The 109,883-nt window shown below is 47.3% G+C and overlaps 7 protein-coding genes and 1 pseudogene across 8 annotated transcripts; 3 read left to right on the plus strand and 5 right to left on the minus strand.

The window, feature by feature from the left end:
- Positions 1-40,167: 40,167 nt before the first annotated feature.
- Positions 40,168-41,767, minus strand: LOC125554495 (annotated as a pseudogene).
- A 2,854-nt stretch (positions 41,768-44,621) lies between these two features.
- On the minus strand, positions 44,622-46,368 carry LOC125554496 (bidirectional sugar transporter SWEET6b-like). The gene is made up of 4 exons (XM_048718037.1): positions 46,223-46,368; positions 45,960-46,122; positions 45,286-45,405; positions 44,622-45,214 (listed from the first exon to the last, which is right to left on the minus strand). Exons 1-4 carry the CDS (start codon positions 46,366-46,368, stop codon positions 44,975-44,977), a joined length of 669 nt encoding a protein of 222 aa, XP_048573994.1. The 3' UTR covers positions 44,622-44,974.
- A 14,546-nt stretch (positions 46,369-60,914) lies between these two features.
- Positions 60,915-63,696, plus strand: LOC125550198 (protein PHOTOSYSTEM I ASSEMBLY 2, chloroplastic). 2 transcript variants are annotated; one of them, XM_048713139.1, is made up of 3 exons: positions 60,915-61,185; positions 62,965-63,235; positions 63,326-63,696. In XM_048713139.1, exons 1-3 carry the CDS (start codon positions 61,063-61,065, stop codon positions 63,382-63,384), a joined length of 453 nt encoding a protein of 150 aa, XP_048569096.1. In that variant the 5' UTR covers positions 60,915-61,062; the 3' UTR covers positions 63,385-63,696. The 2 variants fall into 2 exon arrangements, with proteins under 2 accessions (XP_048569096.1, XP_048569097.1); XM_048713140.1 differs by having other exon boundaries at positions 60,917-61,185; positions 62,974-63,235.
- Positions 63,697-64,466: 770 nt separating this feature from the next.
- On the plus strand, positions 64,467-65,866 carry LOC125553374 (pollen-specific leucine-rich repeat extensin-like protein 1). Its single transcript, XM_048717165.1, has 2 exons — positions 64,467-64,668; positions 64,752-65,866. Exons 1-2 carry the CDS (start codon positions 64,572-64,574, stop codon positions 65,615-65,617), a joined length of 963 nt encoding a protein of 320 aa, XP_048573122.1. The 5' UTR covers positions 64,467-64,571; the 3' UTR covers positions 65,618-65,866.
- A 3,582-nt stretch (positions 65,867-69,448) lies between these two features.
- On the plus strand, positions 69,449-70,556 carry LOC125550200. Its single transcript, XM_048713142.1, has 2 exons — positions 69,449-69,644; positions 69,739-70,556. The coding sequence occupies exons 1-2, from the start codon at positions 69,527-69,529 to the stop codon at positions 70,341-70,343; spliced, it is 723 nt and encodes a 240-aa protein (XP_048569099.1). The 5' UTR covers positions 69,449-69,526; the 3' UTR covers positions 70,344-70,556.
- LOC125550199 (5-methyltetrahydropteroyltriglutamate--homocysteine methyltransferase 1) lies at positions 70,453-76,242 on the minus strand. The gene is made up of 14 exons (XM_048713141.1): positions 76,110-76,242; positions 74,536-74,889; positions 74,349-74,436; positions 73,760-73,887; positions 73,485-73,676; positions 73,180-73,382; positions 72,668-72,831; positions 72,471-72,551; positions 72,220-72,386; positions 71,977-72,082; positions 71,544-71,794; positions 71,368-71,440; positions 71,151-71,279; positions 70,453-71,060 (listed from the first exon to the last, which is right to left on the minus strand). Exons 2-14 carry the CDS (start codon positions 74,883-74,885, stop codon positions 70,692-70,694), a joined length of 2,301 nt encoding a protein of 766 aa, XP_048569098.1. The 5' UTR covers positions 74,886-74,889; positions 76,110-76,242; the 3' UTR covers positions 70,453-70,691.
- Positions 76,243-80,637: 4,395 nt separating this feature from the next.
- LOC125550201 (protein FAR1-RELATED SEQUENCE 5-like) lies at positions 80,638-87,608 on the minus strand. The gene is made up of 3 exons (XM_048713143.1): positions 84,806-87,608; positions 81,729-81,855; positions 80,638-81,547 (listed from the first exon to the last, which is right to left on the minus strand). Exons 1-3 carry the CDS (start codon positions 87,389-87,391, stop codon positions 81,030-81,032), a joined length of 3,231 nt encoding a protein of 1,076 aa, XP_048569100.1. The 5' UTR covers positions 87,392-87,608; the 3' UTR covers positions 80,638-81,029.
- Positions 87,609-106,340: 18,732 nt separating this feature from the next.
- LOC125550202 (two pore potassium channel b-like) lies at positions 106,341-107,738 on the minus strand. The gene has a single exon (XM_048713144.1). It carries the CDS (start codon positions 107,609-107,611, stop codon positions 106,511-106,513), a length of 1,101 nt encoding a protein of 366 aa, XP_048569101.1. The 5' UTR covers positions 107,612-107,738; the 3' UTR covers positions 106,341-106,510.
- Positions 107,739-109,883: the final 2,145 nt, after the last annotated feature.

The following is a 109,883-nucleotide window of genomic DNA, read 5'->3' on the forward strand; positions in this document are numbered from 1 at the left end:
TCCAAGTCAAACGGGCCCTTACAGAATTACTTCTCTTACAGATAGTTGTCAAAGAAAACCTTGCGTGGTTTGTCCCGCTCCTGTTGCACCGTCATCCACCCCAGCTCAGCTGCTCCATCGATAGAAGGGTCCAGCATAGTAGGGATCCGGCCTCCAGACTGTCTTTCGCCACCTCAGATCTTCTTCCCCGCCGCTGGCAGCCATGAAAACTGCATTACCATCATCAACCGAGCAGATGACCTCAAGGACTACACGGGTCTGCAAGAGAGGTCGCACTCTTTCGTGTCTGCTTACGTTATGCATCGCTTAATATTACATGCTACTTTATCATCCTGTTCGCCGATTAGACTCTGAGTCAGCTCCAAACTAATGGTCAAACTTGAGTTTTTAAATGGTTGTGGGGTACATATCGGGGCCGCTATCAATAGTATCTATCTACTATCTGGTTAATCTCCGGTGTCTGCTATGAGTTTCATGTTGGGTGGGAAACAAACAGTAAAGAAGCCATTATCTGTATTTTTTAACTGAAGCCATTATCTGCCTGCTATTGTTGGTTTTGGGTCTATCCACAGGTTGCTACCATCACTCTGGATTTCTGCATGCACTCCTTACATAATCTCACTATGTTTTATTCCTATGCATGACAGTTATTGTAAACAATGGAACTGAACATGTAGAGCAAAAGAGACGAGCCTTGCGTGGCAATAAAATTTCATGCAGACGTCGCTCCATGGTAGGCGCAAAGGCAGCCCCCCTCCACGCATTTCGGATTGTAATCGAGAGGAAGATATCTGTTCTGGGGGGATTCAAAAGGAGAAGACAACTCCTATTTACCCCTGAGGTCTTCGCTCTAACTTGGCATGCTGATGTTGGTTATATCATGCATATGGTGTCTTGCATTGCTTACTTTATACATCAAATATGTCATCTGCTTAGTTTAGACATCCTTTGTGCAAATGCCATCTGTTTAGTTTATTCATCGTTTATGTGAATTATGCAACGCCATCTTGTTTAGCCAGGCATCATATATGTGAATTTTGCAATGCCATCCTGCTTAGCCAGTCATCTTATCTGTAAATTATATCAGGCCATCCTTTTTTTCCGTTACATATTACATTTGTCAACAATGTTATTACATTCAACTGCTCTTCGTGTGCATCAGCCATTTGACATGGTGATGGCAAATTCTGGAGTGAAAACAAGGTCTTCAGAGCAGACTATGCTATCTGACGAAGTGCATATCTCGCTGGTTACGGATAGCTCCTCAGAGGAGGATTCAGAGACAGATGACCAGTCCTATCCCCCCCCCCCCGAGGTGTATGCTCTAACTTGGCAGGGTTATGTTGCTCATAACGTGCGTATGGTGTCTCGCATTGCTATGTCATTTGATTAGTTTAGACATGCTTTGTGTGAATGCCACATGTTCAGTGTCTAATTACCATATATGTGAATTATGCATTGCCATCTTGTTGCAAGACATTATATATGTGAATTATACAATGCTATCTTGTTGCAAAGGCATTATATATGTGAATTATCCAATGCCATGTTGTTTAGCCAATCATCATGTATGTGAATTATATCATGCTATCATTTTTTTGTATTACGTGTTCCATTTGTTGACAACGTTTGTATATTCAACTACTCTTCCTGTGCATCAGCCATTTGAAGCGGTGATGGAAGTATCTGGAGTGAAAACAAGGTATTCAGAGTAGACGATGCTACCTACTGAAGCAGACATCTTGCTGGTTACAGAGAGCTCCTTAGAGGAGGATTCAGAAACTGATGACCAGTCCTATTTTCCCCCTGAGGTCTATGCTCAAACTTGGCAGGGTTATATTACCCATGTCATGCATGTTGTCTTGCGTTGCTTAGTTTTTACATCATATATGGATTGCCATCTGCTTACTTGCTTACTATATAAATCATATATTTGAATTATATCATGCTATCATGTTTACATAGTACATACAAATCATCTATCTGAATTATGGCATGGCAACCCATTTAATAAAGACATCATATAGTTATATCATCTCATCCTGTTTAGTGTTTACAGTCATCATATTTTGAATTATGGCACTCTATCCGTGAATGTATGTGAATTATGGCATGCCAACCTATTTAATAAACACATCATCCTGTTTACATAGTCTCATATTTTGAACTATGTCTTTCCATCTTTTTTAGTTAGCCATCATAATGTGAAATTATGTCATGCTATCCTGTTTAGTTAGCCATCATATATGTGAAACTGTGTCATGCTATCCTGTTTGGTTAGACAACATAAATATGAATTATTTTATGCCCTCTTTTATTCCCCACTATCCATTGCACCTGTCTATCATACAATGTCTATACTTTCAATTACTTTTCTTGTTTATCAGCCATTTGAATTGGAGAGCATGATGGCAGTATCTAAGGGAGTAACAACACGGTCTTCAGAAAAGATAGTGCTACCAGTTGATGCAGATAGAACCACGGTTGTACTTGCCCAAGGACCAGATCTACCACACATAACCCAGACTCTCGCAGATTGTACCCCTACCCAGTTGGACAGAGAACCAGCTACACCCCTTCTGACCCCAACCCCAACAGATAGTAACCCAGTTCCAGTTGACACAGCACCGTCTCCACCACAGAGCACCCAAACACGAGCAGTTAGTAAGGGAACTGCAGTGCCCAAAGCACGAGGACCACCACTCCGAATCCCAACTCAACGCTTAAAGGAGAAGAAGATTTGTTCTCAGGTCAGGTTCTGTAGCTATGGTTCAAACTCCTTTGCTCTTGCATGACTGTATTTACTCATACCAACTATTTTCAAATTTGAAGGATGGAATTGAAACTCCAATGGCGCAACAGGTATGTTTTAAACCTGTTTCTTTAACTGGTTTGCTGTTGTAACCTGCTCTATGTTGATTTCAGTTTCAATTGAATAAACAGTTATGTTCTCATGTCATGCACATTACAAGTGTTGTTATTGCTCTATAGTTACCCACACTTATATTCTGTCTATTCTACTTTGTCTTGAACAAATATTATTTGAACTGTGTCTCTATCTTGATTTGGCAACAAAAACTAGAATGATATAGACCATAAAGTGACCATGGTACATAGATATATGTTTGTTTCATGTTGTTATCCTGTCCACTTTACTACTGAACTCATTTACCAAAATGAGTTTCATATACAACATGGTAAACATGTGATGTGCCTGCTTGTTTCTCTTTTAGAATGCGGACAAAATATTGGAGAATAGTACCGCGTTATCCAATGGTAAAGGAAGTAATGCAGATAAGGTTCAAGATAGTGAGACATCCCTGTTGGTATCCAAGAAAGCTGATAAAAACTATCTTGATGACAGTGAGGGAACCCAAAAGTCCTATCTTGACGTAGTGTTCGAGTTACTGGCCACTACTGCTGGCACAAGCTCTTCGAACTCGCTGCCTGAATCAGTTCGTCTTCTTGAGTCTCAACTTCAAGTTGAAAGACATCGATCAGATGTGCTGTGACAGGAAGCTGAAGGACTGAGGAAGTCCCTGCAGAATTCAGATGCATATTTTCTGGTGCAACAGCAAGCGCTGGAGGATTTAAGCGCCAAACAAGAGAAAGTTAATAAGCTTGCTAAGCATCTTGCGAGCATTATGGGTACCCAGGATATTGTTTCTTGAGATCTTCTGAAGTGGTTTCAGTTCTGGATTTGTTTTGCTGTGGCGTTTATTTGCGCTGGTCACCAACTTTGACAACCAGTGTATATGATATGTTGCTTTGTTCCCTATATTTGCACTGGTGGCGAACTTTGATGCCCAGTGGATGTAATATGTGTAATAGCCGTGATAGCCTAGCGTTAGTTGCTTTCTTATTTATTTCCTTGTTGTCTTGTTTATTTGTTTGCTTGTAGTCATTGCAGTTCTTTTTCCGCGGTTAGCTAGTGGCTGCAGTAACCTATTTTTTTAAACTAGGCCACAATAACCATGGGCTAATATTTACTGTAGTGACACTGGGCCTCCTACTGGCTGTAGAAACAGTGGGCCTTCTACGGGCCGTAGAAACAATGGGCCTTTTACGGGCCGTAGAAACAATGGGCCTTCTGCGGGCCGTATTATCAATGGGCCTTATACGGGCCGTATGATCGATTGGCCAAACATGGGCCAAACAGACCACATTATGGCCATAAATGGGCTAGAGTTGGAATCGTCCGTTAATGGGCTGACCATAACGGGCCATCGTTAATAGGCCGTATTTGATGACGCTATGAAAACGGCCCAACGTATTAACGGACCACAAACGGGCCGGCTGTAACCACGGGCTGAATTTGGCCCACAAGCAGAAAATGATAGTAACGGGCCGTAAGTAAACGAATACTGGAAATGAGCCCAAGAATAAATGGGCTCTGAGAAGGCCGAAAGATAACATGGACTGGAAACGGCCCAATGGAATAACGGGTCGTTAATGGGTATAAAGTGATACATTGTTCATTACGGGTCAGTTTCACCACGGGCCGTTAATGGGTGTAAAGTGATACACTGTTCATTATGGGTCAGTTTCACCACGGGCCGTTAGTAGGCCAAGAGTTACATAGGGCCTCATATGGGCCGAAAGACGTCATGGGCCATACATGGGCCAGAAGTGATAATGGGCTAGAATCATATTGGATGGCCCAGATGACACTACTGGGCCTAATTCGAATAGGCCGTAACGGGCCTTGGGTTAGCGGGCTGTAAATAGGCTATATGCGAACAGGCCGTTAACAGGCTTTCCATGGGCCAGCCCGCCACCTTTTGACCAAGTCAAACAGGCCGGCCTTTTCACAGGAATGGGCCTCTGTTGGGCTGTGCCACGTGTCGACGTATCATAGGCGCCTATCTGACCCACTGACGAGCTGACATATGTTTCGTCGGGCCAATAAGAATTTTACACGTGGAAATTTCCCATTGGTCGTGGCTGTTAACGGGTTATCGAATCCAAAACCCGACCCGATAGCTTAACGGCGTTTCGTTACGGTGGATGCCACGTGTCGGTCACCCTTGACGAAAGCACTTCTGTGACGCGCGATTTATCGTCATGGAAGTGGACACTTCCATGATGATAATTTTGGCAATGTCATGGAACACTTCTACGACAGCACAGGTATGACTATCTTGATTATGTCATAAATTTGTCATGGATTTACATGCATGACAGAAAACGCGACCTACTGTGACAAACACATATCATCACGGAAGTGTATTTTTTTGTAGTGAAATTAAATGTTATTAAATATGCTAGTAAAACTCTAGACAGTGCCCAGAGAAATTATGCTACCACTGAAAAGGAATTTTTAGCAGTTGTATTTGCTTGTGATAAGTTCAGACCTTATATTGTTGATTCTAAAGTAACTGTTCACACCGATGATGCTGCTATTAAATATCTTATGGAAAAGAAAGATGCTAAACCTAGACTTATTAGATGGGTTCTTTTGCTACAAGAATTTGATTTGCATATTATTGATAGAAAGGGAGCTGAGAACCCCGTTGCAGACAACTTGTCTAGGTTAGAGAATGTTCTTGATGACCCACTTCCTATTGATGATAGCTTTCCTAATGAGCAATTAAATGTCATAAATGCTTCTCGTACTGCTCCATGGTATGTTGATTATGCTAATTACATTGTTGCAAAATTTATACCCCCCTAGTTTCACATACCAGCAAAAGAAAAAGTTTTCTATGATTTAAGACATTACCTCTCGGATGACCCACATCTTTATAAAGAAGGAGTAGATGGTGTTATTAGACGTTGTGTACCTGAGCATGAACAGGAACAGATCCTACGCAAGTGTCACTCCGGGGCTTATGGAGGACACACCACGCTGGAGACAGAACTGCACATAAGGTATTGCAATCCGGTTTTTATTGGCCTACTCTCTTCAAAGATGCTCGTAAGTTTGTCTTGTCTTGTGATGAATGTCAAAGAATTGGTAATACTAGTAGACGTCAAGAAATGCCTATGAATTATTCACTTGATATTGAACCATTTGATGTTTGGGGCTTTGATTATATGGGACCGTTTCCTTCCTCTAATGGGTATACACATTTTAGTTGCTGTTGATTACGTTACTAAGTGGGTAGAAGCTATTCCAACTAATAGTGTTGATCATAACACCTCTATTAAGATGCTTAAAGAATTTATTTTTCCGAGGTTTGGAGTCCCTAGATACTTAATGACTGATGGTGGTTCACATTTTATTCATGGTGCTTTTCGTAAAATGCTTGCTAAGTATGATGTTAATCATAGAATTGCATCTCCATATCACCCACAGTCTAGTGGTCAAGTAGAATTGAGCAATAGAGAGCTTAAATTAATTTTGCAAAAGACTGTTAATAGATCCAGAAAGAATTGGTCCAAGAAACTTGATGATGCATTATGGGCCTATAGAACGGCATATAAAAATCCTATGGGAATGTCTCCGTATAAAATGGTTTATGGAAAAGCATGTCACTTACCTCTTGAACTAGAACATAAGGCATATTGGGCCATTAAAGAGCTCAATTATGATTTCAAACTTGCCGGTGAGAAGAGGTTATTTGACATTAGTTCACTTGATGAATGGAGAACCCAAGCCTATGAGAATGCCAATCTGTTTAAAGAAAAAGTTAAGAGATGGCATGACAAAAGGATACAAAAGCGTGAGTTTAATGTAGGTGATTATGTTTTGTTATACAAATCTTAGTTAAGATTTTTTGCAGGAAAACTTCTCTCTAAATGGGAAGGTCCTTACATTATCGAGGAGGTCTATTGTTCTGGTGCCATAAAAATCAACAACTTCGAAGGTACAAATCTGAAGGTGGTGAACGGTCAAAGAATCAAACATTATATCTCAGGTAATCCCATAAGTGTTGAAATCAATGTTATTAAAACCGTAACCCCGGAGGAATACATAAGGGACACTTTCCAGAACATTTTAGACTCCGAAAAGGAATAGGTACGTGGTACGGTAAGTAAACCGACTCCAAAATAGTTCTAATGGCAATTTTTCTCCGTTTTGGAATATTTAAGAAAATAGGAAAATAAGAAGCAGTCCGGGAAGGACACGAGGCATCCACGAGGGTGGAGGGCGCGCCCTACCCCCCTGGGCGCGCCCTACCCCCCTGGGCGCGCCCCCTGCCTCGTGAGCATCTCGTGTGCTCTCCGGACTCCATTTTCTTGCACGACACTTCTTTTGGTCGGTAAAAATTTATTATATAATCTCCCGAAGGTTTTGACTCCCGTATCACGCAAATTTCCTATGTTCTTGTTTCGATCTGTTTTCCGTCAGAGTCGTGAAGGCCAGGCATCATGTCGTCCCCCTCCTCCAACAATCAGGGCGATGATGCTTGGCTAACGAAGATAGAGCTGAAGAGAGAAGAACCCGGGGGGACTAACAAGGATGATGGGATCAAGAAGGCCATGGAGGATCAAGCTCCGGCAGCAGAAGAAGAAGACACCCTTCCACCTCATCACAATCTTCTTACCCCAACTGAGATTGAAGCTTTCAAGATGATTAAGTTAGCTCGTATACAAAACAAGTATCTCACACGTGAAAATATTTTGTTGAAGGAGCATATCATCGCACTCAAAGGCATTATCCGCAATTTGGAGGATCTCCTACGCTCGATGTGCGACTATCCATCATCACCACCATCTTCCTAACTAGCAAAGGAGGACTGAGTATTGGGTATGGGCACTCTCCTTGGCAACTGCCAAGCTTGGGGGAGGTGCCCCGGTATTGTATCACCATCACACTTCTATTGATACTCCATTTTGCATCATGCTTTTATATCGATATTTATTGCATTATGGGCTGTTATTACACGTTATGTCACAATACTTATGTCTATTCTCTCTTATTTTACAAGGTTTACATAAGGAGGGAGAATGCCGGCAGTTGGAATTCTGGGCTGGAAAAGGAGCAAATATTAGAGACCTATTCTGCACAACTCCAAAAGTCCTGAAACTCCACGAAAGTCATTTTTGGAAATAATAAAAAATATTGAGCGGAAGAAGTTCACCAGAGGGGGGCCCACCTGGCCACGAGGGTGGGGGGTGCGCCCTACCCCCCAGGGCGCGCCCCCTACCTCGTGGGCCCCCTGCTGGCTCTTCGATGGCCATTCTCGGTGTCAAAACCGGCGGATCTCGGGTAGGGGGTCCCGAACTGTGCGTCTAGGCGGATGGTAACAGGAGACAAGGGACACGATATTTTTACCTAGGTTCGGCCCCTCTCGATGGAGGTAAAACCCTACTCCTGCATGATTAATATTGATGATATGGGTAGTACAAGAGTAGATCTACCACGAGATCAAGGAGGCTAAACCCTAGAAGCTAGCCTATGGTATGATTGTTGGATGTCCTACGGACTAAAACCCTCCGGTTTATATAGACACTAGAGAGGGCTAGGGTTACACAGAGTCGGTTACAATGGTAGGAGATCTACATATCCGTATCGCCAAGCTTTCCTTCCACACCAAGGAAAGTCCCTTCCGGACACGGGACGAAGTCTTCAATCTTGTATCTTCATAGTCCAGGAGTTCAGCCGAAGGTATAGTCCGGCTATCCAGACACCCCCTAATCCAGGACTCCCTCAGTAGCCCCCGAACCAGGCTTCAATGACGACGAGTCCGGCGCGCAAATTGTATTCGGCATTGCAAGGCGGGTTCTCCTCCAAATTCCGTGTACCTGTTGGATAATGTCCGGTTTCTTGTGAATGTAGCGCTCCTTGGCTTCTACGCCCAATAATGGCCGTCTTCCACGTGTCAAACGAATACGAAAAGTCTGTGCGTTTTTACATTCGCACCCCTAGCCGCATAAATGAGCCGCCTATTTAAAGGGGCGAGGATTTAGATCCAAACCACACCTTCTCCCCTCCGCGAGTATTCATCAAAGCGCATCCGACAAAGGTCTATTCCACCATGGCCAGCCATCGCAACTCCTCCTCTCGCCCTTCCAGTCCTAAGCCTGGAGATTGGGAGAGATGCTCCATCCCGCACAGCGAGCTAGTGGCGCTCCAGACCAAGGGATTTCTCCCCCGGCCTATATGGTCCCAGTTAGAGCCGGACTTGCCACCTATAATGGCGGAGAGCAAGCGGAGAGCGCCCCCAATCCCTCCAAAGGAGAGTGGGTATGCCTTGTCCCCTATTTAATAAGAGGGCTCGGATTTCCAATTCATCCGTTTCTCCAGGGGCTCCTGGAGTTCAATGGTCTCCAGCTGCACAACCTCACGCCTGCCTCCATATTGCATATCGCGGGCTTCGTAGCCCTTTGCGAGCTGTTTTTGGGTGTTGAGGCTCATTTCGCGTTGTGGAAGAGGCTATTCTGCCTAGTGCCCCATTCTCAGGAGGGGTCAATATATCAAGTGGGCGGAGCCGAAGTGTGGCGCATCGCCGGGACCGGATATTTATCCGGAACCCCAAAGAAGGCGTCCGAGAATTGGCCTTCGGAATGGTTTTATATAGAGGACGTCCCGTTGCCGGATCCTGTTCGGATTGGCCTCCCTGAGTTCGACAATGCTCCCCTGAAGAAGCGCCTAAGCTGGCGTCCACGGAGCCCTCAGAGGGAAAGTGACAAGGACGTCCTTTACCTGATGGGCCGGATAAGATTATTAGCTCATTCCGGAGTAACCATGATCAAAGTCATGGCCGTATGCATCATGCGGGGGGTGCAGCCGCTTCAATATAGAGGCCACCCTATGTGGGACTTCAACGGGGAGGACGACGCCACCCGTCACGGCCGTAAGGGGCCGGACTCGGCTATCGCTCTAATAAAGATCTTGTCCGCTTTGTACAAGGGAGAAGAGGAGGAATTTCTCCGCGACAACCCTCAGGGTGGATTTACAATGTATAATCCTCCAAGCTGGGTAAGTGGACACTTTTACTTGCCCATCCGTTTTGTATTCCCATTATCAAATATATAGTCTAACGACTTCAACGCAGGAACTGCGCTAGGCTGTTAAAGAAATAAACAGCCCCCCTCCACAACCCGAGGATCCGGGACGGTCCCTCGACCCGGCCTCCCAAGAGGATCAGGACTTATCTGTGGAGCTAATTGATGGGGTGTTTCATCAATTGAGCAAGGACAACGCCTTGGTGGCCATTACAGCCGATTACCCAGGGCTACTCCCAGCCTCCCAGGTAACTGAGACCGAAATCCCAGCACTTCGAAAAGGGACCCGTCCTCGCGTGTTTTCGATTACCGTATAACAACCGCGTTTTTCAGAGGAGATCCTTGAGGCGGGAGGCCGAGCCTGCGGCGACCAGCCAACGAGGGGCCGCAAGGCCCCAGGGGCTGAAAAGAAGTGCGGTCCGGACTGAGACACCGGCGCAAAGGTATAACGCGCCATCTCCTCCCCTGGTGTTATTCCTTCAAGGCATATTAACACTCGTGCTCTCTTCAGGATAAAGAGACCTCGCCGGACTATATCCGGAGAGGCTGCCAATCGCGCCTCCACCAGCCAGGCTCCAAAGCCTAGTCCGGAGGCGGAGGCGAACACGAGGCGCGCACCGGACGCTCCTCCAACAGAGGATGCGGACAGGCTATCTGCCACCAATTCCGAGGTGGAGAGTGCCATGAACCACAGGCGTCGCCGGGCAGTTCTTCGCGACGCTTGTTTCTCCCCAGAGGCATTGGATGCCTTCAATTCGGGAGACGCGTACCTCCGTGCCACTCAAAATGGTCTATCCAGAGCCACGGAGCAGTATGTGAAAGACATACGGGTGAGAAAATTTGATGGTTATATATATCAGTAGCCCCCGAGACTTGAAACAGTTAGAATAACTAATTTAAGGATCATGTAATATGCAGGTTCTTTCAGAGAAGAATACCCAACTGTCCCAGGAGCTAGAAGAGTGCAAAGCCCAACTTGAGGCCGCACTAGCCGCGATAGGGGAGCCCAAGGAGACCCCCTCTGGTAATATATGCTTCAAAAAGATAAGTATTGTGTGAAGTGCGGCGTGTGTGCAAATCTGACAAATGAAATTGCAGATGGCGCCGGATTAGATCTGGAAAAGCAACAACTCCTACGCCAGCTAAAGGCTGGTGAGAGCGTGCTGACAAAGGTGAGGCGGGAGAAGAATGATCTCCAGGATGCCAACACCAAGCTGGGCGTTGAACTGAAAGATATTCGTACCTAGCTGTCGGACTCCGCTAAGGAGAATCAACGGCTTCGACGCGGCATATTTAGTAAGTGCTTAAGCGAACCTTTGAAAAAAAGAAGTTCGGCGAGGAAGTCGACTAACAGAGTGATGTCTGTAGGTGTGCTAACAGGTCGTCCTGCAGAGGAGATGCCCGGTTCCACGGGTGACCTTCTTCCCGAGCTCTCGCAACTGCACGAGCGAGTTCGGCAGGTGATGCAAGGCGTTGCCCAGGCCTTGTGGCCATCCATCTCCATGCCCGAATGCCTTGGAGAGCTTGCAGAGAAGCTGAAGGGAGCGCGGCGGCGCTTCCGATTGTGGAAGATATCGGCCTGCCACCAAGGCGCTAGGGAGGCCTGGGCCATGGTGAAGACGCGGTACACGAAGGCTGACCCAAACCACATGGCCGAGGTCGGACCTGTGGGGCCCGACGGGAAGGAGATCCCTGTAAGCTTAGTATATGGCCAAGTAGAATTGGCCGCAAAGTATTCCCGGCAGGACTGTAAACTAGACAGCCTGTTAGATGCTGCGAAAAGAGATGCAGGAAAAATCATCTGGGGGCGCATAAATAAATAAGTGAAAAGATCATCTTTAGTTCACCGACCGAATATTCCCTTAAGAACGCTAGCTTTCGGGTTCACCCAGTCTGAGGAACACATCCGGCTGACCCGGCAGTAACAATCGCAGAGGTGATCCCTTTACCACCTAGCTGAACAATCGAGAACGTAGGGGTAAGCACAGGAGCCAGGCAACCCAGCTTGGCCAAAACTTAAGTCATATCGATGCATATAATGGTGAATAAAGGTACATGCGGAAGTGTGACACATGTGTTGGGCATGAAGCCCGTATAAGTAAGCTTCTGTTTAAAGAAGCCCCCGGGTTTAATGAGCGCGGATAGCGCGTCACTTATTGAGCCTTTAAAGGCTATAAGAGAAAGAAAGGGGAGAAGGAGAGAAATGTAAGACAGAAAATATAAAAAATGGACAGAGGAAGGAGACGAACACAGAGTCCGGCGCTAGGCATAGAATCTTCGGAGACGGGCTGCATTCCATGGGTTCGGCTCGAGTCGGTTATCCGATGCATCTCGCAGGCGGTACGCTCCACCAGTGAGGACTTGGTCAATTATGAAGGGACCTTCCCACTTGGGCTTGAGTTTGTCCTTTTTCTTGTCCGGCAGACGTAGAACTAATTCGCCAACGTTGTAATTTTTGGCCCGTACTTCTCTGCTTTGATATCTTCGAGCCTGTTGTTGATAGAATGCGGAACGGGCTTTTGCCACGTCACGCTCCTCCTCCAAGGCATCCAAACTGTCCTGCCGATCGAGCTCGGCTTCTCTTTCTTCGTACATGCACACTCGAGGTGAGTCATGAATTATGTCGCAGGGCAAAACTGCCTCTGCGTCGTACACCACGAAGAATGGTGTGTATCCGGTGGTGCGATTCGGCGTGGTCCGCAGCCCCAGAGTACGGAGTCGAGCTCCTCTACCCAGTGCGTATTAGAATCCTTAAGGGACCACACTAATCTGGGTTTGATGCCGCTCATGATAAGATCATTTGCATGTTCGGCCTGGCCGTTAGTTTGTGGGTGATAGACGGAAGCATAATCGAGCTTGATGCCCATGTTTTTGCACCAGAGTTTTACCTCATCGACCATAAAGTTCATGCCGTTATCAGTGATGATGCTGTGGGAGATGCCATAATGGTGTACGACCCCGGATATAAAGTCTATCACCGGTCCGGATTCGGCCGTCTTAACCGGCTTGGCTTCTATCCATTTGGTGAACTTATCCACCATGACCAGTAAGTATTTTTTTTCTTGTGGGTTCCGCCTTTAAGGGGTCCAACCATGTCAAGCCCCCAGACCGCGAAGGGCCAAGTGATGGGGATAGTTTGGAGGGCGGTGGGTGGCATATGGCTTTGGTTTGCAAAAAGCTGGCAACCGATGCATCGTTGGACTAAGTCCTGAGCGTCTGCCCGGGCCGTCGGCCAATAAAAGCCTATACGGAAAGCCTTGCTTACGAGGGACCGAGCTGCAGCGTGATGACCACCGAGTCCGACATGAATTTCGGCCAGCAGGTTCCTCCCTTCCTCTTCGGAGATGCACCTTTGAAGGACTCCAGTAGTGCTTTTCTTATAAAGCTCTCCCTCATGGACTTTATAGGCTTTAGATCGTCGCACTATGCAGCATGCCTCGTTTTGGTCCTCTGGGAGTTCCTGCCTAGTAAGGTAGGCTAGGAATGGTTCTGTCCACGGGGCGATGACAGCCATTATTACATGGGCTGAAGGTGTAATTTCATTGGCAGAGCCTCCAATTATGTCAGATTGTTCGGTGTCGGGCACTGCGGTTGGGTCCGGGCTGTTATTGCCAGGTTCCCCTTCCCATACTACGGATGGCTTGAACAGCCTTTCCAAGAAGATGTTGGGGGGGACTACGTCGCGTTTTGCGCCGATGCGTGCCAGGACATCTGCCGCCTGATTATTTTCCCGGGCTATATGGTGAAATTCAAGCCCTTCGAACCGAGCTGACATTTTTAAGACGGTGTTGCGGTAAGCTGCCATTTTTGGATCCTTGGCATCGAAGTCTCCATTTATTTGGGATATCGCGAGGTTTGAATCCCCGCGCACCTCTAGGTGTTGAATGCCCAAGGATACTGCCATCCGGAGACCATGTAAAAGGGCCTCATATTCGGCTGCATTGATGGAGTCTGTGTACATAATCTGGAGTACATATTGAGCTGTGTCTCCTGTGGGGGACGTCAAAACGATGCCAGCCCCTAGACCGGCCAACATTTTGGAGCCGTCGAAATGCATGGTCCAGTTTGAATATGTGCCGTACTCTTTAGGGAGTTCAGCCTCCGTCCATTATGTGACGAAGTCGGCCAAAACTTGCGACTTGATAGCTCGCCGTGGCTTATAAGTTATGTCGAACGGGAGGAGCTCAATGGCCCATTTTGCAATCCGGCCCGTTGCATCGCGGTTGTTTATAATATCGTTAAGTGGTACTTCCGAGGCTACTGTTATTGAACACTCTTGAAAGTAGTGTCGCAGCTTCCGGGATGCCATGAATACCGCGTACGCAATCTTTTGATAATGCGGGTACCGTGATTTGCACGGAGTGAGGACAGTGGACACATAATAGACCGGCTTTTGAAGGGGGAATTTGTGTCCGTCCGTTTCTCGTTCGACGACGAGCACTGCGCTTACAACCTGGTGGGTTGCTGCAATGTACAATAGCATTAGTTCGCCAATGTTTGGCGCGGCCCGGACTGGGTTTGTTGCCAATATGGCTTTTATTTCGTCGAGTCCGGCCGTGGCGGCATCCGTCCACTCGAAGTGTTCGGTGCGCCGAAGGAGGCGGTAGAGGGGTAGTGCCTTTTCTCCCAAGCGGGAGATAAAGCGGCTTAGAGCCGCCACGCATCCGGTTAATTTTTGTATTTGTTTGAGGTCCTTTGGGATATCCAATTGTGACAGAGCTCGGATCTTGGCTGGATTTGCTTCAATTCCTCTACCGGATACAATGAAGCCCAAGAGCTTTCCGGCTGGAACGCCGAAAACGCATGTTTCCGGGTTGAGCTTGATGTCGTATGTTCGGAGGTTATCAAATGTGAGCCTCAAGTCGTCTACTAGAGATTCGACATGTCTTGTTTTTACGACCACATCATCTACGTATGCCTCCACTGTTTTTCCGATCTGGTTTGCCAGACATGTCTGAATCATGCGCTGATATGTTGCGCCGGTGTTTTGGAGCACGAAGGGCATTGTGTTGAAGCAGAATGGGCCGTATGGTGTGATGAATGCCGTTGCAGCTTGGTCTGACTCTGCCATCTTGATTTGATGGTAGCCGGAATATGCGTCGAGGAAACACAATGATACGTCTCCAACGTATCTATAATTTTTTATTGCTCCATGCTACTTTATCTACTGTTTTGGACTATATTGGGCTTTATTTTCCACTTTTATATTATTTTTGGGACTAACCTATTAACCGGAGGCCCAGCCCAGAATTGCTGTTTTTTGCCTATTTCAGTATTTCGAGGAAACAGAATATCAAACGGAGTCCAAACGGAATGAAACCTTCGGGAACGTGATCTTCTCACCGAACGTGATCCAGGAGACTTGGACCCTACTCCAAGAAGTTTCCGGGGAGGTCACGAGGGTGGAGGGCGCCCCCCCCCCCCTGGGCGCGCCCCCCTGCCTTGTGGGCCCCTCGGAGCTCCACCGACGTGCTCCTTCCTCCTATATATACCTACGTACCCCCATTAGACCAGAGACGGAGCCAAAAACCTAATTCCACTGCCGCAACTTCCTGTATCCACGAGATCCCATCTTGGGGCCTGTTCCGGAGCTCCGTCGGAGAGGGCATCCATCACGGAGGGCTTCTACATCAACACCATAGCCCTTCCGATGAAGTGTGAGTAGTTTACTTCAGACCTTCGGGTCCATAGCTAGTAGCTAGATGGCTTCTTCTCTCTTTTTGGATCTCAATACAATGTTCTCCCCCTCTCTCGTGGAGATCTATTCGATGTAATCTTCTTTTTGCGGTGTGTTTGTTGAGATCGATGAATTGTGGGTTTATGATCCAACTTATCTATGAATAATATTTGAATCTTCTCTGAATTCTTTTATGTATGATTGAGTTATCTTTGCAAGTCTCTTCGAATTATCCGTTTGGTTTGGCCAACTAGATTGGTAGTTCTTGCAATGGGAGAAGTGCTTAGCTTTGGGTTCAATCTTGCGGTGTCCTTACTCAGTGACAGAAAGAGCAGCAAGGCACGTATTGTATCGTTGCCATCGAGGATAACAAGATGGGGTATTTATCATATTGCATGAATTTATTCCTCTACATCATGTCATCTTGCTTAAGGCGTTACTCTATTTTTAACTTAATACTCTAGATGCATGCTGGATAGCGGTCGATGAGTGGAGTAATAGTAGTAGATGCAGGCAGGAGTCGGTCTACTTGTCACGGACGTGATGCCTATATACATGATCATACCTAGATAACCTCATAACTATGCTAAATTCTATCAATTGCTCAACAGTAATTTGTTCACCCACCGTAGAATATCTATGCTCTTGAGAGAAGCCACTAGTGAAACCTATGGCCCCCGGGTCTATTCTCATCATATCAATCTCCATTACTTTATTTTACTTGTTTTGCTTTTACTTTTCACTTTGCATCTTTATACCAAAAATACCAAAAATATTATCTCTATCAGATCTCACTCTCGTAAGTGACCGTGAAGGGATTGACAACCCCTAGGCGTTGGTTGCGAGTTGCTACCGTTTTGTGCAGGTACGAGGGACTTGCGCGTGACCTCCTACTGGATTGATACCTTGGTTCTCAAAAACTAAGGGAAATACTTACGCTACTGTGCTGCATCACCCCCTCCTCTTTGGGGAAAACCAACGCTAGCTCGAGACGTAGCACACAACGAGTCGTGTCCTGCGGTAGCGTCGATGATTTGATCGATGCGGGGGAGGGGGAAGGGATCCTTTGGGCAAGCCTTGTTAAGGTCTTTAAAATCAACGCATAGGCGCCAGGATTTGTCCTTCTTTGGTACCATCACCAGGTTTGCTAGCCAGTCCGGATGTTTTATATCTGTGATGAATCCGGCCTCCAATAGCTTGGCTAGCTCCTCTCCCATGGCCTGTCTCTTAGGTTCGGAAAAACGCCGAAGAGCTTGTTTGACAGGTTTGAATCCTTTTAGGATATTTAAGCTGTGTTCGGCCAGCCTGCGTGGGATTCCTGGCATGTCTGAAGGGTGCCAGGCGAAAATGTCCCAGTTCTCATGTAGGAACTCTTGCTGTGCGGCGTCTACATCAGGGTTTAATTGTGCCCCGATGGAAGCTGTTTTATTGGGGTCCGTTGGATGGACCTGGAATTTGACTATTTCGTCCGCTGGTTTAAAGGAGGTGGACTTGGATCTTTTGTCGAGTATCACATCGTCCCTGTTCACCGTGGAGCGGAGCGCAGTCAGTTCCTCAGCCGCTAGGGCTTCGGATAGTGCCTCAAGGGCCAGTGCGGCTGTCTTATTTTCGGCGTGGAGTGCTATGTCCCGATCACTAGCGAGAGTGATAATTTCGTTCGGCCCGGGCATCTTGAGCTTCATGTACCCGTAATGGGGTATTGCTTGGAAGATTGTAAACGCTTCCCACCCTAGCAGAGCGTGGTATCCGCTACTGAATGGGGCCACATGGAATGTGACCTCTTCGGACCTGTAATTATCCGGCGTGCCGAACACCACATCTAGTGTGATTTTTCCTGTATAGCGCGCTTCCCGACTGGGGATTATTCCTCTAAAGGTTGTGCTGCTTTGCTCAATGCGGTTCCAGTCTATTTCCATTTTTTGAAGGGTTTCCGCATAAATGAGGTTCAATCCGCTGCCTCCATCCATGAGTACCTTGGTGAGGCGAAAGTCGTCCACTATTGGACTGAGGACCAATGCGGCTGGTGCTCGGGCTGTTCGGAATTTAGGTTCATCAGTGGCATTAAAAGTAATAGCCGTGTCACCCCATGGGTTTATTGTTGCTACTTGGTAGACTTCGGCAAGGCTGCAGAGTGTTCTTTTTCGCATATTATTTGATGCGAAAGTCTCGAAGACTGTTAATACCGTACTGGTGTCCCTGGGGTGGCTTTCTGTGGCCTCCGGAATTAGGAGATCTTCGCCAATTTTGGCCACCTGCCCGAGTATCCAACATGCTCTAAGGCTGTGAGTTGCTGTGGCACCCTCTGTACTGTGAATTTTACAGGGTCCATTAAGCCATCCTTCCAGTATGGTTCCATGCCCTATAGAGGGTTTTTGCTTTTTGGTGTTTAACCCGGGTGTCTGGCGATGATGCACCCTTTTATTTCGGACTGGGTTTGTATTCAGGGTCGGATCGTCCCAAAATTTTATTTCGGTTTTCCAGGCGCTTTCCATCGCACAGTACTTTCGTACTATGGATGCCAAGTCAGCGAAGCGTGTAATATCACGGCGACTTATGGCGTTGAGGATTCCCTTGTCCGTGCAATTATTGCAGAAGATTGAGATTGCGTCTTCCTCGCGGCAGTCCTTTATCCTGTTCATAACTAGGAGGAATCTGGCCCAGTAACGATGTACTGTTTCTTCGGGCTTTTGCCTAATTTGGGATAGATCGCTTATGTTCGGGTGGGTGGGTGGAATTAAATCTGAAACCTCACCCAATCTGAGACTCAGAGGCCAAGGAGTTTCCGAACTCGAAAGTTTGGATTCTTGGATGTTGTCCAATGAATCCAGCCCGTCGCCCGATTCTAAGTTCAGGTCTTGAGTGATATCCTCCCCTCCGCGGGTATCCGGCTTGGAGGGATCGGGAATCCGGACGTAGCTAGTCCTTAAGATAGATGAAGGGTCGCCGCACTGTCCCTCTACCACGGCAACGTGATGGGTGACTTGGGGAGAGTTAATCTCTCTCAGATCGGGTTTAGGCCCAATCTGGTCGTAATCCGTAGCGACTCCCAGGGCGGCGATGCGATCCAAGAGCTCGTTTATGGAAGAGAGCTCCATCGGATCTAACTGCTTGGCGAGCTGCGAGCTGACATGAAGATTGCTTTTGATGACCCGAGAGGTCATCATCGGCGCAGCAGCCGAACAGGCGGTCATAAGAAAACCACCTAGCCGGAGAGTTTGGCCGACAGCCAAAGCTCCCTTAGCAACAGTGCCGTCTTTAAAGACGGGATGAGGCATCCTTCCTGATGGCGACGGCACAGAGGAACTCTCAATGAAAGCACCAATGTCGGTGTCAAAACCGGCGGATCTCGGGTAGGGGGTCCCGAACTGTGCGTCTAGGCGGATGGTAACAGGAGACAAGGGACACGATGTTTTTACCCAGGTTCGGGCCCTCTCGATGGAGGTAAAACCCTACTCCTGCTTGATTAATATTGATGATATGGGTAGTACAAGAGTAGATCTACCACGAGATCAAGGAGGCTAAACCCTAGAAGCTAGCCTATGGTATGATTGTTGGATGTCCTACGGACTAAAACCCTCCGGTCTATATAGACACCGGAGAGGGCCAGGGTTACACAGAGTCGGTTACAATGGTAGGAGATCTACATATCCGTATCGCCAAGCTTGCCTTCCACGCCAAGGAAAGTCCCTTCCGGACACGGGACGAAGTCTTCAATCTTGTATCTTCATAGTCCAGGAGTTCGGCCGAAGGTATAGTCTGGCTATCCGGACACCCACTAATCCAGGACTCCCTCAGCCATCTTCTGCTATATGAGGTCTTTCGTCGAGGAAAAAAATCATAAGCAATCTTTTGGGACGAAACTCCGCCGCCACGAGGCGGAACCTTGGTGGAACCAATCTAGGGCTTCGGCACAGCTATTCTGCCGGGGACACTTCCCTCCGGGAGGGGGAAATCATCGCCATCGTCATCACCAACGCTCCTCTCATCGGGAGAGGGCAATCTCCATCAACATCTTCACCAGCACCATCTCAATTCAAAACCCTAGTTCATCTCTTGTATCCAATTCTTGTCTCCAAGTCCGGGATTGGTACTAGTAGGTTGCTAGTAGTGTTGATTACTCCTTGTAGTTGATGCTAGTTGGATTATTTGGTGGAAGATCATATGTTCAGATCCTTTATGCTTATTAATACCCCTCTGATTATGAACATGAATATGCTTTGTGAGTAGTTACGTATGTTCCTGAGGACATGGGAGAAGTCTTGCTATTAGTAGTCATGTGAATTTGGTATTCGTTCGATATTTTGATGAGATGTATGTTGTCTAGCCTCTAGTGGTGTTATGTGAACGTCGACTACATAACACTTCACCATTATTTGGGCCTAGAGGAAGGCATTGGGAAGTAATAAGTAGATGATGGGTTGCTAGAATGACAGAAGCTTAAACCCTAGTTTATGCATTGCTTCGTAAGTGGCTGATTTGGATCCATATGTTTCATGCTATGGTTAGGTTTACCTTAATACTTTTGTTGTAGTTGCGGATGCTTGCAATAGAGGTTAATCATAAGTGGGATGCTTGTTCAAGTAAGAACAGCACCCAAGCACCGGTCCACCCACATATCAAATTATCAAAGTACCGAACGTGAATCATACGAACGTGATGAAAACTAGCTTGACGATATTCCCATGTATCCTCGGGAGCGCTTTTCCTTATATAAGAGTTTGTCCAGGCTTGTCCTTTGCTACAACAAGGATTGGGCCACCTTGCTGCACTTTATTTACTTTTTTTACTTGTTTCTCGTTACAAATTATCTTATAACAAAACTATCTGTTACCACTTATTTCAGTACTTGCAGAAAATACCTTGCTGAAAACCGCTTATCATTTCCTTCTGCTCCTCGTTGGGTTCGACACTCTTACTTATCAAAAGGACTATGATAGATCCCCTATACTTGTGGGTCATCATCTATCTTTACCATTTTTCTTAGCTCGATCCTTTTGGTAATATCTTGATCTAGTAGAATAAAGTTTTAGTATGATCTAGTTTTGAGTTTTGCTTTATGATTCCTCTATGTAATCGAGTCTGTGAGCTATATATAATAAAGATTAGTGTTTAGTCAAGGACTTTATTATCTTGCTATGATCTTGAGGCAATAAAAGAAAAAGAAAAGGTAAAAAGAAATAAAGATATCATATTGATCTTGTGTAGAGTAATGACTTCACATATAAAGAGTATGATGAATAAAAGTTGTTGAAAGTTGACAAGCATAGTTTTGGTCATCGTTGCAATTAATAGGAAGTAATAAAGAAAGAGGGGTTCTCACATATAAATATACTATCTTGGACATCTTTTATGATGTGAGCACTCATTAAAGTATGACATGCTAAAGAGTTGATGTTGGACAAGGAAGACAACGTAATGGGTTATGTTTCCTTATATCTGAAATAAAGTATATTGTCATGGATTATCCAACATGTTGAGCTTGCCTTTCTCCCTCGTGCTAGCCAATTCTTTGCACTAAGTAGAGATACTACTTGTGTTTCCAAACATCCCTTATACCAGTTTTGCCATGAGAGTCCACCATACCTACCTATGGATTGAGTAAGATCCTTCAAGTAAGTTGTCATTGTTGCATGCAATAAAAATTGCTCTCTAAATATGTATGACTTATTAGTGTGGAGAAAATAAGCTTTATACGATCTTGTGATGTGAAAGTAATAAAAGCGACGGACTGCATAATAAAGGTCCATATCACAAGTGGCAATATAAAGTGACGTTCTTTCGCATTAAGATTTTGTGCATTCAACCATAAAAGCACATGACAACCTCTGCTTCCCTCTGCGAAGGGCCTATCTTTTATTCTTGTATTATACCTTATACAAGAGTCATGGTGATCTTCACCTTTATTTTTTACATTTTATCTTTTGGCAAGCACATTGTGTTGGAAAGATCTACACATATATATCCAATTGGATGCAAGTTATCATGAACTATTATTGTTGACATCACCCTTGAGGTAAAAAGTTGGGAGGCAACACTCTAAGCCCCTATCTTTCTCTGTGTCCGATTAAAACTCCATACCCATAAGTATTGCGTGAGTGTCAGCAATTATGAAAGACTAAATGATAGTTGAGTATGTGGACTTGCTGAAAAGCTCTTACATAGACTCTTTCCGATGTTATGATAAATTGCAATTGCTTCAATGACTGAGATTATAGTTTGTTAGTTTTTAATGAAGTTTCTGATTCATACTTTACATTGTGAATAGATTGTTACTTTACCATAAGAAATCATATGACAATATATACATATGTTGTTGTTATAAGAATGATCATGATGCCCTCATGTCCGTATTTTATTTTATCGACACCTCTATCTCTAAACATGTGGACATATTTATCGTTATCGGCTTCCGCTTGAGGACAAGCGAGGTCTAAGCTTGTGGGAGTTGATACGTCCATTTTGCATCATGCTTTTATATCGATATTTATTGCATTATGGGCCGTGATTACACATTATGGCACAATACTTATGCCTTTTCTCTCTTATTTTACAAGGTTTACATGAAGAGGGAGAATGCCGGCAGCGGGAGTTCTGGGCTGGAAAAGGAGCAAATATTAGAGACCTATTCTGCACAACTCCAAAAGTCCTGAAACTCCAGGGAAGTCATTTTTGGAATTATAAACAATATTGAGCGAAGAAAGTACCAAAGGAGGGGCCACCCACCATCCACGAGGGTGGGGGGCGCGCCCTACCCCCTGGGCGCGCCCCCTGCCTCGTGGGCCCCCTGGCAGTCCTCCGATGGCCATCTTCTGTTATATGAAGTCTTTTACCCTGGAAAAAATCATAAGCAAGCTTGCGGGACGAAACACCACTGCCACGAGGCGGAACCTTGGCGAAACCAATCTAGGGCTCCGGTGGAGCTGTTCTGCCGGGGAAACTTCCCTCCGAGAGGGGGAAAGCATCACCATCGTCATCACCAATGATCCTCTCATCGGGAGGGGGTCAATCTCCATCAACATCTTCACCAGCACCATCTCCTCTCAAACCCTAGTTCATCTCTTGTATCCAATCTTTGTCTCATAGCCTCAGATTGGTACCTGTAGGTTGCTAGTAGTGTTGATTACTCCTTGTAGTTGATGCTAGTAGGTTTATTTGGTGGAAGATCATATGTTCAGATCCTTTATGCATATTAATATACCTCTGATTATGAACATGAATATGATTTGTGAGTAGTTACGTTTGTTCCTGAGGACATGGGAGAAGTCTTGCTATTAGTAGTCATGTGAATTTGGTATTCGTTCAATATTTTGATGAGATGTATGTTGTCTTTCCTCTAGTGGTGTTATGTGAACATTGGCTACATGACACTTCACCATTGTTTGGGCCTAGAGGAAGGCATTGGGAAGTAATAAGTAGATGATGGGTTGCTAGAGTGACAGAAGCTTAAACCCTAGTTTATGTGTTGCTTCGTAAGGGGCTGATTTGGATCCATATGTTTCATGCTATGGTTAGGTTTACCTTAATAATTCTTTTGTAGTTGAGGATTCTTGCAAGAGTAGTTAATCATAAGTGGGATGCTTGTCCAAGGAAGGACAGCACCCAAGCACCGGTCCACCCACATATCAAATTATCAAAGTACCGAACGCGAATCGTATGAGCGTGATGAAAACTAGCTTGACGATAATTCCCATGTGTCCTCGGGAGCGTTTTCCTTCATATAAGAGTTTGTCCAGGCTTGTACTTTGCTACAAAAAGGATTATGCCACCTTGCTGCACTTTATTTACACTTGTTACTGTTGGGGAACGTAGTAATTTCAAAATTTTCCTACTCACACGCAAGATCATGGTGATGCACAGCAACGAGAGGGGAGAGTGTTGTCTACGTACCCACGCAGACCGACTGCGGAAGCGATCACACAACATAGAGGAAGTAGTCGTACGTCTTCTTCGCGATCCGACCGATCCAAGCACCGTTACTCCGGCACCTCCGAGTTCTTAGCACACGTACAGCTCGATGACGATCCCCGGGCTCCGATCCAGCAAAGCGTCAGGGAAGAGTTCTGTCAACATGACGGCATGGTGACGATCTTGATGTTCTACCGTCGCAGGGCTTCGCCTAAGCACCGCTACAATATGATCGAGGTGGAATATGGTGGCAGGGGGCACCGCACATGGCTAAGGAACGATCTCAAGGATCAACTTGTGTGTCTAGAGGTGCCCCCTGCCTCCGTATATAAAGGAGCCAAGGGGGAGGGGTGCGGCCAGCCCTATGGAGGCGCAGGAGGAGTCCTACTCCTACCGGGAGTAGGACTCCCCCCCCCCAATCCTATTCCAAATAGGACTCCCAAGGGGGAAAGAGAGAGAGAGAGAGAGAGAGAGAGAGAGAGAGAGAGAGAGGTGGCCGGCCACCTCTCCTAGTCCTAATAGGACTAGGGGAGGGGGGGAGGCGTGCAGCCCATTATGGGCAGCCCCTTTCACCTTTCCACTAAAGCCCAATAAGGCCCATATGACTCCCGGGGGGTTCCGGTAACCTCCCGGTAATCCGGTAAAATCCTGATTTCACCCGGAACATTTCCGATGTCCAAACATAGGCTTCCAATATATCAATCTTTATGTCTCGAGCATTTCGAGACTCCTCGTCATGTCCGTGATCACATCCGGGACTCCGACCAACCTTTGGTACATCAAAATGCATAAACTCATAATAACTGTCATCGTAACGTTAAGCGTGCGGACCCTACGGTTCGAGAACAATGTAGACATGACCGAGACACGTCTCCGGTCAATAACCAATAGCGGGACCTGGATGCCCATATTGGCTCCTACATATTCTACGAAGATCTTTATCGGTCAGACCGCATAACAACATACGTTGTTCCCTTTGTCATCGGTATGTTACTTGCCCGAGATTCGATCGTCGGTATCCAATACCTAGTTCAATCTCGTTACCGGTAAGTCTCTTTACTCGTTCCGTAATACATCATCTCACAACTAACATATTAGTTGCAGTGCTTGCAAGGCTTATGTGATGTGCATTACCGAGATGGCCCAGAGATACCTCTCCGACAATTGGAGTGACAAATCCTAATCTCGAAATACGCCAACCCAACGTGTACCTTTGGAGACACCTGTAATGCTCCTTTATAATCACCCAGTTACGTTGTGACGTTTGGTAGCACCCAAAGTGTTCCTCCGGCAAACGGGAGTTGCATAATCTCATAGTCATAGGAACATGTATAAGTCATGAAGAAAAGCAATAGCAACATACTAAACGATCGGGTGCTAAGCTAATGGAATGGGTCATGTCAATCAGATCATTCAACTAATGATGTGACCTCGTTAATCAAATAACAACTCATTGTTCATGGTTAGGAAACATAACCATCTTTGATTAACGAGCTAGTCAAGTAGAGGCATACTAGTGACACTTTGTTTGTCTATGTATTCACACATGTATTATGTTTCCGGTTAATACAATTCTAGCATGAATAATAAACATTTATCATGATATAAGGAAATAAATAATAACTTTATTATTGCCTCTAGGGCATATTTCCTTCAGTTACTTGTTATCCGTTACCAATTATCTTATCACAAAACTATCTGTTACCGATAATTTCAATGCTTGCAGAGAATACCTTACTGAAAACCGCTTGTCATTTCCTTCTGCTCCTCGTTGGGTTCGACACTCTTACTTATCAAAAGGACTACGATAGATCCCCTACACTTGTTGGTCATCATGGCGCGACCATCGTTGTGCCCCTACTGTGCAGCTTCACGTGGTCGAAGAACTGATCGAGATGCTTCCGCAATTACCGATTGAGCCAGCTCAAGTGGAAGCGACTGCTAGTGAAGCAGATTGTTGTGTCCTGTCTCGAGAAGTTGTAGAAGGGGCAGAATCACCGACAACGATGCATCTGCATGGTTGGGTGCAACAGCGGGAAGTTCTCATGCTTGTGGACTCAGGATCTTCGCACAGTTTTGTTAGCTCGTCTTTGGCTCAACACCTCCAGGGAGTGCAGCCAGCCAAGCATGCCATTTCGGTGCGTGTGGCCAATGGTGGGGTTCTTCATTGCAATCAAGAAATACTAGCATGCACCTGGCGTTCTCAGGGAGTCGATTTCGTGACAGATCTCAAGGTTTTGCCTCTGGGTTGTTATGATGTGATCTTGGGTATCGACTGGCTGGCGTGCCATAGTCCAATGGAAGTGCATTGGCTACAGAAGACTATGGACTTCGAGTACAAGGGCAACCAAGTGCATCTCAGCGGTGTGAGGGCGAATATCACTCATTGTGATTTGATCTCTCGGGAGGAATTGCATAGTTTGCTCAATCAAGAGGCAGTAGCTCGTGTTGTGCAACTCTGCTCAACCACGGAAGATATGGGACAACCACCCATTCCAGCAGCCATTGGCGAACTTATTGAGCAGTATGGGGTGTTGTTTGAGGAACCACGATGATTCCCACCACAACGGGCCTTTGATCATGCCATTCCTTTGGTGCCTGGGGCACGACCTGTCAACCTGCGCCCATACCGATACAGCCCGGCGCAGAAGGATGAGATAGAGCGGCAAGTGGCTGACATGCTAGCCCAAGGCATTATTCAGACAAGTGTGAGTCCTTTTGCCTCTCTGGTCGTGTTAGTTCATAAAAAAGATCTCACTTGGCGCTTCTGTGTGGATTATCGACACCTCAACGCGATCACAGTTAAGAACTGTTATCCTCTTCCGGTTATTGATGAGTTGCTTGATGAGATAGAAGGAGCTCGGGTGTTCACCAGTTTGGACTTGCGGGCAAGTTACCACCAAATTCGGATGCGACCTGAGGACGAGCAAAAAACGGCGTTCAAAACACACAGCGGACACTTCGAGTTCAGAGTCTTGCCGTATGGTGTTACCGATGGTCCACCAACCTTTCAAGGGGGCATGAACATGGTCCTGGCACCTTTACTTCATCATGGAGTGCTCGTTTTCATCGACGATATCCTCGTTCACAGTGAAGACTTGGACTCACACATTCGGTTGCTCCGTCAAGTTTTTCAGTTGTTGCAAGAGCACCAGTTGAAGGTCAAGTATAGCAAGTGCACATTTGCCAGCTCAAAACTACTTTATCTGGGCCATGAAATCAGCGGTGATGGGGTAGGCACAGACGAGAAGAACATTGTAGTAGTGCAAAAGTGGCTGGTACCTACCAATGTAAAGGAAGTGAGGGGTTTTCTCGGTTTGGCTGATTACTATCGCAAGTTCGCCCGTGGTTTCTCTATCACCTCCCGGCCGCTCACGTTTTTCGCTGGACTGAATTGGAAAATGGCGCACTCTAGGCCTTGCAATAGGCGTTGGTTACTGTGCCAATGACGGCCCTGCTGAATTTCTCTAAAACATTTGAGCTAGAAACAGATGCTTCAGATTTGGGCATTGGGGCGGTCTTGATGCAAGAGAAGCATCCACTCGGTTTCCTGAGTCGTGCGCTGGGGCCGCGCAACCGCATGCTCTCAACCTATGAGAAGGAAGGGCTGGCGATTCTTTTGGCTGTCGATCACTGGCGCCCGTATCTCCAACATGATGAATTCATCATTCATACAAATCAACGAAGCCTTATTCATTTGGAAGATCAACGGCTGTCTACTACATGGCAGCAGAAGATCATGGTCAAGCTGTTGGGGTTGCGGTATCGCATCGTCTACAAACGAGGTTTGGACAACCGAGCAACTGATGCTCTCTCTCGCCTTCCTGGCCCTCCACAGGGAGACCTCGCGACCATCACGACGGCAGTGCCGGCTTGGCTGGAAGCAGTCCAACTTGGTTATCAAGACGACCCGTCCGCACAGCGCCTATTGGCCTGACTGGCGACAACCCAGGACACCCAGGATGGGTATCAGCTGTGTGACGGCATCATCAGGCAACATGGCCGAGTGTGGCTGGGTGACAATGTGCCCCTGCAAAAGCAAGTGCTGGAGGCCCTGCATGCTGGAGCAATTTGGGGCCATTCGGGATTTAATGCAACTTACCGACGTGTCCAGCGGCTGTTCACCTCGCCGGGACACAAACACCGTGTCAAAATGTTTGTAGAGGCATGCCAGACCTGCAAACAGGCCAAGCCGGAACGGGTCCACTATCCGGGCCTTCTCGAGCCTCTTCCAGTACCAATCCAAGCTTGGCAAATGATCACGATGGATTTTGTCGAAGGCCTTCCGCGTTCCTCGGGATTTGCTACCTCTTGAGCTTGCGTTGGTTTTCCCCGAAGAGGAGAGGATGATGCAGGAGAGTAGCGTAAGTATTTCTCTGTTTTTGAGAACCAAGGTATCAATCCAGTAGGAGGCCACGCTCAAGTCCCTCGTACCTGCACAAATCGATAGCAACTCGCAACCAACGCGATTAGGGGTTGTCAATCCCTTCACGGCCTCTTACGAGAGTGAGATCTAATAGAGATAATATTTTTGGTATTTTTGATATAAAGATGCAAAGTGAAAAGTAAAAGGCAAAGTAAAAACAAAGCAAGATTAAAGTGATGGAGATTGATATGATGAGAATAGACCCGGGGGCCATAGGTTTCAATAGTGGCTTCTCTCAAGAGCATAAGTTTTCTACGGTGGGTGAACAAATTACTGTTGAGCAATTGACAGAATTGAGCATAGTTATGAAAATATCTAGGCATGATCATGTATATAGGCATCACGTCCGTGACAAGTAGATCGAAACGATTCTGCATCTACTACTATTACTCCACTCATCGACCGCTATCCAGCATGCATCTAGAGTATTAAGTTAAAAACAGAGTAACGCTTTAAGCAAGATGACATGATGTAGAGAGATAAATTCATGCAATATGAAATAACCCCATCTTGTTATCCTCGATGGCAACGATACAATACGTGCCTTGCTGCCCCTTCTGTCACTGGGAAAGGACACCGCAAGATCGAACCCAAAGCTAAACACTTCTCCCATGGCAAGAACTACCAATCTAGTTGGTCAAACCAAACGGATAATTCGAAGAGACTTGCAAAGATAACCAATCATACATAAAAGAATTCAGAGAAGATTCAAATATTATTCATAGATAGACTTGATCATAAACCCACAATTCATCGGTCTCAACAAACACACCGCAAAAGAAGAAGATTACATCAAATAGATCTCCACAAGAGAGGGGGAGAACATTGTATTGAGATCCAAAAAGAGAGAAGAAGCCATCTAGCTAATAACTATGGACCCGAAGGTCTGAAGTAAACTACTCACACTTCATCGGAGAGGCTATGATGATGTAGAAGCCCTCCGTGATGACGGCCCTCTCCGGCGGAGCTCCGGAATAGGCCCCAAGATGGGATCTCGTGGATACAGAAAGTTGCGGCGGTGGAATTAGGTTTTTGGCTCCTGTTCTGATCGTTTGGGGGTACGTGGATATATATAGGAGGAAGGAGTACGTCGGTGGAGCTTCGGTGGGCCCACGAGGGTGGGGGCGCGCCTGGGGGTGTAGGGCGTGCCCCCCTACCTCGTGCCCTCCTCGGAGCTTCCTTGGCGTAGGGTCCAAGTCTCCTGGATCTTATTCGGGAAGAAAAACACGTTCCAAAAAGGATTTTTCTGTTTGGACTCCGTTTGATATTCTGTTTCTTCGAAACACTGAAATAGGCAAAAAAAACAGCAATTCTGGGCTGGGCCTCCGGCTAATAGGTTAGTCCCAAAAATAATATAAAAGTGGAAAATAAAGCCCAATATAGTCCAAAACAGTAGATAATATAGCATGGAGCAATCATAAATTATAGATACGTTGGAGACGTATCAGGCATCGCCAAGCTTAATTCCTGCTCGTCCTCGAGTAGGTAAATGATAAAAAGAGAATTTTTGATGCGGAGTGCTACTTGGCATAATTTCAATGCAAAATTTCTTAATTGTGGTATGAATATTCAGATTCAAAAGATTCAAGACAAAAGTTCATATTGACATAAAGAATAATAACACCTCAAGCATACTAATAAAGCAATTATGTCTTCTTAAAATAACATGGCCAAAGGAAGTTATCCCTACAAAATCATATAGTCTGGCTATGCTCCATCTTCACCACACAAAGTATTTAAATCATGCACAACCCCGATGACAAGCCAAGCAATTGTTTCATACTTTAACATTTTCAAAACTTTTTCAACCTTCACGTAATACATGAGCATGAGCCATGGATATAGCACTATATGTGGAATAGAACGGTGGTTGTGGAGAAGACAAAAAGAGGGGAAGATAGTCTCACATCAACTAGGCGTATCAACGGTCTATGGAGATGCCCATTAATAGATATCAATGTGAGTGAGTAGGGATTGCCATGCAGCGGATGCACTAGAGCTATAAGTATGGTAAAGCTCAACAAAAGAAACTAAGTGGGTGTGCATCCAACTCGCTTGCTCACGAAGACCTAGGGCATTTTGAGGAAGCCCATCATTGGAATATACAAGCCAAGTTCTATAATGAAAAATTCCCACTAGCATATGAAAGTGACAACATAGGAGACTCTCTATCATGAAGATCTTGGTGCTGCTTTGAAGCACAAGTGTGGTAAAAGGATAGTAACATTGTCCCTTCTCTCTTTTTCTCTCATTTTTTTTGGGCCTCTTTTTTTATTTTTTTATTTTTCGTCCGGAGTCTCATCCCGACTTGTGGGGGAATCATGGTCTCCATCATTCTTTCCTCACTTGGGACAATTCTCTAAAAATGATGATCATCACACTTTTATTTTTCTTACAACTCAACAATTACAACTCGATACTTAGAACAATATATGACTCTATATGAATGCCTCCGGCGGGGTACCGGGATATGCAATGAATCAAGAGTGACATGTATGAAAGAATTATGAATGGTGGCTTTGCCACAAATACGATGTCAACTACATGATCATGCTAGCAATATGACAATGATGAAGCGTGTCGTAATAAATGGAACGGTGGAAAGTTGCATGGCAATGTATCTCGGAATGGCTATGGAAATGCCATGATAGGTAGGTATGGTGGCCGTTTTGAGTAAGATATATGGTGGGTGTATGATACCGGCGAAAAGTGTGCGGTATTAGAAGGCTAGCAATGGTGGAAGGATGGGAAAAAGTGCATATAATCCATGGACTCAACATTAGTCATAAAGAACTCATATACTTATTGCAAAAATTTAGAAGTTATCAAAGCAAAGTATTACGCGCATGCTCCTAGGGGGATATATTGGTAGGAAAAGACCATCGCTCGTCCCCGACCGCCACTCATAAGGAAGACTATCAATAAATACTTCATGCGCCGACTTCGTTACATAACGGTTCACCATATGTGCATGCTACGGGAATCACAAACTTCAATGCAAGTATTCTTTAAATTCACAACTACTTCCACTAGCATGACTCTAATATTATCATCTCCATATCTCAAAACAATTATCATGCTTCAATCTTTTCTTAGTATTCAACACACTCAAAAGAAGATTCCACAAATCATGAATACCAAGCATATTAATATTAAGCAATTTACCATGCTATTACGACTCTCAAAGTAATTTAAGTGAAGCATGAGAGATCAATAGTTTCTTTAAAACAAACCACCACCGTGCTCTAAAAAATCTAAGTGAAGCACATAGAGCAAAATTATAACACTCAAAAGATATAAGTGAAGCACATAGAGCAAAACTACATAGCTCAAAAGATATAAGTGAAGCACAAAGAGTATTCTAACAAATTTTAATTCATAGATGGCTTTCTCAAAGGTGTGTACAGCAAGGATGATTGTGGCACACTAAAAAATAAAGACATAAATAATACAAGACGCTCCAAGCAAAACACATATCATGTTGGTGAATAAAAAATATAGCTCCAAGTAAATTACCGATGGAAGTGGACGAAAGAGGGGATGCCTTCCGGGGCATCCCCAAGCTTTGACTTTTTGGTGTCCTTGGATTATCTTGGGGGTGCTATGGGAATCCCCAAGCTTAGGCTCTTGCCACTCCTTGTTCCATAATCCATCAAAAGAATTCACCCAAAACTTGAAAACTTCACAACACAAAACTCAATAGAAATATCGTGAGCTCCGTTAGAGAAAGAAAACATAAAACCACTTCAAGGTACTGTAATGGACTCATTCTTTATTTATTTTGGTGTTAAACCTACTGTATTCCAACTTCTCTATGGATTATAAACTATTTTACTAACCATAGATTCATCAAAATAAGCAAACAACACACAAAAAACAGAATCTGTCAAAAACAAAACAGTCTGTAGTAATCTGTAACTAACGCAAACTTCTTGAACTCCAAAAATTCTACCAAAATTAGACGACCTAGACAATTTGTTTATTGATCAGCATCAATTGGAATCAGCATTTTATCACGTCCTGATGATTTTTCATAATTCGGGCACTGAACACAAAGTTTCTGGAAATTACAGCAAGATCAAATAACTATCATCCAAGAAGATCCAATAGGTCTAGCTTGGCACAAACACTAATCAAAACACAAAACCACATCCAAACAGAATGTAGATGGGTTATTTATTCCCTAACAGAATAAAAACACAAAAAACTAAAAATAAAATTGGGTTGCCTCCCAACAAGCGCTATCGTTTAACGCCCCTAGCTAGGCATAAAAGCGAGGATAGATCTAGGTATTGTCATCTTTGGAAGGCAATCCATAAGTGGCTCTCATGATGGTTTCATATGGCAATTTTATTTTATTTCTTGGAAATTGTTCCATGCCCTTTTTTAATGGAAATTGGAATCTAATATTCCCTTCCTTCATATCAATAATCGCACCAACCGTTCTAAGGAAAGGTCTACCAAGAATAATAGGGCAAGAAGGATTGCAATCTATATCAAGAACAATGAAATCTACGGGCACATAATTCCTATTTGCAACAATAAGAACATCATTAATCCTTCCCATAGGTTTCTTAATAATAGAATCCGCGAGATGCAAGTTTAAAGAGCAATTTTCAACGTCGCGGAAATCTAGCAAATCACATAAAGTCTTGGGGATAGTGGAGACACTAGCACCCAAATCACACAAAGCATAAAACTCATGATCTTTAATTTTAATTTTAATGGTTGGCTCCCACTCATCATAGAGTTTTCTAGGGATAGAAACTTTCAACTCAAGTTTTTCTTCATATGATTGAATCAAGGCATCAACAATATGTTCGGTGAAGGCTTTCTTTTGACTATAAGCATGTGGAGAATTTAGCACGGATTGCAACAAGGAAATAAAATCATTCAAAGAGCAACTTTCATAATTAAATTCCTTGAAATCCAATATAGTGGGTTTAGCAACATCTAAATTTTTATTTCTTTCAATCCCACTTTCATCAATTTCATCATAAAGATCTAAATACTCCGAATTTTTGGAACGCCTTCTAGGTAAAGGAAGATCATATTCAGTTTCATCAAGATTCATATTGCAAAACAAAGATTTGATAGGGGACACATCAATAACTTTTAGATCTTCATCTTGATTTTCTTAGGTATTGGAAGAACACGCTTTAATAAAGGCATCTTTTGAAGCACGCATCCTAGCGGTTCTTTCCTTGCACTCATCAATGAAAATTCTCATAGATTTGAGAGACTCATTGATATCATGCTTAGGAGGAATAGATCTAAGCTATAAATAATCAACCTCAAGAGAAATTCTATCAACGTTCCTAGCCAAATCATCAACTTTAAGCAATTTCTCTTCAAGCAAAGCATTAAAATTCTTTGTGAATTCATAAACTCTTTAACACTATTCTCAAATTCAGAGGGCATCTTATTATAATTTCCATAAGAGTTGTTGTAGGAATTTCCATAATTATTAGAAGGATTACTAGGATATGGCCTAGGATTAAAATTCCCTCTATATGCATTGTTACCAAAATTATTCCTACCAACAAAATTCACATCCATAGATTTATTGTTATTCTCAATCAAAGTAGACAAAGGCATATCATTAGGATCAGAAGAAACACTCTTAGTAGCAAATAATTTCATAAGTTCATCCATCTTTCCACTCAAAACATTGATTTCTTCTATCGCATGCACTTTTTTAGTAGAAGATCTTTCAGTATGCCATTGAGAATAACTAACCATAATATTATCTAGGAGTTTAGTGGCATCTCCTAAAGTGATTTCCATAAAAGTGCCTCCCGCGGCCGAATCTAAAAGATTTCTAGAAGCAAAATTCAATCCGGCATAAATTTTTTGTATAATCATCCACAAATTTAAACCATGAGTAGGGCAATTACGTATCATTAATTTCATTCTCTCCCAAGCTTGTGCAACATGTTCGTGATCAAGTTGCTTAAAATTCATAATATCGTTTCTAAGAGAGATGATCTTAGCGGGAGGAAAATACTTAAAGATAAAAGCATCTTTGCACTTTTTCCAAGAATCAATACTATTTTTAGGCAAAGACGAAAACCAAGCTTTAGCACGATCTCTAAGCGAAAAAGGAAATAGCTTCAATTTAACGACATCATTATCGACATCTTTTTTCTTTTGCATATCACATAAATCAACGAAGCTATTCAGATGAGTAGCGGCATCTTCACTACGAAGGCTGGCGAATTGATCTTTCATAACAAGATTCAACAAAGCAGTATTGATTTCACAAGATTCAGTATTGGCAAGAGGAGCAATCGGAGTGCTAAGGAAATCGTTATTGTTGGTATTGGTGAAGTCACACAATTTGGTAGTATCTTGAGCCATCGCAACAAACAAGCAATCCAACACACGAGCAAACAAAAGGCAAGCGAGAAAAAGGCAAACGGAGAAGGAGAAGGAGAAGGAGAAGGAGAAAGAGAGGGCGAATAAAACGGCAAGGGTGAAGTGGGGGAGAGGAAAACGAGAGGCAAATGGCAACTAATGTAATGCGGGAGATAGGGATTGTCATGGGTACTTGGTATGTTGACTTTTTGCGTAGACACCCCGGCAACGGCGCCAGAAATTCTTCTTGCTACCTCTTGAGCTTGCGTTGGTTTTCCCCGAAGAGGAGAGGATGATGCAGCAGAGTAGCGTAAGTATTTCCCTCAGTTTTTGAGAACCAAGGTATCAATCCAGTAGGAGGCCACGCTCAAGTCCCTCGTACCTGCACAAATCGATAGCAACTCGCAACCAACGCGATTAGGGGTTGTCAATCCCTTCACGGTCTCTTACGAGAGTGAGATCTAATAGAGATAATATTTTTGGTATTTTTGATATAAATATGCAAAGTGAAAAGTAAAAGGCAAAGTAAAAACAAAGCAAGATTAAAGTGATGGAGATTGATATGATGAGAATAGACCCGTGGGCCATAGGTTTCACTAGTGGCTTCTCTCAAGAGCATAAGTTTTCTACGGTGGGTGAACAAATTACTGTTGAGCAATTGACAGAATTGAGCATAGTTATGAGAATATCTAGGCATGATCATGTATATAGGCATCACGTCCGTGACAAGTAGATCAAAACGATTCTGCATCTACTACTATTACTCCACTCATCGACCGCTATCCAGCATGCATCTAGAGTATTAAGTTAAAAACAGAGTAACGCTTTAAGCAAGATGACATGATGTAGAGAGATAAATTCATGCAATATGAAATAAACCCCATCTTGTTATCCTCGATGGCAATGATACAATACGTGCCTTGCTGTCCCTTCTGTCACTGGGAAAGGACACCGCAAGATCGAACCCAAAGCTAAACACTTCTCCCATGGCAAGAACTACCAATCTAGTTAGCCAAACCAAACGGATAATTCGAAGAGACTTGCAAAGATAATCAATCATACATAAAAGAATTCAGAGAAGATTCAAATATTATTCATAGATAGACTTGATCATAAACCCACAATTCATCGGTCTCAACAAACACACCGCAAAAGAAGAAGATTACATCAAATAGATCTCCACAAGAGAGAGACAGAACATTGTATTGAGATCCAAAAAGAGAGAAGAAGCCATCTAGCTAATAACTATGGAACCGAAGGTCTGAAGTAAACTACTCACACTTCATCGGAGAGGCTATGATGATGTAGAAGCCCTCTGTGATGACGGCCCTCTCCGACGGAGCTTCGGAACAGGCCCCAAGATGGGATCTCATGGATACAGAAAGTTGTGGCGGTGGAATTAGGTTTTTGGCTCCTGTTCTGATCGTTTGGGGGTACGTGGATATATATAGGAGGAAGGAGTACGTCGGTAGAGCTTCGGTGGTCCCACGAGGGTGGGGGCGCGCCTGGGGGTGTAGGGCGCGCCCCCCTACCTCGTGCCCTCCTTGGAGCTTCCTTGGCGTAGGGTCCAAGTCTCCTGGATCTTATTCGGGAAGAAAAACACGTTCCAAAAAGGATTTTTCTGTTTGGACTCCGTTTGGTATTCTGTTTCTTCGAAACACTGAAATAGGCAAAAAAACAGCAATTCTGGGCTGGGCCTCCGGTTAATAGGTTAGTCCCAAAAATAATATAAAAGTGGAAAATAAAGCCCAATATAGTCCAAAACAGTAGATAATATAGCATGGAGCAATCAAAAATTATAGATACGTTGGAGACGTATCAGGATTCAACTTAACTTTGGTGGTAGTCGACAAGTTCTCCCGGTATGCACACTTCGTTGCTTTGTCTCACCCCTTCACAACTTTTCAAGTGGCTCAGGCTTTTGTGTCAAACATTTACAAGCTGCATGGGTTGCCCGAGTCGATCGTCTCGGATCGCGACCCGGTCCTCACCAGCACCCTGTGGAAGGAGCTTTTCCGTCTCACTCACACCAAGCTTCGCATGAGTACAGCGAGACACCCGCAGACAGATGGGCAAACGGAGCGGGTTAACCAATGCCTTGAAACCTTCCTTCGCTACTTCGTCAACGCTTGCCCTACCAAGTGGTAGGCATGGCTAGCCCTCGCTGAGTTTTGGTACAACACATCACCACACTCGGCGGTGGGGGCGACTCCGTTTGAAGTTCTCTACGGACACGCTCCCCGTTTCTTCAGCATTGTCGACCCGGTGGCGTGCGCGTCACCGGACCTTGAGGAGTGGCTACAAGTCAGGGCTCAAATGGAGGCGCTGATCCGCCAACATCTTCTGCGGGCACGACAACAAATGAAGGAGTCTGCTGACGAGCGTCGCTCCGACCGCGTCTTCGCCGTCAATGACTGGGTGTTCCTGAAGCTACAACCGTATGTGCAGCGTTTAGTGACCACCCGCACCAACCAGAAGTTGGCCTTCAAGTACTTTGGGCCTTATAAGATACTACAGCGCGTGGGAGCCATGGCTTACAAGCTTCAGCTGCCGGACTCCAGCACCGTGCATCTGGTATTCCATGTCTCCCAACTTCGTCAAGCTCTACCACTTACTAAGCATGCCCTCGAGCAACTTCCAGCAGCAGCGGCGGCAAGCCCAGTCCCGGAGGACATCCTGGAGCACCGAGTCGTTCGGCGCGGAGGCACCAGCGCATCACAGGTCCATGTGCGTTGGACAGACCAACCACTGGAGCTGGCAACATGGGAAAACGTCACTGAGCTCCAACACCACTTCCCGGATGCACCAGCTTGGGGATAAGCTGTGTCTCGAGGGGGAGGGGATGTTACAGTCCCTGCCACCCTTGCCCCACCTGCAGCTACCACTACGGGCCAGGCTGTTTCTTCAGCGGACGGACGGGAACGACCAAGACGTGAAGCAAAGCCCAACAGCAAGTTTCCGGCCCACACTTGGGTGACAGCGCGTAGGGTTAAGTAGGACACAAGCCCTCTTCTCTCCCGATGGAGAAAGTAAGAGCAACTCCAATGGGGCGACCCATTTCATCCGCCGCCGTCCGTTTGGGTCGGCGCGGACAGAAAAGGCGGCCCAACGCGCCGACCCAAACGGACGCGCGTCCATTTTTCGTTCGCAGGCGCCCCATTCTCGGCCCATTTTTTAGCCTGATTTGCGTCGGCGCGGACACGCGACGGACGCGTGCGCGCTCGCCTACTCCTGTCCCCGGGCCCGCTCGTGTGTGGCACATTGGCCTTCCCTCCCCCCGGCCAACAAGCAATCCTCGCCCCCGCCTCCTCCGTCACCGACGCCGCCGCCCATTTTGCCGGCGACTCTTCCAGCTGCCGCCGCCTCCACATCCGCCCAGCAACGCCGCCCCTGCCCCCAGTCGCCCGCCACCGCCGTTTTGCCGCCGGGGAGCAAACTGGTTCCCGCCGCCACTTCCCCCACCGCCCAGCCACCGCGACCAAGAAGACGCCTCGCCGCCCCCGCCTCATACGACCGGCACGCTCGTCGGACGCCGTTACACTCGTCGGACTCCAGCAGGGCAGCTAGCTGGTCTGTGGGCGCCGCGTCTCCCCTCGCCGGCCGTCTCCTTCGACGCCCGCAAGCTGTTCGACAGTTTGCCAAGGTACGAAAATGGACTCCGCCGACGAGTTCTTTTTCCACAATTTTATTTGCGACTCCGACGATTAGTCGTCCGACGACGAGGAGGAGATATTGGCTGCCGTGTTGGTCCATCACCACCTCAACAACCAGCGGCCGTTGTTCCGTGGCTCCATTCTGGGCCACCTTCCGGCGTTGAATCGTAACCGGGAGAGCGGGCATTTTCTTCTCTGGAAGGACTACTTTGATACAACAAACCCGTTGTTCAAACATCACAAATTCCGCCGCCGGTTCCGTATGAGTAGGCATGTTTTCAACCGTATTAGAGAGGGAGTGGTCGGCTATGATGACTACTTCGAGTGCAAACAGGATGCCGTCGGCAAGATTGGTTTCTCCTCTTATCAGAAATGCACTGCCGCCATCCGAATGCTTGCATACGGAGTGCCCGGTGATCTCATTGACGAGTACGTCCGTATGAGCGAGTCTACATGCCTAGAGTTCTTGTATAAGTCCTGCAAGGCTGTGATTGCTGTGTTTGGCCCTGAGTACTTGAGAGAGCCGACAGCTGAAGATACAGCCCGTTTGTTGGCGATGAATGCTAGCAGGGGCTTCCCGGGGATGCTTGGCAACATAGACTGCATGCACTGGGAGTGGAAGAACTACCCTTCTGCTTGGCAAGGACAGTATAAGGGACATGTCAGGGCTTGCACTGTCATACTAGAGGCCGTGGCGTCTCAAGATCTCTGGATCTGGCACTCTTTCTTTGGCATGGCTGGATCACACAATGATATCAACGTGCTTCGGCGCTCGCCGATGCTTGCTAGGCTTGCCGAAGGCAACAGCCCACCGGTGAACTTTACTGTCAACGGCCACAACTACGACAAAGGGTACTATTTGGGTGATGGTATCTATCCTCAGTGGACCACTATTGTAAAGACAATACCCAACCCTGTCGGAGAGAAAAGGAAAAGATTTGCCCAAGAGCAAGAGAGTGCTAGAAAGGATGTCGAGCGTGCCTTTGGTGTTTTGCAATCTCGATGGGGCATCGTTCGGTATCCTGCTAATACTTGGAGCACGCAAAAACTATGGGAGGTGATGACTGCTTGTGTGATCATGCACAATATGATCGTAGAAGACGAGCGCCCGGAACGTCTGTACGATCAAGACTTTCAGTTTCAGGGTGAGAATGTTGTGCCTGAGCATGGAGTAGCGGCAACATTTGAGCAGTTCACTCAGTTTCATGAAGACATACGTGATTGGGAACTCACGTGCAACTGCAAAATGATTTGGTTGAGCATATGTGGACTCATGTTGGCAACCAATAGATGTATCTTTTTGTATTCGTTTGCAAAACTATGTGAAACATTTTTATTTTTATTTGGCCTGTAAACTATACTATTTATTTGGGTGGACTATTTTGTTTGTTAAATTTTCATTTCACAATATGTTGAATGCAATGCAAAATTGGGCGGCCAGCCTGCCACGCCTGCACATATGGATCGGCGCGTTGGGCGCGCTGCCGACCCATATAAAAAACAGGGCGGACGCCGGGCGGGCGGCCGACCCAAACGGATAAAAAGCGAATGAAATCGCCGTCCCTTTGGGTCGGCCCGTTGGAGTTACTCTAATAGGCTGGCGGCGGCACTCTTCTCTCCCGATCCCCTTTCTTTCTCCTTAGAACCCCAGACCGATCGAGACTTGTATCCACAAATTCCTCTGTGTGCTGTTAAGATTCGAGTGGGAGCATAACACTACCGGAGGACATAGCTGGTATGCACCGGGACGGAGGGCGCTGCCCAGTTGTCTGATTCGGCGTCAGTTCAGGGCGTGGCCGAGGCGGCCGGCGGCGAGGTCTAGCACAAGCCGCACATGTGCGTCTGCCACAATTTCCGCCGTGTTCAGCGCAGCGGCAAGCCAGTAGGATAGCCCAGCGACGCCTGCAGCCTACTGTTGCCCGCACGGCCGTGGAGAGGATGAGATGAAAAAGTAGGTAAGAATTTTCTGTCATGAGAATTGGACTAGAATAGGTCGTGGTGGAGCGTACCTGCGGCTGACGTGTCGGCCCGGGCGGTAAGGTAACACCGCACACACAACGTGTAGAAATGCAAAACTGTACGCCACCACCAGTCACGGGCAGGGCCCAGTTAACAGAGAACACATGCCTGCTTGACCTTTCTACCATCACTCGGCAACCTGTGCGAGCTAGCCCACACATCAGAGACACGAGCTGGTAGATGTCCTCAGCGTGCGTCTATCTAGCCGGGCATAACAATATTGAAGGAGATGCTAAATGTCAGCTTTGGTGCAAAGATCAACAGAATTGAACAAAGGGAATGCATATTATTATTTTCTTAATCAAGTGAAGAAACCAAAAATAATGGCTACCACTGCTACAATGGTCTCTACGGAATTCTCTCCCCAAATTCAATGCCGGTGCACACATTCAGTTTCGATCAAACAAGATGGGAAATGGTAAAAGGAGAAGGAAAAATTGCGGAAGCAAAGGTACCACCTGGATCTCATACCAGAGGTGGGAGCAGGCAGACCAACGCTATACACCACCAGTTCGCGTCTCTTGCCGATGCCGACGATGGCTAGTTGTCCTGGCCACGCAGGGCCGGCGGGGACGACAGCTTCGTCGGCGGCGTTCGCAGGCCATCGGAGAGGTCTGGCTGGCGTCATGGTCGCCGGAGGCGCCGCAGCTCTCGGGCTTGCGGTATTCCCGCGGCCGAACATTTCCTTGGGCAGCAGGACCTTGGAGACGGCGAAGATCGCCACGGGATTTTGGTCGAACACCGTGCAGGTGATGGACGCCTGCACGACGCCGGTGTCGATCGCGACGGAGCCGTTGAAGCGCGTGATATTGAGCGTGGAGCTGCCGGCCTCATTGCGCTCGGTGGCGAGCGTGGGCTGGACGGGGTTCACGATGAACTGAGGGACCCGAGCGGGTGGTAGGAGTGCAGCACCATGGCCTTGCAGTCGGAGGGGAGGGACTGGAGGCGGTCGGTGGCGGGGAGGGCCGCGAGCGCGTCGTCGGTGGGGACGAAGATGGTGATGCCGGCGCCCCGCTCTTCGGCCTCGAAGTCGTCCGCCACGCCGGAGGCCTCGAGCATGGAGGCGGCCACGTTGAACCCGCGCGCGTCGGTGATGTTGACCACGGGGGACGGGCGGCTCTCGGAGCCGGACGCGGTGATGTCGAAGCCGGAGGGCACGATGAGGCAGCCCACGGCGAGCACACTGGTGTTGTACGGCTCCCTGGTGACGGCGCCGAGCTCGGTGGCGTTCGACCCGGGAGTCGACAGCGCGGGGGAACGGACGAAGATGGCGGAGCCTGCGGCCATGAGGTTGCCGACGCCGAGGTCGAAGGGCGCGCGGCTGGTGGTCTGGAAGAGCGTGGTCACGAGCCTCCCCGACGCGGGGACGCGGGCGAGGTCGGAATGGGAGAGGTACTCGAGGAGGACGTGGTAGCCACGAGCACGGCCGTCGCATCGACTCCGGCGGCGTCTTTTGGTTCTTGAAGCCCTGCACCTGCGCTGCGCTTTCCTGGTGGAGTAGCAGCAAAATAATTCAGAGGCTTTAATTTAAAGCTAATGCACTTCATGTTTCAGTTTGAAATAACCCCCAGGTCCTGCTGGAGCTCTGTCAGGCAAATAAAACAGAAAACATTTTTATATTCGATTGCTCATCTGTTTATTTTTCTTTTTTTGAGAATATTGATTGCTCATCTAACCGCTGTAGTTGGCTTAGGGCACTGCTAACTGATCCCTACTCCCTTACGGATTGTGATTGTTGGTGATCGGTAATGATTGTTGATAGTATTTGCTTTGATATTGTAGTGCGAAGATGAACACGGCCGAGTCCCTCGCATCGTTGGAGTCCTGGGCCGTCATTGGCCTTGATGAGCTCAACTATGACTTGCTTTGGGATCATTCGGCCACCCAAGACATGGAGGAGGAGGCCGAAGAGGTGGTGGCCGAGGAGAAGGAGGTTGTGGAGGTGACCGAAGCAAGCACCAAGGTCCCAAGGTGCCGCACCCAAAACTACAACCAAAAGGAGGGCATTACGCTTTGCGACGCTTGGTGGGCCATCTCCATGGGTGCAACGATCGGAAGGGATCAAACCAAGACCATGTTTTGGGAGAGGATTACCAACCACTACAACAACTCCGTGGATGTGCGATCAACCCGTACCCAAGGTTCTCTTGGGCATCGTTGGGCACCATTCATTACCAATGCAACCGATTGCGTCGACCAAGTGAATCATGCTCCACCGAGTGGTGTGCAAGTGGCGGAGTATGGCCCCTACATAGAAGAGCTATTCAAGCATCGGAACACCAAGTTCGGCCACAAGCCCGTCACTTTGCATCATTGCTACAAAGAGCTATGCAAGAACGAGAAGTGGATCCAAATAATTGCGGAGGCCACTCCAAAGAGGTAAAGGTTGAGCATATCCATTGAGGAGGACGACGAAGTTGACGAAGTGTCAACAATAGACCGGAAGAAAACAAAGTTTGCAAAAGAAAGAAAGAAGAGAAATGCATTCGGTGGCACTTAAATTTTAGAGGATCGGTTAGAAATACCATTAATCAAGGACGTGTCTAGCGGGCGGCTGTGTGCCCACTAGCACTCCCGGGCGGACGAACTTTTTAGGAAATTTTCTATCCCCTTCTCTCGGATTAGAAAACACCATAGCGTGTTGTTTCTTTGTGGTGTCTGTAGCCTTCTTTCTCACCAGACGCCACTTTCCCCACCGCACAGCCGCCCGCGACCAAGAAACTGCCTCACCGCCCCTGCCACATCCGACCGGCACGCTCGTCGGATGCCGTCACATTCGTCGGACGCCGGCAGGGCAGCTAGCTGGTCTGTGGGCGCCACGACTCCCCTCGCCGGCCGTCTCCTTCGTTGATGCCCGCAAGCTGTTCGACAATTTGCCAAGGTATGAAATGGACTCCGCCGACGAGTTCTTTTTTCAAAATTTCCTTTGCGACTCCGACGATTCGTCGCCCGACGACGAGGAGGAGATATTGGCTGTCGTGTTGGTCCATCACCACCTCAACAGCCAGCGGCCGTTGTTCCGTGGCTCCATTCCGGACCACCTTCCGGCGTTGAATCGCAACCGAGAGAGCGGGCATTTCCTTCTCTGGAAGGACTACTTTGATACAACAAACCCGTTGTTCAAACATTACAAATTCCGCCGCCGGTTCCGTATGAGTAGGCATGTTTTCAACCGTATTAGAGAGGGAGTAGTCGGCTATAATGACTACTTCGAGTGCAAAGAGGATACCGTCGGCAAGATTGGTTTCTCCTCTTATCATAAATGCACTGCCGCCATCCGAATGCTTGCATACGGAGTGCCCGGTGATCTCATTAACAGGTACGTCCGTATGAGCGAGTCTACATGCCTACAGTCCCTGTATAAGTTCTGCAAGGCTGTTATTGCTGTGTTTGGCCCTGAGTACTTGAGAGAGCCGACAGCTGAAGATACAACCCATTTGTTGGCGATGAATGCTAGCAGGGGCGTCCCGGGGATGCTTGGCAGCATAGACTGCATGCACTGGGAGTGGAAGAACTGCCCTTCTGCTTGGCAAGGGCAGTATAAGGGACATGTCAAGGCTTGCACTGTCATAATAGAGGTCGTGGCGTCTCAAGATCTCTGGATCTGACACTCTTTCTTTGGCATGGCTGGATCACATAATGATATCAACGTGCTTCAGCGCTCGCCGGTGTTTGCTAGGCTTGCCGAAGGCAACAGCCCACCGGTGAACTTTACTGTCAGCGGCCACAACTATGATAAAGGGTACTATCTGGGTGACGGTATCTATCCTCAGTGGACCACTATTGTCAAGACAATATTCAACCCTGTCGGAGAGAAAAGGAAATGATTTGCCCAAGAGCAAGAGAGTGCTAGAAAGGATGTCAAGCGTGCCTTTGGTGTTTTGCAATCTTGATGGGGCATCGTTCGGTATCCTGCTAATACTTGGAGCACGCAGAAACTATGGGAGGTGATAACTGCTTGTGTGATCATGCACAATATGATCGTAGAAGACGAGCGCCCGGAACGTCTGTACGATAAAGGCTTTCAGTTTCAGGGTCAGAATGTTGTGCCTGAGCATGGAGTAGCGGCAACATTTGAGCAGTTCACTCAATTTCATGAAGACATGCGTGATTGTGAAACTCACGTGCAACTGCAAAATGATTTGGTTGAGCATATGTGGGCGCATGTTGGCAACCAATAGATGTATCTTCTTTTATTCGTTTGCAAAAGTATGTGAAACATTTTTATTTGTATTTGGCTGTAAAACTATACTATTTATTTGGGCTGCCAGACTAAACATCTTCATTTGATAAAATATGTTGAATGCAAATCAATGTATAATTAGGCGGCCAGCCGGCCACGCCAGCACATATGGATCGGCGCGTTGGGCGCACTGCCGACCCAAATGCAGTGGCGGAGCTAGCCCATCCATGGAGCCTGGGCAAAATACAAAGGGATGTGCTTCATGAGCATTTGGCTACAAAAACTAGTGATTAATTATCAAGCTCTTACTATAAGCTAATGGAAGTATTTGGGCAGAGCCCGGGCAGCTGCCCAGGGTTGCCAGGACGTGGCTCCGCCACTGCTCAAGTGCAAAACTGGGCGGACGCCAGGCGGGCGGCTGACCCAAACGAACAAAAAGCCGACAAATGCGTCGTCGTTTGGGTCGGCCCATTGGAATTGCTCTAATGTTCGATCAAATAGACGGATCAAACAGACAGATTATTACCATACCATGGTTACATTACAAATATTGTGCGATGCACAGCAAATATTTTTGAAAGCCACGTCTCCCCTTACAAACCAAACAGGCATGCTATGCTGAGCATATCGAGTACACAGTCTTTTTTTTAAGATAGGGGTTTACCCCCCGCCCCATTTTAATTGACGAGGCAAACAGAACACACACACAGCCAGATCCGGGCAACAGCCCTTACAAACTTAAAAACCCATCCTGCTCAAGAAGCAGCACACACCAGATTCAGAAGTTCAACCACTCAACTACTAGCAAGTCTTGTCCTTTTTTCATTACATTGCCCCTACTGAAATAGCAAAACAAACTACTACTCAACAGATTCAGCAAGGGGGAGATTCAGTCCCAGGCGATGCGAAGTAGCTCCCCACGACGTGTGTCCAGCGCGAGGGTGAATTGCTTTCGGAGCGTCCTTGTCCTTTGAGTGGCGTCGCAGAGAAACGGAAAAGTGCTGTTTCCAAATAGTGCCTCGACCATGGTAAATGAACCTCACTAAAACCCACACTATTATCTGCATTGCTCCAAAAAAGATACCAAAGTAGCCCGGCACCTGCAGAAAAGAGAATTCAGACTTGGTTTCACACCCAATCACAAAATGAGAATGTAGTGAGTAAAACATACTATGAAGTATAGGTTGTCAGCCAAGTGACCATACGCCGTCCAGGAGACGCCGTTGAGGAACAAAGCCACGGCCACCAGCAGAGACATGTTCCCTATGTTGTTCTCCCGCCACACGGAGATCTGATTGGGGCAGTACGTTAGAAAACTGTGACACATAAGCTATCAAAACGGACTACAAAGATTAGGATCGGGAATAACTACCACTTCGCGGAGCGGCCCAAAGTACATAACGATGCTGATGACATCCCCAATGATGCCAAAGACAAGCTGTGGATCCGGTGCAACTGAAAAAACAGGAGGAGCTACTATGGCAGAAGCTCCAGCGATCGCCGCCAGGCAAATAGCAATACTCATTCGGCCCCGGGGTTCGGAGAAGCAAAAGAACAATCCAAGGTACAGAAGCTGAAACACGCAAAGTACAGATTAATTCGGTGTACATCAGGAAATCTACTGGTTTTTTTAGGAACTGAAATCTACGGTTGATTTGTTTGCCGTGTTTGTTGCTACTTAATACTACAGATTATAGCCTTTGCATAGACCATTTGACCCTATTGCGCGTGTGACAGTTGATAAAAGTGGCATGAAGGTGGCAATTAAATATGTTTCAAAAATAAACAGGACATATGTGTTTTGCCGATGGACAGGATAAAACAAAGGAAGATGGTGTGATTCACCTCAAATACAATGCCAACAGCGTTGAGAATCACAAATGGGGGTGTGGGAGGATCGGCTAGCCCGTACATCATCCAAACGACACAGCTAGCAAGTGTAACCACAAACATATCCACCTTGGACTGCCCCACTTGCCGCGCCACCCATATGCCCCAAACAGTTGGACTGCATGCCATGAAACAGAATCAGAATCAGACGACTTAAGTAGAAATCGAGAGGGCAAAAATTACTTTAAAAAAAGCCATAAGCCTAGTCGGGATCTTCCCCTTGTGAAAAGTAGAGAACTGCTGTAAAAACATAGCCAAGAATCAGAAAAGCATTCTTGGCACGATCCTGCTGAGGAGGAGGGGACGGCTGCGGGGCAGGAGCATCGCCTGCGAAGCCAATCGATTCAAAGGACAGATCAGCCATAGCACAGTGGATGCCTACCACTACAAAGTAAAAACTTTTGCTACGTTCTACGATGACGAAATACTTAAAGTAGACCCTAAATCGCTTTGTATAACTCAAGCTACAGAGCGATAAGCAGCTAGCTAGGCGGTGCGCGCGCGCAGGTCGCTCGCCATGGGAGATGGCGACCGCGCGCCGTACCGGCAGATGCAGAGCGTAAGCAAACCCACCCAAATCAATACCGTGCTATCGGGCGCAGTTCAGTTCAACTTGCGCAACCAAACCACAAGAAATCTATCCGTATAATAAACGACGAGGACCAGAGACCAGTCACCGCCGTAACGAAGCTATGCCACGCGGGGCGACGGGAACCCGCGCGCGGCGGACGAAGAAACTACGCTGTGTGCGGTGGTTCCTCGCCACGAGGAACGGCGGCAACCCGCCGACGCCGAAGAACAAGCAAAGACGTACGGGCGCGCGCCGCCTGGTTGCTCGCCACGGGAACGGCGAGAACCCGGCACCGCGGGCCGTACAGGCAGATCTAGCATAACAGCAAGGAATCCGCCCCAAACCGGAGCACTAGCGACCCGAGAAGCCATGGAAAACTAGTAAACACGCAAGCGAGCGAGCACATAATCGGCACCTAGAGAGAGAGGGAGGCAGGGAAGGAGGCGGCGTGCGGTGCGTACCTTCGCAGGTGGCGGAGGAGAGGTGGGCGACGCCGGGAAGGAAGCCGCCGCAGGAGCCGTAGGTCTTGAGGAGATGGGTGACGTCGAGGCCCGCCGTGACGAGCTGCGGCGACGCGGCAGAGGCATGGGACGCCGAGGTCGACAACGAGGAGGACGGGCTCGCAGCACTGCGCGGTGGCCATGCCGGGCGCGCAGAAGAGCGCGACCTGCGCCGCGAGCAGCGTGGGCTCGCACGGCGCCCCCGGCTGCGGCCCGACGGCGGCGACGACCACCGGGAGCAGCAGCAGGCGGGGGGATCTCCCCATCGGCGGGGAGGGGCCGAGTGGTCTCTCTCTCCTTCTCTAGGGTTTCTGGCCCGGTGGTGGTGGAGTGGTGCGGTGGACTGGTGGAATGGAAGACGGAGGGGAGTAGGTGGGTGGCGAGTTATATAGCGGGGGGGAGCCGTGTACACTCATCCATGCGCGACGAGCTCGCCGCTCGCTCGATCCTGGCTGTCGGTTCGGGTGGGGAGTGGCCAGCTGTCCGCGCGGACGGCCCAGATGCGGCCGCGGGGGGTGTGAGGGCGGCACGTGAGCTGGCTGGGTGGGTGGGGTCCGGGTGGGGTGGCCTCTCTCGTGGGCTGCTCCTCTGGCGCGCGACGTAACCGCCTCACCTCGGGGGTAGAGAAAGTTTTTTTTCTGTTTTCGTTCGATTTTGAAATTCAAAATGAAATGCAGTGCAGTGCATCGTCGTCGGGCGAGGCGGAGGCTGGGGAGAGAAAATATATGCGCGCCAATTTTCGTGCTTCGTGCTGATCTGATCAGACGGCTCTGGGAGCTTGTGGAGGGTTCTGGAAGGCGCCAGAAGTCACCAGACCGGCGTCGGGTTCCCGCGGGGAGCGATTTCGGCGTTGGATTCCCGCGAAAACTACATGGCGTGCTGCCACAGCGAGGCCCGTGTACCGGAAGCAGCCCATGGACTGACCTTCTTTTTCACGCAGAGCGGCCCATGTAGCCCTTGTAAACATTCGCCACGACTTCGGCTGGCCCAGTCCGGGTTCTTTCTTTGCTTTTTCTGCTTCGTTTTTTTTCTGCAGGTTTCTCTATTTTCTGTTGTTTTGTTTCGCTTTGCTTTTCGTTTTTTGAGTTTCTCATTTGTTTTGCTTTGCTTTGTTTTTTTCCTGGAAAAGTCTTCGTGTTTCCAAAAACAATGTTTGGAACTCCAAAAGGGGTCCATCGTTTATTATAAAACCGTTCATCGTATGTTATAAAATGTTCGATACGTGTTTTTAAAATGGTCGTTGTGTATTACAAAAATGCTCATTGTGTATTATAAATATGTTCAGTATACATTTACGAAAATTCAGCGTATGTTACACCAATTTTCACCATATATGAAAAAAAATCAGTATATGAAAAATGTTCAGCGTATATTGGAAAAATGTTCATGTGCTAAAAAATGTCTGCGGATTTCAAAACTTATGTAGTGGAACATCAATTTGACCAAGCCATGTATTTAGGTTGAGCAGCAAGTGCAGGCGTAGAGCAATTTCCCATCAAATCAACTTCATAGCACCATGAGCTCCCCTTTAGTTCATATTCCACAACAACTACAAATTATTAGTGGCATCAACAAAAGTCCAATCACAAAACCTGATATTGAGAACAAAGGAAGCCAGTAATAAGAAAATATGTAGGGAGAGGACGACATTGAAGATGCAGTTTATGATGTTCAATTGCCTGAACCTGATTTTTCAGCATTGGATTCCCACGAAAAACTATGTACCGTGTCGCCCGGTCTCTCTCAATAAAACAACGTAGTGTATTACTAAAAAGACGTAGTACAATACATTTGTTCTCTTCATCAATCAGTCAACAAAAATAAAAGCGTATGTTGTCCTTGTTTTTTTTGGGGGGGGGGGGGGGGGGGGTTTGTATATTGTTCTCAAAAAATAAAAGTGTGTGCTCATTTCTTTCCTATTTTTAAACACAATATTGTTCGATTTTAAGTTCCTACAATCTTCATGCCAGTCAATTCGGCCATAGCTTGCCAACAATGATTTCTTCTTCTTTCTCTTATTCGATTTAATTGTAGAATTGATACACGAACTTCTCTCCTATGTTCACTTTAGTCGACCATCTCACAGACGCAACAAATAATTCCAAATTTTTCAAAATGTTAAAATATGATGATTATTATTACTGATCCCATGGTCTCACTTAAGGGCAGATTCTATTCAAGTCTCCCCAACATATCATCTTCGGTTGCTTCCATGAGGTCACCAATGCTTCCAGACATGCTATGATCATTCGTCAAGATGGAGCTATGAGTACGACAACAACCTTGATGACGCAACTTTGACTTTGGTTCATGAACAAGAACAAGACCTCGATGGCTCCATTTTAGATCATGACATGGAACTCATGGGAGCAGAAGCCCCTGATCAATACACAATTTTAATTTCACAACATGTTTTGAGCAGCCACATTGAGAAAAATAGCACCACGACATGTTCCAAACAAGAGTTGTCAAAGAATGTGATGTTTGAATCATCATTGGTGGTGGGATTTGCAACAATCTAATTAGAATGGAGTTGATGGAGAATCTTGCTGTCGACACCGGGCCTCATCCCCACCCGGACTATATCCATCATCCTTCAGAAATCAACTAGACCAACCCACAACCTCGTCTTCATCTCTAGCGTGAACATGCTCCACCCCTTCCATTTCTATCCGTCCTCTTTTCTTTCCTATTTTTAAACACAATATTGTTTGATTTTAAGTTCATTTTGAGCGGTTCCGTCACGTATCGGTAACCAATCCATCGTTCATGCATGCATTCAGATTCGTGCCGCTATGAATATTCTATTCTCACTTTTTTGCTATACTGGAGATATACTTCGTCAAATAAGGCTAGTAGCCCCACCTTTGTTAGTGACAGCCAACTCTCTCCCTTCTCTCACACATAAATCCACCCTTTTATTTCACCTTAGCTAAATTAAACCGTCCATATCATTTAAACTAAAAGTTCATTTTTGAAATAATTCATATATTTGAATTCCTAACGCTAAGAACTTTAGAACTAGACCAATCTTGCATACATTTCAAACACGTTCAAATTTCAATGTTTCACATTTCATATATGAAACAAACCCATTTCACTAGAAAATTATGAAAAACTCATATTTCAATAGAAATATGTGAACCAACCTATTTCACAGAAACCTTTCTTACCCAAATATGAAACTGAAATGGGTTTAGAGAAAGTGGTGCTCCCTTTCGGGTGGGGAGTGGCCAGCTGCGCGCGCGGACGGCCCAGATGCGGCCGCGGGGGTGCGACCGCGGCACGTGAGGGCAGGCGGGTGGGTGGCCTCTCTCGTGCTCCTCTGGCGCTCGTAACCGCCTCTCCTCGGGATTAGAGAAAGGCGAAGAGAAAGTTTTTTTTTGTTTTTGAAATTATTTGAAATGAAATCGTGCTGCTATGGTGTTGTGTCGTCGAGCGAGGCGGGGGCTGGGGAAAATATCGCCGCGCTTCAATTTTCGTGTTGATTTGATCCGATGGCTCCGTATGCCCCGTGGAAGCACATAGAACGTTTTGGAAGGCGCCAGAAGGTACCAAGACGACGCGAGGATTACCCCACAGCGAGTGATTTCGACATTGCATTCCCGCGAAAACTACGTGCCGCGTCGGACGCGGCTCGATCTCTCCTCCGGCCCGTGTCTAACATTCTTTTTGCATGAGCGAGCCAGGCTCATGTGCTGGTAGCCCGAATGGCAACTAGGCCTGTTAGAGCATCTACATCCGGACACCTCAAATCTGTCTCATACGTCCGGACGGGCCGCTCGGTCACTGTTCAGTCACGTTTTGGAATACGATTTCACTTAAAGGGGCCGGGCCAAGCTGTCGGTGGCACTTACCCCTCTGCCGTGTCCATGACACGCGGGGCCCACCTAGCCTCTCTCTCTCTCCTCCTGTCTTCTTCTTATACCTCCAACAACGATGCAGTGGAGGCGCCGGCCACCGGCCTAGCCGTCGCCGCGCCGCTCCAGGGGGCCGGCTGGCGAGCGAGGAGGCCTACCCGCCCCTCACCGCGCCCAGGGGTGGCCGAGGGGGAGCCCGAGATGGCCCATGGCCCTGGCGCCGATGGGGCTGTGGCGGACAAAGCTTTCGAAGAGGAGGGCAGCGCCAGCAGGACTCCTCCGCCGGAACTGAGAACGGCGGAGGCTCGCGGTATCCAGGGTAGGGTATCGGAAACAGAAGTGTGGGAGGGGAGGGTTGCGGGGCTGGAATCGCCGAGGGGGCCGAGCGGCGGTTATCGGCCATTGGAGAGGGAACGAGGGGCTCCGAGGCTTGGGGAAGGGGTCTGGGAGGGCGGTGGCTTGCGGGAGAGATTGAGGGCGCGCTCAAATAGCCACTGGGAAGGCTCTGGAGCGAGCTAGGTGGTGGCCGAAACTCCAAGAGCCACGGCGACGTGTCGGTGCGCTGGCGAGGGCGCAAGCGAGGACAGGGGCTAGGGGACGGGAGCTGGAGGTAACTCAGCGACGTTGGCGAGCTTGTGGCACGCCGTGGCGAGCTTGGCGGCCGGGGAGGGGCCTCCCGAGGGGTCCAGTGGCCAGAGCACCGCGTCTGCATGCAACACCCGCGCTCTACGCGTGGTCACCGCCGGAATGTGGCGTTGCAACGCGCTCTGGTCGTCCAAACCGTATCTGGGAGGTAGGGTAAAGGTCACAGAAGTGAGGCATGAGATTTCATAGAGATAAGGAAGCAAGCACTGCACTGATTTGAGACGACATTGGTTATAGGTGCTGAGCTTTTGCTTGGTGTGATCACACACTAAGACGATTATCTATGCAAAATATCAGATCAAATGGAACGGTTTAACTAGCACTTTCTGTACAAAGTGCCAATCTGGCTAGAAAATAGAAATGGAAGATGCACTCGCGTGAATGATGTGATCGGGCTGAAATTTGGTAGAGGATTTTCATTTGGGCATACGAAGGCACTGTAAAAATTTCATACCATTTGGACGCACAAAAATAGTACTTCCTTCACAGTGGTCCTCCCTGGACAAAATTTTAGGAAAATCATTGAGGCAAATTTGCTACATGAAATGGGACCAGATTTGGTAGACGGATGTTATATTGGTGGAAGCATGTCCTAGTAAACTTCCAGAAATTATGTAGCAATATAAAATATAGTTGCTTCGCAATCTAAAAATATGACCAGAATCAAAGATTGGATGATGTGCTCACATGGATCATTGGATGAAGCTCAAATTTTTAGGAGAGTGAAGATGTGAGTATACTGATAATATGGAAAAATTTCAACTCATTTTGATATGTCTGGCTAGTACTTTCTTCACAAAGCTCCCCTCTGGTCAAAAACTCTGTAAAATTGCTGAGGAAGATTGACTAGACAAATGAAGGTGAATTTTGTCATATGGAAATGATTTGGGTACGAAAGAGTGCTCGAAAAGTTTGAGATCAATTAAGAAGATATAAATGACATTTCCTTCACAAAGTGACATTCATGATTGAATAGGAAAATGAATATTCCTGAATTATTTCTGAACTAGGCAAGGAAGAGTTTGGACATATCTTTGATCGATATGACCCAAAGGATTTATGAGAATTTTGTGGGAATTAATGGCAAGGCAGAAATATAGGTTGCTTCACATCCTAGGGGAAACATGGTTATTCCTTTAATAGAAAAATGGATATTCCCAATAAATCAAAATTGGGGTTTGGCTAAGATGTAAATGACATGGTCTTGGGAAGAATTTGAGAATGACAAGCCATTTGAGACAGGAAGAAGAGATGATCTTCCTATGCTTCAGGACCACACAGCCACGGAAAAGGAAATCCAAAAGAAAAAAGGAAGGGCGAAAAATCGGAGTGTTACATCCAGTCAGATTTGGAGAGCGGTTGTGGAGGGGTGTGATGTAATTAAGCAGGGCTTAATACACCGTATCCTCAACTCACGTCTGGTGTGATAACCTGATCCTAAGGGGTGTTATGATGCGGCCCTTCAGGGGATCCGGCTTGCCTGCTCCCTTTCCGTGCTCCCATCCGTACTCCCACCTCATCCAACGGGTGTCTTTTTTTCTTTTTTCTTTCTAATCTAATCATCTCCCCCCCCCTGATTTTAAGGGGTGGGGCCGGGCCTTATGCGGGAGCACGTATGGGCACACGGGAGGGGAGCAGGCAAGTCTCGTCCCCCTTCAGGTGCCAATCAGCTTACCCACTGGTTTTAGTTTCTAAATCTATAATACCTAAATAGTCGATCCCCACTATCTTATTTCTCTTAACATGCAAGCTATCCACCTCATCAACCTGCCACATCAGCAATTATTCTTGCTTTTAATCATTTTTTAGACAACCTTTTAACCAGTATATGTTAACGTTTACACATGTGGTCGCGGCGTCCCTCTACTTCCGTACTTAAATGACCCACCGAAGCCCAATGGTCTTGTGATTCACAAACAGAACAAAGAATCCCGATGGTCTCACTAAAAAGCCCAACAGTCTCTCTCTCTCTCTCTCTCTCTCTCTCTCTCTCTATATATATATATATATATATATATATATATAAAGGACCATCGGGGCGGCTATATAGAAAAAAGCGATCTCTCTGCGTAGCACGACCGCCGGTCTTCGGCGCATCTGCCGATTGTAGTTCCGTTCCCGGTGCAGACCACTCTGGTGCCCTGTACTCCTGTAGTGTCGTCGACATGGCGGCGGTGGTGCTGTTTTCCCTCTCTCTCTCTGTTCCATTCAGCGGGAATCACTGTGGCACCCTGTAGCATCGTTCAGTTGGCGGCTTTCGTCCTCCTTTCTCTATTCAGGCGAAGCAACTCCAACGTTGGTTGGGAACTGGTGGATCCCGTGTCGGCTTCCTTTCGGACTAGGAGAAAAACAGCTGGGTGGAGACAGCGGACAGGTATTTCAACACATGATGGTCATGCCTCTGCTACTCATCCTTCTACCTTCAGATTTTCCATTTTTTCTTAACCCACCAGCTAATTTGATTACAGTCATATTCGTATAGTTGGATTTGATAGTGATTAAGGTATGCTGATTTGATTTGGTTACGTTAGCAGGGAGCCATGCCCCATGGGTGGGATTGAGTAACGGCATGCTGATAAACGTAGATCAATCCGTCCGCGGTGGATTTGATAGTTGTAGCACGCCCGCGGTATGAGTAGCAGCGAGCTCCAGTGCTGATGGATATCTGAAGCGCCATCGCAAGCAACCAGAAGGTGCCCCTTTTCTTATGGCGGTCAGCTACCCTCAGTTATTTGTTGCACCTCCTCTGCACTCAATTATCCCTACTTACAACATTGATGTGATTTACTTTCAAATTTTGGTGCCTATTATGCTATTGTTATTACGTAATTTTTGGGGAGAATTGATTTCAGTTTTAGATGTTGCTGAGTACTACTATTGGCAGCTCTATTTTTTGTCCTTCAATACTTTTGCTGGGGTATTTTTGGATCAGGTTCTGGTTGTTCATGACTTTTTCAATCAGGCTCTGTTTGCATGTATAGTTTTGTAACATTTTCATTTCGGTTTCCATGTTATTACAAGTATATGATATATATTCTTACGCCCTGTATACTTCTATGTAGATCTCCTTTTGTTCGGTACAACCTGAATCAACAACTGAGGAAAGAATTCTACATAAAGGATCGAGAAACATTGATTTGTCATTCATTGGTATGTTTGCATTTACTACTGTTAAATTTATTTTTGTAGGATCACCAAAGTCTTTATCTTTACCACATATTTGTTCTTCCCTTATAGGAATCAGGAATAAATGGTTGTTATGCTGAGATGATTTTTGCTGATAGTTTGAGAAAGAGACACACTTCTTGCTGACGTTTGTTTCCGTCTAGCAGCTCTCTTAGTAAGAGGAACGATGAGAGGGACGACAAGAATAATTTCCATACAAGATTTTAGTGTGCGTGCTCATATGAAAAACAAATCGTGCTTTTCCCATACATGTTGACTACTTTATTGCTCTAACATTAGAACACTTCTTTGTGTTACTAGGATGCGTTAAATTAATCGTAGTTTCTGTTTTGTGTGCAGCCACATTTTGATCTATGTACAGTATGACCATTTGTTGATACCACTTCTTTTCCGACGAAGGACTGTTTATCCATATATTTAATACAAAATGTAATGGATTGTGATATCTAATTATCTATGGCAGTTTACTTTTTGTATTGTCATGTGGTAAAATGTTTTACTACTAACCATGATTTTAAGAAATATCAATATTTGTGCTTCAAGTTTTGCCTAAACATAGGTTTCCTCAAGAATGTTTTGTTATTTGAACATATATTTGAAGAAATATTATTTTATGATATTGCTATTTTTTAGCATATATTTCCGCAGCAACGCGCAGGGTGTCGTCTAGTTCATCATAACACATCGACTAGATGGGATCCTGAGCGGCTCACTAAAGTCTTCCTGCATATTGATGTCCTGGCCATTCTTAGCATTCCTCTTTGCACGAGGGAGGTGAAGATAGTTGGGTGTGGAGCTTTGAAAAAGCGGCTGCTTCACGGTCGGGTCGGCATACAAGATGATGATTGCAACGAAAATGATGAGACGCGAAGCTTGGTTAGATGTTCATGTGGATCTTCAAGCATCCATGGATATTCATCATCATGGAAATTGTTATGAAACAAACCAATTCCAGGTAAAATACGCATGTTCCTGTGGAGATTAGCTAAGCATTCGATACCAACCGAGAACATTAGGGCGCACAAAAAAATGTAAACGACTAGAGCCTGCGCCGGGTGTGGAGCTGCGGATTCCTAGAGACATGTGTTGCTTGAATACACAATGACAAGGTGTGTATGGGATCTTGTGGATGGTGAACTGGCATAGCACCTTTGCAAAACTATGGAACCAAGCGCCAAAATAGTGGTTATTCTCGATGATGGGACACGCTATCACATGATGCGTTTGTCAAGCTATCGGTGACGTTGTGGGCAGTATGATCACATGTTCACAGTCCTGCAGCTACTCATGAATTCATAAAAGAGGTTCATATCGGAGCTTGATATAACTACGTAGAAAGCTGTCTAAGCACCAACTAAAGCAAAGGGCGATTGTAGCAAGACCCAGGGCACCGCTGCAGGGCTTTACAAAAATACATGTCGATGCTAGCATAGCAAGCTCGGGACCAAGAGGACCGGGCGCAACAGTTTGTCATGATGATGCATGTTTATACCTCGGTATATCTTCCCTAGTTGTTCAAGGGGTCACTGATGTTGTCACTCTTGAAGAAAATGGCATGCCAGGAAGAAACATTGTCTCTAGCTAAGGATGTGCTGCTCCAAAATTTCATAATTGCATCAGACTAAAAACAAATTGTGAGGGATATTAATAGCGGTATAACCAGTAGTTATGGTTGCATCATTCGTGAGATCAACTAAAGGGCAACGTTGTTCAACTGTAACTTCATTTATGAAGGTCGTGCATCAAATATTGATGCAGATAGGTTTACCTAAAATTTCAAGTTCTCTTAATCATGGCAGCATATGCGGTTGATTGATCTCCATGATCCAATCTGTGTCCCACTTCGTGTGGAATATGATTCATAAAATTTAGCTTTACCCTAAAAATAGAGAGAATTCCTTATTTGGCCCTTTCTTCAAATATGGTTCCCTATTTGGCCTAGAAAACAAAATCTTCCTTATTTGGACCTTGGCTTAAATTTTGTTCCCTATTTGACACTTTCATACATTTTTCCATCCAGTAGTGTTAACTGGCACGTGCAAAGACAATTTTGCCCTTGACAATAGTTTGTCAACAAAAATGGAAAGAGAGGTAGCGCCGCTCCTGTGTTGCTGGAGGCAGCCATGGGCTCGTGTACGCTGCTGCCATGAGCTCGTGTACACCAGCGGTGCTGGGTTCTACGTCACAGCGCTCGGGCTCCGCGATGTTTGTGAAGGCTTTGGAGTTTTAGCAGTTAGTATAGGGACGGCATACTGGACAGAGAGCAATTAAAATCCTGCATGGACACGTAATGTATACAGAATCGAATACAGCTAGGAGATCCCTGTGATCTGATTGCACACGTGTTTTCGTGCATGTCTCATGCACATTGTTCTTTTTTTTCTGACCCGAAAGAGAAATAAAAACGTCACTTCGAACAGTTCGACTTACAAGTTACATCGACCAGTACAGCCACCAGATCTTCGCCATGCTCATGCTCGTCGGCACGCTCAGGCAGTACATCGCCACGGCCAGAGCCGCCCACGAGTTGCCGTGACGATGTAACGATGATTTAATCGTGTACACATGGGTAGTAACTATTCTTTTTTCTACAACGAGTACTATTTTTTATATATATAGTACTATTTTTTAATTATTGAACTACAACAAAATATATCACTTTTTTTGGGCGAACAAAAAATATCACATTACCTCTGCGTTTGCATGTAAATAGTCAGGTCACATTCTACACAAGGGGTAAAACGGTCTTTCTAGGTCAAACTTAACACCGTTACTTGTCAAAACTAACGGAAATGGCACATAGGGAACAAAATAAAGTTTGAGTGTCAAAAAAGAAAAAAGGATGTTTTTTAGGCCAAAAAAGGAATCAAAATTTAAGAAAGGACCAACTAAGGAATTCTCTCCTAAAAATATGCTGTCTCACACAAAGTGACATTTTATTTGAGTCCGCATAAAGTGACATAGCTGTGTCTGGTGTTGCTTCGTTTCAACTTCACATTATCATTGCAGGAAACACCATTTACATTTTAAGCTCTTGTTTTTTTACTTTATTTAGTTATTTAGTAGACATATTTAAATCCTTTTTACTAGCATTTTTAGTTTATCGTTTACCCAAGACAGTAATAGTATTCGTAGAAGCTCACACAATACTTCACACAACTATGGAACCAAGCAAGCGCCTTGTGTGGAGCTGCGGATCCCTTGAAGACCAGGTAGCACAGTTAAAAATTAGCCCAATAATGGTATAGCCGATCAGGCTAGGAATGACTTTAAGGATTATTAAACTCATAAGCAACGAAAATTAATTAGGGTTATCGAACCGGAATGCGGAATCGGTTCACATATCGGTGTTCTCGGTTGACGACAACCCAAAACCCAGAAAAATTGGAATCGGTGAAAAATAATAGTTAATGAAGAACCCATAAGAAGTTATGTAGTCCCATGACATTATCAAGATATCATAGTGTAATACTCGACAGTAGATCAAAGTAAAGGTTGGACAGGTGCAATGATCTGCACAAGACAAGTACTTCAACTTGTCCGAGAAATGGTATTAAGGAGAAAATATGGTCGGAACCATGATTGCAAAGGACCAAACATAGATACAGGACGAACTTATAACAAGGGGATTATTATCATTTACAAGAAGCTTCGATGAAAAGTTCCACATCGGGTCCATGGGCACGAACGCAAAGGCTCAAGGTCGACTCCCACTTCTTCAATGCATAACCTTTCATTTTACTTCTCGCATTTGATGAGGCTGTAGTGTAGAAATTTTATCTGGGGAAACAACAAAAGAGTATGACTCGCGAAAACTTTCGGGTTCATACCATTTGGGGAAGGCATAGGTTCAACCCATCGGGGCATCTTAGGAGTATATACCACAAATTTCAAGAATAATAACACAAGCTCAATAGTAGAGCATGCTTGAGAAAGCAGAGGATACAATTTACCAAAGGCATTATGTATCCGAGGAAAAGCTCACAGGCTTATTGAATATGAAGGACGCTGTCGGATAAAATGCAACAAAGGATCTGGTGGTCCACAAGGGATCTGATGTGAGCATCGGTACTCAACTAGAGGAAGAAGAATGCAAGGATATCAGATTATAGAAACATCTGACTAACTCATAGCTCAAATACAAAGGAATTATGATTTTCAAAGCGAAGGATCAGAAGCAGACGCTCCGATCAAGGATGGATAAGTTCAATATACTTAGGGGCAAAATCAACAAAAATTTGATTGGTCGAGATCCAGCTCATGTTTAAGACAATGTATGAGACGAAAGGATGAACTCTAGGATCTGATGGAGGATTGCGAGCATTCGCAACATATTGAATCAATGTACCCAAAATGATAGTGACAAAGGCTGCCAATAAGATTACTATACTTATGGGATTAACCATAATGCAAGCAAGCAAGAATTTCAAGAGCAATAGGCTGCTCGGGATTTTCGGAAGATCGAATGATATTTTGAAGTCTTTGGCGAAACACATGAACAACGGGAAATGAGCGGATACTTGATAAGTGCGAGAATTATCCGTAGGGGTATTCAGGTGACAAAGAACAGCAAGGCAGTAAGCTCAAAGGATTCTCGGAGTACCTTGTAATAACAAGATCGACTGGGAATGATTGTATGAGTGGCCAGTGTAAGTAGTTATCCATAAGGATTTATCAGTGGTCGGGAATAGCAAGAGTGGTGGGCACAAAGTCTCGAGAGAATATCGAAGAGTATCTTCGGAATCATCTGGTGAAGTAGGCCATCATCTGGAATGAAGGGGCTCTCCGGGAGAAAGTATTTACGAGAACCTAGAGTTGGAGTTAGCAAAACCATTTAACCCGAGTAGAAGAGAGATTAGAGTCCCAGAGTATAGACGAGAAATAAAAGATCCTAGTATCACCCAATGGCGACGTGGGCCCGTGGGCCACACAGCCATGTTAGTAAAAGTTTTGTAAAGTCTAGACTCGACTTCGGCCAAGGAGTGTGGAAAGGGGATTCCTACAGGCAGTCGGCTCTGATACCAACTTGTGCTAGCCTTCTTAAGGCAAACTTGTTTAACTTATGTCTGTACTCAGATTTTGTTGCTTCCGCTGACTCGTCTATGATCGAGCTCTTGTATTCGAGCCCTCGAGGCCCCTGGCTTGTAATATGATGCTTGTATGACTTATTTTATTTGTAGAGTTGTGTTGTGATATCTTCCCGTGAGTCCTTGATCTTGATCGTACACATTTGCGTGCATGATTAGTGTACGGTCAAATCGGGGGCGTCACAGTGCATATGGGCTCTTGTGGGTGGTGAAGTGGAAGAGCACCTTTGCAAAAGTATGGAACCAAGCGCCAAACATTGGCAATTCTCGATGATGTGACACGCTATCACATCAGGCGTTTGTCAAGCTATCGGTGGCGTTGTGGGCAAGGAGAACAATGATACATGAGGAGGTCTATCATGGTCCTGCGGCTACTCATGAATACATAAAGAGGTTCATATCAGAGCTCGGTATAACTGCATAGAAAGTTGTGAAAGCACCAACTAAAGCAAGGGCGGTAGTAGCAAGACCAAGGGCACCGCTGTAGAGTTTTGCAAAAATACATGTCGATGCTAACATATCAAGGTCGGGACTGAGAGGGTCGACCGCAGCAGTTTGCCGTGATGATGCAGGTTTATATCTCGGTAGCTCTTCCCTAGTTGTTCAAGGGGTCACTAATGTTGTCACGCTTGAAGCAATGGCATGCCAGGAAGAAGCATCGTCTCTGGCTAAGGATGTGTTGCTCCAAAATTTCATAATTGCATCGGTCTAAAAACTAATTGTGAGGGATATTGATAGAGGTATAACCAATAGTTATGGCACGGCACATGGTTAATAGGGTCATGCACGGCACGTGGCGCCTAGGGCCGTGCCTGTGTCCGGAGGCTTGGCACACGCCGGCATGGCACGACTCATTTTTTTATAAGCCAATAGACCGAATAATATGTGGGTTGATGGCTAAATGTGCCGATAGGCCGGCCCATTTAATTGTAGTGCCGTGACTGGGCCAGGGAGGCCAGCACACGTGCCGGCCCGGGTAGTTAGTGTGCCTAGCCGGGTCGGGCCGGGCCGGGCGGTGCCAGTCCGGCCCATTTGGTCAGGTTTGTGTCCGGGCGACGAAACCGAAGCTCGGCTTTGGAAATCTGGGGAAGCCGACGAACAATCCGAGGAGCTCCGCCTCCTCTTCTTCTCCCCCACCCCCCGCTGGCGACGGCGACGGAGGCGAGGCGAGGGTGAAAATTTCCCACCAACCGGAGCGCGTGCCTGCCGATGGAGGTCTCAGCCAGGCTCCGCCCGCCGCCCTCGACGACAGCGCCTCTCCACCGCGGCGGAGGGCCCCTGCGACGGCTGCTCCCTTCGGCCCGGCCCGCGTCCCGCGCGGTCTCCGCCAAGGTGCGGCGCCCTCTCCATACCCTCGGTGCTTCCCTCCTCCCCTATCTTGTGGGTTGCGGGGGACGTTAAGCGTGTAGGCCCCAAGCTCCCCTCCCGGTTGCTGCTTCGGGAGGCAGCTGCTTGTGGAGGTGGCTGGAATTCTGACGATTTGGTGCATTCTGTTGAGCTTCTGCTCCCTAATTTTTCACTGATTTCTTAGTGGAAAGGAGGGTGAGGAAGGTAGGCAGGGCTTGTATGTTCCATAGGTTTAGCACTTAGCTAGTAGGAGTATACTCTAAGGAAGGGGGCGATTCTGAATTTGTAGCCTGTGATAATGAGGCCAAGTTACAGAAGTGAGCACGACTGCACGAGTAAGCTTTTACAGTGACCATGGTCGAATTCGAATAGGCTAGGAGTTAGTGCATTCCATCATATGCGCTGCACTTTCCGGAATGGTTAAAATGCCAAGAAAGAACTGCTGCCTTACGTGCTGGCCCTGGTTGCCAAGAAAAATTGGTGCCTATGCAGTTTGCGCCCCTACGAAATGATCTTTGTATGTGTGTGGACAGGATAGAACGAGAATCAATCGAAGCTGTTTTGATACCAAGTTATGAGCATGAGCTATGTGTCTGGTGCTTATTCAAATAACTATGTTTGTTTGTCAATTGGTCGAGCGTTGTCAAATCATATTGACGAAAGCAGGAGCAAGCGTCTGTTCCCTTTAATGATAGAATCTTATGCACATATGCAACACTATGAAATATCAGGGCTATTCTGGTCAGAGTGATAAGTAGGTTGTAGCATTGAAAACAGGACAATGTGGGTGAGTTAGTAACAGAGATAGATCTGGAATTATACAGGTGAAAATGGAATCACGTCTGCTTTTGGGTGTGAGGCAAAAACTAGAATGCCTTGTGAGCATGGCCCATTTCCACCTAGCCAATTTCCTGTTTACGGAAGTTTCTCTTATAGACAAACAAGTGTATCCAGGATGTAAGTATCATTCAGTGGCAACCAACATTAGTTGTTGGTGCGTAAGTATATATAGGATGCAACCTTCTCTTTAAAGGATCTAATATATTATCCGCGGTTTGGAAGTCAATGTGTTGTTATTATGCCAGACTAATCTGTACCCATTTTGTCGTCCTGTACGGTACCGAATACTGCTTAACTTCTTGTCTTCTCCCTACCCAGACCTTGTTACCTGTAATAGTGAGCATTGAAAACACTGGGAGAGCAACAACAACAGCATCCTTTTCTAGATAATTCCACCCAGCTCTGTTGGTTAAATATTCATAGTGAGTGTCCTCCATTCCAGCATCAGTCTATTAACAATCTACTTACTGGAGCCAGGAAGTTGGATTAATAGCTCTCAGCCTCTTACTTCCATATGGGGGTTGATTTTCCTCTTACTTCATTCGTCTCGGTCCTGTTGCATGATGTGGCCTGACTAGCTAAGTGTGTTGATTTCCCACTTACTTCATTCGTCTCTGTTCTGTTGCATGATATGACCTGACTAGCTAAGTGACATCCATTTGATAGTAGCAGTTCATTTGATAGTTGCATTCCTCTTACTTCACTCGTCTTGGTTCTGTTGCATGACGTGGCCTCACTAGCTAAGTGTGTTGATTTTCCTCTACTTCATTCGTATCTGTTCTGTTTTGTGATGTGGCCTGACTAGCTAGTGTGTTGATTTTCCTCTTCATTTGTCCCTGTTCTGTTGTGTGATGCGGCCTGACTAGCTAAGTGACATCCATTTGATAGTAGCAGTTCATGTTAAGATATTTACAAATTTTGTAGCCAATGCAGATCAGGGCAAGTGCAATTAATGACCTGCAAAGAAGCAAGAGTAGCCTGGAAGCACTGTTCTGCTACGACAAAGCTGTTCCAGAGGAGAATATTGGGAAACCAGCTGGTCTAGATTTGGAAAAGAAGGAGGTTGGGAAGAACCCCCCATGCGTGCGCTGCGAAACTAAAGGTGCTGTGCTGTGCGCAACCTGCGCTGGTTCAGGCTTGTACGTCGACTCTATAATGGAGAGCCAAGGAATCATCGTAAAAGTCAGATGCCTAGGTAAACAAGCTTGACATCCATCTCTGATTTCTGCAGTGACCTGTGTGCCGCTATATGGATGATACATGGTTTGTTGCGCGATTGCTGTAGGCTGTGGAGGAACTGGAAGCATTATGTGCTCCACGTGCGGAGGTCGCGGGCACACCTGAATTGTTTGTTGATGTTTTTCACAAACAAGACAATGAAATTCAAGTGTGGAGTAGCATCCTCTTGGTGTGCGTCCATCATCGGCTGGGAACCATCATCTCAGCAGTAATCTGTATGCATTTTTACTGACGATTCATAGTTGAACGATGGTCGGGGTTTCTGACAAGCAAAGATATTCAGAGCATACTGCGAACAATTTCACTGTACTAAAGTTTGATGCTGAGTCGGGTATTGTACCTTGAGTCTACTTGTGGTAGAGTCGTGCGACATTGTTTTGCTTTTGTATCAAAAATTGTTTCAGTTGTGACACTTCACTGATCCCAACTGTTTGACATGCGTGCTCGTTGATGCATATGCTGTCTCTTTTTTTTTTGCTGAATCAGATAAAGCGCTTTATGCAACAGTGAAACAAGAGCAGCAGACACACATCACCTACTTGCTAAGCTGTAGCATCAAGCAAAAACTTTGTGCAAATATGGGTACATTGCCATTGTCTAGGATGAATGATCGCAATTCGACGAGATTCACAAATTAGAATCAACCTCAAGAACCCGACCAAATTGACAAGCTAGAATCTCAAGAACCCAAAGATCACCTGAATAACAGAGAAACCACTCATATGCAAGCAGACATTTGAAAAATCCGCGAATTCGCCGATTCAAAGACAGGCATATCAAAATTTGAAAAGTTCGAATAGCGGATCGAATCGCGCGCATGGTCCTAAATAATACCTACCCTATTATACACTCATGACTCATCAATCAATCAAGAAAGAAAAAGAGCAAAACCCCACCCAATATACTTCCCTTGAGGCTTGGGCCAACCTCTGCTGCAAATCCACATGGACATGGATTTTCTTCCCCCCACACCCCGGCCGAAAACCAAGCAAGGAATAATACTTCACTTTGCTGGGGGTTTGCGTCGCCGTCGCCGACGCCGGGAGAAACACCAGTCGATGGAGAAAAACATCACTTGTCCGCCAAGCCAAGCCATGTCCGATCCTTCTTCCAAGAATCTATTCTTCCCCTCCTCCTCTTCCTCTCATGGCTCCTGACTATATATGCATCTCCACGGCAAAAGGCGACCGGCATCACTCTCCACCACCACCACCACCACCATCACCGCAAGCATCCGTTCGTTCATCGGGTTTGTTGTTTGGGAGGTCGAGAAGGAGGTGCCGGCAGCAGCCATGGACCGGGCCATCAACCGCACCTACGAGGAGTACACCCCCGTCGTCGAGTGGAGCCACTCCGCCGACGCCAGCTTCGTCAAGATCATCGTCCCAGGCATGCATGCAACTCACATCGTATGGTTAGTCGAGCAAACAATGGCGGGTGTGTGATGGGTGATGGGTTCTTGGCTGCTGCAGGGTTCAAGAGGGAGGAGATCAGGGTGCTGGTGGACAACCACGGCCACCTGCGCACGCGCGGCGAGCGGCCGGTGGAGGGCGGCAGGTGGAGCCGCTTCCAGAAGGACCTGCAGCTCCCCTCCGACTGCAACGTCGACGGCATCCGCGCCAAGTTCGAGAACGAGGCGCTCACCATCACGCTCCCCAAGAAGCACCCTTCGCCCCCGCAGCAGCAGGCCGCGCCGGTGCCCCCGGTGATGCCGATGCCGGCGCCCGCGCCGGCGACCCCCAAGCCCGAGCCCAGGAGGCCCTACGCGGCGCCGTCCCAGAAGCCGCCGCCGGCGCTCCCCGAGCCCGCCAGGCCGGCCGCCACGGCGCCGCCCCCCGTCGTCCCTTCCCAGAATCCCTTCGCTGACCGCAGGCCCTCGCTGGCCCGGAAGCCAGCGGACATTCCCGCGCCGGTAAGGCCCGCGCCACCCGTGCCGGAGCCGGAGTCCCCGAAGAGGCACAACGGAGCCGCTGCCACCGCGAGGCCCGAGCTGCCCGCCTTCCCGAAGCCGACGGGGGAGTGGGTGAGGGAGGAGGCCAAGAAGCCGCAAGAGGAGGCCATGGCGGCCGAGGAGGAGGAGAAGCGGAGGATGGAGAGGGAGGCGAGAGGGAAGATGGAGGAGGACAGGAAGATGGCGGAGGCGGACAAGGAGACGGAGAGGATGATGGACATGGCGCGGCGGAGGAGGGCCGCGCCCGCCAACCGCGGGCTGCTGCTGAACGTGGCCGTGGCGGCGCTGGTGCTCGTCGGGATCACGGTGTACGTGTGGCGCAACCTCAGCGCCGCTGCCTCCGGCGGCGGGGATGCCGGAGCGGGGAGCTACGGCGACGAGATGTGAACTGTGATCGATCGGGCAGCAGGTGCCAGGTGGTGCGAAGTATCTGAAGCGTGAGAGTGAGTGAAAGTTCATACGTGTGGGAAGGTGGTCGCGAATGGAGGCTCTGAAGAAAAATGGAAGTATATATTCCCGCGAAAAAAATGCAAGTATATATGTGTGTGTATCGTGGTTTGTTACAGATTACAGAGACATGGTTGGTTGATCAAACTTGATGAAATAAAATGTTATGCACAAGCCTTTAACTTTCTAGTATAAGTTCTTGATCGCGTCGAGGTTAATTTGTTCTACAAGCATGTATGTGTATGACTTGATAACTCTTTGCGCATGCAGACTGCAAATTTAAACTTTCAGAATAACAAATATATGTGGTATCAAAGTATATTGAATGATGGTTCTAATGGTATTAATTCGGTAATGCAAATGTCAACAATCTTTTGCATAAACTTGACCATACTTTACAAAGTTTGGCTCGATGCAAAGCTAATATGCAAAGTAAATAAAAATGAAGAGAGTACGTTCAATAACACTAGCGTGTATGGGAGAACATTTGCGTACTTGATTAGCTTTTACTGAGAAAGTAGGTGCACATTAGACTTAACATTGAAAATGCTTGTGTAAGTTTGCATCTGTAGAGCAAAAACTAGCAACAAGTAGTGAAGAAAAAAGTGACGTGCATGAAAAAAGAAATCCAGGCGACTAACAAATAGGCAATCCTGTTATTTTCACAAACCTTTGATGATAATCATAATCCCCATCAATTAGAATGGGATTCACACTAATGTAAAAAGGGAGGAATTCGCATCGCCAAGAAACCTACATGTGCGGGAAGGGGGCCAGGGTCTCGCCGTTGCTCTCGTTGATTCCATGCCTGACTGTGGTGAGTGGTGGTTCAATTCGGCAGATTTGGGACAGAAGTTAGAGGAGCAAGGCGAGCATTTCAGCTCTTTGGGACAGAGGTTCCTCCATTCTTTCTTATGTTCATGTGCTTTCCTCCATCATTTTCTACATGTTGCTGCTTTCTTCTCCATAACTAACAATGGAAAGCTCATTTGGGGTTCAGATCGAGTATTCTAGGATGAAAGGCCTGGACATGACCATGTCGGTGAGTAAGGGTGCCTAGTGGAAGGAGGGTACTTTGCAGTCACCCGACCATATCACCTATTCTCTTCGTTCCTAAACATAAGTATTTTTAGAGATTTCAATAAGGGACTATATACGGAGCAAAATGAGTGAATCTATGCTCTAAAATATGTCTATATACATCCGTATGTAGTCCCTTAGCGGAATATCTTAAAAGAGTTATATTTACGAACGGAGGGAGGCAGTAGATGAGTGCCTAGGGACAGCAGGGTCCCGTGCCCAGGGACAGAGCCAGGAATCTTACAAGGGGGGGGGGGGGGCAATGAAAGAGAAAAAATGTTGAGGGAGGCTGAACATACAAATTTAGAGCACTTTGAACTAGCAATATATGATTGTTTTCAGGAACAAGTTTGCCATGGCCCTAGCTCGCCCCTCACTGGCTATGCCCCTGCCTGTGCCTCGTTAGCCCGAGTAGGCACTCGAAGGGGATAAGGATTGGTTGTGGGAGATTGATGAGTGCAATGTGTATCAAGTTTTACTTATTGTTTTTGCACCATAGAGCTAGGATTTTCTGAATTTTATCGCGATTGCTTGCCCGCTTTGTCTAAGGACCTCCAGAATTAGGAAATTTGGGGCATTATTTGGGAAAAAATATTTTGGTGGAAAATATGTTGGGATGTCATGGAACCTTCCATAAGGGAAACAACTGAGAAGAAACCTCCCCTTGTTCGGAGGTTCCAAAAGAGAAGATGACCGCCCCAAACCAGTCAACAACTCTACCACCGAAGCTGGCAGAGTTGACATCCTACCACACGATTTGGAGCCGCCGCTTTGGCATACAAACCTAAGAAACAAAAGTTGGCCCCGAGGACATGCACCACACGAGCCAACGAATCTACCATGCACGCAATCAAACCCGACATCAACAACACCGAGGCGCTCTCTGGACTGTCGCTCCGACTCCACATCGGCCCCAAGGCCACGCACATGCCTAGCCAAGATGAAACTACATGATGATACAAGCCACCGATGTCAGATAAAACCGAACCTCCAAGGTGACGCCGCCATGGGGGGGGCGATGGAAATGTTGTCGCCTCCGACCAAAGGTGAAACTCGGGTTTCCACCCGGAAAGCTCAAGATCCAAATGCTGAGGGAGGTGAAGGGGTTCCTTGACGAGGCATCCAAAGAGGGTAACGACAGCCTAGGACGTTGTTGTCGCCTGCATCGACCAGGATTAGTGCTTGGCTTTCACTTGGGACTTGGAATTCACCAAACCCTATGCCATTGCATCATCATGTCAGGCCATCCATCCTAGGCACGATAGGAATGTGTCACATGCAACTCACCACTGCCAATATCCACCGCCATGGCCAGCAGACCACCACAACACCACATTATGCCATGGTTGTCCCCAACCACCCCCAAGCGTGATCGTTGCCGCATTGCCATGTTGATCCACAACATCATGTCGCTGCTACGGACCAACACCCAAAGCCGGCGGAGAAAAAAAGTCAGCGGGATCATCCCGGGGTTGCTTCCCCGGCATCTTTGATCCTAGTGTACTGGAGCACTACCAGCCATCGAGCCACTGTTGGCTGGTCAACACAGGAGCAACCACTCCAAAACAGCACATCAATGCACCCTATGTCGTAGGACCGCCGCCACCATGGATAATCTACACTTGTGGACTTGACGGAAGGACACTCAGGGCATGTTTGGGACTGCTCCGCACCGTCAAAATCATCTTCATGCCACCAAATCCTCTTCGAAGCAGTTTCATACATGAGTTGCAGCTCCACCAAAAAGGACTTTATCATGTTTGGCTTCCAGCAAGCTTCAACTTCAAAAAATGGGAAATTTGATGAAAAAGATCTATTTGATTGGATGACGTGGGGAGAAACGAAGGGGTATTCACGTACTGGTGTCGGTGGTGGGTAATTTTCCCCAACTCCAGCTTCTAGAGTTTTCGAAGCACCCCCTGAAGAGCTTCACAAAAAACAGGAAGTTGTACCCCATATTATAGTTTCTTCCGAGTGGTATCTCATGGAGCTACCCGTTTGACTTGTGTTTCCTATAGCGGAGTTGTATTTTAGGTAGCGGAGTAGTCCGAAACATGCCCTCATTCTTTATATTGACAAGATTAGAGTAGTTTGTAACAGTGTTTAATCAATGTGTGGGTGTGCTTATCGGTGCGGACCGGCCGAGAATGATTGTGAGAATTTGGTTTAATCTAGAATATATATAACTACATTTCTTCGTAAATAAAGATGTCCATGGATGAAGGTGAAAATGAAACATGCATGCTTTTGGGTTCGTTTGTATTTTCTTTATCGAAAACATCACTTGTCTCAGGAAAGTGAGTAAAGTTTTTTTTTTTGCGGGGTGAAAAGTGAGTGAAGTTGCTACTGAAATGTGTGAATGTTGTGACGTAATAAATTGTTTCTCTCAACTATCTTATAATCTCTTTAATCTTCAATGTGTGCATGACTCTGAAACTTCTTACAGCACCTTCTTTTATCTACGCTATCAATAAATTTATCAACTCTGCTGCGTGGTAACAACCTGGCTGACTGGTGCGCTTCTATTAACAAATTTACCTGCATCCTTGCTCTCCCTGCATCGAATGAGTGCATATGCGTTGCACCTTGCGACCAAAGCAAAACATCCGAGAGCAGCGCAAGCAAAGGAAGGAGTTGCCTAGCGACAACCATCACGGCCGCATAGTTATATCGTGTCATCTTCCATATAATGCACCCCTAACCAATCCTTGTCGCTGAAAGATCCGAGAGCAGTAGCGTCCCTGTACGTCTATCATCAACAGTTTGGCCATGCAGGCCGCCGCCGCCTCGGCGCCGGCGCCGCGCCACCGCGTGTACACGGCCGTCGAGCCCCGGTGCGAGTGGGCGCGCGCGGCCGACGCCGACACCCTCGTCGTCGACGTCTCAGGTGCGCGTCTCACCGCGTCTTCCTTCACTGCTGCTGCGTTGTGGGCCCGTGACTTGCGTGTCTTCTGAAGATGTCTGTCTTGCCTTGGTCGCAGGGTTCATGAAGGAGGAGCTCAAGGTGCTCTACAACACCAGCCGGAAGCTCAAGGTGGCCGGCGAGCGCCCCGTCGGCGACGGCCGCGGCGCGCGATGGGCGAAGTTTCTCAAGTCGTTCCCGGTGCCTAGGAGCGTCCGTGCCGGCGGCATCAGGGCCGTGATGGACAAGGACCAGGCCGTGCTCTACGTCATCCTGCCCAAGGGATCACCACTATCACCACCCCCAGGTCCGCCACCGCCGCCACCACCGTCGTCCATGGCCACGCAGAAGGAGCAGCAGCCTGGAGGCGCTCTGCCCCCGCCTCACGGAGAGCGGAAAGGCGATGGCTCGTCGGGCAGCAGCAGCAATGGCAGCTTCTGGAGCGCACAAGAGGGCGCAGAGAAGAACAAGGCTGAAGAGAAGAATAATATGGTGCCTAAGGAGACCAGGATTCAGATACAGGAGGAGGAGGAGATTGCCACACCAGATGCACCAAGAACCGATGGTGGTGATGATGACAAGAGGTGGTGGGAGAAGCTCACACCTCTGCATGCTGTTGGCTTCATTGTTATCGTCCTTGCGGTGGTAGGGGTTGGTGCACTGTACGCAACGCTGCTACTCTGAATCATGTGTAAAAGACTACAATTTCTGTACCCTGCCTGCCTAACTGTCATCTGAGAACAGATTCACAAATAAGCAGACAACTTGTGGAAATCAAGGAGGAACTGAGAGATGCACAACAATTTTCAACTCCCTTTATAACCGCAACGAGACACAAGCTCAAGACCGCACAGCCACCAAACATAGATACAACATGTCAACACATAGCAGTTTACCGTAGCAAGACTAGCCTAGCGAAACACCGGCGGTACGATAAAGAATCGGATTATTCGAAACAAATGTGGATCATTTGGCGCTCTGTCCCCACAAAACAATAGGCAGTAGTATCAGGCTGCTCGCTTCCGTGGCTCCTCACTTTGTGCTGGCGAGCTGGGTGCGGATGAGCTTGGCCGCGGCAACCATGTTGGTCAGGGCGGGCTTCACCTCCGTGTACTTGCGGGTCTTGAGGCCGCAGTCAGGGTTCACCCACAGGATGTTGGTGTCGAGCACCGCGAGCATCTTGTTGACGCGGTCGGCAATCTCCTCCGTGGAGGGGATCCTGGGGGAGTGGATGTCGTAGACGCCTGGGCCAATGCCGGCTCCGTAGGTCACGCCCTCACGGAAGACCGACAGGAGCTTCTCGTCGGAGCGGGAGTTCTCAATGGTGATGACGTCGGCGTCCATGTTGATGATGGAGTGGATGATATCGTTGAAGTTGGAGTAGCACATGTGAGTGTGAATCTGCCCAGGAAACAAAAAGTCTCGTAAGGGATGGATGATGATGGTAACAAAGATTTTCTGAATACCTTCATGGCATTCCAAGTAGATTACCTGAGTGGTGTCTTGCACACCGCAGTTGGTGATTCTGAATGAGTGGACAGCCCAGTCCAAGTAGAAAGCATGCTCCGACTTGCGAAGTGGCAGACCCTCTCTTAGAGCAGCCTCGTCAATCTGGATCACCTGTAGACGACCGAAGCGTATTTGTTACACATGCCACGCAGACATAGTAATGATATGGTGACAAGACAGCTAAAGCTTATGTACAAACCTGAATACCACCAGCTTCAAGATCCTCAACCTCCTTCTTAATGGCAAGAGCAATCTGGTAGCATGTCTCAAACCTGTATAACAAGAAGTGGCGTACCAATTAGTAGGAGTTAAAACACATCTACGTGAAGGCCGTGAAATCAAAACAGATGTAAGAAGCTAGGGAGCGGTATCAACCTTGGCTGGTCGTTCCTGACAAAAGACCAGTTGAGGATTGTGACAGGGCCAGTCAGCATTCCCTTCATTGGGCGAGGGGTCATGTCCTGAGCCATCTTGGACCAGAAGACTGTCATGGGGTTGGGGCGGCTGACATCACCATAGATGATCGGTGGCTTCACGCAACGTGATCCATAGGATTGCACCCATCCATTGGCAGTAAATGCAAAACCAGATAATTGCTCGCCAAAGTACTCAACCATGTCATTTCTCTGAAATGCACATAGAAATCGGTCAAAAAAATGCACATACACTAAGTTACCAGAGAATAAATACGATATGCTTAAGCAAAATCCTATTTCAAAGATCCATAAACAGATATAGCTTCATTTCAAAACGTCCAAACATCTTGCAAATGAGTCTGCAACAAACAATATTAATTAGCATTGCTCACCTCAGGCTCTCCATGGACGAGCACATCGATGTCAAGCTCCTCTTGGATCTTGACAACCTTGCTAATTTCTTCCTTGATAGCACTGACATACTCCTCCTCAGAGATCCTGCAGTGACACAAATATTCAATAAAAATGCAGGAAATATTACAAGAAAGGTCTACTCAGAGATCCTGCAGTGACACAAATTTTCAATTAAAATCACAGGAAATATCACATGAAAGAGTCCATCTAGAGGCACTCACTTCTTCGCCTTGTACTCACGGCGGACCCTCCTGAGGTCCATTGTCTGAGGGAATGAACCGATTGTTGTAGTTGGGAGGATAGGAAGGTTGAGCTTCTTCTGCTGAGCGTCCAGTCTAGCAGAAACAGGGGTAGCACGGCGGTGGTCAGAGCCCTTCAAAGCAGCCGCCTGTAAGAAATGCACTTCCTGTTAATAATTGGCATGTGCGAACTCTTAATGTGTGTGTATATGACCAAACTTCAGTGAACTTACAGCCTTCTGAACCTCCTCGTTGTTCACTCTGGGTGACGACCTCCTTGAGGCCTGAGCAGCGGCATTGGCGGCAAAGTAGGCCTGTATTTGACAATATTCAACAATAAATGTCAGTAAAGGTAGTTAGGAGTTGCAATTAAAGTGGTGCAAGGAAGCATCAGGCTATAATGAGAGAGAGAAAAGGAAGAATGGCATACCTCATCCTTGAGACCAGCCAAAGCCTTGCCAAGTGCATTCACCTCAACCACCTTTTGGGCAGCAAATGCGAGCCATGACTTGATCTCACTGTCAAGCTTAGTCTCGTTCACAAGATCAACAGCAGTGTGCATCAGAGAGCAGGAGGTGGACACCACAAGCTTGTCTGCACGAAAGTATTCACAATTGTTTTAATACATAAAGCAATGGCAATGGGTAACAGATACCACCTCTGAGTCACACTGTAGGTCGTTTTAGAATATGTGCTAATGGAACATTTTAAGGTTTGATCACAACTATCAGTATAGAACAAATACCAACATCTGCGACACATTAATACAGTACTATAATATCATGAGATATATGTTTATAATCAATACTTGGTTTTATTTGAGGCAACATATTTTCATAGGAACTGACGGTCAAAGTTTCACCTAAAGAACTGTAAATGTCGAAAACGTCCTAAACTGTGACCTGGAGATAGTAAATAATAAATATATTGTTTACTGCTTACCCTTGCCAACAACAGCCTCAAGAGACTGAAGAGTGCTGAGAGATGCAGCGAGATCATCAGCCCAGATGTTCCTTCCATCTACAACACCAGCAAATAAGTACTTCCCAGATGGGATACCAGCGCTCTTGATAAGTTCAAGTGTCTTAGTTCCACGAACAAGATCAAAACCATAGGCAGTCACGCCACTCAATGATGTGAGGGTCCTGTGGTTACAAAAGAATTAGTTACTGTTTTGCTGTTTTAATAGAACAACTTGAAACACACAAAACGGCTGAGTAGAATTGATTAGCACTGGAGAAACGTACTTGTAAGATTCAGCAGGAACATCGGCAAAGTATGTCTCAATAAGCACATTCAATCCAGAGAGTGCCGATTCGAGTTCAGCATATGCTGAAGAGAACGCGGCCAATTCGTGAACAGCAAGGTCCTTAACAAGGGTGGGCTCATCAAACTGAATCCATGAAGCACCAGCTGCCTTCAGCTCAGCCACAACTTCCCTGCAATTTATATAACAAATGACATCATCAACTGAAGATTCAAGTTAAAAGAAAAGGAGTTGGTTGTGTCAGCCGATGCTTACTTGTAGATGGGAAGAATGCTATCAAGAAGTGAAAGAAGAGAGAATGATTTCTCCACACCCTTCGCTGCCTTGGAGAGCAGCAAGTATGAGACTGGTCCAACAAGCACTGGAACAGTGTCAACACCGAGCTGCATGGAAGAACATGTAAGCATGCAGGCATCATTTTGCGAAGACAAATAGCATGGCAAATGAATTTCTATATTCAGGTCCTTGAAATGAATTTCTATATTCAGTTAGGTATGCAAATGGTAATGCATTATTCTGTGGACGACAGAAAAAAAAAACATGCTTGTTCCAGAACTATAAATTTCAACTTGAGGTATAGGTTACAAAATCAACTAGTCAGCGTTTTGCAGTATGGGATTGCTAAGATATGGGGTCTCATCCAGATGTGGCTAAAGGCTCTACTTTAACCAAAGAACATGTAACTAGCAAAGCAAGACATAAAAACTAGCACTGTGGGATCAGATTTAGATAGCTAGCACAAAATAGTAGTACAGGTCAGAAGATATTTTTTACTACCAAATCATGTGCAAGGAAACTACTGTGAAAAGGAGGCTGAGACAATGCTGTGGGTGAAGGAACATACCGCCTTTGCCTCCTTGTATTCAGAGACAGCCTTGTGTGAAGCATATGAGAACTTGGTTGCTGGGCTCAATTCAGGCACAATGAAGTGGCTGCAAAAGAGTAACAAAGCCAGTAAGCAAAATTGCATGACCAATGCCCTCAAAAAATTTCACCTCTGATCACCATTAAAGAGATGCAGATTGACTTACTAGTTGGTGTCAAACCACTTGGTCATCTCCATAGCAGGGACAGTGGCATTGCCCCTGGCCATTGAGAAGTAGGTGCTGTGGCCAATCTCTCCGCCAGTCCATGAGTAGCGGTCCGGGACGGCACCAAGCATGGCCGTTGTGTCAAGCACCTGGTCATAGTATGAGAAGGTGTTGCTGGGAATGTACTTAATCCCAGCCTCTGACATCTGCTTCCAGATGCTGGCCCTGAGGTCGGCGGCAACCTTCTCCAAATCCTCAGCGCTGCTCTTCCCATCCCAGAAAGACTCCAAGGCAAACTTGAGCTCCCTCTTGGGGCCCATGCGAGGGTATCCAACAATGTGGGATGCCATCTTTCTACACCATACAAAAATCAAAATCAATTAATCTGCAGGAACATTGGTTGGTAAGGGACTTTCCAAAATACTTTGCACATATAGCAAAGTATATATATCTGCAACCTAACAGGCAAGGGATCCAAAATAAAAATAAAAATCAATTAATTTGCACATACAGCAAAATATATATCTGTGAGCTAATAGCCAAGGGATCCGAAATTATCACAGCATATTCCTCCAAACCAAATCAGTACTTGATCTTCTTCGTCCTTTTCATGTAGACAAATTTTTTAATTACTGTGGCATGGGCTCCTTCAGTAAGAATTAATAAGCTTAAGAAATACCTTTGGCTAAGCCAGGATGTTTCTTTATAACACTCGGAATGTTTAGCCACGCCATGAAGGCAGGCTACACGCACTAAAGGCCTCCATTTAGGATCCAACAAACTCCCATGGTGTGGGTACAGGGCAGCTAAAATCGGCCGGAAAGAAAGCAGGGTCCCTCTCAGGCATGAAGGCATCATCATATACTACTACAAACAACATAACATTCAGGGGAACGGATGTCTGGGATCAAAACGTCTTAGGACGAGGAGGACATGCAGAGTTCAAGTTAAACACAGGATTTATATGTAAAATAAAATAGTAACAACGCTGATCAGAAAATGTCCTGGTACTACAGATATGCATAATTGGACAGAACTGGAGGCAAATTAAATTGGCCGACGGGTTAGAACGGCCGAGGAAACAAACTGATCATTAGAAATGATAATAAGAATCAGCACATAAAACCAGCAGTCACTCCCTGGCAGTCGCTCTACAGATACAGTACACAGCCAATGCAATCTCAGATCGTAACTAGGAGGCACAGCAGATCTGATGCGAGGAACCTAACCACCGCATCGACCTCAGATCCACCGAGGGCGCGGCCGAGAGGCTCGGATCTGGACACCGAGCGGCCACCGCCATGCAGGTGGCGGATCCGGGTGGCCGGGACGGCCGCGGCCAGCCAAAATTCAGTTCGGGTTTAAGCCCGAACCTCATCAGAAAACCAAACGCCCGATGCCGCTGGCGGGGCGGGGAGACATCGGGGACGCGACGAGCTTACACTACGGCGCGGCGGCGTCAGGCGGACTGCGCGGGGGATTTCGCGCCGCGCTTGCGCGCGCGCGCAAGCATTGGGTCGGACGCATGCGGGAGGGGAGGGGAGGGGAGGGGGGGCGGCGGCGAGGCGGCTTACCCTTGGAGCGGAGGAGTCGCGGAGCGGCGCCGGAGATGGGGAGGAAGACGATAGGGGGGGAGGAGGAGGATGGCGGTGGGCACGGGGAATTGGGGGGTTTGGGGGGGGTTTATTTATAATGTGTAAGCAAACGGGGAGGGCGGGGGGTTGGTACGGTGCATACGTTGGGATCTGGTGAGAGTGGTGAGATCCCTCTCAACTAATCTCTGTTAGTGTACTAACGTGTTGTTGTTGAGTGATTCAAAGTTGTTACTACTAGCAAAGGCACTCTCCATCCATCAAAACTTTTAGTATTTTATTTTTTCTAGGGACGCATGTCTGTCGTCGGTCGATTTTTTGGGCCGCGCGATATTCAGATCCGACGGCCTCAGGCTCTAGCTTGTTTCTCATTTTTCATCTTCGACATGCATGCCTTCGCCGCCGCCCCTCCGTCGCGCTGCTCCGCCCCGACCACCCCTCTAAACCCCGACACGATCTCTGCCGCCGGCGACCCCCCTCCTCTCTCGTGCGGCACCGAACCCGTAAACCTCTAACTTCCCTCCATCGATGATGTCATTGCCGCGTCATCCCCTGATGAATCGACTAACGAAATCGGATTTTCAGACACCCTATGAAGCGATCTCTGTCACATCGAGATTCCTATTGGTCACATTGCCGTCAAAACCTCCTAACTTTAGCAGCTTGCTCTGCTCCAGTTTGAGAAAGAAAAAAAATACGTCGAGAGCACACCTGAAGCACCGCTGCAACACGTGAAGGTCCGTTGCACGACGTGAATCGAACGGAGATGCGTGCGAGCTGCTAACTGGAATATTCGCCACATTTGGTGGGCATGCATGTAAGGAGATTCCTAAGCCAGCGTCAGTGGCAGTGCCACTAGTTTGCCACGTCCTCATTTCTGCCAGGAAATGAAGCAAGCTTTGGTCACATGTGCAACATACGCAAACACAACAATCTTCACAAACATACTTTCGTCACAGGTCAAGTGGATATTTACTATCTAGCATGTACACAAACAATTTTTGGTATTTTTTTTAACACAGTACAATCGGCATGTACACGAGCGTACATTCACCACTATGAACGCACGCACGCACTCACACCCTACCCATATCAGCACCTACGATAGACTAAGCCGACACATCATCTTGAGATTAACGAAGTCGCCACATGTATACGTCATCGTAGTCGAGGAACATCTTCTCTCACTGAACGCACATCGCCGGAAGACCTAAAACAAATCCAGAAAAGTGCGAGCATCAATGTCAAGTTTAGGACTTGAACTCTGGTGTGCTGGGGATACCGCCGTCCTCCTCACGATATTTGGTATCTTTTGCCTTGTTTGACACTGGCTTAGACTTTCATAAAAAAAACTTCAAACAATACAACGCAACAATTCAAAGTTTTCCCTTTAAGAAGGGAAAGAGCTAGCAGGACTCAACCGACGGATCGTTCGTCGCACGTCTATTGCGTCCCCAGAGTGACGTGTGTCCCCCCGTGGGGCGCACCACCGTACGTTATCTCCATGCAAGAGCTCTCGTCTAGTCGTTCCGTTCGTTCTTCTTGCCACGTTCCCTCTTTTCTCGGATTACATCGATGATGCAAGTTCACGGTTGCGTGCTACCACCGGACACCATGGCTGCAAATCATTACAGCCACCACATTGCGAGCTCCACCGAAAAACCACCCTTGCAGCAAACACCGATGGTGCAAACTAGGCGAGGCGGGACCGCTTCAAAGCGCGCCTCCCAATCTCAGAAACAAAGGCCGTGTCGCAATGAGTCATGACCGCTTCAGAGCGCGCCTCCCAATCTCAGAAACAAAGGCCGTGTCGCAATGAGTCGCGACCGCTTCAGAGTGCAGCTGCAACAAGGCTTGTGCTGCAATGAGGGACGGTGAGCAGCGGCAGATCTAGGGCGGGGGGGGGGGGGGGGGGGGGGGGGGGGGGGGGGGGGGGGGGGGGGGGGGGGGGGGGGGGGGCATGGCCCCGCAAACAATCTGCTGAACTTTTTTTTGCTAGTGCATTCACATGTAAATTTAATATTTTATTAACCATCTGTAATGTGTTTTGACAATAAAAGCTACTACTCTTTGTAAAGTTACCCCCACATTGGTCAAATTATAGATCCGCCACTGAATGTGAGCGTCATGGACCGGACAGTTTGCGACGGGCCATTTCTTTCTTCTTTTTTTTTTGAAAAGATAAGCCGGCCGACACGTACAGCACGCCTAACAAAACTAGTATTCAAAGTTACAATAGGTACAAACTGCTTTTTTCTCTTTTTCCGAAGCAGAGTTCTACTGTTCCCTTGCGGGAGCATTTGTGCCCGAGCGGTGGTGAACAAAGTTGAAGTCGAGTGCGAATGAAATCATCCGTGCAACAATTCTAAATAGGGAGTACCTAGAACTCATCTAGATGAGATATAATTTGGTCTCATTCACTTGGAAAACAAGAACATATAACATCTACGTCAGCACACACGCATCTTATAGCATCTTATAGCATCACATTCAATGGCTATAAAAGATGAATGAGACCAAATTATATCTCATCTAGATGAGTTCTAGCAAAACTGTTCTAAATAGGAGTAGTAGATTGCATCCGGGCAGGAGTGCGGAATGGTGGTGTGGTGGGTGGATTAAAGTAGCGATTTCCATGGTGATGGAATCCCTGCATGTGGAATCCTGATTGGAGGACAAGGACATTCCAAGTGGCAACCGGACAGCAACCGAGGTGTGCGTGCGCCCCCAGCTAGAGCAGCAGGTGCTGTAGCGAAACTCATTGCAAAAGAGGGTAAATCGGCAAACTAATAAAACCTTAATCAAAACTATTCAACTAGCCTAAAAATAAAAATAAAACCTTCAATGAAAGAGTTTACTTTTTTTTTGCAAAATTTCTGTAAATTTGAAGTTGAACTTAATTAACGACCTGAGCAGTGCTACACACACGATAATGTTGGCACGATTCATGCACGACAACAGATATCTGTCCGTCCATGCATGTAGCAGAGCCCAGCAGACGTTTTGATCCCGCATCGTTCATCTGTCGTGCATACTTTTGTCGTCCGCTCAGCAGTTCCGACACCACCCCCAGGCCCGCTGAGCCAAGTGGAGCAACTCCTTGTGTCCATGCCTCTTCTCCCTCTAAAAAAAAGCTCCTTGTGTGTGGCTCACTCACCAACCATGACGATGACAGCGGCGTTGAGCTATCTACATACTTTTCGTCCGGTTTGGTGGCTCGGTTTGGTTTCCATCACACTCGCTCGAAAACACACACCCGCACACACCCATGCAGATGCAGAAAAGGAAGAGTCTCCTCGTTCAGCATGAATCTTTTCTACTCTCTCCGTTTCTAAATATAAGTTTTTTTAGAGATTTCAAATGGAGTACACACATACGCATGTGTGTAGACATATTTTAAAGGATAAATTCACTCATTTTGATCCATATGTAGCCATTTATTAAAATCTCTAGAAAGACCTATATTTAGGAACGGAGGGAGTACTATGCAAAATGCATTGGAAGGAAGAGGGTGGTTGGTAGGTGCCCCCACTTGCAGGCTGTGGGGCCCACCGTCTGAGCAGGAAAGGTGGGCATGGTAGGTGCTCCTACCTCCGGGGGTTGGTGGACGAGATACGCGTGCCCGCTGCCGTCTGCGGTTGCAATCACATTCAGGCCAAGTAGTCCCGTGCTTGCAAAGATCACTACCGCCATTCATACTGTTTGGACCTTTACTGGGCGAAGATAGTTGACTGGTGATGTGATCGGCACAAGCATCAGCGAGACAGCGGCCGGCTTTCTGTTAATGTTAAGGAAACGAGTGGCCAGCTCCTCCTCCCATGTCACCTTTTTTTTTCCCACAAAGAAATAAAGAAAGGAAAAAATAGTACTTCACCAGCAGCTGCAACTGTGTCCGGTTTAACGGTATTGGCCCCATCTTCGGCCCACCGGGCTGATTTCTTCTTCAGAAACTTCTCAACCTACCACACCTCTGATCGCCGCTACGGACGGGCTTGGCGTCGGTCTCATAAGAGAAGGCGCGGATGTGTGAGGAGGAGAAGGATCATTGTTATTATGCATTGTCGGCCCCGCAGGAGGATCCTGCCCTGGATGAGCACCCGGATTGAAATTCTAAAACACACTATTGTGTGGGATATCCACGGCTACGTGTTGATCCCGCGTGACAAGGAGGAGACCTCGCTCATGCACCTCATATCAACGACAAGGTGTGGGCGACGGGGGTGTCTATGGCCTCAGAAACCACCCCTAGGAGAAGAGACCTCATCTTAGTTTTAGTTAAGATTAGTTTAAATTTAGGTTAAACTTGTTTAATTTCATCCTTTTGGTTTTAATATATATCAAACTTCATTTAATTATTCGCTTCAATTTCGTCCGTGTTTGAGCCGCGGTCCGTTTCAAATAGCCCGGACATCTTGTGTCCACGATTGGATGGCCGGCTAACATGTCCCTTTCCAACTCAAAAAAACAGGGCCCTTCCCAAGATGAAGAAAAAACCCAGCTCCTGGAGCAGTTCACCAGCAAACTGTACTAGTACTCATGCAGCCATGCTGTACTACATACATCATCATAAGTTCATAGCTACCACATGTTGGAGCTGACAACTTGACCAAACCCTAGCAAGAGCCAATGAAAATTAAGCTTAAGGAAGCTTCATGTCTGATTAGGTTAAGCAAAAAACGATCTCTAGATTAATAAGAAAGAAAAAGAAGGCTCCTAGGCTCATGGGGGGTGATGGCTGGCTGCTGGGACATTAAATACAGGCTATAAACATGTATGTATACAGCTATTGCTCTATGAGACTCCATTTCCATTGGTGAAAAATGTTGTCAAGATATCAGCAGGGGCTGTGGGGAAGCCTGGGGAGAGGTTAGTGACTGGAGAGACAGCTCAACAACCGAAAGATCACTCTTGCTCCCCTTCATCGCCGGTTAGCCCCTCGTCGTCGTCATCGTCAGTGTCTTCGTCTTCGTACTCATCGCCATCACTGCCATCTGTGGAGCCGAAAATCGCTTCCTTGGCTGCGGTAGAATCGCCAAAGCTGTTTTGTCCAGGCTGCTGCAGATGCTGCGCCGAGCTGGGTGCGCTAGCTGGTGCTAGTGAGGAGAGTGGCCTGGGGGCTAATGGTTTCAGCTGATTTGGAAGGCTTTCCCCAGGCCTGATGTGGATGGCATCTTTCGACTGTGCTGCTTTTATGATTGAAGCTGCATCAGATGGAGATGCAATGCGCGCCCCCGCCGCGATGGCTGCAGCCCTTATAGAAGAGTTGTCAGCAGTAGTTGCCCGTGAATCGGTGTTTTCTGCCAGTGTTTTTGCCTCTGAGTGTGTGGCAGGCACTTGGGCAGAAGATTGACATTGGCGAAGATCAAATGATGCATTGCCATTATTCATCATGCCGCCGGAGTTTGTAGAATTCATCCCAGCTGCATCAGCAGTAAAATCATATCAAAATGACCGTGTTAAGTAAAACAACCGGCAAAGGAGACAAGGGTTATTCAGGAAACTTGTGCACATAATAGTATATATAAACAGAATTGCAGCCAGATGTCTGGAACAATTTATAGATTTTCATAGCAACGTAAAATCATGGCAATACATACATACCAGTAGACATCTTGTTCTTGTCCATGGAGGGCAGGCAGAATCCAATTGGAACGGTCACAAGCTGTGGTGAAGCAGTAGAATTTACGCTGCTTCCCTTGTTTCCATTAGCTTGGGACAGTTCATGACTCTGCACATGTCATCAAGATTTATTACAGTCAGAGCCTTGAAGCTAGAGTTGAAGAGTTCGAGATAAATGAAATGAAGAGCACTCTGTAATTTAGCAAGAAAATCAAAGCTAAGCATAGGCACTGTTTAAAAAGATCTACCACATGAGCTACAATGCTACACTAATAGGTACGCTAATGTTTATGAGACAGTCTAGTGCTGTCTCTCTAACTAGTCACAACCTTAAGCCAATTAGAGATAAGATCTAGGATTTCTCACTTTTGGGTTGTTAAGCCTCTATATAAAGAGGACCCTATATGATGAACAAAGAAAGCAAGAAACAGCATAGTCCTTATATCTTGCACCTCCCCTACTCTCTCCAAAACCTAGTACACAACAGGAGATGACCAAACATATAACAGCTGTTGCATGGCACAACCAAAATACACACATACAACTGTTGACATAATGGACAACACAATAGGAGATTAGATATCAAGAAAACAAGACTATAGCTAAGTAGGTAACACCCTTTTAAGACATACAAAGGGATAAGCAGCAAGCAGCATTTCTGACAGAGGCCTATTTGAAAATATTATGACTGGAATCTTCGTTCTTGGTTATGGTTCTTAGGCTAACCACATAAGATCTATTTCCTAAATACTACTGTGGCTATGAGTCAAACACTTGGCTAACTTCAACTAGCTTTGATACAGAACAAACATTCCTTGAATTTGTCAGTGCCTTGTTAACGATTCAGTCAGAGCACCTTCGAGAAATAACAGGCTTACAGCATTACAAAACAAAAGGGAATTACTTCCAAGCTTCTAAATAGCGGTCGATATTTTGGTACTGGTAGCCTGCTGATACCAATTCAATATACAAGTAACTGTACCCCCACACATATTGGCCATATAGCCCAATGGTTGATATTGTGGCCACTAGCCAGTACAACCCCACATGTAGATGATATAGAATTAAACATGTGTGTCTAATTATTTATCAAATTAATGTATCACAAAGAAATGGAACTAATGCAGATTTGTGTAAAGATACATACACAATGCAGTTCCTTCTATTACTATAACAGAAGGTACACCGTATATGTCTAATGATTTCTTATGCCATTCAGTAATTAACTAGTATTTTGCTTCTGAAGCAGAACTATCAGAAACTTATAATTACATGCTTGTTCAATGATGAGTATTCTGCATTGTATTTATTGTAGAAAGGAATGGCATGTACATGAATAATTAAAAGTGAACAGTGTTTCCCCAGTACAACTGATATCGCTCAGTATTCCAGACCCTTGCCAAACCCAGTCTGATATGAACTGGATATCCACTATTTAGAAGCTTAATTACACATTAGCACACTAAACGTGTACTAAGTGATCTAAATTATTGGTTCTCCCCCACAATCAATCGTGCTATTTATCCATGCCACATCAGCGCATATCCTTATTTCACACCATTATGAAATGTTGGCCAACAAGTGAGAACATAAGATCATCATTCTAGATAAATCTGAACATGGACAGGCCTCTATTCAAATAATTAAGCAGGAAGCTAATAATACTGAAACCAGCTCATCCTATAAGCAGTCCTGATCAGATAGCCTTACAGGAGCAACAAAACCAGCAATTGTATTTGTATACAAAAGTAAACTGTAATGAATATTTCAACACTGCTTTGCAACTGAACATAATCACTTCATTTTTCTTTAGCTGCCTACTGAAGTGCTGAACAATGGAAGGAAATTAGGTAGGTGTTTCTTCCTGTGGACAGCACTCAAGTACAACCAAAGCAGTTAAGCAGATTTTGAATCATGCCATACTCAAATCAAACTAGCAATATTTATTTTACTTATTTGTATTTCCTAATGCAGTGATAGCATGAAATTAATGATGTGGTTATCTTCTTTAATTATACATGTGAAGTACAAAATTTTGTATTGACTCTTTCAAAGCACCTACACTAGCCAGCTGAGGAAACAATGCAGGAAAATTTATAGTAAAGATTATATGTTTATGAGCCAGATGAAGAATGGATAATAATTGAACTTCACCCCAACTTCACCCCACAAGAACATATGTTTATGTACATACATGTAAATTAAAAAAAACACTGTATGATTATTGCCAAAATTCCTAATATCCAGTCAAGCGGCAAGTTTAGAAGAGGGTAGAAAATAGTGTAAAAAACGCTCTTATATTATGGGACGGAGGGAGTAGCATATATGGTGTTATGTAGGACATGAAAGAAAAAAGATAAACAGAACAGCAACACGAATTATCATAAATCATGCAGCATGCTCAGATGAGATAGACAAAAGAACGGTAACTTAGTGTTCATTCAGAACTCAGAAAAAAAATATAGCAGAAACAGGAGGTGGAGGTGGAGGTGGAGGTTGAGAAACAGGAAAATAGTATTGCTCGCTATGATCTGCTTCTTGCTGGTCTTTCAAAAAATTCAAGTTGATTGATCACAACTATCAGAAAACAAGAAGGGTAATCTGAAAAGAACATTCTTAATGATAGAAAAAAGGCCTCCAAGCAAATAGATAGACAACAATTGTTGTTTGCCTCATTCTCTTATAGTTCATCAAGCATCTATTCTTTAAACTTCCTATACGATGTTCACAATCAAGTGGAGAAGTTTTGCAAGTTTCGTTGCATACATTATACTCCCTCTGCAAACTAATATAAGAGTGTTTAGATCACTATTTGTACTATTCCTTCCATATTTTATAACTGATGATTTAGACACATGTACACATATGAAGAAAATGCACAACATCACTACCATAACCAATTAAATTTGTTCATCTACCAATGACCTGCCCTTTTTAGACCAAATAACCAACAAACAAAGTGGGCACCACCTCACTCAATGGAGCACACAATGAACAATTAAAGGATAGTGCAGGAAGATATGAATATGAAACTTTTGGTAGTCAGTATAGTTAATGACCTCGTTAATTTGTGAAGCAACCCCTGAAGATTTAGTTTCTCCTGCTTGCACAACATTTCCTGAAGAAGGTGCTGTTGTTGATGCATCTCGGTCTGAGAATCCATGAAACTTGTCAACAGCTACAGAAGCAGTTGCCATGTTGCCATCGGTTGAGTTATGTGCACCCGATGTTTCCCCATGTTGTGCACAGGAAGAAACAGGAATTGCAGCAACTAGCTGACTAGGCCCTTGTGAACCACCTGATGTACTGGGACCAACAAAGAGGTAATTACTAGGTTGCTGCATATGCATAAACTGATTCGGTGTGGAGTTCTCTCTTGAGTTGTTTGAATTCCTTTTTCTCTTCTTTTGCTGACCAAAACTATCCTGGATTTTTCCAGAACATTCTGGCAGCTGCGCTGTAATTGGCATCACTGCCAATGGTGCTGCTACTTGTCCAATCCCTCTCTTGGCCATATTGACTTTGTTAGCAGCCTCTTGAAGAGCCTGCATCGCCACAATATAAACCTCTGCAGATGATGCTCCTTCTTCAGCATACCTAAGTGCTTCACGACACAAACTGTTGTAGCGCCATGTCTGAGATTGCTCGCCATCCTCGACAGTACTTCTTTGCTCCTCCTTGAGCTCTTTAACTCTAATAACTTCATCAGGTTTCTTGTCCGAGCTTCTATCTGTGGCATTTTTGGTCCATCTTTTCATGATGTACTGAGAAGGAAGCGCAGATACACCTTGTGCACCAAAGACAGTAAGAATATGCCTACAGACAATACCAAGACATTCGAACATCTGACAGGTACATTTTGCAGAACACTCAGAAGAATTGAATTGAACCATACGAGGCTTCTCACTTCCTTGAGATGTGGTCACTTTATACGTGCAAGCCTTACCATCCTGCTCTGCCACTTCCAGAGTAGAAACAGAGGCACCAATCAATTCCTGTTGGAACCTCAAAAACAGTGTCCTTGTGTACAAGTCTGCTCCTTGCTTCTCAATAGGAGATGGTGTCTTGATATCTGGAAGCGAATACTTTGTTTCGAACTCTTCCTTCACCTCCCTCTCATAACAACTGTCGAGAGCTTTTTCGTAGTGCTGAATGAACGACTGTGAATTGGTTTTAGCAGTGATGTGAGACTCAAAAAACGAGCTCCTGCTCATACACCCCTGCCTTGATGGCTCGTCTCCAAAGAACGTATCCCTCAAGTATACCGGGACCCACTGCTGCCGGCAATTGTACATTGAATCAAGCCACTCGTTATGCCCAGACCCAACCTTGGAAATCAATGCCTCCCAATTTGCTTCGAACTCATCAATTGTGTCAGACATGTTGATGCAGTTGACAAGATCATCATAAAGGGACGGGAATGCATTTAAGAAATCTGATAGCTTACACTGGGCTTCATTCAAGATGTGCCACCTGCAGAATCGGTGCCTGGTGTGAGGAAGAACCTTGTGGACAGCTGATTGTATGGCGCCATCATACTCTGTGGTGAGAGAGACAGGGTGCTGACCAGACATTGCCAAGAGAAGTGTTTCAAAGAGCCAAGCAAACGACGCCTCAGAGTTATCCCTGACGACTGCACACCCAAATAGGACTGGCTGGCAATGGTGATTGACTCCGGTGAATGTGACGAGAGGGAGCTCATACTTGCTTCTTTTGCAGTGGTCGTCCAAGAAAACGGCGTCCCCAAAGTCCTTGTACGCCGTCCTCGCTCTGGCATCGGACCAGAAGACATTCCCCACCGGATGGCCCTCGACGAACTGCATTGCGTAGAAGAAGGCCGGGTCCTCAGCTTGCATGCGCTTGACATAATCCAGGATCACTCTAGTGGCATTTCCGATGCCGTCCCCGATGTAATGGGGAACCACTGCTGGTTGAGGGATGATGCCGGTCTGAGGAACAGGCGGTGTGGGGGGCGGTGGTGGCGGCGCAGGCTCAATGGCGAGGAACATACCTCCATTCCGGCGGACCCCGTAGGAGGAGGAGGAGCGCTGCTTGCCGCACTCGGAGAGCGGCTTGTGCGGGCGCAGGCAGTGCGCCTGGTTCTGCGGGACGAGGGGGTGGTTGTGCGCGGTCTCGAGCTTGGTGATGGCCCACTTGCCGCCGTCCTGCTTCTTGACCCGGATCATGGCCTTGCAGCCGACCCTGGTGACGGCGCGGGTGCGGCGGGCGCCCCGGCCGCCGTCGTCGGCGCCGGCGGGGGCGCCGGGGCTGGAGGCGAGGGCGGCGGCCTGCTCGTGCTTGCCGCGGTAGGTGCGGAAGCCCTCCTTGGCGCACACGAACTGGCGCGACATGATGGAGCCGTCGCGGCGGGAGCGGTGCATCACGCTGATCCGGGTGCTGAACCCGACGCGGTGCGCGTAGAGGTTGTAGAAGGTCCACGCGTCCTCCTCGTCGTCGAACTCCATGCCCTCGAACGGGTCCACCCCGTCGTGCACGCTGGGGCGCGCCGGGTAGGCGGACGCGGGGGCGGGGGCCGAGGCGTCGAGCTCCATCTCCGTGCCGTAGCCGACGCTGTCGTTGTCCCCGTCGCCCATTTCGCTGTCGGGCGTCCCCTGCTCGCTGCTCCCCGCCGCCACCCTCTCCATGGCCGGCCCGCCCGGGGGTGCCCGGAGGCCGCGGCGGCGAGATCAAGCCGCCCCCTTTTCGCGGGCGGGGAGGCGCGGGCGGGGGCGATCGAGCCGCATACGGCGTGGCGAGTCGGGGGAGGTGGAGGGGAAGGTGGAAGGGGAGGGGGGCGGCGGCGGCGGAGGTCCGGCGAGGTGCGAGTGGGGGGGAGGGGGTGTGGGGGAAGAAGAGGGGACGGGAGTGACCGGCTGGGGCGGTCTGGGGTTTGACCGGGGCGGGGGGAGGGTCCGGCTGGCTAGGGTTTGTTCCTGACCCGTCCTCACAGTCCGCTCGGGCTGTGTGGGGTTCGTCCCGTGCGTGGCCCGCCGCGATTCCCTGTACTTTGACGTGCAACTGAGCTGCTGCTGCTGTGTGGGGATGGATGGATGGAGGGATCATCCGATGGTCAAAAAGCCCCAAAATAGTGCGGCGCCTCTCCTTTTTTCTCCCCTTTTTGTAAAACAGGCAAAACAGACAGAAATAGTGATGTGCTATTCTCCTTGACTATGTTCTTTCCCTTTTGCAAGACACGCTGAGCCTTGCTGCTTTTCCAAACAGACTTTTATTGGAGGAGGCAAAAGGATTCGGTTGTCATGTGTCGACGGTACAGAAAACCGACACGATAGGCGGGCACCGATGCAGGGTCTGAAACAGTTGTTTGATCTTCTGTGGCGTGTCATGGGGATTTTAACAAGGCATGTGGTCGTTCGGGCATTTCTCAGCTATGCCACAAAATGAGAATCAGATGCTTGCCTTTCGGGGTACTTTCAAGGTATTGTGAACTTATGGATCTTGCTTTTTTTCCTCACCATTTACTTATGATAGTAAGCAGAAAGGACGTAAGAATGTGAGGGTAAGACTTGATAGAGCAGTTCCGGACAACCGTCGGCGTGGCATATTTGCTGAAAGATTTGCCTAGTCCGTTGATTAAGTAGAGGAGAATTGTCAGTTTAATTAACGATAAACTGGGCAAAATACGTGGCAACCCACTGAGTGGTACACACAGGGCACCACACACGCATCTTTCCCAAGACGGCCTCATCGAGTAAGCGCACAGGCGTCATCGTCATCACCTCTCCCTAAACAGGAGTCATCGTCATCTCTAATCTCCAAGCAGACGACTCTGACGAAGACACATGAAGATATGTGCCCGAACTCATCCACCCACGATGGGGACAGCACAACTCCGAATTTGACGGAGAGCTATGATGGCGAACTAGAGCCACTCTAGATTTTTTTTACCACTATAAATAAATTTCCGAGAGTTGCGAAAGAAGCTCCAGACTCTCATTTCAAATGCTCACTTCTAAAAGAGAGTTCCATAGTCATGTGCTGACTTCAAAAGACATTAGGGCATCTCAAGTGGGCTCATCAAATCGGCCTCAAATGTTTGGACTAGATAGCCCGAACACTTTTAGTCATCTAAGGTGGCTCACCAAATCGGGTTGGGTCGGTCCTGATAACCCACAAGTATAGGGGATCGCAACAGTTTATGAGGGTAGAGTATTCAACCCAAATTTATTGATTCGACAGAAGGGGAGCCAAAGAATATTTGTAAGTATGAGGAGTTGATTTGTCAATTCAACCATACCTGGAAACCGAATATTTGCAGTAGAGCGATCAGTAGCACAGTAATATGGTAATTTGATAGTGATAGCAGCAATAGTAACAACAACAATAACAGTAACAGTAGTAGTTTTGTAGCGATCGTAACAGTAGCGCCAGCAACAGTAGTAACTTAGTAAGAACAATATGTGAAAAGCTCATAGGCATTGGATCGATGATAACGTTGGATAATATTCATCATATAACAGTCATAACCTAGGGCGACACAGAACTAGCTCCAATTCATCAATATAATGTAGGCATGTATTCCGTAAATAGTCATGCGTGCTTATGAAAAAGAACTTGCATGACATCTTTTGTCCTACCCTCCTGTGGCAGTGGGGTCCATAAGGAAACTAACGGATATTAAGGCCTCCTTTTAATAGAGAACCGAAACAAAGCATTAACACATAGTGAATACATGAACTCCTCAAATTACGGTAATCACCGGAAAGAATCCCAATTATTATCACCTTGGGGGTATGCAGATCATAACACGTAACAGGTGCATATAACTTGCATGGTAGGATCAAGAACACAAATATATTTGTGAAAATATAAACGGTTCATATCTGAAATCATGGCACTCGGGCCCTAGTGAAAAGCATTAGACATAGCAACATCAATCTTAGAACATATAGTGTTGGGGAACATAGCATGAAATTTCAAAAAAAAAATCCTACGATCACGCAAGATCTATCTAGAAGATGCATAGCAATGAGAGAGGGAGAGTGTGTCCACGTACCCTCGTTGACAGAAAGTGGAAGTGTTAGCTTAACACGGTTGATGTAGTCGAACGTCTTCTCGATTCAACCGATCAAACACCGAATGTACGACACCTCCAAGTTCTGCACACGTTCAGCTCGATGACGTCCCTCGAACTCTTGATCCAGCAAAGTGTCGAGGGAGAGTTCTGTCACACGACGGCGTGGTGACAGTGATGGCGAAGTGATCCGCGTAGGGCTTCGCCTAAGCACTACGTGAATATGATCGGAGGAGCAAACTATGGAGGGAGGCGCCGCACACGGCTTGGAACAATTGATGTGTGTTTAGAGGCACCCCCTGTCGGTGTCAAAACCGGCGGATCTCGGATAGGGGGTCCCGAGCTGTGCGTCTAAGGTCGATGGTAACAGGAGACAGGGGACATGATATTTTACCCAGGTTCGGGCCCTCTTGATGGAGGTAATACCCTACGTCTTGCTTGATTGATCTTGATGAGTATGAGGATTACAAGAGTTGATCTACCACGAGATCGTTGTGGCTAAACCCTAGAAGTCTAGTCTGTATGATTGTGATTGTTCTCTACAGACTAAACCCTCCAGTTTATATAGACACCAGAGGGGCCTAGGGTTATACAAAGTCGGTTACAGAGAAAGGAAATAATACATCCGGACGCCTAGCTTGCCTTCCACGCAAAGGAGAGTCCCATCCGGACATGGGAGAAAGTCTTCAATCTTGTATCTTCATGGCCCAACAGTCCGGCCCATGTCACACAGGCCGGACGCCCGAGGACCCCATAATCCAGGACTCCCTCGGTAGCCCCTGAACCAGGCTTCAATGACGAGGTGTCCGGCATGCAGATTGTCTTCGGCATTGCAAGGCGGGTTCCTCCTCCAAATATTTCAAAGTAGTCCTCGAACACAGAGAACGTGTCCGGCTCTGCAAAACAGGCTCCATAAAGAGTATAATTTTTAACAAGTCCCATCTACTGACATTTTTGTAGTGAGACGCCACGTCTCCGCCCGGTCATTATTTCAAACCGTTTTTAGCCTCCCATTCCACATTTCGAGATGCGGTTTTCATTGGCACATATTGTCAAAGCAGAGATCGTGTCCCCTTATTGCAGGATTCTCATCAATACGGGCGTGGGTAGTCCAACCGCGCCGCCTGCACGACCCTTGGGGAATAGGCGAGTTTTAAGGCGAGTGGGGAGGTGCTTGATATTCGCTGCTTTTATTAAGAGATAAGGATTCACCTCTTTCACCCACGCCTTCCTTCTCTCCGCCCATCCATTCTCAAGCTCCAGCGTCCAAGCTCACATCTTTTCCGCCTCAAAAAAGCACTCCAGCCATGTCTAGATCCGAAGCGCAGGGCAAGTGGATGGCCTCCTCTGTCACGGAGAAGGACATTACGAAGCTCTGGGAGGCGGGGTACTTGGCCCCGAAAATCACCCACCGGCTTCCGCCCAAGGGGCAGATCGTCCCCACCCCAGAACCTCATGAGAGGGTGGTACTCATCCCCCACTTCGTCCGTGGGCTGGGATTTCCTCTCCACCCATTCATCCACGGACTCATGTTTTACTACGGGCTAGATTTCCATGATCTGGCCCCAAATTCTTTCGTCAACATCTCGGTATTCATTGTCGTGTGTGAGGCCTTCCTCCGCATCCCATCTCACTTCAGCCTGTGGCTGAAGACCTTCAACGTGAAGCCGAAGGTGGTGGGCGGTCAACAGCAGAGTGCGGAGGCGCAATGGTGAGCAAGATGTCCAACGCCCAAAGGTACCTTTGTGGAGACCATCAAGGGGTGGCAGAAGCAGTGGTTCTATGTCACAGAGCCCCGCGACACCACCTCGGCCGCGACTCCCGAATTCAAATCTGGGGCCCCAATGCGGCTTACCTCCTGGCAAGAGAAGGGCCTAGACTGGGCATCGTCGGACGAGCTGGTTGTGCTGCAAATGCGCATCAAGAGCATGGTGGACAAGAACATCAAGCTCGTCAATGTGATCCAGGTGATGCTTTTTCGCCGGATACTTCCTTGCCAGAGGCGGACTTGCAATTTATGGGAGTTCGATCCGGCCAAGCACCAGACCCTTCAACAGTTCTTGGCGCTACTCACGAAGACATCTGGAGCTTTTTAAGGCCAATGAAACGTGGCCGAAGACGACCGAGGACCGTGGGTACAACCTGGACCATCCCGCCAGTCCGGTAAATTTCTGTATTTTGAGATGTATCCTTCACCTGTATATTCAAGGAAGATGTCTAAGCTTCCCTATCTATCTTTCCAGGTCTGGACAAAGAAGGTGGAGCGGATCCAGTGTCCGTCTCCGCTGCCCGAAAACCCAGCAATCCCACTTCTAACGAAGATGCTGGTTCCGGCGCCTTACCAGGTGCCGGAGAAGAAGGGCAAGAAGAAGGCCAAGGAGACCCGAAGTGGCCTCCGCCGCAAAGGCACTTCGGACGTGACGTCTGAAGACGCTGAAACCCATTCCTCCCCCACTGCCGAAGACGACGAGGAAGAGGAGGAAAGCAACTTTCCCCCCAAGGGAGAAGGAAGAAATGGCTGGCCTCCACAGATCTGGAGGCAGAGGCGCCCAAGAAGGGGAGGGTCCCCCTCGAGGACAACTCCGCGTTGGATACAAACATCAGCTCTGAGTGGCGTCCCAGGGAGAAGCCCCTGTCCAAATCATAAGTAATCAAAAGCACTTATGAACACATATATCCAACTTCTTTATTTCGTGGTTTTAATGCGTCGAATCATGCGCTGCAGCCCGGCTCACGCCCGCCCCCAGCGATCCTCATCTTCGGGGAACTCGCTGGATCCAAAGGTGATGGACAACGGGTCACTTTCGGAGGCCTCCTCTCCCAAGGCCACGGACGACACCGAGGTGTTGTCCCGAAGGACCTTCCCAGGCCAGGGAGAGGAACAGGAGGCCGTCAGGGCGGCGCTAGAAGGTGAGACCTCGGTTGCTAGACACACGGGTGAAAGGATTGATGGCTGTCAGGGCGGCGCTAGAAGGTGAGACCTCGGTTGCCAGACACACGGGTGAAAGGATAGATATGGTTGACTAGAGGGGGGTGAATAGGCAACTACCAAATTTTTACTTTTCTTTACCAAATTAAACTTTGCATCAAAGTAGGTTGTCTAGATGTGCAACTAGGTGAGCAACCTATATGATGCAATGACAACAAGCATACAAGCAAGCAAGGGAAGAAACATTAAAGAGCTTGCACAAGTAAAGGTAAGAGATAACCAAGAGTGGATCCGGTGAAGACGAGGATGTGTTACCGAAGTTCCTTCCTTTTGAGGGGAAGTACGTCTCCGTTGGAGCGGTGTGGAGGCACAATGCTCCCCAAAAAGCCACTAGGGCCACCGTATTCTCCTCACGCCCTCACACAATGCGAGATGCCGTGATTCCACTATTGGTGCCCTTGAAGGCGGCGACCGAACCTTTACAAACAAGGTTGGGGCAATCTCCACAACTTAATCGGAGGCTCCCAACAAGACCATGAAGCTTCACCACAATGGACTATGGCTCCGTGGTGACCTCAACCGTCTAGGGTGCTCAAACACCCAAGAGTAACAAGATCCGCTAGGGATGAGTTGGGGAATCAAAAATCCCTTGGTGGAAGTGTAGATCGGGGCCTTCTCAACCACTCCCGAGCAAATCAACAAGTTTGATTGGCTAGAGAGATAGATCGGGCGAAAATGGAGCTTGAGCAATAAATGGAGCTTGGGGGAGGAAGAGGTAAGTGAGAGAGAAGAAGGGGACTCCCTTTTATAGTGGGGGCAACAATCCCGTTGCCCCCCACCAACCAGCCCCGCACAGGGCGGTACTACCGCTGAGAGGGGGTGGTACTACCGCCAGGACAGTGATACTGCCGCGCCAGCTAGCGGTACTGCCGCGCTGAGGAGACTAGTAGGGAAAGGACCCAAATGCGGTACTACCGCGGTGGTAGGGGCGGTACTACCGCTCCTGGAACGGTACTACCGCCTCTACAACCGTAACTAGTGCCGCAAAACCCGACACGAGAAAAAGACCTTTCGAATCGAGGCGGTAGGAGCCAGACTGCCCAGCGGTACTACGACAGTGGGGTCACGGGCGGTACTACCGCTGTGGAGCGGTACTGCCGCTTGTGACCCTTCGGCCGTACTACCGCAGGCAGTGCGGTACTACCGCTGGGGCACGAGAGAGAGAGAGAGAATCTCTCAAAGATGCTGAGGACAAGGCGGAGGTGCGAGGCCCCCAGCGGTACTACTGTTGTGGAGCCACGGGCGGTACTACCGCGGTGGAGCGTACTGCCGCTTGGCTCCTCAGCGGTACTACCGCTGGGTTGCGCGGTACTACCGCTTGGACCCAGACAGGACAAGGAAGAGAGGAGAGATCTCTTCAATGGAAAGGAGATGCTTGGAGGGTGAGAAGCTGATGTGTACGTGATGATTCCACCCATGCAATACCCCAGCGGACCTCCTCTTGATAGTACGGTGCCCTCTACGCAACTAGTCCACCGAGAAAGAAACGAAAGAGCTACACCGTCTTGAAATACACTCCGAGGGGAAGAAAGCGTCTCGTGCCAGGGGAGAATCTGTGAATTATTCAAAGCACAAGATTAGTCCGCAAACATGTTGTCATCAATCACCAAAACTACCTTGAGAGAGATATGCCGTAACAATCTCCCCCTTTTTGGTGGATTGATGACAACTAGGGATTTGCGCAAGGAAAAGAAATAAAACGAAGAAAACTAAGAACTACAAAATATAGACGGGCTCCCCCAGAATGTGTGCACCAAGATATGGCACGACACACACATTCGGATCAACACTCCCTCTATATTTTATAGTCCAACAATACTAAGCACAAGATATATGAGAGAAGAGAATAAACAGGACAAGCATGCATCTCATAATAAACTACAGTACTCTAAAAAGACATAAGTAATAAGGTAGCGATAGGGAGCATATGTCTCACACCATATGTCTAGAACTTAGGTCTCACACCAAACCAAACCAAATAAAGACACCGAGAGAACACACAAGAAACCACAAGACGACTCAACGACTCAAAGCACGACAATAACACAAATCCCTACACTCTCTCCCCCTTTGGCAGCGAGACACCAAAAAGGGCAAAGAGTGACGCTACAACTCCAGGTGATGGGAAGAAGACGATCTCGAACATCACATCTCTGCATCTTCATCGTGGGTCGAAAACTGTTCGGCATCGGGGTCGGTCCAATGGCAATTCTGATGAATCCAGTCCTCCTCTTCAGTGATCTGACCCTCAGACCCACTGGCAACTGTTGCTCCCATCTGACGCATGAGCTCCTTGTGGCGCGTCCTGGCATGCTTCTCCACCACATGAGTCATGTACTGACCATGAGACTCCATGCAGAAAAGCTTCTTCATCTTGCGCTTAAGCTTCTGTGCCCACGACGGTTCTGTACTAGAGGGGCCAAAGTCCTCCTCATGATCATCAGTAGCAGCCCCACCCTCGGTCCCCATGGCAGCAGCAGCAGATGGACCCCCTGTGGCAGCAGTAGCAGATGGACCCCCTGTGTGAGGCGTTGTCCAATTGTCCTTCTTCCTCAGACGCTTGATCTCATGAGAAACGAAGTCTCCAGTTTCTAGCAACACTCTGGGATAAGTCTATGCCCAGGCCCTCTCAATGAGCCTCATGATGAATGGACCATATATAGGGCACTTGCGCTCAGACACGGTAGAGAGAAGTTCAGACCACATGACATGAGAAATATCCAGGCTCTCTCCAGTGCTTGCTTCCTTCTCATGCTGACAGAAAAGGAGCATGTCCACGAGGTAAGAGTGGACCATATCCAGATTCCCGATCCGAGGGAAGAGAGTCTCACGGAAGATGCGATGAAGAATGTCCAGATACGGAGACAGCTCATAGGTCTTCTTCTCAGTTACTGGGTGAACTTTCACAGTGCAGTAGGGCCAAAGGGCTTGCTTGTGGGTGGACGTAGCGTTGCGGTGAGGGCGGAAACCGACAGGAGTCTCAAGCCCGTGATCCACCACATCAAGTAACTCCATGAATGCCTTCCACTTGACCGAAAGCAGCTTGCCATTGGTCATCCATGTCAGAGTCCTCTCGAAATCCGTCCCAAGATGGACGGTGATATAGAATTGAGCCACTAAATCTGCATCGAAATCCTTGTTGAATTGCATGATCCTGAGAATGTTCAGCTGAGTGCACATCTGAAGGGCTTCGCCAAAGTACTCTGGTTCCTTCTCCATAGCATCAGTGTCAATGGAGCGAACATCAACAAAAAGATTCTTCTTGGCCTCGATCACATCAAAGTAGATGGCAAACTGAAAACGGTTCTAGAACGGGCGATTGACCAAAGTGGGTTCTTGGTCCACCGCATAGGGGTTGCGGCGACGCTTCTCCCAAAACTCCTTGTTGGTCATCTCAGTCACAGTCTTCCCCTTTGGCTTGTTGGCGGATCGCTTCGATTGCTGAGGAGGTGGAGGAACACTTGCAGATGCACTTGCTGGAGGCGGTTGGGTGCTCGAGGAACCACTGGCTGGCTCTGAGGTGCGGTAGCGTTTTGATGTAGCACGCCCAGGGTTGATACGGCGACCTTGCTGCTCGGAATGGTCATCACCTGGAGCCAAACACAAGAACACGCAAAACAACCAGAAAGAACGAGCATAAGCCAACGAACTCAACAAAAATGATCAAGGTAAGGCAGGAAAATGATGGAATTTGGCATGCAGCGGTAGTACCGTGACATGCCCGCGGTAGTACCGCCCCAAAGGGAGCGGTAGTACCGCTCTAGGTCAAGCGGTAGTACCGCTCCAAAGAGAGCGGTAGTACTGCTCGAGGCGGAGAAACATCAGTTTCCTACAACACGAGGCGGTGAAACAGCGGTTTCCTACTACCGTGGTCAGATCCGGCACTACCGGCCTACCAAATTCAAAAATAATCCTACCAAACTCTAATCGAGATAGTCTAGTTGCCTTCTCCAACCAACTCAAGCCTAGATTTAGCCAAAAATCTAGAGATGCAACCACCATTGCCCCTAAGAAACAAGATCTGAAAATGAGACAAAACGAAAGAAGGAACGAGGGCAACACCGGCATCCATGGCAAGAGAACGAGGTGGGGATCGACTTCACAAAAGGAAATGGAGAGGAACGCCCCGGAGACGGAGATCCGTCAGAGCCCTCCCGCGGCGAGAGGAGGTTGGAGAGAGGAAGAGAAAAGAGGGGGCGAAGTGAATGGGTATGGGGGAGAAGAAACCTCCCCTGCCCCGACTTAACCCCCTGGTCCCGTCCCTCAGTGGTAGTACCGTGCTGGGGGGCGGTAGTACCACTTACGAGCGGTAGTACCGCGCACCACCAGCGGTAGTACCGCCCAGCACGCCACGGCAACTAAACAAACAAGGCTTTTGCTCGACGGAAGGACAAAAACGGCAAGAGAAAGAGCACACCAGCAAACAACCAAGACACACCTTTTTAAAAGAGAGCGGTGGCCGAGGCCACCTATGTTTGAGTCAAAAGGTATGGCGCCGCGAAGATTTTAACCTTGGGGCCATGACCAAAACTCGTCTTTGAAGCACAAGTACCATCAACAATGGCTAAAGTGAAAGACTTGATCAATTTATGCATAATGGGGGGAGAGAGAGTTCATTGAGAGAACAACACTCCCCCTATGTCCATTCCTACACCTAAACTAGACAACAAAATGTGCGTGGTGGGGTGTGCAAGGGTTCAAGCCACATTGCTCAAATCAATGATATTTAGCTCATGCCTTAACTCGCGAAATCTTACTTCATCCAAGGGCTTCGTGAAAATATCTGCAAGGTTGTCATGAGTGTTGACATAGTTGAGCTCGATCTCTCCTCGCCTAATGTGATCCCGGATGAAGTGATACCAAATCTCAATATGCTTCATCTTGAAGTGTTGCACCGGGTTGAGGGAGATCTTGAGGGCACTTTCATTGTCACACCAAAGAGGCACTTTGTCACAAGTGACACCGTAATCCTTTAAAGTTTGCCTCATCCATAGGAGTTGTGCATAACAACTACCGGCGGCAACATACTCCGCCTCAGTGGACGAGAGAGACACACAACTTTGCTTTTTGAAAGACCAACTTACCAAAGAGCAACCAAGGAATTGACACCCTCCGGAAGTGGACTTCCTATCCACTTTGTCTCCCGCCCAATCGGAATCCGAGTACCCTACAAGCTTGAAGTTTGATCCTCTTGGGTACCATAAGCCAAAGTTTGGGGTATGAGCCAAATATCGAAAGATTCGTTTGACCGCCACATAGTGACTTTCCTTAGGTGCGGCTTGAAACCGTGCACAAATTCCCACACTCAACATAATGTCCGGTCTAGATGCACAAAGGTAAAGCAAGGATCTAATCATGGAGCGATATACCTTTTGATCCACCACTTTACCATTGGGATCTAAGTCAAGTTGGCACTTGGTGGGCATTGGAGTGGAGGCCGGCTTGACGTCACTTAGCTTGAATCTCTTGAGCATGTCTTGAGTGTATTTGGATTGATTGATGAAGGTTCCTTCACTTCTTTGCTTCACTTCGAACCCTAGAAAGAACTTCAACTCTCCCATGGAGGACATCTCGAACTTTGAGGTCATGAGAGCGGCAAATTCCTCATTGAAAGCTTTGTTAGGGGAACCAAAGATAATATCATCAACATATAATTAGCACACAAAAAACTCCCCTTTGACCTTCTTAGTAAAAAGAGTGGTGTCGATTAGCCCAACTTCAAAACCACGGTCTTGTAGCAACTCGGTAAGGTGGTCATACCACGCACGTGGGGCTTGTTTAAGGCCATAGAGTGCCTTATTGAGTTGATACACATGATCGGGAAAGTAGGGATCCTCAAACCTGGGGGGTTGCTTGACGTAAACCAATTCATTAATAGGACCATTAAGAAAAGCACTATTCACATCCATTTGTTGTAACTTAAAGTTATGATGAGAAGCATATGCAATCAACATGCGAATGGATTCAAGACGAGCAACGGGAGCAAAGGTTTCACCGTAGTCGATACCCTCGACTTGGGAGTAGCCTTGTGCTACCAAACGAGCCTTGTTGCGAATGATAATCCCATGGGCATCTTGCTTGTTTTTAAATATCCATTTGGTTCCTATGACATTGTGATTCCCAATCGGTCTTGGCACCAATCTCCACACTTTGTTGCGCTCGAAGTTGTTGAGTTCTTCATGCATGGCATTGAGCCAATCCGGATCTTCTAGCGCTTCATAGACCTTGTGGGGTTCCACACAAGAGACAAACGCGTGATGCTCACAATAATTTGCTAATTGTCTACGAGTGCTTACCCCCTTTCTTAAGCTTCCAAGCACATTCGTCATGAGATGATCCTTGGTGGAGAGCTTGGAAGCAACCTTGGCGGCACGACGCTCTAATTCCTCCTCGGGGGTGAGACGAGGAGTGGTCACTTGATCATCTTGAGTGTCGTCTTGGACTTGTTCTTGTTCTTGAACTTGCTCGGAGGAGAGAACTTGACCTTGGGCATCACTTGATGTGTCAACACCGTCTTGAGCGTGATCTTGCCCTTGGTCATGTTCTTGAGGATGAGGGCCTTCATGTTGTTCTTCGGAAGCGTGTGGGCCTTGGTTTGGTGATGGCTCCACTTGAGTGGATCTTTGTCCTTCTCCTTCGGCCACAAGGGGTTCCTCAATGGGTAGGATAAAGCCAACACCCATTCTTCTTATGGCTTGGGGGGGAATTTCATCACCTACATCACAAGTGCCACTTTGCTTCACTTGGGAGCCGTTATTCTCATCAAACTCCACGTTACACGTCTCCTCAATAAGTCCCATGGATTTATTGAGGACACGGTAAGCATGAGAGTTTGTAGCATAGCCAACAAATATGCCCTCATAAGCTCTAGCCTCAAATTTAGACAACCGAACACCTTTCTTGAGAATGAAACACTTACACCCGAATACCCGGAAGTACTTGAGGTTGGGCTTGTTACCGGTGAGTATCTCGTATGGAGTCTTGTTCAAGCCCTTGCGGAGGTAGAGCCGATTGGATGCATGACACGCGGTGTTGATGGCTTCGGCCCAAAAGTTGTACGGAGACTTGAACTCCGCCATCATGGTCCTTGCCGCATCCATCAACGTCCGGTTCTTCCTCTCCGCAACACTGTTTTGTTGAGGGGTGTATGGTGCGGAATATTGATGCTTGATTCCCTCATCACTAAGAAATTCATCCAAGGTGTAGTTCTTGAACTCGGTGCCATTGTCACTTCTTATTGTCAAGATCTTTGCATTGTGTTGACGTTGTGCTTCATTTGCAAAGTCAATGACGGTTTGTTGGGTCTCGCTCTTCCTTTTGAAGAAGTACACCCACGTGTACCTTGAGTAGTCATCCACAATCACCAAGCAATACTTCCTACCTCCAAGACTATCGAAGGATGGGGGCCCAAAGAGATCCATGTGAAGGAGCTCCAAGGACCTCTTTGAATAAATGATAGTCGTGGGAGGGTGAGCCTTCTCATGTAGCTTTCCTTCGATACAGGCACTGCAAGCACGATCTTTAGCAAAACTAACATTCGTTAGTCCACGGACATGGTCCCCCTTGAGGAGACTTTGCAAAGATCTCATATTGACATGGGCTAAACGGCGATGCCAAAGCCATCCCACATCAACTTTAGCCATTAGGCATGTCGCGGTCTTAGTGGGTCGCTCCGAAAAGTTAATCACATATATACCGTTCTCGACATGCCCAACAAAAGCTACTTTAAGAGTCTTGCTCCACAAGAGGGCCACGGTATCGATATCAAAGAACGTGGCAAAGCCCATGATTGCAAGTTGACAAACGGAAAGTAAATTGTATGCAAGGGACTCAACAAGCATGACCTTCTCGATCATGAGATCATGAGAGATGACCACCTTGCCAAGTCCCAATACCTTAGAAGATGAGGCGTCACCCCACTCGACATTGGTGGGCATAGATGGAACTTTGTGCACGTCCACCACCAAGTCCTTGCTTCCGGTCATATGATTTGTAGCTCCGCTATCGAGCAACCATGATCCACCACCGGAAGCAAACGCCTACAAGAGATCAATGCTTGGTTTTAGGTACCCATTTTGTAATGGGTCCTTTGATGTTAGTAACAAGGGTCTTAGGAATCCAAATAGACCATTCAATATACTCATGAAGAGAACCAACAAATTTGGCATAAACATGCCCATCACTAGCACGGCATAACACATAAGAAGGGTTAAAATCGCCGGCTTTGTTGAGAGGGGTGACATTGCCCTTCTTGACATTGTTCTTCTTCTTCTCCTCGGGGGCACTCTCTCCCTCCCTCACAAAGGTTTGCATGAGGGGAGGAGGTCGTTTGGTCTTGTCATTCTTCTTCTTGTTCTTGGAGTCGGGCACGTACCCAACCCCTTCCTTGACCACACTTCCCTTTTGGTTGATCAAGAGATCGTTGAGGTTCTTCTTGCCTTGTATGCAAGTCGCAAGACCTCTCTCAAGTTGCTCCTTCAACTTAGCATTTTCCTCAACAAGATGTATATGCTCACAACACGGGTTAGTAGCATTTGCATTATCAATTAAAACCATATGAGGAAAAGTTGCTTTCTCCTTAGTTAGCTTCACTTGGAGTTGATCATGAGACTCCTTGAGACTAGCGTGAATACCCTTCAAGGCCTTGTGGGCCTTGTCAAGTATATCAAACTCCTCTTTGAGTCTAGCAAGATCAACCCCGAGTTTGGCCTTCTCGAAATTTAGCACACGAGAAACAATGAGGACATGATCATAATCTTTCTTTAACTTAGCATGATCAACATTGTGTGACTCCTCAAGAGCCAAATGAAGACCACGCTCTTCCTCAAGAGCATTGGAAAGATCCGAAATCTCATCGGCATAGTCACGACTATGCCCTTCCATCTTAGAGATGGTGTCTTCGTGAGCCTCGATCATGTCATTGGCTTCACCAAGTTGTTCCAAGAGAGCAACAAAGTGCTTCTTGGATTTTCCCTTGAGTTTGCCCATAAAGGCCTCAAACTCGTTAGCCTCCACATTAGCTCCCTCAAGTTCATTAATGCTATCCGTCGGGGAAGGATGATTAATGATGGTAGTTTTGATGTTGGAGGTTACCTTGTTGGTGGCTTTAGCCATGAGGCACTTGGCGGTGATGCTCTCATTGGGTGAGTCGAAGAGAGACACCCGTGACGTTGTTGCAATGGCAACGGAGGCCATGGCAACCGACTCATCATCTTCATCATCGTCATCATCCTCATTGTACTCTTCTTGCACAACCAAAGCCTTGGGAGGAGTCTTCTTGGTGAAGTTGTTCTTGTTGGGGAACGACTTGGCCTTGTCCTTTCGGATGAGCTTGCCACCATTGTCTTCCCTCTTCTCATACGGGCATTCCGCAACGAAATGACTCACGTTGCCGCAATTGTAGCAAGTCCTTACACGTTGCTTGCCCCTTGTGCCACTCGAGTTGTTTTTGCTAAAGTTTGAGTTTTTCTTACTCCAAAATTCCTTGAAGCAAGTGCCATGTGTTCATGATATGCATACTTCGTATCTTCAGGGTTGCTCTCCTCTTCTTTCTCTTCTTCTTCTTTCACGGTGAGCTTGGCCTTCAATGCAAGGTTAGGCTTCTTTGCCCGTTGAGAACGGAGCACCGCATTGTCGGCGGTCTTGTCCAAAATGTTCATGGCCACAAACTCATCCAACACTTTGCTTGAGGTCAAAGTGTGGAAGTCCGGTCTTTGACGAATGACGGAGGGCATGGCCTTGTGATAGGGCATCATTGCCTTGAGGAATTTACGCTTGATCCAATTGTCATCCGTGTCCTTGCTCCTGTGATCTCGTAGTGAGACCGCGAGTTTGGTTACTCTCCGATAAAGCTCACGAGGTTCTTCATCTTCTTTCATTGCAAACTCATCGGCCTCATCTTGTACCACTTCATAATTGGAGCGTTGAATGCCCGCGCTTCCCCGGTAGAGAGAGACAACACAATGCCATGCATCTTTGGCCAAGGCGAAGGGACGAAGATGAGGTAGGTCTTCGGGTGGAATTGTATCTTGAATGATGAAGAGAGCATTTTCATTGAATTGATTGTCCGTGGCTTCCCGAGGAGTGAAGTTGCTTGGATCATGTGGATAGAAACCTTCTTCAATGATTCTCCAAAGGTTAGTGTTCACATGATTTAAATGATGTTTAAAGCGGTAAACCCAAGAATCAAAATCCTCATTTTCACAATCTTAGGGGGAGGACCGGCATGATTCAAATGAGTAGAAGGAACCGGTCCACCATAAACAAGTGGTGGTTCCACATGGGCAAAGATGTCGGTGTCATTCTTACCACTAGAAGAAGGAGCCTTTTCACTACTAGCTTCCCCCTTGTCGGGGATAGCATCCGTCACCTTGTTGGCGGGGTTACCCACTTTCAACGGTGCGGTGGATAGTTTAAGCCCCTCAAGAAATTTAGTAAACATGCTTTCAACTTCGGTCGTCATGAAGGTTTTCAATGTCTCCAAGGCCACATTGAACTCCTCACGAGAGACCGAGGTTCCCCCATCTCCCGTAGACGAGATCGGATTCACACCGGAGTGTTCCTCCACACCGTCTACGGTATCAACCATACTCTTTGGACGGTAAAGTCCTTAATAAAGAGACAAGACTCTGATACCAATTGAAAGGATCGACATGGTTGACTAGAGGGGGGGGGGTGAATAGGCAACTACCAATTTTTACTTTTCTTTACCAAATTAAACTTTGCATCAAAGTAGGTTGTCTAGATGTGCAACTAGGTGAGCAACCTATATGATGCAATGACAACAAGCATACAAGCAAGCAAGGGAAGAAACACTAAAGAGCTTGCACAAGTAAAGGTAAGAGATAACCAAGAGTGGATCCGGTGAAGACGAGGATGTGTTACCGAAGTTCCTTCCTTTTGAGGGGAAGTACGTCTCCGTTGGAGCGGTGTGGAGGCACAATGCTCCCCAAGAAGCCACTAGGGCCACCGTATTCTCCTCACGCCCTCACACAATGCGAGATGCCGTGATTCCACTATTGGTGCCCTTGAAGGCGGCGATCGAATCTTTACAAACAAGGTTGGGGCAATCTCCACAACTTAATCGGAGGCTCCCAACAAGACCACGAAGCTTCACCACAATGGACTATGTCTCCGTGGTGACCTCAACCGTCTAGGGTGCTCAAACACCCAAGAGTAACAAGATCCGCTAGGGATGAGTGGGGGAATCGAAAATCCCTTGGTGGAAGTGTAGATCGGGGCCTTCTCAACCACTCCCGAGAAAATCAACAAGTTTGATTGGCTAGAGAGATAGATCGGGCGAAAATGGAGCTTGAAGCATTTAATGGAGCTTGAGGAATAAATGGAGCTTGGGGAAGGAAGAGGTAAGTGAGAGAGAAGAAGGGGACTCCCTTTTATAGTGGGGGCAACAATCCCGTTGCCCCCCACCAATCAGCCCCGCACAGGGCGGTACTACCGCTGAGAGGGGGCGGTACTACCGCCAGGACATCGGTACTGCTGCGCTGAGGAGATTAGTAGGGAAAGGACCCAAATGCGGTATTACCGCGGTGGTAGGGGCGGTACTACCGCTCCTGGAACGGTACTACCGCCTCTACAACCGTAACTAGTGCCGCAAAACCCAACACGAGAAAAAGACCTTTCGAATCGAGGCGGTAGGAGCCAAACTGCCTAGCGGTACTACGGCAGTGGGGTCACGGGCGGTACTACCGCTGTGGAGCGGTACTGCCGCTTGTGACCCTTCGGCCGTACTACCGCAGGCAGTGCGGTACTGCCGCTGGGGCGCGCACGCGCGAGAGAGAGAATCTCTGAAAGATGCTGAGGACAAGGCGGAGGTGTCAGGCCCCCAGCGGTACTACTGCTGTGGAGCCACGGGCGGTACTACCGCTGTGGAGAGGTACTGCCGCTTGGCTCCTCGGCGGTACTACCGCTGGGTTGCGCGGTACTACCGCTTGGACCCAGACAGGACAAGGAAGAGAGGAGAGATCTCTTTAATGAAAAGGAGATGCTCGAAGGGTGAGAAGCTGATGTGTATGTGATGATTCCACCCATGCAATACCCCAGCGGACCCCCTCTTGATAGTACGGTGCCCTCTACGCAACTAGTCCACCGAGAAAGAAACGAAAGAGCTACACCGTCTTGAAATACACTCCGAGGGGAAGAAAGCCTCTCGTGCCAGGGGAGAATCTGTGAATTATTCAAAGCACAAGATTAGTCCGCAAACATGTTGTCATCAATCATCAAAACTACATTGAGAGAGATATGCCGTAACAACGGGGGAGCAAATCCCCCCGGAGACTGGCGATGGGGGCCATGTCCAATTCGGCCCCCAGCCGAACACTATTCCGGATGCCCATATGGTTCCGGAATTAGGCAAGCAGCGTCGTTTGCGAGAAGGAGATGCACCTATTCCGCCGGTGACCTCCGTCCATCCAGAGGCGTCGGATACCTTACTGGAAGCACTACAAAGTGCTTCCATTGTTGAAGAACACCGTACCCTCATGGCCGCTAAGAGAGGGTTCGGTCCGCTAAGAGCGGACTGGCCGAAGCCTGCACCAGCCTTTTGACAGGCTTTGAAGTATGCGACGTAATTTATGCAAAAAGAGAATATCATAGTATAGACAATAGCCCCTGAGAAACTGTCCGGTGCTCGAAAAGAGAAGTCAGACAGATGATCAAATAATTTTCGCACGAGACTAACCAATATATGTCTATATGAATAAGCAGACGTCGATGCTGGCTACGACCTCTCATTCTGCCGAAGTCTCTAAACTGAAGCAGTGTTTGGAGCAGGCCAAGGAAGAGCTCGGCCGTATGAAGAAACAACTGGAGGACAACAAGGTATGCAATGATCTATTCTGATGTAGAAAGATATGAATTGAGTATGTTTGATCATACTATCATGATATTTCGTAGGAGCTGCGACCGAGGTGGAGACCCTCAAGAAGTCGTTGGCCGAGGCCCAAGAAAGAGTGGCGAAGGAACAAGCCGCCCATGAAAAGCACGAGGCAAGGGTCGGGGAGGTCCGGCAGGAGCTCCAGGACGTCGCAAAGAAATGCGAGTCCTTGAAGCGCAAGATTTCGGACCAAGAGTCCGAACTTGCTAAGGCCCGCCAAAGCGCGCAAGAGGCCCGGGTCGAAGCCCAGGGTGCCCTCCAGGAGATCCAGGAAGCCAGGAAAATCACGGCGGGTAAGGCCTTTATTATGCAGAGCAAGTTTGTGAAGAAAAGGTACCTCTTACTGACCCGAATTTGAAGTTCTCCAGGAGTGTTTGCGGATCTACCGCGCAGTGTTGCTGATGCAGCGGAGTTCTTCCGAGCAGAAGAGGGGAGCTTAATGAAGAAGCTGTTCTGGTTGCAATACCTTACGCCAGAATATCCGGTGCCCTTTAGCGATCTGAACTTTTTTTTTTTGCCTTAAACATGAAGCTATTCTGTATTCTTCTAGACAAGCGTACTCTGGTTTTTCTCCCCGTTTATTGGCTATCTGGCTGATAAATTTACAACTGGAAGTATTTTTTTGCGGGGAATTTAGGACTTTATTCAACCATCAATAGCTCCTACACGACCATTTGCAACTTGAGTAGCAAAAATGTTGGAAGCCTCAATGATAGAAAATGTGTACTCCGCACGTTTATACACCTGAAAATACACACCATTTTCCACCACTTACTTGGATTCTTCGACAATGACCTCTTTGTCGGCTCCCCAAAAACCAATACTAAATGCTAAGGAAATGGTCCAACAAATCAAGCGGTGGTGGGCTGCGAAACGGCGAGGTCAGAGGGCGACAGCGTGCCGTTGTGGTCGGCGTCGAGCTCGTCGAACTCCTCCATGAACTCCGAGATCTCCTCCTGGCTGATCTTCCCGAGCTCCTTGAGCTTGTACAGCACGAACTCCGCCGCCCCGACGCGCCGGTCGCCGTCTAGGTCGGCCGCCTCCAGGTCGGTGTTGGTCGTCCGCCGCGTCAGCACCCAGCGCGCGAGCGCTCTCTGCCGCCGCTCCGCGTACAGCTCCGCCACGTACAGGAAGAAGAGCGCCACCACCACCGTGCTCACCGTCACCCACACCGCCGCGAACGCGCGCCCGGCCGACGACGTGAAGCTCCTGTCGCCGTACCCCAGCGTGGTCACCGTCGCGCACACGCAGTACAAGGCGTCCACAGGTCGCATCCCTTCGCCCTTCCACAGCACCAGCGTCCCCGACGCCACCGACGCCGCCAGCAGCGCCCCGGCCGCGTACAGCTTGTACCACGTCTTGTTCATCTCCATGGCGCGCAGCTCCCGCGCCGGGTGCTTGCCGTTGGCGTGGACCGCGCGGAAGACGAGCGACTCCTGCTTCTCGACCAGGTAGTCGGCGGACTTGCTCAGGGAGGTTCCAACCACGGCGACGCCGCCGAAGGCAAAGGCGCTCGCCAGCAGCTTGCCGGTGTCGCTGGACGGGACGAGGTCGCCGTAGCCGACGGTGGTCATGGTGACCACGCAGAAGTAGACCGCGTCAATAACGCGGCTGCCGCTGCGGTGCCCGGACATGTGGTCCATGGCGAGGTAGAAGGCGGTGGTGCCGGCGACGACGTAGGCGAAGAGGAGCAGGCCCACCAGGCGGAAGCTCGAGCTCGGGCGGCCGCTCTCGAGCACTTCCTTGGCCGGCGAGGCCGCGCTTTCGGTCCGACTGGCGTTGCCGGGGGGAGTAAGAGGGCGAGGCTCTTCCAACGCAGCAGGGTCGGCGGAAGGAGCCGTCCGGCAGCGCCGAAACCTCTTGACCCCGTCCGGCGGCTTCTGTCGGATGGCACCAGCCGCGTTGCCGTCGCCGCCGGATAGCAGCGGTTGTTGAACACCACCGGCCACCATTCTAGCCGATGGGCGATGGAGTTGCAGCAGCTAGCGATGCAGATATGTGCAGATCAGAGGAGAAATGCGAGCCTCTTCTTGTTCTCGATGACTCTTTCTATGGTCCACGTGTGGAGTGTGTCGCCGTACATGTGTAGTTTACAGGTGCGGGTTATGCCGCGTGGCTGCCTGGTTGCCCTTGAGTTACTTATTACTGCCTCTCTCTCTCCACCTGAAAAAACCAGTGAACAATTGTCCAATGTTTTTCTTCTTTTTGCGGGTAACAATTATCCAATCTTTTTTTGTGGGAAAACAATTATCCAATCTGACATATCAACAAAAAAAAGACATAGCAAAAAAGCAATACTTCCATCGAGAGACGTCTCTCGATGGAAGTATTGCTTTTTTCAAATGAGTATTGCTTCTTTTGGTCGAACAAGGTATGTGCATTAATTATTAAGATCTAATTATTTTTGAAATGCAGTCACTTAGGGTCTGATTCATTAAAAAAGATCGAAGAGAATTGTCTGATTAATTAACGGAAAACCGTCATATAATGCCCGCGAGAACAAGGCACATTGGACGACCTGGCAACCCGCACAAAAGCGCACACACGCCGCTGAGGAGAAAAGTGCCGTCGAGGTTGCAGCCCGGCATCATCGTCATCAGATGCAGAGGCCGAGTGTATTCCTCCTTTTCTAAAAAAGAAAAGGAACAGAGGTCGTAGATTTTTGTGACTTTACCAATTACCAGTGACATCTTGTGGCGGTGATGGCTACATCTCCAACTATATTCTGGTCGAGTGTGTTTCTAGTGGTTTGTTGATTTGTTATCCGAATTCTCATGATGTCATGGTAAAGATGGTGGTATCGGGGTAATTTTATTAAGTGGTTGCGCGTGTTGTTTCTTTCGCCCGTTGTTCGACAGGTTACCTTACAAGGTGTGTTCAATAGTGATATGTTGTTCGATGATCTTAAGTTCATATCCTTCAGGGTTGGGTGGCACATGCAACTCTTCAAACACATGTACCTTCAAGTTGCAAGTCGGTATATATACATTTCCTAGTATGCAACGTATCATTAACTGGTGGTTAACCGTATGCAATGCACGGGCACATTTCCTAATATATGTATATAATCGCCGTAGTTCCTTAATCATCGCATCGCCAAGGCCAAAATCCAACTATATAACGAAGCCCACTAAACAAGCCCATGCTAAGGTCAATTAGGCCATCGTGGGTTCTCAAAGTCTGGAAGTTACATCATGGAGAGTCTAGGTATGCAAACCATGGCGCCGCCAGGATCTATAGCTACCGTCTGCACATCGCGCTAGAATCGATCTAATTGATTCTTGCTTGCTGCCGCCGCCGCCGTGCTTGCCTAAGGCACTATACCACTATGTATTATGTCTTCGTGCTAACTGCTAAGCAGGCTGCTGATCATGCCGACGTGCTGTGACATAGAGTCCGCCGATCCCCACATCTATACTTCTCAAGGTACGCCCGTATATACTGGCAATGGTGTTTTGTACGGATGATATCCTACTAGTATATAATTCCTATGGACTGCAATATACTAGTATGTACAATGGAATCATCAGATGCCTTTCTTTTTCATTTTGTTTGATGTGGTTTTGTGATTACAACCTGCAGTACTTCTCCTCTTCTACAGATGTCAATGTACGAGCTAGTCTAATCTTGCATAAAATAAGGTGCAATGCATACTAAGCTATGCCCTTGTTTAAGAGCTTTTTTACGGTGCATCATACTACCCATTATGATGGGTAGTATTTTGGTAGATCCAATGGTCAGTATAGATGGGTCAAATTTTCCCTCTGGGACATATTGGTAATTTCTGTTTAGAGATAGATTTCTTTTTTGTTAGTTCTATAATCACAATTAATGATCTAATTAATTAAATTAACCCATTCGATCCGGCACGGAGGCACGGGCGAGTGCGTCTGCGACCTCGTCGCCACTGTTCCTTCGGGTTGCCGGAGCAGCCCCGCAGGTGAGGCACAAGGTGCGGATCCAGCGCAGGTAGGCTATGAGATGAGCCTCCTGTCAAAGCAGCTTGTCGCCCCAAGGAGGAGCAGAAATGTGCTGGAAAGACGAACGGAGAAGGCCTACTGTATTGCGTGCCCATCTTCAATCCGCTCATGGAGCTCTGCTCGCCACCATCGGCCTTGTAATCACAAACTGAGTTGGGGCAATAAAGAAAACCACTGGAGATGATGCGTGCCCGTGGCCATCAACAAGCTCTACGTAGGTGTGTTAGAAGAGAAATCAGCGATC

Source organism: Triticum urartu, chromosome 4 (genome assembly GCF_003073215.2).
Source record: "Triticum urartu cultivar G1812 chromosome 4, Tu2.1, whole genome shotgun sequence".
NCBI lineage: Eukaryota > Viridiplantae > Streptophyta > Magnoliopsida > Poales > Poaceae > Triticum > Triticum urartu.

Bases quoted from the DNA above. Each gene is read 5' to 3' on its own strand.
- LOC125554496 (XM_048718037.1), bottom strand. From the start codon at position 46,368: ATGGCTGATCTGTCCTTTGAATCGATTGGCTTCGCAGGCGATGCTCCT. The intron at 45,406-45,959 runs GTGAATCACACC...TGCCCCAATCAG, and splicing joins CTGTTGGCATTGTATTTGAG to ATCTCCGTGTGGCGGGAGAA. The intron at 45,215-45,285 runs GTATGTTTTACT...TCTTTTCTGCAG, and splicing joins CTGACAACCTATACTTCATA to GTGCCGGGCTACTTTGGTAT.
- LOC125550198 (XM_048713139.1), top strand. From the start codon at position 61,063: ATGGAGGTCTCAGCCAGGCTCCGCCCGCCGCCCTCGACGACAGCGCCT. The intron at 61,186-62,964 runs GTGCGGCGCCCT...CAAATTTTGTAG, and splicing joins CCCGCGCGGTCTCCGCCAAG to CCAATGCAGATCAGGGCAAG. The intron at 63,236-63,325 runs GTAAACAAGCTT...CGATTGCTGTAG, and splicing joins CGTAAAAGTCAGATGCCTAG to GCTGTGGAGGAACTGGAAGC.
- LOC125553374 (XM_048717165.1), top strand. From the start codon at position 64,572: ATGGACCGGGCCATCAACCGCACCTACGAGGAGTACACCCCCGTCGTC. The intron at 64,669-64,751 runs GCATGCATGCAA...TGGCTGCTGCAG, and splicing joins CGTCAAGATCATCGTCCCAG to GGTTCAAGAGGGAGGAGATC.
- LOC125550200 (XM_048713142.1), top strand. From the start codon at position 69,527: ATGCAGGCCGCCGCCGCCTCGGCGCCGGCGCCGCGCCACCGCGTGTAC. The intron at 69,645-69,738 runs GTGCGCGTCTCA...CCTTGGTCGCAG, and splicing joins CCTCGTCGTCGACGTCTCAG to GGTTCATGAAGGAGGAGCTC.
- LOC125550199 (XM_048713141.1), bottom strand. From the start codon at position 74,885: ATGGCATCCCACATTGTTGGATACCCTCGCATGGGCCCCAAGAGGGAG. The intron at 71,795-71,976 runs GTGAGCAATGCT...TGTGCATTTCAG, and splicing joins TCGTCCATGGAGAGCCTGAG to AGAAATGACATGGTTGAGTA. The intron at 71,061-71,150 runs GTAATCTACTTG...TTTCCTGGGCAG, and splicing joins GTGTGCAAGACACCACTCAG to ATTCACACTCACATGTGCTA.
- LOC125550201 (XM_048713143.1), bottom strand. From the start codon at position 87,391: ATGGAGAGGGTGGCGGCGGGGAGCAGCGAGCAGGGGACGCCCGACAGC. The intron at 81,856-84,805 runs GTCATTAACTAT...TGACATGTGCAG, and splicing joins TTGCTTCACAAATTAACGAG to AGTCATGAACTGTCCCAAGC. The intron at 81,548-81,728 runs GTATGTATGTAT...CTGCTGATGCAG, and splicing joins CAAGAACAAGATGTCTACTG to CTGGGATGAATTCTACAAAC.
- LOC125550202 (XM_048713144.1), bottom strand. From the start codon at position 107,611: ATGGTGGCCGGTGGTGTTCAACAACCGCTGCTATCCGGCGGCGACGGC.